This window comes from Coturnix japonica, chromosome 11 (genome assembly GCF_054131305.1).
Source record: "Coturnix japonica strain WE chromosome 11, WE-NBRP24, whole genome shotgun sequence".
NCBI classification, from domain to species: Eukaryota; Metazoa; Chordata; class Aves; order Galliformes; family Phasianidae; genus Coturnix; species Coturnix japonica.
The window spans coordinates 15,839,738-15,955,673 of record NC_140673.1 but is presented as its reverse complement, the minus strand read 5'-3'; the positions used below and the strand labels follow the sequence as shown (position 1 = coordinate 15,955,673).

The window sequence follows — 115,936 nt, the reverse complement described above, 5'->3', positions numbered from 1 at the left end:
TTCATCTTTCCAGTGACGGAGTAAGACTGTTTTTACTTATTTTGATTATTACCTTTACACCAACAATTTATATATACTCTAAAGCTGCATGGGTTGGGATACCATCACTGACATGATTGCCACACTCCTGTTCAGACTATAAATATGTACTTCTTGAAGTCTATGAGAAGTACATATTGAACCTATAAGCTTTGTTCCCAACTATGATTTTCCAACGCACTTAAAATAACTTCAGCATCCTGCATGGTATGAAGTAGATTTCACATCACAGAGAAGTTTAGTTCAATTATTCCTATATTACACATGTGGCAAAACTGCAGTACCAAGTGATAAAGTGACTATCCCACAGTCGTCAGCAGGAAAATACTAGGGAAGCAATTATATCTCCAGTCTGTTATTGCACAGTAAAAAGGAGAACCCACAGCATTTTCCTTTAATTTTTATTTCTGTAGGGTCAATTCTGGCGTACAGAATTCTCTATACCATCTTCCTCTGGGTATAGCCTTTTCTAAGGCAGACAGTTGGAGGATGGGACCAAATTATTATCTTGTCTGGGTAACAGAATAACTGACTATGGCCCGAAGAGTTATGAAACTGTGAGGACAGAAATCACATAAACAGATTTTTCATTAAAGCCTAATTGTAAACTAATGCAGTCCAGCTCTCTGAAATTTCAGGGCCTTGGGCTACTGGCTGTTTTGCCAGTTGCTGTATGGATTCATAATACAACTCCAGTCAACACTGTCAGGAGGGGCACAGCAACAGCTGCTATGACGATCAGTGGAAGTGTGCACTAATGTAGAAGGGATCATTAATTCTTACTCAGAGAGCTGTAGTTTCTGGATGTAAGCATACTGTTGAGAACAGCTGCTTTCTGGTTCTGAAAAATCCAGTCCCCAGATCTTATCAGCTTGACTGTACATAAGCCAGACAGCTGGCTCCACTGATTTCATTTTTACTCAGCTTTACTCAGTTATTATCAACCTAAACTCACAGTTGTTAATATTGGCACAGATGTACACACACATACACAAGTGCTCTTTCCCATTTCAGCAAAATACTTTTTGACCAATACATTTCTTTACGATGACATAAACTCATCTCTATTTTTAAAAAAACATTATTATTTTATATTATCTTTTAACTACATTAATAAATGTTAAATCAAATTTACCTTTGGATTCCCATGCAGATGTATTTGCACACTTTGAAAATCTGGTTCAAGGATTGCAGCTATTCTTCAGAATATTTACTGCTTTTCTGAAGGGATGTGACTGGTAATATGCTGCCAGAACTCTGAATTAATGCTCAACTGCATTAAAAGAAGATATAAATATATAAATATAAATAACTATTCTATGAAAATATATGCCATAGTTGAATAGTCATGAGTAGAAATAGCACTTACACTGCATACACTGGCAAAAGAGGTGACCCATGTAACTCAGTGTACTGTAGAGGTGAGTGTGTGTGAATTTCAGCATGAGTTCTGTTACCGGGACTATACGTACTACTAAAAATATATTTATTTATTTTAACACATTTTCGCTGTGATGTAAATTGAATATGGAGGCATTTTTGCCAAATTTTTAATTTAAATCTTTTTTTTTTCTCTTTTTTTTTTTTTCCCCCAAAGCCTTGAATTTGAACATTAGCTTCCTATGAAGTCAGAACGCTGTTTTCGAAAGTCACCATCCCCACTGTCTATCCTACACTTCTGAAGGAGGATACTTTTCCTCCAGCACTGGTGAAAAAGTAAACCTACTGATTCCTCAGCTGCTTGCAGCCTATTTTAGTGGAACTACAGAGGTTATCTCTACATGACTTACATTCTTTGAATACACTTTTAGAACTCTCTAGGTCATTATCTAGTTCTTATAATGTCTGAACACTGGGGCCCGGAGTTCGAATCCCCCCTGTGGCGCAAGTGGTAGAAGTGCCGCTCTGCTACACAGAGGCTCGAATCCCGGGGGCTGGACTCGATGATCTCTAAGGTCCCTTCCAACCCGCACGAGACTATGAAACACCAGGTATGGCCCTTCCTGTCTGAACCAGGTACGTTGGTTTAAACAGTTTGTGATGAACACTAGATTATAGGTCTTCAGGGTGTAGAGAAAGAGAATCTCAAGAAAGGAAATAACTCTGTAGTGCTTTGGGAGTGGGAAAAGCCTATGGAACTCAGGCAAGATGGAATTTCAGATTGTAATCTAATAACCAACTTTAGTCTTACATAAGACTATTATGAGTTAAAATGAGGAAAAACATATCCATACCAGGGTTGCTTTATATAAAATAGGACAGATCTTCCTCTTTGATAAGTGTGTCAATTCTTAGTCTGAAGAGTTACTTTCTCCCTCTCACTCACACTTACTGCTTGTACATTTAATAAAAGAGGATGTTAATAGTAAGAACTGAAAGTAACATCCAATGCCAAACAGCCCAAGTGTTAGGAGTGGAAATACTGTTTTAATAAATCATTTTCCTGAGAATTGGGACTGTTATCTTTAGGGCCCTTGAGAAAATAATCAAAAACAGTCAATTCAGATCTTTAAAGAATGGTCTAATCCACGGGAAATTAAAGGATGGGACTCTTCCTCCACTTCTATCCAAGTGATGCTCAAAAAGAGAGCATTTTCAGAAGGAAAGGGCTGAGTTCCAAGGCAACAATTTCCTCTCTGATAGGTGAAGCTCATGGGCAGCTATAGAGTTCAATGTTCAAGATCCAGCAGCATTTTGTTCTGGTCTGAGCTGAGCCATGCCAGCTGTTATGAATTCCAGACTATACACAGTGTTCAGCCTAGACTTCCCCGGGGTACATCTCCCTGAGGTGGTGCTTCTGCCTCAGTATGAGGCACTGCTGCTCTCTGCTGTTTGGCACCTTGTGGAACATCTCCACCACTGCAACTGCTGACAACACCAATGAAAGATCCAGAATTCAATAACTGCCTTTGTATCTCCACATTTTAAATCTGTAGTGCTGTGTCATCTCTTTGAAGAACAGAGACTCACTAGAGCTTATTATGCCAGTATACCTTGGAAACATGTTTGCCACAAAGTTTTTACATATAAACAGTTCCACAAGTGCGTGTCTGTTATGTGACACAAGAGCTAACACACACACAGCAGCATTCAGGCCCTCTCCTTAACAATACTTTGGCACAATGGGAGTTTTGCACAGCTTGGGCAATGTTTGGGTTTTAGTTCCTGGAATTTGACCAGCACGTAAGAAAGATTGTGTTGATCCTTCCAGTTATTTCCTTGTTCTGGAGCTCACTTCCTGCCGTCATACCCTGGGATTTCCTCCAGCCTTAAACAGACACGGCCCAGGGTTACTTGCTGTGTGGGTTGTGTGGTCAGTGACCTGACTGAGGGACCAGGATCACTTCCAAGGTGACAATCTTAACCCATTGCTACAAGAACAACGCATTGTGAATCTGCTTCCTGACAGCCCACATCAAAGCTCTCCCTTCTTGGGCCATGATGAGGGACAGCAGCCCGTCCCCTCCCTCACGGCGACTCGAGGCGACCATCCGCCGTCACTCGCGCTGCCGATCCGGGCCCTGCGCCTGACGCCGCGGCCGCGTCCAATCGGCGGCTGCGTCGGGCCCCGGCACCGCCCCCCGGCGGATCCCCACAGGGACGGGCCGGAGCGGCCGTCGCCGCTGCGGGTGTCGGGGCTGAGTCAGCGCCCTCCCGCCCCCGCCGAAGATGAATATCATGGACTTTAACATGAAGAAACTGGCGGCCGACGCGGGCACTTTTCTCAGCCGCGCCGTGCAGGTACGGCCGCGACCGAGCTTCGACGCGGCGGCTCCTGCTGTCGGGAAGCGGGCGAGGCCGCGGGCCGGTCCTTGAGGCCGGTCCTTGAGGCCGCCGTGGGTCGGCCCGGCGCGGGGCGTTGGCCGGGAATCGCGGTTCCGCCCCGGGCAGGCTGTGCGCGCCGCGGGCAGTGCCAGGCCGCGCTGCCTGGGGACCAGCGGTGCCCCCGCGCCCCCCTGCGCCCGGTCGGCCGTCTGACCGTCTGTCTGTCTGTCTGACCGTCTGTCTGTGTGTCTGGGTCCGGGCGTTTTTCCGCGGCCCGTTGCACAACAGCTGGGCTCGGCGGGCGGGGCAGCGCAAGGTCAGCGTAGGCCGAGAGCGGCCGGGCTGGGCAGCGGCAGCTGGGGGGAAGATGGGGCTGCTCCTGCTGTTAGAGCAGAACAAAGGTGTGACTCCTGTGGAGGAAGCCGGTGTCTTCACTGGCCGCTCTGAACGCGTCCTGCTGCCCGACCGGTGGAACTTGAGCTCTGACGTGACACGTGAAAGCATCTGTCTGCTTTAGTGTTGTTTTGTTCGCTGCCGTGGTGTCGCTTTTAGACTCGTTTGTTGGCCCGTTGTTTCTCGATCTGTCTTTTCCTTTATGTTAAGGAGCTGTAATTGGCTTTTGTTCCTCTGCCGTTATCTTGAGCTGTAATCCTCTTTCTTTATATAATCAAACCTGAACAGATTTCCTGTAGGGAGGTGGATATCCAAAACGGAGCACAGTAATTTGCAGTCATTTCTCGTGCTGTCTCCTTGGGTCAGGTTTGGAACATGACTGAAGTGGTTATCTGCTCAGATCAGCTCAACTATTGGCCTATATCTCAATATTCAAGCAGAGCCAGCGATCAGTGTTACAGCAGAGCAACAAAGATGCAAACTCATCAGAGAACATTGTTGCTTAAACTTAAATTACCTTCACATAGTAATTGTGGCTTTTCTGTGCATTGGAGGTCTTTCCAAGTGCATTTGTTGGGTTTGTTTTTTTGTTTGTTTGGTTGGTTTTTGTTTGTTTGTTTTTCTGGCTTCTTTCAGGGCTGCATGTTTCTCAGACCATCTATTTCATTCCAGCTTTAGCTTTTCTTGCAAGACAAGGGGGAGGGGAAGGGGGGAAGGAGATGCAGCTCACCCTTCATTGTAAGATCCTGTGGTAGGATCTTTTGACTTTTATCTTTTATCTTGACTTTTTCCATGTAAATGCTTTTTTGTGTGTTAAATGTAATGTAGGCTTTCCATCATGGCCTAAAGGTGGTATAAACTGTGGTTTGCTCCAGTATGATCTGTCTGTGTTACTAGTTTAGATCTGAATAGCTCCATTGATAGGCTTCTTCATCTGAACTGAAATTAATGGGGATAATAGTAATAGGCTCTACCGACTGCCACCTCCTCCTAAAATAAGATGTTTGAGGAGAAGAGTTGTATATGTATGTATGGTGTTGTATACAAAAGAGTACTATTTCCTTCATCGTGATCTGGGCACATTCAAGCACGCTGTGGAAACAGGTGGGAAATCAGAGGGGCAGCACTGATGCGTTTTATTGGTGCTGGAAGCCATATTTCTGTCAAACTGTTCTTTGCCATGTTGCTCTGTATTTTTAATCTTTTTTTCCTCCAAGTGGGTACATGAAGTCTACCATGCACTAAGCTGTCTCCACACTATGAAGAAGAGTTCTGGAAATATTAATTGGAATTGTCATTTCATAAACGAATACAATGCTATGTAACTAGACAAGAATCAAAGCTGTTTTTCTTGTCTGTTAATGAATCTTAAAAAGCTTTTGAGAGCTATTTGCAGTACATATTATTGTTTTAAAGAGCCTTTTAAACAATAGTAGTAGCAGGTCCATAAATTCTATGTCTTCCTATACTGTGATTGAGCTTTTTCACAAAGGTGCCTAGATAAATACTAGTATTTATATAGATAAATAGTATTTATCTAGCCTTCAGATGTGTGTGCTATCAAAGTTGTTTTTATTCTAAACTTGGACAACTCAGTTTTATTTGTATTGTATTCTTGTTTTTTATTATAAGTTTAAGTATTCCAACTAAGAGCTTGTTAAGAATGATTTTGATAGTTGGAATCCTTTGGTGCTCTTCCATTCTTAATTGGTAAGCTCGTTAGGGATGTAGTTCTTAACCAAGTATTTCTGAATATGCCTGACTTTGAACAGGCTGTGAAGGGATGAGGTCATCCTGAGGAACCAATTGTTTGAAGAGAGGCAGGCCAAACCCTTAGTTCCAGTTTTGTTTTGTTTCCTGACATAAAACACATCTTCTGTCTTTCCTGGAGACCTTATAGTGAATTTCAAACTGGTTATGGATTAGTAAGTGTTGGCATAAATTTAATGTCAAGTGAAATTATGTTGTCTTGAAGTGATTAATACACTTCTCCCCTGTTTTGCTGGTAGTGAAGGTGGGTTGTTGAACTTATCTAAGGTTAAATCTGTAAGTTTTCTTAAGGATGTCTGGATAATATCATGTGAAAGTAATGTGAGTAAACAGTTGCTATCCTAGACTTGCACTTGGAAACTATTTCCGTGAGCTGAGTATTTTCAATCTGTCTGACTATCCACAGTTCACAGAAGAAAAGCTTGGTCAAGCAGAGAAGACTGAACTGGATGCTCACCTGGAGAACCTTCTCAGCAAAGCAGAATGCACTAAGCAGTGGACAGAGAAAATAATGAAGCAAACAGAAGTGTTACTGCAGCCAAATCCAAGTAAGGAGTATTTCAGGTTTTTTTTGTTTGCAACATTTGAATTATTAGGTTTGCCAGAGTAACTGTTTACTGGCATAGGTATTGCCTAAACTGTAAGTAAATTCAGCAGTTTTCAATTTTGAAGGATTTTGAACATTTTGAAGAGCCATTGGGTGTTGGAGACACTGTTCCAGTTGCTTGCTTTCAGTTCTTCTGTGAGCCTTCAAGTGCAGAAATATGTATATGGAGTTAATTGAACTGCAGCATTGGTTCCATACTCTTGATTGCTTTTAGAGTTGTTTCCTATTTAATTGAATTTCTAGCTCTAATTCCAGAAATCCTTGGTGGCTGTAAGAACTTTAATTTTTTTTCTTGTAGATTCAGTGACTTGCGGAACTTGATTAATCTATTTCATTTACGCTAAATTTCCTGTGCAGTGCAAGTCATTCTGAAGCAAAATAAGCTGAAGTGTTTGTCTCTAACAATTTATTTACTAAATAATGGCTTTTCCTAGGCACTGAATGTTTAATGCTCCCAGATTTGTAGCTTTCCACAAATGCTAACATTTATTTGTTTTTTCAAAAGTGCTCTATTAGGCTCTTAGGATGAAGACATAGAGCTAAACTTTTGAAAACTCCATTGTTTAAGGAAGATTAAAACTATAATTTTTTTACTTTGGAAGATAACTGTAACAAATATTTGAAATAAGGGTGACATACAGAATACAGACAGCTTCCAAGAACAACATCTTCATCTTCACATTGTTCACTTAATGTTCAGCCTGTATGCCTGGATTTTAAAATTCTTTTATTCCTTTTCTATTTGTAAGTTGTGTTTTGAGTGACAGTTATTTGAAGTGTGTGTGTTTCTTAGATGCTAGGATAGAAGAGTTTTTCTATGAGAAACTGGACCGGAAAGCACCAAGTCGTATGAATAATCCAGAGTTATTAGGCCAGTATATGATCGATGCTGGTAATGAATTTGGCCCAGGAACAGCTTATGGTAAGTGAAAGCAATGAATGCAGATGGAGAAAAAATGCACATATATGCTTTTGCACAGGGGAGAAAAATATGCTATTTGTCTCTTTTTAGGCAAAACACTCTGAAGACTTTTCTGTTGGTTTGAGGTGACTTGCTCTGTAACTTTGTGTGTTAGAAGATCACTGATGAGGTTTCTCTTCTAATTGAAAAATAGAACTTAATGTTGGAATATTACCCATCTTTGTGGGTGGATGACTTTCTGGGATCGTATTTCTGGAGTCTAATTTCCTAGTTAGACGTAAGGACAGTATATCTGAGAACACAGTGTTATCTAGAATTAAATTCTTTAGTAAGAACCTTTTTAAACTTCACAGTATTCCTTCTTTTCATTTTATGTATGTGCGCATATAGAAAAACATTTGTATAGGTAACTGTTGAGCACGATCTAAGCTTTGTTCTCCAGCAGGCTTCTACAACTATGACAAGAGCACTTGATGGTGGGGTGTAATGTTTTTATGCTGTCTTTAATTTAAAGATCTCATTCTGGTGTTCTCTACAATCCTGGAAGTTGATGAAAGTAGACTTATCTGTTAATTTAATCTTATTAACTGAAATACATGTGTGTGTTTAAGTCCACAATGAAAGTCAAGTAGCTAGCTGTCTTTAGATAACCTTTAAGATGGCAGTGGGAAGGGAAATCTGTTCTAGGAATAATGATTTATATCTGGAAAAAATGGGGTTTCTTCAGAAAGGAGGAAAAGAGTGTTGGTTTTTTTTTTAAAAAAAAAAGTTTTGTAGAAGATATAAGGATACAAAATAATAATGGCAGGCTTTATGCTTTTTATTTTCAATGTGCTTTCATGCTTTTATCTTTGACTCTTTCTGGTCATGAGCTTTAAGATCCTTTAACATTGCATAGATTTTTGCTTACCAGCACGTAGTCCCATGTATTGCAGTTGCTATAACATCTATAATTCAGGGGAGTTGCGGGATCTTTTAGTATAAAGAGGCACCAACATTTAGTGGTGTCATGAAATTGACTTATTTGTCTGTAGACTTGGTGAGTGCCTTTTCTAATTCAGTCTCATGTGTTTGTACACACTAATGAGCACTGTGCATTCTTGATGCAGTAACCTGGGCTTCAATGCCAGACATGTAACCAAATTTCCATGTATTGTTCAATGAGTGGACGAAACTTACATGCACGTTTAGAAACTGCTGTTGATCTTAGGTGTAAGGGTGGAGGGGGAGTATTTTCCAGCAGTTAAGTGGACTTTTCCTTGCTCCTGAGTACTTATGACTAACTACTTAAAAATGTAATATAAAGGGAGGAGGCTGTTTAAGTCGGTGTAAATAGGTACGATATTCAGGTCCAAAATATGTGTGAACAACTGAGTTGCCATAGTGCAACTTCTGCAGTGCTGTATCTGTACTCACTGAAATATGGCTTTCATTTGTGATTATTATTATTTTATATAAAATAATAATTAGTTTTATTAGCTATTAATGTATTTTGAAAGCCCCTGCTATGGCGTTGGATTATCTTTTAACTGTTGGCCTTGACTCATGTGCCTGTAGTAACATGTTTTGATAGCTACCTGTCTAAATTGCTATGAAATCATCATATTTTCTCATTTTCAGGAAATGCACTCATTAAATGTGGAGAAACACAAAAGCAAATTGGAACAGCAGACAGAGAACTAATTCAAACTTCAGCTATAAACTTTCTCACGCCCCTAAGAAACTTTATTGAAGGAGACTATAAAACTATTACTGTAAGTTGAAGTGTGCATTCATCAGCATTTCAAAATAATTGGAAGCGCAAACCTCTGAAATGGTAGAAAATTGAGCAGTATTGCTTTTGGAAACTAACTTGGGAAAGGTCAGATGAATTTGCAACCTTAATGTATTCTCTTTCCTTTTGACCATTCAAAAAATCTCACCTTTTTTTAAACTACTGATCTATTAAAGGTATGCATCTGCAGTATAAAATGTGTAAGGGCGATTAAGAACTAATTCTGCTTCTTTGTTCAGCTGAAGAGCCTGTTTTATATATGATTATGAGGAGACAGGAGGCAGGAGAACAAGTAGACAGGATTTTGTTTTTGAATGTGTCTGTTTTCTCATGAACTGACATACGTGGCTTTCAGAAAGAACGTAAGCTATTACAAAATAAAAGACTGGATTTGGATGCTGCAAAAACCAGATTGAAGAAGGCAAAAGTTGCTGAAGCTCGAGCCGCAGTAAGTAGTGTTTTAAAATTGTCTCTCACTTTCAGACTTGTTATACGTATGTATTTATAGATCTGATTGCCTTTTTTAGGGTTCCAGTCTTAGTTTTTTGCCATTGCTATTTTTTCTTGACCAAAAATAAGTAAAACAAAAACAACAAAGCAAACAAAAAAAACCTTTATCTCCTGATAGTTTTGCCTGTCTGTCAGTCTTTTATCTCATGTCTGCTGTTCCTGTGTATTTTAACTGTTACTATATTTTTCAGATCAATGCATGCATTTCTTCCTGTATCGTGTTATTCTAATGCAAAGAAGTTACTTTTCTGCGTGTCGCTCTTTATTATTTTGTAGCATTACCAGTGAAGTGTGGAACGAGGTGTTAGTTTATTGTGTTATGGCAGTAGGTATACACTATACTTCTGGAATATAAGTACCATGGGGAAACTTTTCTTGAAGGAATTGAGCTTAATATTAAAAGGAAGGTTCTATACTCAAGTTTGTTAGTTATACTCAAGTTTATTAGTTCATCTGCAGTATAATCACCCAGAGCTACGTGCTTGACTGATGCTATTGACAGTTGCTACTGCTGCTACTAATTCACTGGTCTTAAATATCCCAATAGCATGTAATTCAGTTCTACATGCAAGCTACTTTGTAGTGGTAGAACATGAAACTCCAGGCTTCTTGCATCATTATCTTGCCTAAAATGGAACTTCAGTTTTGTTTTAATAGCAGTAAGCATGTCTGAGAAAAATTGAATTTTAGGATTCCTAGAGAAGTGAAGAAACTTGCATCTCAATTTTTATCCTGCAGTACAGAAATGGAGACTAATATGGTTGTAGTTGTTATGCAGATAGTTCACCTTCTGCTAACTCCCTGTTTATGAAGGGAGATGTCTGATGGTGCTGAACTGATAATTTAGGAAAATGTGTTGAATCAATTTATTTTACCACCTTATTTGACAAGATGGAGCAATGTGATTAAATTAGAACCTACAGTTAAATACTTTTTTACTGCTGTAAAAGTATTTGAAATTATTTTCAACTGAACTAACTTAGATCAGTATTTAAAAGAGCTGAATAAAACTGTTTAGATTTCTATAATTAGTTCACAATATTGCTTAGCTTAAACTTGTAGGATGTGTGCCAAAAATCTGTTCACCTGCTTTATTCAGTGTTGTAACTTGCTTTTGTCTTTTATCTATGCACTTAAGCAACTAAACACCTCTCAGCCTGAAGAGAATAACATTATGGTAAATGTCTCTTACGTGCTCAACTTGCTGCATGTAAAATGGCTGAAGGTTTGTTGGCCTCCTGTGTTCATTCATTTTCTATCAAATGGTTCCTCTTGCTATCCTTTCAATTTGGCCTTGCTTCAGGTTTGATATCAAGAAAAATTTCTTCTCCAAGAGAGAACTGGAGCAGGCTGCCAGGGAAGTGGTGGAGTTGTCATCCCTGGAAGTATTTAAAAAACATGCAGATTTAACACTGAGGGACATAGGTTAGTGGATGTAGTGGTGATGGCCTGATGGTTGAACTAGATGGTCTTAAAGGTCTTTTCCAACCTTAATGATTCTTTGTTTTCCAAAATGGATGTGCATCTGACTTTGCATATGAAAAATGTACTCAATATACTTACAGCAGTCAGCATCAGGTGGTATTTTCATCAGAAAACTTCTGATTATCTGGAAGTATACAGTATTAAATTCATGGTTATGTGAGTTCACTGTAAATATAATCTTCAAAGGAATTAAGTTTTTATTCCTTGTTGAAGTTTATCCATTGAAGGGAAAGGAATTATTGTTTTCCTATTGTTTTTATATGGATAGGAGTAAGTAATGTGAAATACCTAGAAATATGTGGAAATAGGTTGAAGTTAGACTTGAAGATCTTTAAGGTCTTTTCTAACCTGAGCACTTCTATGATTCTGTGACATAAACCATGCTGTTTGGGTTGTCATGATTTTTGATCTGGATCTGCACATCATAGTGGCTCTTACTGCAGTAACTATGTATGTTTCTCAGTTGTGTTCAGATAAAAGGGTGAATAAGTTTGTTTCAGCTGCCTTCTGTGACCTTTGTGCATGCTTCTTCCTACCGAAGTCCAGACTGTGTCATGTTCTTTCAACTGTGGAAATATGAAGGTTAAAGGAGAATTGCATTGCAAGAGAAAATTGGAAAAGCAAGCTGAAGTAATTAAGTTCTAGAGTAAATTCCCTCTGATTCTATGACTTCGCTGTGCTATGTGCTCTTAGTTTAATTCTCAATATGAGAGTAATTTAATTTTAATGAAAATTCTTGTGAAATAAAAAAGCAATAATGGACCTAGCAAGAGAAACCATTAATTTGTCTGTTTCAGTCTTCAGTGTGTTGTTTAAAATAAGAATAGCCTTCCATAGCTTCCAGTGTTCTAACATATGAACATAACCTAACTTCATCTATGAAGTAACTTAGTTTGATTCATATCATTTCCTAATCTTAAATCTTAGATTATAGAATATCTTACAATAATCTTTAATCAAGACAGTTCTACATGTCATTCTTTCCTGTGTATGAACTTAGGAATTTATTTCAGTGATGTAGCTCTGTCCTTACTTCCCTGTATATGGAGGGCTTTGAGCAAGTGATTTATTCATAGAATTTCTCAAATCTCTGTGAAGTTCTGAAACAAGAAAATAGTTAAAAGGCAAGGTTGAGTTGCATCCTCTAATAAAGTAACGCAGGTCTAAGTTTGTATGTTTTTTCTTTGCTCTTTTAATGCTGACTAGATATGGGCTGAGGAAGTGACAAAAGTAAGTAAGTAACTTAGAAACTGTAGAATTCTTAAGTAGTAACTTGTGTTGATATAATGTAACAAAGGATATTTTGTGTTGTTGACTTGAGTACTGGTAGTGTCTTGTGTTGCATCATAGTACCCGGGATCACTCTAGGGCCTTTCACATTCCAGTGCTGATAGAAGCCCACAGCTCACTGTATAGTAAGCTATTTTGGCTAACTATCACTTAGTATCATATGACTGTCATGTGACAAGATGCAATAGAAGATGAAAAAACAAAACCTACAGGGCTTGTCTTTCAACTTGCTGGAATGATGTCCTGTTTTTTTTATTTTTATTTATTTTATTATTATTAAAAAACAAACAAAAAAAAACCCCAACCTTCTCAAAGAGCTTACTCGAAAAATTTCAGGAAGGTAGAGGTCTAGTAATTAAGCCTGTTCTGAAAAACACCTTTGTGCTATGTACATGAGTTTTGCAAAGAGTTTTCAGTGGTGTCTGGTTTAGTTAATTGGAAAGAGAGGAGGCTTTTTGCTCAACACATTGAGGTTATAGAATTATTTTGAACTAATGTTCAAACTTAGGTGAGATGAGAGGTGCTCATCTCTTGGACTGGAGAGGAAACAAGGAGGCCTTGCTATGTTGGGTCATATATTCATATATATTGGGAAATAATGGATTTCTGAAGTGTTAACGTTCAGAAACCAAGTTTATATTCTGAATTTGAGGATCAAGTAATTTGTTGAGGGATCCTCAATGGGAGGCACTCAATGAACACTTAAAATTCTTTTGAAAACAAAATATAATCACACCTACGGACCACAGGAAAATATGTGTTTTGAGCTCTTTGTGGCTGATTGATGCCTGCATTGTTGTCCAATGAAAATAACATCAAGTATATAAGCAGAGCCTTGTTAACTTGAAATAGCTGGTGGTGGTGGGTGGGGGGAATAAATTGTCCTTTGCTGCCATTGCTGTGCTAGGACTGCCTGTGGTACAAACACTGTTATGCCACTTAATGCTTACTCTGTTATTGAGAGAGGTGGGTTAATAATGCTGGCAAAAAATATTTGCCTTTGTGTATGTTGGATCTATGTGGTAAGTGTCTAATGATGAAGCTGTTGTGTAGACAGGATTTAAGCATTTCTGAACCCCCCAAAAAACAATTATTCTTGTATAGAAAATCTGCAAAGAAAAGCACAGGATTCAATGAAATGTTATTAAATACATTTGTATGACTGGCTCTGGATAAAGTGGGAGTGTTGCAATATGAAGGTGCAATATTGCAATAATATTGTAATTTTTTACAATAATATTGTAATTTTTTACAATAATTTGTAATATTACATATTACAAATATGTAACATATATACTTGCTTCTAGTCTGAACAGGAAGTACGAATTACTCAAAGTGAATTTGACCGTCAAGCAGAGATTACCAGACTTCTCCTGGAAGGTATCAGCAGCACACATGTGAGTACCCAGAAGGGGGAAAAATCAGGTAAAACCAGTGCAGTTCCTAAAAACAAACAAAAAGCTACAGTAATCAATGTGGAAACTTCAGGCTATTTGCTTTCATCTAATGCCTCATGAAAACGTATCTGTTGGATGATTTATTTTTTTAAACTGTTCTTTAGTACCCATTGAATTAACTTTGTTTTCCGGTTAACCTTGATCTATGGTGTTTTCATTGTTACCTTTCAATGTAATTTTCAATTTATCTGATAACTGATTATTGAAATCACAAAAATGTGCTAAAATAATCTGTTGTGAGAACAGTATAGATAAATGGCACGATTCTTGCACTGCACTTAGTTTTGGTGCTTAATATGTTGATTTTGGGACACTTTATCCCAGTTACCTGGTAAATCCAGGCATAGTGCCTATGTGGGATGAATACTTCTGTACTGATGCTAGCCTTACCAACCTGTTTAATAGGCCAGTGTTTGTAATGCAGCGTGACGTTTTTGCATGCTAAAAACTTGAATATTTACTACATTGTAGGCACATCATCTCCGCTGTTTGAATGACTTCGTTGAAGCTCAGATGACTTATTATGCACAATGTTACAAGTATATGTTGGATCTCCAGAAGCAACTGGGAAGGTAGTAATGCTGTTTAAAACATTCTTCTCTGAAGTTCAGGTGTTTATCAATGATAGGAAAACTTAATGCTGATAAAGCACTGATAGAAACAGGAGTGAGCTGTACTAAGATACCTACTTTTACTGTTCTGAGGTTTTAATGCTTTTTAAGTAAGGGAAGAAACAGTCTGACATAATCTTCGTGTTCGTAAGCCTTTGTGACTGGTGGTGATGTATAAAGATCTACATGCTTGCTTTTTGTACAGGTTTTCCTATTCAAATTCTTCTCTACATGTCAGAGTCTTTCTCAAGGCTATTGCAGACTATTTAGGTGAGGGTAGGCACTGAAGAGTTGTCTTCGCATAATAGTGAAGTATACTGGAAAGTTTCCTTAACTATTAAAAATGTATTGTAGCGGCTGTTCTAAATAACTGTCTCTATGAAGTATCTTTGCTTTTGTTTTCTAAGAAGAGGAAGTAGAAACAGATGTGTTTTTGTCCTTTTTCTGACTTGCTGCTTCCTGTGGTGCTTGATCTCCCTGTGATCCTCAGCTTGTTTAAACAGATAGCTTAAAGACTCACAAAAAGTCTTTGAAACTGTTGGGGTTTTTTGTTTTTTGTTTTCTTTGAAAGCTACATCTTTGAAGCTATGTTACACTGGAAAAAAAACATACAACTTCAGAAATGGGTAGCACACAAATATCATTATGTAGGTTTGCATAAGTATCAGTTCTACTCAATTTTTGCTGTTTTCTTATGTCTAAATGCAAAAATTCTTATCTAGGCATGGAAGGAAATGACTTTCCATGAGGAACTGATTCACCCAGAAATTTTTGTTTTGTTTTCCCCACAGCTTTCCATCTATTTTTCTCTCTAACAATAATCAGTCTTCTTCAACTCCTGTGCAAAGTGTTTCTACTCCCTCAGTCTTGGCCTCAGCTTCTGCTTCACTGCCTTCAGTAAGCAATTCAGTAGTAACTTCAGGCATCAGTGAACTGAAGTCATCAAGTGGCAGCAGAAAAGCTAGAGTTCTCTATGATTATGATGCTGCAAACAGCAGTGAGTTGTCATTACTTGCAGATGAGGTAAGTTTCCAAAGCGCTTTGATAATTTAAAGTGTTAAATCTGAATACTTGTGACTAGCCAGTCGAGATGAACTACATAGATTTCTCAGTGTAGCCCTTTTATTAATAAATTTTATTAATAAAATTTTAATAGTGCTCTGAGACATTAGCTTCTTGTACTTGTATACTCTAGTGGTGAGAGTTGCTGTTTGTCATGCCAGCTTAGCTTGCAAGAATGTTTGCTGGACAATCGAGGTACTATTGTACTATATTCCTTCTGCCACGTTTCTAAAACTGTTATCAATACAATTAGTCTTTCAAACATGAAGTGTTACAGTTTGATAAGAAAATGAAAGCACAACCACTTCTATTTTTAGTAGTCATAGCAGTGTTGTGCTTATTCCTCTTTGATTCAGATGAACTCTTAGTGCTTCAAAGTTAGAGAGCTGATCCTCTGCAAGTGAAGTTATATACAATGAAGCTGGGTGCTGGAGCACTATGCCACACAGTAATTTGACAGTATCTGATTGAAGGACATCCACTAAAAAATTCAGGTTTCTTTAGTGTGCATTTCTCATATATTTATCTGTGACTTTATTCTTATCTACACGGTGATTTAGATGGAAGCTGTGTCCTAAGATTGTCTTTTAAGATATAGCCCAGCAACACCATCTCGTTTTCTGTCATATTCTTGAAGACACAAAGAACTTGCTTTTAGCTTGACTATTGTAGTAATTAGTTTAAAAAAAAAAAAAAAAAAAAAGCTAGGAAAAGGATGAGATGTTTTTAAATATTTTGTCATATTTACTTTTATGAGCGCTAGATTCTGTTCCATGGATGTTCTGTTTAACGTGGTTGATCTTGATTCTGAAACCTTGGAAATCACAAGAAAGTAGACTTAATTTATTTTTTTTCCAGGCAGTTACAAGATTATTATGATGCATTTATGTTTATTTTTTGTTTTTTAGGTGATAACAGTTTACAGTATCCCTGGCATGGATTCGGATTGGCTGATGGGTGAAAGGGGAAATCAGAAAGGCAAAGTGCCTATTACTTACTTAGAACTGCTAAACTGAATTGTTGGCCAGAATAAAGACTGTCAGTTATGGTGACGCCGTATTTATATACAATTAATGTTATATAAGCAGGTTTAAGTGTCTTCCATGTTTCTTTCTTGAGGGACAAATACCAGCCATTACAATCTGGCTTCTCTGCCAGCATGGTTGCATGGTGAATATTCAATCTTAACGTTTGAAGCTTTTACTTCATGTGCCAAGAATGTTTCCTACAGATTTGTTTCTACTGAAGTTTTCACTAATACAAGCTTCTACTTTTGAGTAATCTAGATTGAAAGCAGGACGTACTGTTTTCTACTGAAATTTTTCATTAATGGCAAAGCTTTTCTTCACATAAAATAAACTTATTGTGAACTGATGTGAGTGTAATGCCCTTTTTTTGAATAATCAAAACCAAACATTAAACATAAATTCATACGGCTTTGTTCCCAGTATGTGTGGAGTACAAATGTCCTTTCTCTGTTGAAAACTTGAGGCAAACTGCAAGTAGGTTGAGATTCCAAGCTTTGTGCAAGCAGTCTGTCACTAATTAGTTACCTGTGTTCTGACTCTTTAAATTTGCATTGTATTTCTAGTCTTTAATTACTTTTCAGAAAGACTGATTCACACTGGTAACTAGTAAGATACTTGCAATTGCAAATCCACCTTTATATGAAATTAAGTACTGAATTTTTGCTAACAAAGTATACGCGCTTTGTGCATGAATTGTCCTGTAGACAAAAACACACTTATTCAGATTATAGGTTTTAATGAAAATCTAAGCTCGCAGTTGTGCCACCATTTGTTGTCATATTTGAATTGGATTCAAGTAGTGTTACAGTTCTGTTTTGCAAGAGGGTCTCCTTTAAATATGTGGGAAGAAAACAAAGTGCTTTGAACCTAAAAATTCATTTAACAAATGCAGTATTATTTGCTACTAATATAACTTTTTTTCCTGCAGATTACCCTTGGTGTTTCATAGTCTTTTCAGGCTATAAAATATTTAAAGCATTGTTTGAGGAGAATCTTTTTTTCCTGAAGTTGCAGGGGATTTAATTAATTGGACTGGTTGAAAAAGGAGACTAACTTTTCAATGAAAAGAAATTCCTTCCATTGTAGGATGATGTTACATTTGTGCATGTCCATTCTCTCAGCAGACGCTGCTGCCAAGTGCTTATCTGTCCATTTCAAATCAATAACTTAATCACTGTCAACAAGTATTGGTGAAACTTTTTTAGTGATATGAATTACTTATATGGGATAAATGAAATTGTTTTTTATTTTACTTTTTAGGTCATGCAGTGGTTTAATTAAAAGGTAATTTCTGTTTGCAATTCCACTTCCAGAAATAAAGTGAAGATGCAAGGGGCAAGGTAACTACCAAGAAAATCAGAGGTTTTTTTGGCCTGTTAAATGTGAACTTTAGAGCAGTCAATTATAATAATATGCAACAAATTACAGGCTGAAAAAGCTGGAGTGTTCAGCTTGGAGAAGAGAAGGCTCTGAGGTGACCTGATAGTGGCCCTTCAATATGTAAAGAGGAGCTAAAGGAAAGAAGGGGACAGATGCTTTAGCAGGGTTTGTAATGATAGAATGAGAGGAAATGGCTTCAAGCTCAAAGAGGGTTGATTCACCAGTCCTGAAACTCAAACTATTCCAATGCTGTTTTCTGGGAAATTTTCATTCAGAAATTTCTACTGGACTTTTGTTTGTTTGTTTGTTTTTGTCTGACCTGACAGTTTTTGTAGTAAGGGTGATAATAACTGAAATTGGCTTTGGCTTTTTAGTTTCTTTGGTTAATTCCCTGTGTTTAGGTGTGGTTTTCTTTTTTGCTTTGATTAGTGCTTGGGTGTATGTTGTTGGTTTTCTTTCTTTTTTTTTTTTTTTTGTATGGAGGCTACTTTGGTTTTCTTTTAGAAGAAGCTTTGAAGACTTAATGTGACAAATCTCTTTCCTATAGAACTTATGTAACCGATTTCTAATAATTGCTGAAAGACATTAAGACAGTATCTTGAAAATAACCACATTAGTGGTGTATTTTGAAATAGTAGTAACCAAATTTTGAGTTTCTAAGGATCTGTTACTGTGGCTGCCCTAAGGCTTCTGGCTGAGCTCACAGAGGTGGTAGCACTTGAGTTTGCTTCTGTGAAGGACAGGAACCAGAAGGCGGGTTCTGCCTCCACCAGAGCTCTCTGTTGCTGCACTGACACAGCCTGAAGGTTCTCTGCTCTGTTTGCCACAGGAGGTGGCATCTTGGACACACTGGACCTTCCTCCCTCTTAGTATCAGACAGGCTCAAAAACTTCAAGAAGGTTCGAGGCTGGTGTGCTATGCATTGTGAGAAATGAGCAATTAGAAAACCAAAATCCAAACCCCACCTGATAGTGTTCCAGTGGAAACCCTGCAGTGCTGGTTCCCATTCAGTCTGTGTTGGTAGGCAGCACGTGTTTGGCAGCGCACCTAAAAGTTTGGAGGAATGTGTGAGAACAAGGCAGTTATGTCCAGCTTCTTAATAACTACATTTTCTGAAAGTCCGTGGATGGCACACATTCGTTATTAGTTTGGCATGCTTAAAGATAGGTGTAGTTTAGCTAAATTTGGCTGGGAACGGCAGGGAATAAAATGAGGGGAGTCTGCCTGAATGTGAGCTTGTGGGTAAGGTGCAATGGGATACAGTGAATGATGGCTTAGTATTTTCAAAGCATTGTGAAGTTTGACCAGGAAAGTGTATGTCAGCTTTGGTGTGAGCTGGATGATGAGCAGGTGGGCAGGTAGTTGCATTTAATTTGTCTGGAGAACTTAGTCACAGAAGGTGACTATAGACAGTACAGGAGGTGCTTATAGACTGTTGCTCTTCTGAGACGGGATGTCTCCAGGTGCTCTTCCTGTTCCAGCAGCCCCACTGGGTGCTGCTTCCCTGGCTGTGGAGCAGCAGAGCCTGCAGCATTAGCTTCTCTGTTTCACTGAGCTGCTGTTGGCTTATGCAAAATCCTGTGTATTTTGAATCCTTATTTGCTCTAGTTTAAAAATAATAATAAAAATGCTGATGTCTCTGTTCTTTACACTTGCAAGTTATAGCAGAATTCTAAGTGGAAAGGGTGAGTGTGTCCTCTTCCTTGCTGCTGGGGTTGTAGGGAAGTCGTGGTCTGTCACGTTATTGCTGTGCTCTGCCAGACTGAGGGGGGTTGGGGGGTAGGAAGCTGGCGGCACTACAAGTGGCAGCCTGCAGCTGGGTGCTGGCGGCACTGACTGAATGCAGAAGCTCTGGATGGTTCACCGTGAGCCACAGACAGATGTCTGCCTGTTCTCAGGGCCTCTCCTCAATGAAGGTCAGAGCTTTCCAGAAACTGGGTCAGGTAGCCTAAAACGTGAGTGGGAGAAACCAAGTCACTGACTGCTTGGTGAGAAAGGCAGAGTAAAATTAATCTTGGTTATCTCATTCTGTGCTTATCCCCCTGTCCCCCAAATCTGTGGTTTTTGATGGAATTTAAAGCATGGTCAGTGACTGTAGCCTAGTAACAGATTTGAGAAATACATTTTCTTGAAATTACATAAGTCTACAGCAGTGGAAAGTGGACTTTTGTCTCTGCCCATATTTCAGGGCTAAATGCTCAGTGATTTGGGCCATTGTTCCAGTAAAATAACTGAGTTTAATACTGGGTTAAAAATGAACTGGGCTGTACCAAAATGTGAATTGCACTCCTAGCTAGAACTTGGCCCCAAGTGTGGAAAAATGCCATGGAATCTATGAACCACCCCCTCAGTCCCTATACTTTGAATGATGTGCTGTCCCACAGGTCTCATTTTGAAGTTAGCAGAGGAGTCAGGGAGGCTTCTTTGTAACCTAATTAAATCTGACCCTAAATGGTCATTGTCAAGGAATACCAGCCAGTGTCTTTTCAGGATGGAGCACTTGCAAATAATGGTGTTAAACTTACTGAAGGATGCATCTAGACCTACTTGTAAGGAGAAATGTGAAGCTGCTCTAGTTAGTCATTTTGGAAAGGTGGTGACTTCTGTACTGTAAATCCATTATCTGGTTATTTCTATAAATCGAATGCCAGCACAGGCTCTTCTGAGGATCACCATTATACGGAAATGAGCAAATATATTTGTAGATGAATCTGTGGTTTTGTGGCAAGATTGATCTACTCCCTCCCATTCCATCCAGAATGATTTATAGTGGAACTTGAGCAGAATAACATCTTTGGAAGAATACTGAGAGCAACGAAACTCTCACAGTGTGCTCTGACTCACTGCAGTGATTGCTTTCCTGCTGCTGATGAGTAAATCATGCATTTAAAACAAAGATGAAGCTGAAGTTTTTTAGTCTCTGGTGTTTGATTCTGCTGGCTTGTTTTTTGACCCATAATTTTTTTGTATGTGTGATTGTGTTTTGTCTGGTACATGAACATACAACTACTTTTCTTTAGGCTAACTTGTTGATCTCAGTAGTGGGAACATGAAATATATTCCATTTCTCAGTGGTTAGAAGCCTTGTTGAATTTGTGTTAGTGGTCATAAGTGCTGCTTTAGTTAAGGTATTCTGTGTACAAAGGTGCAGCTGAAATGTGTTGTTCAATACCTTTCTTCTTGGACAGCAACAAAGCTGAATGGCCTACTTCAGCATCAGGAATCCATTTCAAAAAATAACTGAGATAGCGAGGATCTCATTGAGCCAGTCTGCGTTCACCTGGTGCCACAGTTCCTGTTTAAATCAACAAATGCATGATATGCTGACTGCTTCTGTAGTTTTTGTTCTATCTCAGCTTGCTATGTGGATAATTTCAGAATGTATTTCCTTCTATCTATCCTTTATGACAAGAGATAAGGGGGGAAAAGCCCTAAATATTCCCCAGCAACCCTCTGCTTACACTTCTTATGAGAGTGCAGTTGGGAGTATCTGTTGTTCTCAACCAGAGCTGATCAATAATGTAACGTACTGGTGGGGCTGTCTGTTCTTTGTCTCCTTGGCTACCTCATCCCTTGGGCTAGTCTTCCTAGAGATGACAGCAAATTAGGTTTAAGATAATTGAGTTGGACCTTAATAGTTAAAAGCTCAAGGAGAAACACAGAAATTCAGGAGGCAGTGTTTTCTTTAGCTGCCTTTGTTACAAATATTCTGTAAAAACTCTGCATCTTGGCATTTGATGGATCCTTCTCAGGTGTACTTGACAAATTTCCAAGTCTGCTTCTTTTGTCAATTTGTCAAAGCATCTGTAGCAAATAAAATGTTGTCCTTTGTCCAGAACTTCCTTACAGTTACTGGAAGAGAACAATCAAATGATGTTTGTTGCTTCATGTGCACTCCTGAAACTATCTGAAGTTAGATAAAGCCTGTTGCCTTAATGGACAGAAAGAGGAGTTCTGATTAATCCCTAAAATCAGCCTCCCCACTGCTGAAGCACAGTGACAGTAAAGTCTTTGCTGTTGTTTTTGGTCTGGTCTCCCTGGCTGAAGAGAGAACAGAACATTTACTTGGCTTCAAGTAAAGGAAAAGGCTGCATTTTCAAAAGGGGCTCAAGCTTCTGGACACTTAAGTTTTTGTGACGTTAGCTATTCTTTTTTTCTTTCTATGTGATGAAACAGTGAAACAAAGATTGAGTTGAATACTTATTTGCTGAGGTATGATTTCAATCATGGAAGTTTCTTAGAACTGAAACCAGTTTGTTTGCTGCTCAGGTTTGTGCTGCAGAAACCAATGATGAAGCTACAGAAGGCAGGTACCCAGGAAACCCTTTCAAGTAGTTTGCGTGCTAAGCTTCAAATACATCTATGTAACAATATCCATATACAAAATGGAATGTAGAACATGTTTTTCTTTTTAAAACAATGATATTTCCTGTAAGATAGTTACCTTTCTTCCGTCTAAAAACATGGGAGTGGTAGATGGGTACTTCATTTTTCAACTTATGCATGCATGCTTGCAGCTTTTATTCTTCCTTTCATTAATTCTCTCAAGATTTGGCACAATAAGAGCATTATGTAAGACTAAATCATTCTCGCGTAATTGTGAGTGAATGCCTTTCATGAAGTGCTGGGTGCCTATCATGACTGTAAGTAAAAATGAATCACTTCCTTTTTAAATGGAAGCTTTAAACCTAACATTTTATGTAGTTAATTGCCACAAGCCAAAATAACCTTTTGAGCTCTCTGAATTTTCACAGCTGTTAACTGGAGGAAACAACCCACACTGATAGAGAAGAAACTTAAGAATTTCTAAGAAATTATTCCCCACTCCAGCTTCTTCTTTTAGCATAAAGCCCAGCTCATCTTTGCCAGAACATCAGCACTTCTCTGTAGAGGGAAACCTATGGATTGTCAAAAGGACAGAATTATGAAGAATAAACCAAGGACAATATGATTGTAGAGATGACCCTTCAAAAGCACAGAGAGCGGTTAACAGCTCAAGAAACACAGGTGACTACACAGTTGCTAGGTTAGCAGACTATGTAGGTGCAAGGTTCCACAGTTCTGTTACTGAACTGCAAAGAGCTCTCTCTGTATTTTCCAATAGATGGGGAAATTCAGGGATGTGTGCTGTGCATGCTTTTAAGTTAAGAGAATAAATCTCTGTATTACAAGGCAAGGTTAACATGTGAAATATGAATCAATACAGAAAAGGATCAAAACTGGGAGATCCCCTGTTGGAAATATGGGAGAGACAGTGCAGGGAAAGGTAAGAGGCTATAGAAACAGCTGGGGCTGCAGGCATGAAACCCAGGTATGCTGGAGACTTTTTTTGGTCTGTCACAGTTTTCCACTGTAGGGTGGTTATTGCCTGCTACAAGAGTGAGGTCCTTGCTTCAAGCAAGACACATGAGAGCAGGAGTGAAGGGCCTGGTGCTGGAAGAAGCTTGTGTGAAAACAGCAGGCTGGCAGCAGGAAGACATGGAAAGAAAGAAAGAAGGAAGAGGGTGGGTGAAAATCAGAAACTCGCTGGGCAGTTGTGGTAAGGAGGAGGACATAGGAAATACTGGGAGAGAAACAGAAATGTTTGCTAAATATCAAATGAAGTGAACAGTCCTTGTGGTGAGAGGATCTGGCAAGGACACAGCTAAAATATTCTGTTGAAAGTAGCACAGTAAATCATCAGTGCAGGAACAAAAATCCATTTTTGGCAAATGTAGGAACAAGAAGTGTGGGATATAGTCAATATTTTAAAAGACCAGTGGATGGCAGCATATTTTTGCTACGGTTGTCACACCATATGTTCTGGTTGCAGCTCATATGCTGACTTGAGCATCGCATGTCAGACACAACATGGATTTATTCTTGGGACAAGTTAGTACCAGCTGCAAAGATTTGTGCTTTTTTTTTTTTTTTTTTTTTTTTTTTTTTTTTTTTTTGTAGAGTTTGCATTTGGTTTGGCAGAGACAGCAGTAACCACTTTGTAGCTGTCCCATGCTGAATTGTTTGGGAGATGGGCAGTGTGTTTCACTCCCATCCTTATAATGGATAGAAGTGGAACATAAAGGAAAGAGGATAATATCATGACCAAGCGGTACCCACCTTCTAAACGTTTATAGGAATGATTCAGAGAATGAAAACTCAGAAAGCCAGGCCTAAGAATCACCTTAAGAGCATCTAATTCTATTGGTTTAGCGTGAGTTTAGTCTCTAGGCTATTATTCTTGTTCTGCTATGAAGCTGATAATTTCTTCCCCAAGTTTTGGGGTGTAAACTGTAAAGAAAGTAAATCCCTTGACAGATAAAGTTATATATGAGGAATATAATGGTACCAATTCAGGCTATAGTGTAACATCTGTCCATCCAAAAACTGGTGAGCATGAAGTTAGCTAAAGGAAAGATGTATTTTTGATAATGAAACTTTTTTTAAAGAAAAATCAAAAAAGCATTATTCTTGCTTGCCATATTGATTCGCTCTAAGTGTGTGTGGGGGGCAAAACTGACAAGTCATACAAGGTTTGTCTATGTTTTCCTGTGTGCATACATTTCAAATGAGAAAGAAAAACATAAAGCATACATTTTAGAAGAACAGTTTATAAATTTATTTGATAGAGAGAATTCCAATACATTTGTGGAAATTATAGGTCTTGAAAAGCTTTTCCTTCTGTTTCATGTTCTCTGAAGCAAAACACTTGATGCAAAGCACACCTGACATCTGACTAGCACACACCTCAGTGGTTTTCTGTGCAGTCTTCACTAAAGTGTGCTCACCAAATGTTCTGCAGCACCACAACATGAGTTCCTCCATCAGCTTCAAAACCCACGAACTATACACTCATGGTCAACAATGCTTCTACAAAAGAGACACTGCAAATACAAAAAAGAAGAGGGCACCAGCAGTCAAGGTTCTCTGGGAGATGTTACCTTGCTTTTGGTTGTGAAATGTTTATAAAGAGCAGCACACAGGAACATGGTAACCATTTCAATCATCTGAAACTGTTAAATTTAAAGGATGCTTGTAAAAAAAACCCAAAATATAAGCCTGATTGTAACAAAATGATATTTGCAGAACGAAGTTGGAAACAGCGTTTTGTTATTGATAAATGCACTAAAAACTGAAATATACGACAAGCTCTTTTGTTTGTCAATTTGTCAGGTGAGTTCTGAAGCTCCCCCTTCCAATTACAAGCCGTTCAGTACAGCACAATAGGTATTTTAAAATTAACATAGAAACTGGAATGTTTTTTACAATTGCAGCATGTTTCATCGGAGATGATTACCATGAAAAGACCTGAAAAGGGAACGCAAAAGCAGTGATTTATAGGCGCTCTAATTTTTCACTTAGAAACTCTTCCACGCTGTCTGTATTCCACTTGAGGATGCTCAGTTCTTCTGCAATGTTCCCGCTGTCGTCCAGCAGCTTCAGTACAGGGTCAGAACCACGCACGTACTGCGGAAAGAAACAAGTCAGTTCCCTTGGGCTAAAAAATGCATTCTCCATTTTAAATCCCTTCTCAATTTATTTACATCAGTTAAATAAATCAAGAAGAGAAATAAGCTCAAAGATTAACACCATGAAGTATGAACACCTAAAAAAAAGTGCTAAATGAAATTGGAGTATTGGAGAAAATACAGGCGAGGCAACTTATGCTATAAAACCCACCTAAGCTTAGGAAAAAAATCATAGCAGCTCATGCTTCAGCTTGGTTGTTCCTGATAACGCTTACTTAATGCTATAAATATTTCAGTGCCATGTATTTTGTTCTGTATTTACAAATGTTACTGATAGAATGTTTACCAACAATATATTCTACTTTTCTTGAAGAAAACATCTACATGAATCAGATTACGGCTTGTTCTCTCCTACATTACTGTTGCCTCCTCTGTCCAAACTTAAAGGAGTAGACGCAAAGAAAGAGTAAGGAAGAGGGGAGGTTAAAGCTGTAGTGACAGAGATGCTGCAAGCTCTACATCCCTGGCAGCTGTGGATACAGTGCATGGGCATGAGACAGCGCCATAAGGCTTGCATGGAAATAAGGTATTCTGCTTTAATTGTTGTAAGCCCCTCAGTTTGATTTCTGAGTCAAGCAGATTAATGATTCTTCTCATAAAGTCATTGGACTTTTTAATTTATTTTTTAACAACTTTAGAATTTTCTGGTCAAACAGTGTGACAGAATACTATCAATTTTTGATGCAATTACTTTCTTGCCTACTACTGTGCTCTATTTGTGCCTACTATGTCTTACAGGTAGTGCCGGTAATGCTTCTGAAATCCTAAAATATGTAATGCAAATAAGAGCTTTTAGCAGTGCTGTAAGGATGTAGCCATGAAAGGTTACAGAAAGATTTTTACTAGAGGTATTTTACTTTACCCTATTACACAGCTAACCTAGTTGGCTTCGGTTAATGAAGCTAACAGCATCTCTAATTGGTTTGCCCAAAGTCTTGTAAAATAAATCCCAGATTCATTTGTACATCTTTTTCCCAATAATGTTTTATACTGATTGAAGTATAGACTGTTTTAATGTCCAATACAGTTACAAAGCTTAAAATAAAAATGAAACGTTCAGATATACGGGAAAGAATGCTTATGAAAGAAACTGGAGGACATATATGAATACATGAGACAGACAGAGGAAACCTGCTTTAGATGCTGCTGAGAAGACAAACTGCTTATTTCACCCGTGCAAAGCTATGAAGTGACTCCAGATGGTGCCATTTGGTGAATAGAGATGAGAGCACAAAGATGTGAGAATCAAGATGTGTATCTGTGAAGTACCCTGCAAGTTCACGTAGGATTTTAAGTTTTACACTAGAATCTGAAAACAAAGAATTGCTTGCGCTTAAGGCAGTGTGGCTCACGCAGCTTTGCCTATACCAAAGTCATAGAAAAAACCATTCAGTGTATGCAGTTCTTTAAAGCTGGATGTTTGAAGGCTAAATTTAAACAGAACCAAAACAGACTGAGGAAGATCTGAGAGGAAGGAGAAATATCCAAGAATCAATGAAAGTATGGAAATGGCAGCTGCATGAGAAAATGAAGAACAGATTGAGAGAAAAAGAATTGAAAGCATGGCAGAAGCAGCTCAAGTAAACACAAGATATCCACAGAATCAGGTCAGAATGCAAGCATTCCTCACGTTCTTGAAACATCTGCTTTTACTTAAGGGTTTCAGTATACCTATTATTGGTTTTAAACAAAATAACAAACAACTCCTTGGGCCCCAGTAACAACAAAGATTCGGCACCACTGCTTAGCAATGACCCAATTAGCGTTAGCTGCAAAAACTTGGATAGATTTATATTGGCAATGAAAGTACATCTTCTCCTGAAGGATTATTTCATCAGCAAATAAGGATGCTCCATAAAAAGGCTGTTTCCACCAGGCTTAATTCTTCTTAATATATGCTTCCCCTGACCCCAGGAAAACACAAAAACCCGTTGGTTATTACTTACCTTGATTTGCAGTCCCCTGAAGAGCTTAGGCTTATCACTCCTGACAAAAGCTACAATATGGAGAAAAAAAAAGAGAATTAAACTTTCCCATGGAAAAAAGCATTAGAAATTAATGGCAGAATTCTCAATATCTTCACAAAAGCATTAATTCTAAACGGTATGCCTAAGGAAAATTATTTTTACCAGTGTCCCAAACAAGCTCAGATTTTCCTTGGACAGTAGTGCAGCTGTGTGGATCAGTTCCTGTGCATGGACAACTGACAGTCCTCAGCAGATCCGCGCATACACAGCTGTATATGTGGATGTGAAGGGATTTGTTAGGGCAGTCAAATTCTAGTTGGAAATGAGCTCTGTGAGGGAAGATACGGGTGAAACAAACGCCCTTGGCACACTGCATACAAGTGGCAGCAGTTGGTGAAAGGGCACTGAAGAAACTGTGGGTAAAGGTGTTATTCTTGCACACAAGACAAACAGCTTTGTCTTACAGAGCTCTCCAAGGTTACATGCTGAAAACCACCATGGAAACAAGAAGAGGAAATGAGAAGCTGGTATCTCCTCTTTTCTTCAAATTCCTAAAAGCAAGCAGTCAGCTTCACCATGGGCTCCGTGACCTGCCATGCCACAGCGAGATCGGCTGCTGATGGATGGATTCTTCACCTGAAGTGCTGGTCATACAAATGTGAGTGCTACACAGACCCTGTATCCCTACAGCACTCCATCCCTGTGTTAATGTGAACTTTAAAAAGAATATTGACAGCATGGCTGATTTGGGAACAAAATGTGAGCATAATCCACTACTTCCAAACACTTAAGCTTAATGAATATATGAGTTGCAGAAGTATTTAAAATTTATTTAGAAAATAGCTTAGTCTTCATTTCCCATTACACTCAGGTTACACTACAAGCTGAATTTAGTATCTATAGTGACATTAAGTGGATTCAGGCAGCTCCTGCGGTACGCCAGCAGTCTCCCCAAGGATGAACACTGTCAGCATGGATTGACTCTCACGGAGGTGCTGGCTGCATGTTAAAGCTGCCTTTTCAAGGTTAGACAACAATGCATCTCTTGCGAATTGCGGTGCATCCAGCTGGGGCATGAAGATGAGAGCAACCTCAGGACTAACGCCTCGTGCTGCCTCACAAAATGTAGTGCTTTCCTGGGTAATTGTAAAGATGTCCTCTGACATCTTTATACCTTTCTCTACATTACTGAAGACAGTTACCTTAACATTTCCTCAGTACGTATATACAGAGCGACATTTATTTTCTCCATTTTTTTACTGTGCTCCTGGTACAGAACAAAATCAAATACTCTGCTGGCTGTACCAACCACTGTGCAGCATAAACAAGTTCATAACAAAATGGCACAGTGAGCTGCTAGAAAGGCCGGTACTTGAAGAAAAAGAAAGCTTGCTTCTTTCTGGAGAACGTTAATGTCACATTGCAAGCTGTACTCACAGAACAATTTCAAACAGCACGAAACCACCAGTACTTGCTCACACATTTGAGTTCAGCTCTGATATAAATTCACACCGAGGCCATTTTCAGACGCTGTTTTCCTATGCCCCTATGAGCTGTTAGTTGTCTGGGCTCTGCTAGCAAGATACAAAAAAAAGTGGCAATGTTTCTCAAGTTCACAGTGAACTGAACAATTACATGGGGCTTTTTCCCTGCAAACTGAAAAATCTGAAGCTGAAATCACTGTGTAGGACTTAATATAAAAAGGAGGTTTTAGGAAACAGTCAGTATATGGAATATATTTAATTGCAAAGCTTAAAGAGAAGTAGTAAGATGGCACAGTGAAATGGAATCTCAAACAGATCTGGACTGTGGAACTCAACTCTTTAAGAACAGCCTTAATGGGTTAGCTCAGGCTGCAGCACTTTCAGCCTTTAGCAGGTGTGAGGACTGGTTAACTGAGTGACAGATAAAAGCTCACTGGGACATGAGTGGCTGCTCACTGGCTGCAGTGTTGGAGGAAAGAAGCTCATAAAACGTGGACAGAATTAGGCGAAAGAAGAAAATATTCTCTAGGTTGATTTACATTTTGTCACTTTAGAAGTAGCTATTACACCTTTGTATCAGTGTCAAACGTCTGAATCTTCTGAACGCTGAAGCACTACAGAGCATTTTTCCTGAAATTTTAGACAGCTGGAACAAAACCATTTTTTGTTAGTGGCATATTGGTTTCTAATGCTCATCATAGCGACTTTCTATATTGGTCACTTGAATTTCTATGATGCAACTAAGAATAACGTAATATATATATTTTTTTATAATTTCTATCTTCTCAATTTTGGAAGCTAAATTAAGAAACTGATATCCTGACATGCGTTAAAAATACAGATTATCCCATCAAACCCCACTTTTCCACAAAATCAGGCTCTAAGTTGAATACACGGTTGTGGAATAGACATGCAGCTGCCAGCTTACCCCGGTGCACATGGTCCCCCTTCTGCACTGCCCCAACTGTTGCTAAGGCTGTTTGCACATATTTACACCACTGCTTAATAGCCTGATGCTTAATACTAAGATTCTGGATATCTTCCAATTTTCCTATGCCCATAGCAGCTTCAGAAATCACATACTGCAGAGAAAAAGTATTTAATACAGTTCATTCATGGGTGAGTGAGAAAGGCATTTTCCACTTTGATTTCTGCAGGATGAACTCTGAGCTTGGTGCCATGACACTATTTTTGGTGAATTAAACACCAGACTCGAAGTCAGAGCTGTTCTACTGCCTGCCTTGTGACTGTCCTGTCACATAACGTTAAGAAAATCATTTCACCTTATGCTGTTACAAAACACATGCAGTACCAAAGCATATGCCTTCTGTTTGAAGGCAACCCTGAGGTGAGGCTGCACAGCCGACCTGACTGCCGTTGTGATCAGCTACAGCAAAAGGTCAGATTGCGGAGCAGAAGACAGCCCACTGGCTTCTCCAAGGCAATCTGCTGAATGCACGAAAGGGAGAAAAGGATCAGATGCGTACAGACATTTCAAAGCCTATTGAGTACCAAGCTGTTACGCAAAGATGGGTCACACCAAGCATCAAACAGTGCTTTTAAGGACCTAGGAGCAGCCTCTGCCTACATACAACACAGAAACTTACCGCTATTGTACCTTTGTTTCAACAGGGCTTTAAACAAGTCTGTTAGAAGTAAGACCTAGAATCCTAGACAGAGATTGCTAAAGAACTGAAGAATAACTCACATACAAACTGCAGGTCTATGTATTTGCTGGCAGACACTTGTGCTATTCTCTCTGAAGCCCAACATACTGCAGGAAAGCCTTCTGACCTCAATGGGCATGACTTCACACGGCATCATAGTAAGCTGCAGATCAGTATGTTTGGCATTAGTCCTTTGTTAAAAGACTTGACTATCTACTTTTAATATATTAAGGGCACAATCCAAATTATTGAGGATATCTACATTCAGAAATACTTATATTATTTAGTTTCCTGCTTTAGGAGAAAAGATTTCGTGCTTGATTTGTAAGTGGAAAAATACAAAATGTTAAGTTAATCTATTAATCCTTGAATGGGAGTCAATACACATAGCTGTAGAATTTCACACTTATCTTCAAACAACTATGCACACAGACAAGTATTTTCAACCTTGTTCATCTCCACACGCATCAGAAGGAATGTAACAGCCTCGGATCAGAAAGGCCTGGAGGAGATGAAAAAAAGAACTTACTGCCCTATTACATCAGTTCCAGATTTTATTCCAGAAAAAGACAACAGAGATCCTAACTAGCTATTAACTTCAGCATCATGTCAGCAGCAATGGATTTTTACTGCATGTTTTTTTCCTCCTGGTAAGCTACAGCATGTCTTCTAGCAAGAATCTGATGTGAATAAGTATCTTCCAGTAATGCAAAAGTCCAGTTGTTCAAATTTTCAATCCTTCTTCTACTTAAGCCATGCGTCCTGTTTTGATTTATTGCACTGCTTATCACTGTGACACTACGGGCACCTTTCTAACTAAGTATGTCCATATGTATTCATCCAAGTTTTAAAACTGTACCTACTCTTCTCAGTTGATGCCAGATTTCTAGTCCCCAGAACCTTTTAGCTACTAAACTCTCAACACTACATACAGATAAACAACTTTGCATCACAGCTAAATTACGCTAAAGATACTGATCACACCCTGAAAAGTAGCAGCATACTTTTTTGATGAAGGTGACCATCCCTTCTACCCATGATTGTTAAAACAAAGAGGTCTATAATTTGATCAGCACAAAAAATCGTCAGTACTCCGAGAGCTGCATCAGAAAGGAACACCTCCATCAGTAAAGAGGAACGCTGCAAAATTAGTATCAAGAATGATCTGCTCCAAGAAAAGTATTTCAGGTCTTTCTGTGATGCATTGAAATGGGTCACACATTAAAGTACTAGTGATAGGAGACAAAAGACTTAACATTTTATCGAATCATGATTCTGCGTGGTACTCTGTGCAACTCTGAGTGCAGTACATACACCTGATTTTTATTAATTAGAAATAAGAAACACTATGTGTATACAAAAAGTGCTACGGGAAATAACTGATCTCTCATTATCACACATGGGGTGTGAAACACGAGAGCAGCAATGATAGAAATGTGCCTCAATCTGAAGGATTTGTTTAGTTTGTATATATGTATATAACCTAATTACAAAAGATTATGATAGAATGATGGATGTCTCTCATTAGAATATCCTACATTGCTTAGCAAGAATTATACTGACTTGTGCAAAAATAACACTAAATATTATTCTAACTTTCAGATTTCTGTTAGCAATACTTAAGAACGACAGATAAAGTGAATGAGGAAATAAGTAATCTTACCCAGAAGTGCACTCCCCCACCAGCAAACTACATTCTAGTATCTCTAAGATTCCCCTCACAGCTGCAGAACTTGAGCAATACAGCAGTGCTTACTGACTCCCTGAAGCCAGAGGATCTAATGTAGTTGCGTGTTGCGTGAGTTCAAGGATGAAGGACTTTCTGTAACATCTGCTGGGAGTACATTCATTGTGTCACTACAAGTCACACAGTGAAAGGTCAGAATTATTCTCCTGATGAACAAAAAGAATGCCAAGATGTGAAAGAAACGTTCAGTGTAAAAAGCCAGCCTAATTCAGTGCTGCTAAACACAGCAAAAAAAAAAACACAGAGTGCAGACCTTGTGATCTTGTATCTGATCATGAACAGAGCAGGGCTGCCACTGAAAAGTCAACTTCAAACAAATATATTAGATTAGTCACAGACCTACCCAATTTTGTTTTCTACCTCAGAGCCTTAGTTTTATGTCAGCCAGAAACTGTTTCACTGTCTGTGCCAGCTGGTCTAAGAAGATCTTACTTCATCTAAGAATTTTGTCACTTATACCTTCAGTGTCCTACTTTGATGGAATAATAAATATTTAAAAGCTGTTTTATAAGGAGCAATTTCAAAACATATGTGCTAAAGGAATTATTTTTACAGTATAGAATTTATTATGCAGCATTCTCTTCTTATGGGAAACTGAGCAGGAAACAATATCTCAGTACTGAACATACTACAGAGGTTTACAGGAATGTAAACTGTTACCTGACTTATCATGAGAAGCTTTATTTGAGAAAGATAACAGGTACCCTTGGCCACGCTCACAGAAGCACCCAGCAGGCTGCAATGGCATTACAAAGAATAACGCTAGCTACACGTGTACATTCTACTGCTTTTTAAAATTTTCTAATTATGCTTCTAAATTTTACCTCATCAACCTCCTGCAATAACCGTAGCAACAAATCCAATCGCAAGAGACTCAGATTGGGTAACAGCAGAAACTGCTGAGGAAAAAGTCTGTTTATCCCTCCCTTCATTTTACCATCTCAAAGAGAAGAATTCGTTCAGATGAACAAGGATGGAAAAGCAAACTATTAGCATTTGTAAGTTTTTCCTTTGCACTGAAAGCTTTTGGAGGATCTTTTACAGTGCACATAGAGAAGTTGGGGTTATTTTTAAGTGTGCTGAGTTTGAATGAACATGGGGATTACACAGTTACCTCTACTAATACAAGTCTCCTCACACCCCTAAGTAGCACAAGCAATGTAATTAGTTCTTGTTTTGGTGTTTTAAACAGCAGGAAAGAATCTTTCCTCCGGCCTTGTGGTCAGTTAATGGAACTGTGTGAAGACTGGAGTGGGAGGAGGGAAGTCCAAAGCAGTGTAACTCATACTAACTGCAGCCTGGTTTTAATTCCTTTTATTACTTGTTCTTTAGACCACCTTCAATTAAGGTAATACAACTTGCAACTCTTCTGACACAATATATGAAACTTATGACTACTTGTAGTAGCATTAAAAGCACATCTTGTCATTTTGCTATGATGGTATTTTGTATTTTAAAGAACAACAGTAGCTTTACTTACCCTGGACTTGAGGGAACCTTCCCAGTTTTCATCCACATACCTCTAGGACAGCTCCTGCATAAAGCTGCAATAATATATAGAAGTTGTTAATAGAAGTATAAACTACTTGATGGTTCATGGCATGTAATCTATTGATCTGAGCATCAATATCAGTTCATTAGATTTGCTATTGAAATATTTCATCTATTTGTCTTTGAGAAGATAGTGACGTTGAGCTAACCGCAATGCCTGCACTTAGACATTGGTCTCCTCAATTACCTATGCAAGGTACCCAGATTCACTGCTTTTAAAAAAAAATAAAATAAGTTCACTTCAGTTCTTTAAAAGGTAGCATCTCAATAAAAATAGACGTATTGCTCTTGTGTAAGGTCACATCTCTGAACTTTGTTTTTCTGGCAACTGGCTCCACAGTATGGTGAATCTTAAATATAAGGTAGCAGCAGATTTTTCTTGCTACCAAAATAGAGTTTTCTACTGTAAAGCTTGGCATTTCATCTCAGAAATAGCTGTCAATACTGTTTACCAAATTCCTTCTGGCTGTGGAACTCCTACTGCTTAGAGAGGGGCCGACAGAATAAGCTTCAGTTAAACATTCTTGAATTCTATAAACAGTGAATACTAGCTCCTGTTTTCTGATAGCAGCATTTTCATAACAAATGTGAAAGTCCAGACGGAAGAATATAAGAGTGCTGAAATGAAGTAAAATTAATGTTTGACTTAACCTGTGGGGACAAGCAATTAAAAATATGCTTTCACTTTAAAATTTACTAAGTGCAAACCCTTCTGAAAAAGGAGCAAAGACCAAACTTGATGTGACAAAAAGATCAAAGTGAGACAATTTTATTAACGTTTCCTCCCTCATCCATGTTGGCAGTCAGGGCAGCCAGGGAATGCATCTGCAGTTCAGAATATGAATCTTCTGATTTCCAGTTCCATTCGATACTGCTCTAAGTGCTGTGGATCAGAACATATGAAATACTCTATGCTCATCTGCAAGGAAATTACAGCTTCTTGCCTGAGCTCAGCGAATCAGTAATCATTACTTCCACAGGAAATGGAACTAAAAATACTACACTACAATATATGTAGAAGAGCCTCTCAAAAATATGCTTAACTACATGCAAGTTTTTTTTCATCCCCAAATTAAAATATTTAAAAGGCACAGACAAAAATCTCAGATACCAGCTTGAATAACTAAATTTCTCTGGATTGAGATCATGGAAGTTTTAAGATGGAGGAGTTACATACATTGAATAGTGAGATTCTAAACTTAACCTGGGCCTCCATTCATTATTCTTTTAAAAGCATTCCAACAACCATTATATTGGCAGTTGTACTTTCAGATATTACTTTGCATGCTTGCTAATGCACTGAGCATTTCTCCTTGTTCTATATACTGACAATTACTCGCATTTTTCTATCAAGAATTAGTAGAAAGAAATAGAGGTGTAATAGCCTTCTTCCATCTGTTCAGCAATTATGTTCTTTATGGGCATGAAGAAGTAAGCACAGCAGATTTAGGACAATGGTAACATGAACATTTGTCAGTTCTTTTTGCTGAAAACAATTCTTCCAGTTTATTTTTCCTTTCAATAAGGATTCCTATGGAAGCAAGATCACTGTGAGAATCTAAAATGTAAGATGTCACATGATTACAGACTAATCCTCCAAGCCAGTAACTGACACACATAAAATTTTAGCAAAGAAAACAGCGCAATTGCTGATGCTTAGAAATATATTGAGCTTCTATCTCTGCTGTAACTGAAGCCCAAATGTGCTACTACAAAAAAAGTTCAGATTCATGCTGGGACAAGCAGATGCTCTTTATATAGCTAGACCAAAAGAATCCATTGACTTCACTCGTAACTTGAACAAAGGTGCCTTTTGCAAGAAACACAGGTTTATTTGCATTGCTTTGGCCACAAGAGAATTCTTGTGAACGTCTTCTGCCACTACTATTCCATCATGTCCAGAGCAGATTGCTGTGAACTTTTTTGATTCCTTCTTCATGAAGGCATAGACTGTGTTCCAATATGACTAAGAATGACATGTATTGCTCAGAATGGAGGCATACAAACATGGCGAGTCAGTTCGCCACACAATGCTTAACTTACAAGCTAATGCACTCTATAATAATGCCTCACTTGTTTTAGTGTTCATGAAAGTGTGCATAGTGCTGCAAGCAATGAAGTAAAGTCTCTAAACTATTACTGGTGTCCATTTAGTTATGCACTTCCAGGCTGACTCACGTCTGCATCTATATAAGTAACTTCTTTTTAAAAACCTGCTAGCTGTTACACTTCCTAAGGCTCTTATGACAAAGACTGAACTTTTTCCCTCATCCTTTAGAAAGCTACAACTTTTTTTACAACTTTCAACTCATTCATCATCAGCATCACATGGTGCTGCATCAACAGTGACAAAAACAGATGTGTTTTTAAAAATACATTAAATCATCCCCCATTTTTTACTGTAACCACTGACTAAACCTGACCCTCCATGCATTATAAAGTGACAATCAACTTTGATCTGTATGCATTTACAATCAGCTAAAAATTACAGTACCATCATGTCTTAAAACATGCAGTGTAATGGGTTGTTAATATAAAGGCATGAAGGAGTAAAGAGCTGCCTGACAGTATCTAAACTAGATACTGCAGGAATACTATGTTTTGATGGTTCAGGAATACTAAACTATCAACTCTTTTATTTTAGTTTTTAAATAGAAAACTTGATTCATTGAAATAAGGGAATGCACAACAACATATAAAAGGTTTTATTTTCTGTGAGGGAGAGAACTGAGAACTCCACTTTTTCCCTAAAGACAAAAGATGGACAAGAATCTGTGGGTTAGGAGAGCAGCAGTCAGAAAACCTCACTGTCAAGAACAGAATGAATTGATGTTCAAAATGCAGAAAGCCTGCAAAGCCACACAGATCGTTCTGAAATGAAGTCACTGGTAAATTTAGCTACAAAGAAACCCTTCTCATTCACAGCTCATTATGTGATGGGAGATGCCCATCTATGAGTCTAGACACGAAGATTCAAATAGCCAGAAAAAGTGTTATCTGAATTAGTGATTTCCAGCAGATCTAAGCACTCATTATTTGCAAGGAAAGCAATTCAAACTGGATTTCCAAAGGAAAACAAACAAAAAAACAACCATGGGATCGTGGGTGTTTGAACGCTGAGCTAAGTTGCTAAGAAAGACCGCAGAACCTTCATCCTTGGACATCTTCAGAATGTAACCAGAAAAGGCTCTGAGCTTTGCTTTGGGTTGGAAATTCTTCTGTGTGCACACATATCAGAGCTGTGTGTTATAGTTCCAATCTCCAGAATACAGGAAAATGTATTACCTAAGGCTGTGCCAGTGTTGGTACTAACCCAGCTCCTTGCTGCAATATTGTGTCGTCATTCTTGTGCTTTCAAACCAAGGACCCCCAAGCAACAATTCCTCCCAGAGGATAAGGTTTTAGCTCTGTTCTTTGCAATGGTATGGTGTAAGGACAAGCGAACAGGAAATGTGAGACAGGCATGCAGGAGAAAATGTAGAAGTCAAGCACCCAGCAGTGAGGTAACTTGGGATCTCTGTGGTCTGTAGTGGGAGCAGAAAGGCAAAGTGGAATAGAGGATAAGTGTTGTGGAAAACGGGCTCCTGTGTACAAGCTTGTACTTGAGCCAAGAGAGCAGTTGTAAGTAAGCTAAAAATTAGAAGGTTAGCAGATTTCAAGCTCTAGTTTTGAAATATGATGTCTGAATGACTTTGCTATCTAACCATCTATTTGCCTCTAGAAGTATAATCTCCAAATATCTCTTCATCTCTGGAATCTCTGGAGATAGAAAACACTGAGGATGGAATACATCAACTATTTACTTGTCTTTGTACATTTAATTAATTTGGAAACTGCACTTTCTGAAGTTGTTCCAACAAACGTAGAGTCAATCATTTTATCTAGATGTGTACTTAAATGAAGGAGGTCAGATTTAATTAATTAAACATTTCATTTGCCAGCACAGATGCACATACACAATTTTAACTTGCATTTAGCAAATTCCCATTTACTGTTGTTCTAACCTTCTTTCAAACTTCAGAACAGAAAGAAGTCTCCCACATGTAAGGCTCATCCTGCTACAGACAGATCAGTGCCTTTTATCTTAGTTTGTCTGAAGAGATGAACCTTCAGTGAATTTGGCCCAAAGTTTTCTATCTTAGACACAATAATCCATTTTAAATTTCAGTGATATTTTAGCAATGTATATTGTTACATCTCGTACAAGTTGAGCAAAAAATAATGTTAAGTTTCTCGTTATCTTAACAATGCAGAGGCCAGATAGTCCAATAAATTATTAAGTCATGCTTTGACAAGTTTTTATATTTTAACAATCCTGAACACACGCACAAGAAAGATAAAAATGTCTGAATTTCAGACCCCTCCGCTGAATTCTGAACAAGGTGGCAACTACCCACAGCTGAGGAACTTGGAAAGGATGCACATGGGCACTTTGTATCAATACATTCACCTTGTGTTACAATAGGGTTATACACTAGAAACAATGTTGCACACACGTAGTAGACACATAAGATGTTACCTTGTTACTTGTAAGAGCTGGCCATATATGCCATACATTTTAATACCTCAAATTTCCTGGTCAACTTTTGCTTACAGTAGACGTTATCTAATTCAGCAAACTGCATGACATCACACCATTAGGAACACTTGATAATAGAAAATTCAAATGCTGTAGAACGACACATCTTAGTGTGCAAAATATACTTCAAAATTCCATTTAGAAATATTTATTTGTGAGGGCTGCTGCAATCCCACACAGTGCAACTACGATGATTAACGGGTGGCAGATTTCATCACACAGTTAATTCCTAACATTGATTGGAATTCTGACACGCATATATTGCTGAGATAAACCTAAGATTATAATACACAATTAATGGAATATGCTTATATCTATGCTTGAGATGATCACATGGCATAAGCGAAAGCTGCAGATGGAGTGCAGCTATTTTCGGCTACTGCAAAATATGGACAATCTCTCCTGCTACTACAATTTCACGCACAGTTACCTTCACCTCCATTTCATCCTTCTACGTTTTACACACCAGCAGTGCTCTGCATCTGACAGACTGAGGCTTAAAACTTGCAGCTGTCTAAAGCAATACAGTTTAATCCAGCTTGTGAATGAGTCTGCAGCTGGATACAAAATCTTTCGTAGAGGAGAAAATAACTGAAAGAATTTTTTTTCATTTTACCTACGGTAAAATTATGAAGTAATGAAAATATTTCATTGGACAGATGGCAGCGGAAGTTAAGAGTGAGACACATACTGGGTAACCAGAGCAGCTCGCAGCTATTTTCCACCATGTCAATTCACAGAATACTGGATCAATAACAAGATGAGAATTAATAAATATCTTTCAAGGATATGAAAGAGCTGAGTTCCACAAATACACCACATGTGGGCTTGCACTGACGCTACTCAGCACAAAGTATTTTTAGGATAGGGCATATTTCACAGATTGTTTTCCAAAAGGATTGACGATACGAAAACTCCCAGATTTCTAACCCTCCCCACATGCTTTTAAGGAGAATTAACTGCAAATCCTCAAGTCTGTGCTGGAATTCTAATAGCATGCATGGTGTGTCTGTAACACAGACAGCTAGAACGTTGCCTTGCAATAGCAATACCTGCTCATAGGCTGCATACTGCAGGCATGCCTCAAAAATAATAAAGATTCCTCTCTTCTGAGGATGTTCAGTTGTGCAAGTGATTGCACTAACAAAGCCCTGAGCACCACCACTCTGGAGCTCAGCAACAGATGAGGCTACAAACCAGCAAGTAAGTTATCTTGCATGTAGATGCAGGTTTTTAGAGTAAGGTTAAAAAATTCATTCAAGCAAAAGGATAGGGAAAAATGCTTCTAAGATTTAAAGTCTATTCACTCCCAACTATCAAACTGTCAGTAGAACAAAGATTTAAGAGTAAAATCGTAAGCTCAGTTACAGATGCCTGTTATAAGTGGCATTATGTTAGACCACAAATCAGTTCAAAATGTGATGACTCTGAATACAATCCGTTAAGATATTAACATAAAAACTCCCAGCACTGATTTTCTGCTGCCTAGTCTGCAGGGGGATTTACTTGGCACAAATTTCAGAAATTCAGCAGATATGAACAGATTTCCAAACAGCGGCTGTGAACGAATGTAGCAATATCAGAAATTCCACACTCTGAAACAGCATTCAAGAGAATATTAGGAATGATGCTATAATTTAGCACTCAACCATATAATCATGAGGGTAGAACAATCCAATATTTCTATTCAGCGGCAAATTACTCATGTTTGCTACAAAACCCTAACAAAAAAATGAAACCAAGCAACCTAATGCGAAAAAACAAACTTCTATTAAACAATCTCCAGGTTCCTATGCATATACAATAAATTCTGGCTCACTGCAAAGGAATATGTCAAACAACCTTGAGACTCCTTCCAGCTCTGTGCTTTCTGTTCTATGCTGAGCGTGACTAAAATGGAAAAGACTGCATATACTTTTAATGTAAAGCCCTAATCACAAAATGACACCTGCTCAGTCTTACACGAGAAGCACCATCAGCTACAGGGTGAAATCTAGGTCTGGTTCAGGATAATCAGAAAAGATATCTATTGATTTAAATTCCGTTCTTGTTTGATCCAAATTTCTTGATGCAAAAATGTTTATGACACAAAGTAAGTGACACCCATGAGTAAATTATAAAAAAATTAAGACAGATTTCTTCCTCAGAAAACCCATTTATCTGGTTCAAAACCCACCTTTCTTGTTTCCAGCTGAGCTTCTTCTTGGCAGCACTGCCTACAGAATGGATCCAACTGATTCAGATTGAACTGTCCCAGAAGGTTGCAAGAGCTGCAGAGCAAGTTACTGGAGAAGCCAAGTTCCCTGCAAGCTTCTGATGACAACTGTGCTCCATATACATGTATCTGTAAATCAATACAATGGTACACTTTAGTATTCAATTAGTTGTTTTTGTTTGTTTGTTTTTTAAAGTTTTTTTAGGTGCTTTGAATATCAAAAGAATTAATTATTTGGTGAATATTTTATTTTACGTTTAACTGCCTGCTCATAAGTGCAAACCACCACCTCGTTTTGAGAAGTAGTCTTAAATCCAATAGTAAATTCTAGACGTCATGCACAACGTGCATGTTTAAGGTATCAGATCTGCTACTTTCCTCTATATTGCTACCACTCTGGGGTCTCTCTTGTGCTTGCTCCAAAGAAAGAACAACAAAAAACCATCTGTCAGGAATGAGCTGCAGCTCTGTGAAAGATGCTCTTGTGAAACAATCCCAATAAACATCCCACTAGTGGAGGCACACCTGGAAAATGAGTCTTACAGCTGAGCTTGGGAAAAGCACAACCAGGGAGTGATGAAGTGGACCAAACTGCTCAACAGTGTATACAGGATTATGATTTTTTTTTTTTCCTTTGGAAAAATCAAGTGTAGATAAAAATCCTGCAGCATTATGAACATCTGATTGAACTCTGATAAAAGGGCCTGCAGCACCTCTGCGTTTAGAGAAGGCCCATCTGAACATGAGCACGCTGGAGCAGGTGACAACACAGCGGTCAAAGCGTTGTTCTGGGCCAGCAGATGCTGACAGCAGAGCCACGTTTCTCACTCACATAAATCACCTCTCCTTGGTATTTTTCCTCAAGTTTTATGCCCCGATGGCGCTACTCCAAAATGACTCTGAACTGTAACAGAAGCGCTGACGTTTGGGTGAGACCCGTCGGCCCCACCTCAGCAGTAAGTCCATCCTCCCGTACAGCCTTACACGCCCGTCGTAGGACTGCTTTGCTTTCACATTAAAATTTAACACACAAAAGCAATCACAGCACGGCTACAGACCGCCTTAGGGAGGATCGACGAGTGACAAACCCTCGGGCCGTGCTTTCTGCCCGCTCCCGGCCTCCCCCACCCGGAGCCGCTTGCCGGGGTCTGGCCCAGCGGCACCGCCCTCAGACCCCGGGGCCCGGACCGCAGGGCAGCGAGCGGGCCCGCATCGGCAGCCCGCAAACCTCCCTCCCGCCCGTCCCGAGCCCCGCTCCTCGCAGGGCAGCGCCGCCGCGCTCAGCCCCGACCCCGCTCACCGCGGGCAGCCCCAGCAGCAGGCACAGCCAGCACAGCCCGCAGCGCATCGCAGCCGCCAGCTCGGCGGACACCGCCATCTTGGCACCGAGCAGCGCGGCGGGCGGGACGAGCGGGGACCTCGGGCTCTGCGGGTGCCCCGCGCTGCCTGCTAAGGAGCGGCGGGACGGAGCGCAGAGTGCCGGCCTGAACCGACAGCGAGGGACGGCTGCGAGGAGTCCGCGGTAACGCTGCTTTAGTGTGCTCGGAACCGCGCTGCTCAGCGAGGACAGGGGAGGAGATCGCTGCCGGTCCCAGTCAGGCACTCAGCGAGAAGCCCCGGGACAGAGCCCTCCCCCGCTCCGAATTGCCGCAGCCGATGGCACGCAGGGCCCAGAGCCGGCGATTGACAGCGCCGCCGAGCAATGACACCGCGCTGCTGCCGAGCGCCGCTGCGGGACCGAACGAGAGACGGACGGCGGGGCGGGGCCGGTACGAGACAGGAGGGAGAGGAGGAGGAGAAGAGCGCGGCGGGCGGGCGGGGCGTGGGCCGAGCGCGGCCAATGGGACGGCGGGAGGGGCGGGGCGGGGCGGGGCGGGCAGGAGGCGGCTCCGCCCGATGTTGGGGGGGTGCGCGGCCGGGCGTTCGGTTGCTGAGCAGCGCGCGCAGGCGGGGGAGGGCCGCGGTAGTGGCGCGTTAGTGGCGGCCGCGCGGCGCTCGGGGCCGGGCCGGGGCGATGTGAGCGGGCCCTGAGCTGAGCGCGACTCCCCTCGATTCGTGCCGTCGGAGCGGCGGCTGCCGCGGCTCCCGCCTGTCCGCACGGCCGGGCCCCGCGTTATGTCGTGATCCCGGGCGGGCGGCGCCGCCGGGGCTGCCGATGGGGCTGCTCAGGATCATGCTGCCGCCCAAGTTGCAGCTGCTGGCCGTGCTGGTGTTCGGGGTGGCCGTGCTGTTCCTGGAGAACCAGATCCAGAAGCTGGAGGAGTCCCGCGGCAAGCTGGGTGCGTGAGCGAGCGGCGGCGGCTGCGGGCCTGGGCCGGGCGGCGGGGAGGGCCGGAGCGGAGCCCCGGTGGCGGCTTCCCGAGGAGGGCCCGGCCCGGCCCGGAGGGTGGGGGGCGCGACACCGCTCTGCCCCCGCTCCGGGGCCGCGGCCGTGTGCGGTACGGCGCCGTCCTGGCGGCGGGGAGCTGCCCCGGGGCGCCGTCGCGGGCCGCGGCTTCGAGTGCTGCGGTTAAACTACGGGGTTGGGAACTCCGGTGTGAGGTTCGTTCTTCCGTTTCTGATGGAAAGCCCGGTAGGGTGACGGCTGCCTGGTAAGCCACGAGCTGCGCTTGGTTACCGGTGCCGCAGAACTTGCGTGCGATGCACGGTGCTGAAGGATCTCGACGGTGTGAAGCACGTACCCGCGCAGCTGGGTCTGTGCACCGGCGAGCTCAGCGCAGGGTGGGCGGCCCGGTGCGCGGGGGCTGTCAAAGGCTCTGCTGGGGTATTGCCCCACGTTGTTTGGCTTTATAACGTGTTTAGACCACGAACACTTCAACTTGCTAGGAATCAAATCATCCATGTAATGCTGAACTTGCGTTCAGACTCTGAGCGGGCTGTGGGTACCATGAGAAGCTTCCCCCCAAGCTCCTGGTGGCAGCTCCGCGTGGCATGGCTGGGCTGGGCTGGCTGAGCGCTCTGGGACCTGGCAGCTCTGCGCTCCTCTCCCGTCCACCTGGAATTGTAGAGGCTGGAGCCCTGCAAGCAGCTTCGCTCAGCTGTTCGAGTTATAGGATGGTTGCGTTCTGTGCATTTTTCAGTTGAAAATGTGTCGTAATTATCATCAGAGCATCATCACAGCAGTTGTAAACAACATTTTGAGGAGGAGGAAGAGAAATGGAAAGTTAATTCAGGGCATGTGTTAGTGCTCAGGGTACGGTGGTGTTCTGTATCCACCTACTTTAGACTGGCTGAGGCCAGGGGCTATGGTGCCCCCATTACTGGCATGGTTACTTTAGGGAAATCCAGCTCCTGGCTTTGGGAGGGTTGGCATAATGCAAAGTGAGAATGGAGTTTTATTGGAGAGACCTCCTCTCCCTCCACAACAGATACACAGTGGGTATGAATAAGTTAAATGGAGGATTGAAATACGCAGCTCATACTGCTGTAGGAAAAGCATCTAATTATTGTGTTCTGCTGATTTTATTTCATCAGGAGAAGGGACAACTATTGTAAACTTTATTGAAGGTGCGATAGGAAGATTTCCTTACCAGTGATTCTCTAAAACTTGCCTAAGGAGGGGGAAAAGGGGCTTTCTGTAACAGCTATGGTATCAGGTTCTGTTTTTTAACTTGAGCGTATGCTTTGTTAAAGAGCTCGCTGTCTGAATGCCTCCTTTTTACATATTTGGTATATATTTTAAGACTGGTGAATGTTAACGTTTCATTGCAGAAATCACTTGATGGTGTTGCTGGTATTACTATTAAACAGAGCTGTAATATGGAAAATGGTTTTCTCTGGGTCAAACTAATGAGCTGGCCTAATGCACTTTCATCCTTCTCTCTGCCTCCTTCACAGTGGCTCTGTGTGTGAAGAAGCATTGATGCTGTGGTGTGGTGGTAACGGAACAGATCTGCCTGTGCATCACTTGGCTGCTTGTGTTGGGAATGCTGTGTCATGTGATGTGCTTTGGGTGCTGGGTTTTGAACTTTGCGTGTTTGCTTGAATAGATCGGATGATGAACTGTCATCCTGGAAATTGTGAGGATTAGCCTATGGCTGGGAAAGGGGAATGGATTCAGGTCTGATAGCAAATAGGAGAATTCTGCAATCTTATCAACAGGTCTAATAGCGTTTGGTCAGACTTTCTGGCCAGGTTCCATTCAGTTTCTTTACAAATGGGGAACTGCTGCTTCTGTACCAAACAGTTGGTGCGAGGGTCAGTTTCTCTTCAACATTTTTAAGCATCTTACCTGTAATGTCAACTTGGAGTGTGTTTCTGGGGGAAGAGAGGGAACCTCTGTTTTCCTTCCTCTATGTGTGATTTCTGTATGTAAGTAAAATTCAGTCACCACTGGAAATTTTTCATCTGTGAAGTTTAGAAAGAGAAGCACGTGGCCACCATAAATGCTTGTGTTGCATCTTTCTCTCTGGTAAAACTGTAATCATGATACTGTTCAAAAATGTATGTGTAAACCCATGGTTTTCTTTATCATGTGAAATATAACTCGAGTTCAAAAATAAAGGAAATATTTGCTGTAACCCTTTCCTGCTGTTGGGCTTGTTAAGCTCTCTACAGATGGTCTGTGGGGGTGAGATCACAAACAGGGCCTGTCACAGTCCTATCTCAAGTATTTTCGGGTGAGGTTTGTACATACAGCTATTCATCATTTGTATTATTTTCCACTTCACACATCACAGGCAGCTAAATTGGCACCATGGGCAGGCTGTGGCCAGTGAGGACTTCAGTGTTGAAACACAGGTCAGCTCTGCAGCGGGAGTGCTTCTACAAAGTGCCAAACAAATTTCAGGCTTGTTATGTGCTGTTTCAGTATGTAAAAGGCCAAGGTTCTTTTCCTAAACCAAGGAAAATAAACACAATTAATGATTAATTGATTGCCAAGTTGCAAGGTTGCATTATTTTTGTTCTTTCATCAGTTGATTCTGCTGGAATAATCCTGTTCTAAGCACCTTGCAGATACGTAGCGAACCTCTGCAATTGAATGTTTGAACTTCCAAAGCTTTCTAGCAATGGGTGTGTTTACTTTTGGGGGATGTTGAAGTGATTTATTTATTTTTCTTGCATTTGGAAAGAAGCCCAGCTGTCACTAAGTTTTGCCAGTTGTGTGTTTGGAAAATCACCTGGAAAATTTCTTAAGTTGTCCCTCAAAATATAGCATGCATGCTTCCTTACTGTGTTATTTATACTTGGATCCCATTTATAAACAGTCTGATTGTTGGTAGCTCTGGCTATGCACAGCTGTGCAAATAATTCACCAGCATTTCTTTAAAATATAACTCTGTAGGCCAATAGTTATTATTTTCTTCATAGCAGCCTGAGGCACTCTTCAGCAGCTCTTTTCTCATCTGCTGTGTTTCCAGAAATAGGGGTTTTAATGCTGCTTTCTCACTGTACGTACAGCCAGTGAAAGGCTCTCATACTTGGCCTTGCTGGTGCCCTCATGCTTTTTCATTTGATCTCCTTCCTGTTTCCCCTCACCACTCCCCCTCTCATCCCTGAAACAATTTTGAAACCACTTCCACATTACACTTGTACTTCCCATTGTGTGTGTAGTAGAGCAGTTGCGTAAATCTTATTTAGTTTGTTTGTAATTTCATACTTAGTGTTTTATTAGGAATGGATATTGCAAATGCTCCTATTCCTTTATTTCTCAGAAATTGGTGCTATCTGAATTACAACTGGTACACAATGGCACATATTCTGGAGCACATCCCAAGACCATTCAGCCTCGCTAACAGTCTCTGAGGCTTGATCTCACCGTTTCTGCTGGCACTCCAATATCTCTGTTTTCAGCAGAGAAGATAAAACAGGTGCTGCTGTTCTCTGCTTTTTTTTCCCCTTTATCCTCTTTTGTAGAGCTGTGCGTGAAAAAGTTCAGTTTTGTTGCCTGTAGTTTGCAGGCCTCATACTTTTAGTGAAAAAAGATTTAGTGATGTGGTGAGCACTCTGCCTTTGCTTGTAATAACTCTTCACAGCAGCATCTGCTGTCTGGCAAGGGGTTATTTTTGTTAAAGATGTGTTGAGGGCAGTTCTGAGAACTGAAATGGACCTGAGAGACCAGATAGAGCGTACAGCTCATATCTCCTGCCATGTACTGCAGGGGGTGAGGTAATCTCCAGAGAAGGCACTGTCTCTCTAGATTCTCCATTGGAAGAGGCCAGGCTTGAATCATTACATGTCTACATATGTTGCTTTTTAATGTATGAGGTTGTAAAAGAGCAAAAAGAGCTGAAATATCATCTTCAGCAGAAATCCTGAGAAAGAACCGTGGCTACAGTCAGCTGCATTGGGTAGAAAAGGCTTCTTGGGCTGCCTTGGAATGAATGAGGGTACCCTATTCTTTGTGAGTTAGTGCACTATGACAGATTTGGTAATGGTAGCTGTGCAGTAGGGAATTACTTCAAGGCTGTGAAACTCAATAGCACATCTGTAAAGGACTTTGCCTTGTGCTTCCATAGGTTTGTTTTCTACAGAAGAAGGGAGATTGGGTTGTTTCAGTAATGCAATACCTAGCCAGTTTCAGTGATGTGCTTGGCACTGTAAAAGTGGTAACAGCTACTGGAAATCAGGAAGTCATTTAAAATGACTTTATTTACTCTGTGATAAAGCAAATGAAACCATGATATTATGGTATAGTGCTGTTAATGTTCCCTCTGTTTTTTCTACCTCTGGGTGCAGAGGAAGCAGCTAGAATTTTCATGTCATTGAGTGAGTGGACAGAGGTGATAATAAAAAAACTGGTTTAAAATAAAGCAAAACCTATGGGAAACCACATACCCCCAAATTCTCTACTAAGTTTAAACAGACTGATCATGTGTTTTATATAATGTGATTATGTTGCATGTGCTTGCTTTATATAAAGTTTGTGTGAAACAAACCTGACACCCCAAACAGCTCCTGTTAAACTACTTAATCTTTGGAATTAGCATAACAGGTTAGAGAATCCTCTCCAGATTATCTTGTACATCTGAAGTGAAACGAGACTTGGGATTTCTTTGTCTTTCTTAATTCAATGAAGTGATGCATTTGCAGATGGATTTTTTTTTCTTTTGCTGGGCTTTGTATTGCCCCTGGCTATTGAGTTAGGGATGTTTGAACATTTCATGAGCAAGTCAGTTTCATATCTACTGGCTGGCAACCATGAGTCACTGCTCACTCTTAGTTATTCTGTCCAGACTGATCTTGTGTTCAGCTAATGAACGCCTTTCCCCTGTTCCTGTTCCTCTATAGGAAGTAGATGGCTTTTGCATATGGAATAGTCCACATATGGCCATTTAATTGAGTGAAAATGCAGCTACTTTATGAAATTGTATGCAACCTGTAGTAGTTGTTTATATGAAGTGTATTTAAACCTTGTCAAAACAGTACAAAAATAGTGGTGATTTGTTTGAAATGTGGTGCTATTTCCTTGTTTATATATTTTAAATACTAACTTAGCAAGCATGATGGAAGTGCGGTGATGAAAAATAGCTGAACGGCTTTGTTTCTGGTTGGAAAAACTATTGCAGATAAAAGTTCTAGAGAAAAAGGGAGTCAGTGCTGAGTGAGGCATCTGAAGGTTGACCAGCTGGATCAGCCTTCCCTAAACACCTACTGACCCTGGCAGCAGCCTGTCCCAGCAGCAGCATCTCATCTGGACCTTCTGCTGTGCTTGCTTCTCAGGCCAGTCAGGCTTGCTGCATTTAACTGCTCCCTGAAAATTGGTGGCCCAGTGGAGCCGCAACATAGCGCCTTGGGAAAGGCCATGCTCAAAGAAACCTTATGCCTCATAGGGGAGAGAAGGCACCCCTCATGTATGTGTGTGTGACAGGAAGGTGCTGGCTGCCAGGACCATCAGTGTCCTTGCAGGTTTTGGCCCGGCGTGTCAGAGGCTGGGGTTGTTTTCACATCCCCCAGTAATAAGTTGCTATGCTTTAGCTTCCTATGGGTAGAAACATGCTCTTTATATCATGGAGGTATTGTTCGCAGATGTGTCTGCAGGAAGCCAAACTACATCTGCACGTCTTTCTGTTGTCTCTGGTATTTGATATGTTACTGTTCTTATTCTGCAGTATCCTGGTGCTATTTTGCTCCAGTAACATTACTGCTATAATAATTATTATTCAAGTCTTCCGGTAGTGATAAAATCTGTGGTGAGTAGCTAGGAGTCCAGGGCAGTCAGAGAATAAGATAATTACATTGCATACGGATTTGCAAAGAATCTGTCCATCACTTAGGCCTTGTCTTTTATCTGCCTTCCCTTATGTCCCTCCCCTCTTTATATCTGGTTAGAGTTTAAAATGACTGACAGCTGACACCCAAATTTTTGTCAACTTGCTGTTTAATTCAGAATACTAATTTGTGTTGAAACATATGTAAAACTTAAGTGCTGTTTTGATAAAAACAGCTTTTGATGATTTTGAAGTGTTTATGCAAACCTTGTGCATAATTGCTGTAAAACTGTAAAGAGTGCGGGGATCTTAGGTTTTTTAAATTAAAGTACATATATTCCCCATTTACTTCTGAAGCTTTTTTTTTCCTCTCAGAAGATGTTGTTTTATTTTTTTATTTTACATGTAAGCATACGCATATAAGGTATGCTAGGGGGAACAGGGTGTGTGTGTGTGTAATTACAAAACATACATGTATGTATGTATGTTTCTCAGCCACTATGTATATATCTTTATGTTGTAGTATAGGCCTGTTCTTTTGAAGACAACAGATTGAAAGGCAGTACTATTTCATTACACTTTGACAAAGGTGCAAAGAAGCTGTTGAGAGCATGCAGAAACTCAGAGGACTGGTAACAACTGAGCAGGGATGACGCTTGTTCCTCTGAGCTTCTGGGAAGTGGGAAGGAATTTCCAGCTAATTTAATTCTATTTTTTTCCTCCTGAACCTTTTGCCTGGGTGTCTTTGCATTTTGAATGGTTCTGTTATCTTTACTGTATATGCTGTTGCTGAACATATTCAGAGCCATTGCAGAAATAGCATGTCTGGTTTTTCTTTGGAATATTCGTGCTTCTTTGCATTGAGTCTGTGGGGGCCTTGGAAGAGGATTTTGCAGTAGTAGGAATCTCTTTTTGCAACGCATGGCATTTGCAGTGTCTTTTAATATACAAAATATTAACCAGCAATTGATTTATGGTCAGGGACAAAGGGTTTGTACAAATCTGTGAAGAACTTCCAAGTTTAGAGTCATAGGGAATAAAATTGAAAAAAGTCTGATATGAAAATGACAGAATGTAACTGTGATATGTTACACAGACCACGTTGTGTCACCAGAACAAAGCAAAAGCAGTTGAGGACTTGTGACTCCTTTAATGTTTGAACGATGGGTAAATTGGGAGCAGGAAATAACATTTTGCAAGATCTGGTTTCGAGGGTTTGTTCCCTTCCAAAAATGGGGATTAATTTTTTACTGAAGCTTGAGTCAGTCACGTACTTCTATTGTCTGTGATCTAAGTAGTGCATCAGAGGGCCTGCTGAACCAGGAGGACGAGAATACTGCATCTCAGCTGTTGGCCTACACGCTGTTGTTACCTTCTCAGACAGACTCTTGATCACAGATACAAGGGTAGTGTTTGTTTTTCATATGGTACACAAATTATCCGTCTCTAGAAACAAAGTCACAATGCGAGGCATTTTGTATCCCAGTGGTGGATGGGGGACTTCATGGATAGAACCTATTTCAGCTGCACTCCCACCAACAACTTTGCAGTGAAAAGTTTCAGTGTCTGATTTGTCTGTACGCCCTCAGCAGTGTGTGCTCTTGAAATGTATTTTCCTGGCGAAACAGCAGATGGACTGCAATGAGATTCCAAGGCACTACAGTGGTTTCTCTTAGTCATAATGAACATCTTGGTGTTATTGTTTGCCCCTCTTTTGTTTTATCTTCCTTTGGGGAAGAAAAAGTAAAATGAAACTACAGAGGCCTTCCCTTTTACTTGAAAATAATCTAGTCTGTTTTTAAATGGGTTTTCAGGTAAACTATTTTCAGTTACTTTGATGCTGCCAACAAGGCAATCTTTTGAAGATCCAATGCCTAATAAATGGTTTGCTGTCTTATGAGGAAGTGATTAGATCTTGCTGTCCAATTTGATTACTTCAAAGCATGTGAAGTGGGACTGAACAGGGTATCTTTTTGAACTTTGTTCCATTTACATATGTTGCATTTAAAGAGTGAATGTGTATTTGCTTTTTGGAGAATGGTCTAGCCTACAAAATGCCCTTTTGGAATGCATTCATTTAGTAGGAGCAGAATGTTTTATGGTTTGACTACTTCCAACTTATGTTCAATTCTATTTTCTATGTACTTTTGGGCTCCCTTCTTGTATCCCTCTTAAGTTTTTCATACTAACATACTGCTTTTGTAGCTGCTCTGATTCGAATAAAGCTAAAACTTTCAGCGTCCCTTCTTTTTATAGGACCTGCTTAAAGTTTAACATTATCTTCAGCCAAGGAGTATTTTACATTTTGCTTTATCAGGTTTTAAAAAGACCCCAAACCCTCAACATTCTGGCACAATGCTTGATTCATACTTCTATGTCAGGACTTTGTGTGCTTACTGCATGTGCAGAAGTCTGGGAGTTCTCTGCTGGGGAAGCACTGCAGCACAGTGCTCCTGTGGCCCCACACATGTGCTTTGAGCCAAAAGCAAAGGCTGAAGGACCAGAAAAACCAGTCTAAGTGTACATTTAGGTCTTGCAGTATTCATAACTTGTCATTTCTAGCACACATTTGAATTTTATCTTTGAAACTATGTGGTGGTCAAAGTAGTTAGTATTGCATAGAAGCTGTTCCATGGAATTTGGTTGGAACAGTTTTTATTACAAAGCCTAAAATTCTGAGGTGAGTTTGAAAGCAGTTTCACTGCAGAAACCACTCCACAATTGCAGAGATGCATGCGAGGACTTGAAGGCAGGACATCTGGAGGTCTGACTGTGAGCTGCCAGCCCTGGGAGCTTCAGGTGTTGTTTTCAGCAGCCCTGGAACCCTGCTGCTGGCTGGGCAGGGAGCACACCTGACCTCAGTTAATGCCCTGCCTTAGGTTTGAGCTGCTGCAGCTGAAGGGATGGCATATGTTTGCTTCTGGTCAGGAAGGGCCAACCACCTGTCATCCAGCTCAGAGAAAATTGGTAGAGTATGGTTGAAAGGCTCCTGAGCTATTACTGAGGCATGGTAAATGCGTTTGGCCTAAGGGCAAATTTATTTTGCAGTCATGTTGTTAAACTTAAAGGTGAATATTAAAGATGAACATTCGAAGAGGGTAAATAAGCAGTGGAAGGGGTGTGTGTATGAGGATCTGTACAACTTGTGCAGGCAGTCTGCAGCCCATATGATCCCAGCGAGAAGGCGTGCAATACTGGGAAACGTGCTTGTTGTTAAGGTTGGCTTTCATCTAGCTTAACAACTAGGAGCTGTGCTTGTTTGATTCCTCTGTCATTCCGGAGTGGGGAAAAAAATAATAATAAAATAAGCAACCAAAAAAATGATAAATCAAATAGTAAAATGTTTATAGGTATTCTCTTCTGGTTTTCCTGTGTGAACCTTCCAAGCCATGCTCTGACAAACATGGTCTTCCTAACGTGTTTGTGCAAGCACTTCTATAAGCAGCTGTGGTCACTGGAGCAATCCGAAGCATTGTTTCTAGTGGCTGTTAGTGCCTATTTATGTGTGATTGCAGAGTGCAGGTGCAAGGCATTCTTGAGATAAGAGTTAGGAAAGAGAAATACTTGACAATTTATTCACATAGTGAAAAGTGTCAAGGAGGAATGAAGATGTTGAGAGTTCGTTTTTCTTTTTTTTGTTATTCTGAGCCATGGGGGTGGGGAGATGAGAGTGGGGAGCCTTTAGAAATATAGTGACAGATTCTGTATTTTCTGGAGATGTTAGAGGTGATGATGTGTGACTTCTAAACATACACACTCTGACCAGTGGAAGCTTTGGTCAGTGTTGCAGTCAAAAGTACGTTCTGGTTTGTGATATGTGATGGGATGTAGTGCATTTGTAGATTTTAAGCTGGTGCCATAAAATTTCATTATAACATATTTGATCTGCTGGAGATAATGGTGAAAGATTTTAAATGTTAAAGGAGTTTGCAATCTTACTTCTCAAGAATAAACATTGGGAAACAGGATAAACTTTAGACCATCTTACTCTTGTTATTATTTCATCTTAAAACTGTGGGAATGAAAATATCACATTGTGTGTTTTTAAGTATGAAAAACCTGCTAGATGTCTGACTTGACAACAAAATTTGTGAAGGATCTACATGGCAGCAGGAAAGTGGAACACAGTCCTTGTTTCTACTTCTGTTATACTTTACCTGATAGATATTGTGTATGTGAAGGTAAATGTGAGATCGCTGTCTGGAGATCATAGAGTGGCCTGGGTTGAAAAGGACCATTATCATCATCTAGTTTTAACCCCCTGCCACTGGCAAAGTCACCAACCACCAGACCAGGCTGCCCAGATCCACATCCAGCCTGGCCTTGAATGCTTCAAAGGATGGGGATATCCACAACCTCTCTGGGCAACCTGTTCCAGTGCTTCACCATTCCCCCTTTTCCTTTCACTATTTACCCATGTAAACAGTTATTCAGTACTAAATAACTAGTGTGGAAAGGGAACCTTTAGGAAAATCCTCTCAAGTATCCAAACCAGCTCCTGGATAAGTTCTCTGCCCTTGGTGGATTCCCATAATGTACGGGTCTCTTGCGAATGCTGTTCATCCCTTAACATTTGCTAAAAAGAGGGAAGTATTTGGCTTCATGATGGAAAAATGCCTAAATGCCACAGATACCTACCAGGCAGAACTGCTGGGTAGGTTAGAGCTCATCCTGCTCTATGAGTTAATCCAGTACAGACATAAAACCATAAAAGTGAATTGTTTGTTTTTGGTTCTTCAAAGCTTTTGCTAGCAGGTATTTGAGGGGCTCAAAGCTGTGATGTTTAAGGACTGGAAAATCATTGATTTTGAATTTGGCTGTATTTATTGTGGAGTGTTTTATTGTAACAGGATAATTAAGCAACTGCATGTTATATGGCATTGAATATGGGAACATAGCCTGTGTGGAGGGCTTGTGTCCTGATCTTGTCCATAGAAGACATTCACTCAGGTCTGGGTTGTCCTGTTTTATGTGGGAGCAAAGCATCCTTGTTTTAAGCTGTTTGTAGGCCGACAAATTGATTGGAGGTTAATTTCCTTAAGCTTACTACAGCTTCCAGTTTCACTGAAATGCAAGGTAAAAATCTACAAATCCTTGAATAAATGTGGCACTTAAATTATTACCAAACACAAAGTTCTAGAGGTGTGTGTGTGTGTGTGTGTCAGAGCATGTGACTTTGCTGCCAAGGGAATTACTGGATAGTTGTGGCTATTCGTTTCTCTAACACTTCCCTTGGAAAACAAATAACAATGGACACTTTGCCAAATTGTGGCTGGGCTTGCTACAATAATTACATGTTTCAGTGCAATTGTTTTATTGTGCTCTGCTGCTTTGACAGCAGAACGGGTTTTGTGAATGCAAAAATTAGCTATGCTTTGGTTCTTTTCTCTCTGTTATGAATAAAAGGTACAGTCTGATCTAAAGAAATCTTCCTAAATTGCACTTTAAAGCCACAGAGCAATTAATAAGAACTAAAATCCAGTGTCTGCTCAGGGCAGTAGATGTGTTTCCAGACTTAAACCAGTGTTCTGGGGGTAGGCATGTTTTGTGTGCGGTAGTAGTTATTTAAAGCATTAGCTAAATGATAAACATTCTAAATAGAATGTTTAACTGCAGGCTTATTTCTGGGGTATTTAATGTGCTTTTTATATTTTATTTATATTTCTTTATGAGTGTGATCGCTTTGTTCAAAAAGTTGGTCTGTAACTGGTGCTTGAGACCTTTGTGGTAGGCTCACAGGTTTGTAATTGGGGCGGCAGCTTCACCAAGTGCTTTTATTTTATAGCTGGAATAAAACTGAGCGGTCACTGGGTCTTTCATATTTGGTTGTGAAAGAGGTAACCTTTGTTTTGGCAGAGTAGTGACTACTGGGTTTGGTTGTTCTTTTCTTTGGTTTTGAAGTGAGCATCTAATAAGAAAACTCACAAGTGCCATCTGCTGGAATGGCATTTTTTAAGGAAAACTTTATTCCTTTTTGCTTTCAGTGGCAAACCATGACTGGCTGTCCTCGTTCGCCTTTTGGGTGGATATTTCCACTTGTTATTCTCTGTGAGCCTTGGCTGTGATGTGAGAATGAGGAATGCTTTTTATTGAGGTTTTTGCCATTTCACAGGTTAATTTGTGAACTACTGACTGAACAGAACGGACTTTACAGACTGTAAAGTTGCAGCCCTGTAACATGGAGTAACAATCCAATAAAACAGTCTGTTGGGAAAGTAGTTCTCTCACAGTTTTTAAAGAGTCTGTACTGGAAGCAGGTGCTGTAGTGTCCTGTGATGATTCTCATAGCAACACAGGAGATGATGGATGGGAGAAGTTTGGTGCCAGTGGTGTGAAGTTACTGCAAAAGAAACTTCAGACACAGCTGCATAAGCAAACAAGTTTTGCCTTCTGTTGCTCTCTTTTCTGTAAATGTACCTAGTATCAGTCTGTCATTTTAAGAGTATTTATGCACCTTGCCAGACAAACTTGTAACTGTCTTTCCTTATAGGGCCTTTTGGGGATTCTGTGATATCAAGTAAAATTGATGAGTTTAACATTTTTCCTATCATCTGTGTGCATTTGGTCTTTGTTTGACTGCTTAGGGAACAAGAAGTAATTTGCATGTATGATTTGGTGGAATTACATGGTGTTAATAGAATGGTTGGATTTTTATTTATTTATTTATTTATTTTCCCCCCCATCTTTTTGTACTTCTGATGCTTTTCTCTCTATAGTACAGAGTCACTTTCCCATTTAGAGAATTACCTTAGTAGTTGCCTGGCCTGTTTGTGTGTTGTAATACATGGGCTTCTGTGGCATGCAGCGAGCATGTTCAGTCCTGAATAACTTTCAAACTTCTGGAGGGGATTATGGGTCTTTCTGCCCTGTTTGTTCCTTTCTGCATCATGAAGAATATAGAGCGATTTCTTCCAATGGAGTGTTACTTGCATCTTGCTGCTGAGGGACTTGTAGTTGAGATTAAATGATTTAATAAAATATTTTTAGTCAGAACATGTGGATTAATAATTATTTAAGTAACTATATTCAGTAACCGTTCAAGTAAAATCTTTATCTAGTTATGTACTTCTTAGATTAATTGCAACTAAGCTTGTTAAATTCATGTTTCAGAGGACAAAATGTATATTTACCAGACAGATGGCTTTGTTTCAGGGACTGTATATAATTTCTTCTCAGTGCCTAATAATAAAGTTGTATTATTAAAGGCTTTCCTGTGTTTAACATGTATATGGAAAAGTGTGTTATGCTTATTACTCTATTCCTTAAATAAGCAGCAGTCTGTCACTCTGGGGAGCTCAGTGGCTGTCTGAAGAATTCAGCCTGCTTTGACACTTCCATGGCTTCTTCCTGTGAGCAGCTCGAATACCACGTATTCAGCAGTAAGTTGAATACAGTCAGCTAAGGAGAGCAGCATACTGTAAGTGATGCTGATAACAGAAAAGACATGTAAAATTGCTTGTAAGATGATAACGTTTCATAACATTCTGGAAAAGCAACTTCTTGCATTGATTTTTTTTTTTTTTCTTCTCCCCCCCTCTGCAAAGATGAAATGTAGTCTTTCAAGGAGTCTTATTCCTTCCTTGAAGACTTGCTATATTGATTTGAAACCACAGAGCTGAAATTGGTCATATTTTAACAGAGTTCCTTCTCTAATGACAATATATGGCCCTACTGTTTAAGTGGAAAACTTGCCGCAGTATTTCTGTTACTGGAATTCTTGCAGCAGTCGGTGAGGGACTTCTCTAAAAATCCCTTATTAGGTACTGGAAATGGAAAGCTCCCCTGACTCCCGTGGGTTGTCTGGCAGACCATGATTCCTTAGTCATGCTCTTTGGGAGTGTAGTGCAAGCTTGCTCCAGAATAAAGTAATGGGAGAGAGGAGATGCTGAGTAACCCCTGTATGAATGCAGATTTCCATTTCCTTTTTCTTGTGATGTTCCATTTATCACAGGCCAGCAACTGACACGGTTCTTGTTAGTGCAACTTTTAGTTCTCTTCATTAGTGATAAATACAAGAAAACTTCTCTCCCCCAGAAAAAGAGACAATTTCTCCTTCTCCCCTACCCCCTTTGCCAGGCAAAGGATTTAAATGCTTCTGAATATTAATTATTAGTCATAACAATGTTAGCTGTTCTTACAAGGCTTTGCTGTTACTCTGAGTATGTGGTAAGTAAAGCAAAGCTTGGCTATAAAGAGAAGTAGGAATTCGGGTCTAAGTAATTTGAGCAGCCTGTTACATTTACAGCATCTGAACAGATTTTTCTATTTTGGAAAGGACACCGTATAAATTTAATATTAAATTAACGAATACTTTTACTGTAGAAAGGTCTGTATAAACCATGCTTCATAAATTCTACTCTGATGAAACTTAAACTGGGAAAATGGCTTAAGTTTTAAAAGTTATAAAACAGATGGTTGGAGGTTTTGAAAACTTCAGGTGTCCAAAATGTGTCATCTTACCCAATGCACAGGAAACCAGTTGGTTAATAATGTCACAAATGGTTGGAAACTGAATTAATTGCGGATGATGCGGTCTGGTGTAATATAAACTCTTGCAGAAAGTGATATTATTGAGGGAAAGTGAAACATAAAGCAGATGTATTGTTGCACAGAATGTAAAGACATGTTGGGCACAGATTTACTGAAGTGAGGTAGGAGCTAGACAGTGAATTTGCTATTCCTCCCCCTCCCTTTCTCTGTAGCCACTGTGCTGTTCTTCTGTTCACTGCAGGAGAAATAGTTGCTGTATTTTTGGTACCATCTTCACTTAGGGAGGTCAGTGATACTTGTGAGCTAACTGAAACTGTACATTCTTAAGTTTCTGATATAGTCACACTGGATAGAGCAGTTTTATATAAAACATATATGCCTATGTCTTTAAACTCAAATTCTGAAGGCTTTTCAAGAATGAAACAAAGCACAAAAACCTGTTACTTAGAAACTGCTTTAATGTATTTTGGAGTAGAAGTTGAAGTTTCTGAGTGTTAGGGCCTGTGTAGGCTTTTGAAAAAGGACCACATGGTGTGATCTCTGCGGGCATCTCCTCCTTTGCATCTGATTCCTGCTCCTTTTCTTCTGAGGCAGGGCTGAATGGTAGCAAGGCATGAGATCTGTGATGTTTGTGATAAGTCTTTCTGTTCTCTTAACTAGCTGTGGGGGAAGAATGTGATTAGAATTGGTACTGACTGTTTTTAGCATTAGTAATTTGTGGTTTGTACTTTTCTGTTTGTTTCAGAGCTTATTGCACATTGTGAAATGATTGTGGACAATAAGTATTTGGAGAGGAATATCTCAATGCTAGGTGACCAGGTGATGGTTACAGCTCAATATGGTCATATCTGAGTGTAGTTGGAGAAAATCCCAGGTTAACATATCTTAGATTCTGAACTACTTGTGCTTGCTGAGGAAGGAGGTATTGGAGTTGCAGAAGGTAGCACTGAGAAAACATGAGATCAATACACAGTAGTGGTCAGAAACAAAGGACCAAAATAAGAACAAGCAAAGAACCAGATAAGGAGGACTTTTTCCATTAGGTACAGCAGTTTTTGTGTTGTCCTTTCTTGCCCTTCATCTTGGAAAAAGTATTAGCAGTTGGAAAAGATACATGAGTTCTGGGGTTAAGGAAGGGAACAGAGCACTTCCTATACAAGGGATGGTTCAGTAGAGCTTGGCAAGTCAGACTTGGAAAAACATGTTTGGGAATGAAAGGTAAAAGCCCTGTAAAATCATGACTAGTGTGGAAAAAGTCAGCAAGGAACACTTGCTGTGAGAGTGTAAGAAATGAACAAAAATCATAGAATCGTAGAATGGTTTAGATTAGAAGGGACCTCAAGGATCATCAAGTTCCAACCTATTGGTTTATAACTTCAAAAGTGGTGAACCACCAGACACAATTGCAGCAGCATATAATGATTATGAAAATAGACAAGCTAGAGGTGGAAAAGTTGTTTACCTGAAATTTCGTGAATCTGTGAAGTTGAAGTTGGGTCAATGTATGGGAAATTGGTGCCTGAACCTCTGATTAATCAGCTGAGGCAAGTGTCCGGTCAGCTGTGGGAGCACAGGTAAGAGTAATTTAGCTCTCATTTATGGATTTAAGGGCTGACCACCGCTAAGGCAGCATCTCTTGGAGATTGCTTCCTGATGGAGATTGCCACAGCATTTCCCAGCAAAAGCATCCATGTCGGTGAGTTTTTCCTTATAAATAACCTTTTGAATATCTGTTACCATCTTTGTATCATTGCACCTTACAGTGAATGATGGTCAATATGTCAGGTAGATACAATGATATATTAGATCTGTTTTCATGTCCATCCCAGAAATCCATTGACTTTTGTCAGAAACAGGACACTGGGTTGGCCTCTGGCTGAACCACCAAGGCCCATGAAGTGCTCTATGTACTTGATCACTTCTCTTAAAATACCACATTCTCTTTGCTTCCCCTTTATTCTTTTCATGCGGAAGACTTGGCTGGCAGTTCTACAGCATTGTATGGACTTGTAGCTTTCTCTTCTGAAAACAGCCACAGACTTGCTTGGACTGACTTGTTTATCATCAGTCACTTAAGTTTCTAAGTTGTGCTAGTCAGTTTCTTCCAGAGGGGAATCCAATTCTGATTTGAACGTACCCTCCAGAAACGGAGCATCCTGTTTGATCCTTTATGAATGACCTTTGAAGTTTTTCACTGTTTTGGGATAAGGCCTCATATGCATTTGTCTGTGATTTGTCTCACGTTGCAGCTATTGGGTCTTGTTTTTCTTCTCCAACAATTCTTCATGCTCCTCTCCTCCCCCCTCGCAGTGTTTTACCTTGGGGAAGTACTTACATCCTGTAATCACCTCACTTCTCAGTCTCTCTGAAAAACTAAACATGCTGAATTCCCTAAGCCTCTCTTTGTAAGGTAGCTTTCTGATCCTTCAGTCATTTTTATGGCACTTCTGCACCCTCTCAAATTTGTTACCATCCACTTTAAAATGCAGGCAAACTGCAGATGCAGGATGTAGGCTCCCTCCTTTATGCTGTTTCTTCCTTAGCTCTGCTGTGGGTGCCTTTGGGGGCAGGGTTGGTAGCTGTGAGTCTGCTTGACTTGAGGGGCGAGGGGGCGATGGCATGCTTGTCATATTGAAATGTGGCTGGAGAAAATAACAAGTTAACTTATGTTAGATTTTAAATTATCTGTACTGGCTGAGGAATAAAGTATTGGAGTTGCAGAACGTAGCACTGAGAAAACATAAGATCAATACACAGCAGTGGTCAGAAATGTATATAGAATACTGGAAACTATTTGAAACAAATTGTGAACCAAAGAAGAGTGACATTTTCCATTAGATACAGTGCTTCTGCATGGTGCCAGGCCCCTACAATCCTCATTTCTTACTGAAGTCAGACAGCAGGTAGATAACAGCAGCATTGTATGAAACTGAAAACTGAGAATTTATCACCTTTCCTCCCAACAAGAGTTCCCTGGGATAGTTTGAATCTATTTGCTAGATATTAGTCACTTAATGCATAAGTTGAAGTAAAATTTTATAGTTTGGTGCTTCATCTTCCCCCAAAAATTGAAAAGCTGCTAGTTATAATGTTTACTGATTTGTTTTACTGGTATGAAAATCTGCCAGGTGCTGTAATGTAGTGTGGAGTTTTTGGTTCCAGTCCACAACCAGCGTAGTTGCACAAACATTGCTCCATGCAAGCAGAACTGCGCTGCTTCTGGGGCTGTCCACCTGATATGTGGAAATTAATGAGGAAATTAATTAAAAATTAATTAATTCATTATAAAAAGCAGATCACGAAACAAGATCTGAATTTTGAATGTCCAACTAGTATTTGGAGAGTGCTTCAACGTGTGTGTGGATTTAGTGTGTATTTGAAACACTGCATGGGTTTTCGTTCTTACAAGTATGAAACACGATGGAGCACATTTGAGGATTGAGGATGTAGTGCTTCCTGAGCGTGGTGGTGGAACAAATAGCAGGTCTTGGGAGCATCTTCTTTTTATATTTTCAATACTATGATGAAAGAGGAAGAAGCACACTTATACTTTTCTCTCAGGTATTCTTTGCATGTATTTCCTTAAAGAAGACTGTTTTCCTTTTTATTCCTTGAGTAAGTAGGTAGACTGTTTGGATTTCCTAATTGACAGGTAATGCTTGTGCTGTTTGACTCTGTAAACATTTGAAATTTCATCACCTTGTTTTGAGAGGAGAGCAACAGTTTCTTTCCTGCCTGTGTTCTGATTTCTGCTTCTGCTTAAGCTGGAATACAGTGGTTGGAAGCTCATATTTCTGTTCTGTTGCTGCTACTGTCACACATTACAGGTTGAAAACCTTTGTGAAACTACTGTATTGAGAACATGTCATTCATTGTAGCAGCTGCTTTACACTGCATTTATATTTAAATAGGAGGAAGCTATCTATTTTGAATTGTAGAACTTGTTCTGAGGCAAAGTGAATTGCTGTTCAGTCTCTTTCTTCAGCACTGATTGATCCATTTGCTTACTTATCCCCCAGAGTGGGGAGGAAGAAATCTGGAGCGAGAAAGCTTTCATTTAGGATTATGATGAATACTTCCTAATAGCATTTAAGTTCAAAAGATCAAAGTCCTCTGGGTATGGTTTATTTATGTAGTTTTAATTAGAAAGAGCTTCTTCAATGAAAATGCACAAAATAGAACAAGGGCATCTCTTGGAAGGTTATATACATATGATGGTGAGATTTCGGTTCAATCAAGGAAGCTGTGAGCTATCTGCAATCATTTTCATACCAACTGTTGCAAAAGATCTTACCCATACTGACTGTTTGTCTTTTCTAAATTAATTGTTTATTTGGATGGAAACCTTTCAGATTGGTTGGTATTTATGTTGAAGTGAGGAGGTTGGTTGTGGCAGAGGACATGATTGCCAACTTGTTCCAGAGTGATTTTCCTATTATGAAGGAATACTCTTGCAACGCTCTTTGCTCAGACTGAGGTTGGTGTTGTGTTGAGCATGCTGAGGTGTTGAACTCTGGGTGCTCCATGTCTCTCTGGTTGCCTACCCAGATTTTGTGTGATGAAGGAACAGTTCTAATAGTTCTGTTCATTTTCTTAAAACTGAAAATGGGAAATGTAAGCAACTGTGGTTGTTTGACCAAATATGTTAGTAGCTGTACTATTATATTTCATTGCTTAAAAGCTAAGAGGTATTTGCTATCTATGCTTGTTTTGTTTTGTTTTGTGGTTTTGTTTTTTTTTTTGTTTGTTTGTTTTTTGGTTTTTTTTTGCTTTTCTGCAATGAGTACTGCAGCTCACTCTTATATGCTGCTGGATGTTGGGGGTATTTTTAGAAGATGTGTGTCTGTTTGCTGTGGCACTGGGATGCTGCCCATCCAGGAATGGATGTGCTGTGCCTCCCAAATTGTTGTGTGCAGACTGACCAGGAGCTTGTCTGCTGCCCAGCTGTACCTTTGTCATTGCTGGAACTACTCTGGCATCAGTGCCATAGTAGTAATGGACAACAAGCAATTTGATCTATCAAGAAGCAAGAGTTAGCCTATCTCATAAGCTTTCATCAGAAAAATAGGGTTAATTATTTGAGTGCAGTTTAGTCACACAAGTAGGAACTGCTTGATAGAGAGAAAGGAAATAAATCTGACAATCCAAAATGCTCAGAGTAGCTGAAATTTGTGATTATTGTGGATTGTAAACATATTTCTCCACACTGATAAGTACACTGCATGCATTTACCTGGATATTGGAATCACTGTCTCTTGCTTCCCTGTAAGGGAAGGAGAAATATGTAGAGAACTTGAATGCTTGCAACATATGGCTGAAATATCACATACACCAAAGATCTAAAAATCAAAGTTGCTGTTTCCATGACAACTGTAGCTGAGCAAAGAGTTCTTTTCATAAAGGCAGGAGATGTGCACTTCTAAAGTTCAGAGTCTGGGAGTCTGATTCTTAGGTTGCTTTAGGGTCTGTGTATAGATCCCCAGGGAGGTGCTATTTATGTCTGCATCCACTTGTAGCTTGGAGTGTCACTTGTTTCCATTTACTCCCTGCAAAGCGTACTGGTGGTAGTAGAGTGTTTTTAAGATAACTAATTGGTATGTGTGACATTGCAGATGGCGATATCAAACTATGAAGTAAAAGCACCTTGGCAAAGAGGAGATTTAAATGGAAAATAAGAGCATTTCCGTCTTTAGTCTTATGGATGTGGGATGATGAAAGCTTTGATCTGCAGATTTTGCTAATCTGAATTATTGTAATGCCAATGAAGTCATGAAATTTATATTTTCTTCCTTCTGAACTGATGCTCCCTGTTCGTTTTATTACACAATGGGAAGAGTGAATCTTGGCCATGGCCACCCAAAATGTTGAAGTGAATAAACCAGTGTGCTACATATGGCCAGTTCTGTGTAATTCTAAGGTTGTAATCATGTATTTATTACACTCAACTCCAGTTTAATGTAGATTTTAGACTGACACTGGAACAAAAATTTTATAAGAGTATTTACTCTTTATGCTTTTTTGAGTACTCAGAGATATCAAGGGTGGATTAACCAAATCCATCTGCAAGTCATTTTCCTTCATGAAGGCTGCCCAGCAGAGAAGCTTTATTTTATTCAACTGATGCAGATATTTCAAGTTGTTTTTTTTGTTGTTGTTCTTTTTTTTTTTTTTTTTGCTAATCTCCAGTCTCATCTAAACATCTTTAGAATAAAATTATAAAGTGGGTAATCTAGACATGTCATTTTTGGTAGAAAAATATATTACTAGAGTAGAAAAAGGGAATAAGTAATGAAGTGATTTTTTAAAGTGTATCTTTTTCCCAAATTAAGAAGCAACTCTTCATGAAAACTCTTAAATCGTAATTTAACTTCAATAACCCCATTGGTCTATTTTGATATGGAGAGTTCAGCACAGTTTGTGTACTTGGGCTTCAGACTGGATGCTTGGTGAGAAGCTCAAGTACGTTCAGGCAATTTTTATCACAAATTACTTGAATTACTGAGGAATGAGGGCAGAGAGGCTTCACAGAGCATGGGCATGTGAAGCGTCTGGTTAGATTCTGCAGTCAGAAATTCACAAAATTAATTTGCAAAATGAGAATAAAACCCTATTAATAAATAACTGGAAAAGCAAGAAGATATTAGCAAATGCCTGCCAACAGGCTATTCCCTGCTCATTTGGAGTCTCGCGGAAAATGCTGCTTTGTCCATTCTTCAGTGGGAGCACCCTCTTGTTTCAGTATGATATGGATGAAGACTGCAATAGAAATTTTAAGTTTGCTTTTTTAAGTCACATTGATTTGGAGGGGGATGGGAGGCGGAACTTAGAAATTGAGCTGTATTTCCTGACAAATGGTTCTATGGTTAAAGTTTTAGTTATTACTTGAGGTAACTGAGTATGTTACAACTTTTGTCTTTTTTCTGGTTTTTTGTTTTTTGTTTTTTTTTTTTGCTTGCTTGTTTTACATCAAGTTGAGGTGACCTTCCTCAGTTTCTACATGTGTTAAATCACATCACAGCAAAACTGTGTTTTCTGAGCAATGCAGAGTTTGCAGAACCTTGACAGAGCTTGCACATACCTCTGTAGAAGACCATCAGTTTTTCTGTCATTTCTGTTTAACGGACAAAAAAAGAAATCATTATATTTTGCTAGATTTCAAAATGGACTTTCATGACTGATTTTTCAGGCTTCAGTTTGTAGATGGAAATGTCTTTTAAGGATAGCTTGTGATCCTTTGTTCTGTTTGAACAATGTATATATAATTGATATACTTCCTTTGAAAGTAATCTTTAAACAGAGTTTGAGTGTCTTTGTTAAAATGGTTAAATATTGATTAGCAGGAGACAAATCCTATGTCACCCAGCTTAGTTCACAAGTGAGGAGGGTACTGAGAGACTAGTTAATTATCATTGACAGTGCTGTTAGTGTGGTATTTGAGTATTGAAAGCCCAGATGAATTAATATATTGAGTTGAACCTTGTGTCCCTGAAGCATTGGACTTGTGGCATTTTTTTGAGGTTTGTTCTTAAGGAACTGCTATTTTGGCATAAACACATTTTCTCCCCTGACGTATTTTTTTTCCTCTATGTATCTCACTTCCTTTTGCACCTCTAAGGCTTTCATATCTGTTTGTTTGTTTAATTAAATAAATACAACTGGTTAAGAAAGTAAGTGTTCAATTACAGTGCCTTGAAGGCATCTACCAAAGAATGGTTTCTTGCCTGGGGGAGGATGTAACTGAAGATGGGTGAGAAACCTTTCACACAGACATTTAGGGTGTTACGAAGCACATTGAAAATAGATTTGCAATTCAAAATCCATATCCTTCTTGTATTAATGAAGTCACAATAAATTGATTAGAATCAAGCTATGTTTCTACTTCCCGGAGTTGGAGCCAGATGATTTGAAGACCCTTCCAACCACAACTGTTCTGTGATTCTAAAGCAAGTCAACTGTATGTTAATCATTTAAAATCTGCCTTTAGTAATTTATTTTTAATATCAATTGCTACATGCCAATACAAGCTGGCAGAACAATCAAAAAAACATATACATATATTTTTAAACTAAGTAGAATTCTTCCTACAGAGGTAAGTTAACTATTTCATTTTTGTCTTTTGTATTCGGTGTAAGATTGCCAGTTGTATTTTTTAATTCAGTAGTGTGTATGACACATTTGAAATACCTCATATCTATTTGATCTAACACTGACTTTAAATAGCAATTTGTTCTTAGCAAGATTAGCCTGGGGCCTCTTTCAGCTGGGGTTGAACACTGAAATATTTAATGCAATGATGAGTTTCTAGTAAGGGTCTGGGTCATATGAAGATCTGATATCCATCACTTGCATCTTTCTTTGTTTCTGTCTTAGGACTTTACATGTCTGGGGTTTTAGAAGGGAAGTGGTGAAGAGTATAGGCATGTAAGTCTGCCTTGTAGACTAGTCATACTTAACAGGAACAATTTAGTAAACTTCTTAGTAGTTTAAATAAGTGTGTATATAAATAATTCCTTCACTTCCAATTTATAATTCTGGCTCTTGAGTTAATGTCAAAAAATGTATATACGATACACTTAAAGCAAGCACAAAGTTGCCAACATGTAATAGTAACAGTCTGGAGGGTTTGTCCATTCTTCCCGTTCATATATGTTTGAAATAATCTGTTAATATATTACGTGTACACTCACAACTCTTGTTCTTTGGCGATGCTGCCAGTAAAGATGTATGAGTAAATAACAAAGTGTAAGTTGCATTACCTGTGGAATACTGCTTAGCATTTGCATAAACATGCATTTACCAAATTGTACCAAGAGGGAAAACGCAACATAATCATATCATAATTGCATAATCAATTCACTGATTATATTTTCTTCCACGATGCAATTTAGTAAACAGGAGTTTACTTGAAACAGTCTCTTGCCTTGCTGTGATTTGTTCAGTAATTTTTGGGTAGCTTTTTTAACTTTAGAAATAGTAAGAAACATCTTGTTTCTTGTTTATCCGTGTTATGTGTCAGTGGTAACATGTGGAGTATCACTGAGTATAATGTTCATCATACACACCATATTGAGTTTGAGAAGTTGTGTGCTCTTTGCATTGGACAGGGCATATATTGTAACTGTAGTTACTGACACAGGGATATAGTCAAGTGCCAGAACCTTGTCATTAAAGTGTTTTCCTATTTCACTGTGGTAAAATGATGGGAATGGGCAGAGCGAGGAAGCAGTAGGAGTTACTGTGTAGGTATGTTGTACTCACACATCCTGTTTGCATGTAAATTAACTGGATATTGTTTACTTCTGTCTTGCTATTTTAAATTTTCAGTGTTTCTTTGTATATATCAGCAGATTCATTGTAGAGTTTCTCACTGACAAGTAGAGTATGAAATCTGCAGGAATATGGAGTAAATCAGAAGGCAGCTTTGTAGCTCTGAATCAGTAAATGCCCTGAGAAAGGTGGTGGCTAAATACAGTCAACAGATATCCAAAGTAATGTGCAAGGCTTAAAAGATGCTTTCTTCTTTAAGCAAGGGCATGCGTTACCTGCAGTTCCCTTACATATTCTAGCAAACTTTCAAGCTTTTATCTTTATCAGTACTGAGGCTTCCAGCCAGGACATTTAGTCTGAAACAAAACAGTCTTAGGAGCTAATGTGGGGGGCTGATGCTTGTGACCAAGCTCCTCTGGATCTGGGTTGTGTGCATGCTTCCTACACTACTTTGACATGAGTAAGCTCACTTGATCTTGCCCAGAGTTGTTTTGGAGGAGAGCTTGTGTAGTCCTCAAACATGATTTCTTTTTTTTTTTCTGGGGAAAGGAAGTCATTAGAAGTCAAGAAGTGTAAGGTATAGATTTTTTTAGGGTGAGTATCTGTCTATGACTTGAGAGAAACAACTCTAAGGACTTATTTCTGTACTTATAAGTGCTTGCTTAAATCTTACTGTTGTATAAAAATGTAACTCAGTTATTTCCTTAATTAGACAGGATTTATTCCATGATTTCTCAAGTCCAGAATCCTTTTAACTCCAGTGAGCTAATGGGTGCTGCTCTACAGGTATAAGAATAGGCAAGTACATGGCACTATTTTTATGTATGCGAATTATGGCTTCTAGTTGACATAAGCAATATTTATGTCAGCAAACGAATGGTGTTGCTTGTTTTTTCTACAAGCACACCAAACATCAAGCCCTCCTTTGGTGGTGATGGACAAAGTGGTACTGGCTTTTACAGTCAGCATTATTCTACACCTGTTATATGGTGCATTCATATAGATGACTGAGCACATGTTTGAGTTGTTAAGGACTCTTCTTTAATGGACAAGATGTGAGTCATAAAAGAATTCAGAAAATCACACCTTCAAAATAAGTAAAAATGAATGTTTGGGGAACCAACGATTCATGGTAATGAATAATTTTAAATGTGACTAGTCCTGCAAAATGAGTAGAAAAACTTGTGATGAATTATCTTCTTGAATGGGAAACTGAGTTATTATCAGTATCATCAGATAAGACAGGATTAGATGTTTATCTCACTTACACACAGAGATCTAAGCTCAAGAAAGAATTAAACTCCTGGGGCACATTGTTGGTCAGTGTGCTGAGGTTTTCCTCCCTTTCTGAAATGAGTAGAACTTCTTTCCCTTCTGAATAAGTGAATATAGCTTGCAAAATTGCTTTTGCTGTCTGTTACTGTTTTAGAATTTCTGATGTTAGGAAGTGCTGTTACAAGCATCTTGGAATACGAGGCTTAAATTTGCTTACTTTTCCATTAAAACGCAAGTTGATCATGTCATGAAATAGTTGTTAGTTTTTAGTAAGGCTTGTCTTTAAAAGCTCGATCGTGTTAACAGGGAACCTGAAACATAGATCTTGTTTCTTTTACTATCTGTTTTAAGCGTCTTAACTGTTATGTTCTGTTTTCGGGTTTCTTGTAAGTTGGCTTTCATATTATATTGACAGTGAACAAGTTTTCAGAGGAATGTTGCTTTTCTGATAGACAGTCTAGAGTCCAGACATTATTAATTCATTCCTCAGTGTTCTAGAAGTCTTGGTGATGTACTTTGACATACATTGGTTTTGGCAGCAGTGCTGACTTAAGCATATCCAACTCCTTGTTCCTGCTTATTCCAGGTTCTGTGTAATCTCTTTATATGACATAGAAATAAACTGAATCAAGGACTTCTTTCACCAGGTAGCAAGACTGATAGTGGGAGGTATGAGGACAGAAGGGAGCAGTGGAGAGCATTGGCCTTGTTTTGTTCCTGTTTATTTCTCAGAAGACATTCATAGAGGGAAGCTGGCTTCTGCTGGTGCTACCAGAAATAAGAACAGGAAATTGTGAAGAAGATGATCTCACAGTAGGGTAGCAGGAAGATGATGAACAAGTATATTTCTCCATTTTATCGTGGATAACTGTATCTGTCATGGTAACTGTTGCTTGGGAGGTCAGTAGAGATGCTGCATTAATACTTAGTCCATCATTTATCAAACGTTCTTTGTCTTTCCAGTGCCTAAAAAAGGCAGAACCAGAAGGCTAGCTGGCATGTGTTTCAGCTTCACTAAAGACAATGATACTTCTTGGCAGGAGGTGCAGCAGTTTAAGAAATTGGCTGGATTGGCAAATGCAATTTGATTTGAAAGGCATAAGTTGTGAAGGTGAACTGCAGTCTGAGTAGCAAGAGATTTACTGCTTGTTCTTTGGATAGCCTGGGTAACCAGGAAAATATATTTGTTTCCAGCTGGCCAAGTGATTGCAGCTTGCGGCTTTTCTTTGAGGATTTGAACAGAACTGCAGGCATCCATCTTTGTCATCTTTAGACTTGATTACTATAGCATACATTTTCTTTATGTGCTTTATGCCTGACATTTTACTCTAATCAGCATTTCCAAGTGGAGCTGCTTGTAATTGGGCTTGCTAGCCTAATGCTGTGTATTTTGCACTGTTTAAGTTTACTCTTGCAATTGCTTAGTATTTGAGTATCTGACACTTTATAAACCTGAAGACTGACTATATGTTCTCATCATATCTCATCCTCACACTTTGAACAGATTTAATAATTACACAGAATTTGTAGGATTAAATAGCATCCTGTTCACTTAATACCTTTCTGTTTTTCTTGAGGGCCTGAGAGTCTTGCTGTTACCAAGACCTGATCTGTTGACCACGCTGTGTGGATTAGTAATGTTTTTATCCTTGCTTATTGAGGTCCATCTCACCTTCTTCAACTAAGAACAGATATTCCTTAGTTTTTGTTTTCAGTTTAGTGTTTTTTGTTTTTTGTTTTGTTTTGTTTTTGTTTTTTTCCCCATGGTCTCTTGCAGTTATTATAAAAATTCTACTATTTTTAAGCCTCTGAAAATATCTGAGGTTCTGTACTCCTTAATAGATAGTGCTTCAGCTATGACAGCAATAGAAGTAGAAGACTATAGAGATTTTATATTGAATTTGCAGCTGTTGAAAATGATATTCAGGGTTTTTTTATGCACACTTTATACCCACTCTCACCAAAAAAGACCCTCAAACCAAACCTCAGTCTTCTTTCAGGCTTTAAATCTTCGTGATATCTATGAATCCATAAAAAGCAAGAAAGCACCCCACTTACCTGTTGATACTTTGCATGCTGCTTGCTTTTAAAGTGCTATATTTATAAAGATATTTCAGGTTATGCACATAAGGGAATGCAACAGTTTAAATGATGTCTGAACAAATAAAGAAGTAGCATACCAAATAGTCTGCTTTATTTAAGGCCTGACAGCTTGCTTGTGCCGTTGGACATATAGATTTGGACAAGCGTATTTGCAAAGGTACTTTAGAAACATTTCTTAGCACTAGCTCTGTATAAAACCTATTGACCTGTAAAAACATGTTGCTGAGTGCTGTATGTTCATCTGGATAGTAAATGTATTTTGTTATTCATTTCTGGTGCTACTGATCCCAAAGAAGTTCTAATGCATGCCTTACTGAAAGAGCTTGGGTTTTCTGCAGTACTTACAATCAAATGCTATTCAGTTTATCTTCTTTTGTGTAACAGTAGCAAAGAATGTCATTCAACATTCAGTTACAAGAATAAAAATAGGAAAATTCTGGAAATAGCACAATGTAAATAATGTCTGCATTTATTCATAATTAAATAAAACTGCTTCATGATTTAATAGATTTATGGACTGTTCTTGATATGGACTTGATATGAAAATAAAATCTTAGTCACAGAACATTCTTCTAGCACAGACTGCTAAGGATGTTGTCTTAGCGTAATTCCTTGACTCCTTGAAACCCCAATTCATTTTTTTGGCATTCCTAAAACATTATTGTATTGTACTTGTTGCTTAGCTCTGATCTGCTGTCGTTCTTCCATCTTCTGTTTATCAACGTTTATTTCTTGTTTTGCATTAAAGTTACTTATAGATGTTTTAGAAACAAGCAGAATAGCCAATGGATTTGGTTCACACTGCATCACTCTCATTTGGGAAGTAAAAGTGTTTAATACAGACTCAAGACTTATTGCAATTTTTTTTCATTTTAGAAGAGAATGTTTTTCATATGCTCAGTAAAATAATTCACTGTAACTAAACAATCAAAACAGGCCTTAGGCAAATTTAATGGATTGTTCCTTCACAATATACCTGTGCTGTTCAGAACTTGTGAGAAATATTTTGTCTTTAGAAACACAAAAACAAAACCCTGATGCAAACCCAAAACCTAAGTACTTTGTCATTTCAGCAACTTATGGAGAGATTCTCCTTTTACATGAGGAAGGCCATACCCATCAAATGTTACCTGGCAGTGGTAAGTCCTGTGCAGCCATTTGGACTGCTGTGTTTCCATCTACCAGAGTGCTGGGCATCCTAGTTCCAGACTAACTGGATTACGCTTGTCTTATTCTCTCACCATGTGCACTTAGTGTTGATGAGAATAGTTCTGTGCCTTCCTTCTGAAGCCTGAGCTCCACAGAAAATGTTTTGAACTCCCCATACTTTGGCTTGTAATGCAGGAATGCATATACTAGAGATTTGTCTACTCATTTAAAAGAACAAACAAACCATTACGATACAAGGGGCCTGTTAAAAAAAAGACTACAGAAATCATTGATCTCTGGGGATGGGGGGAAGAAAAGCCACAACATAATTGAAAGTAAGGAAGAGAGAAACAACTACAATTTATGGTTATTGATTGTGTTGTATTGAAATGGTGAAGAGGAGATCTCTGGTAGGGTGCGGCCTGTTGGAGGCTTGGGTTGGAACACAACTATGAAACAGGCATTCTTATTATCTCCTGCAAAAATGCCAGCAGCCTGATACCTCTGCTTCCTGCAACTTTGTTTTTTCTTCCCTTAACTTGATTATATAAAATTCCTTTCGATTTTAGTGTTGGGATGTCAGCTTTTTTTTTGCTGACACATTTCCCATTGATTTGGCAAGGAAAATATTATTTAAAAATAGGCTTTTTAAAATGTATCAGGGTATGAAAGGAAATATTTATCCTTGTTTCCATTCATGTCAAGGAAAAAGAGGTTAATAAGAACTCTGCAGTCTTACTTAGTACACTGAAATCTTTATACTCCAAAACTCTATTAAGTATTTAAAGTTAAATTAGGTGGCTATCCTTCTGGCACCAAATGAGATGAGGAGAGAGAACTGTTGCTTTACTATAAATTGTAATGAAATTTCAGAATACATTGACAGGCTCTGTAGTGCATCAATAGGGCTGCACTAAACTGCTGGCTGTTTTCCTTAGGGTACCTTCCATTACTCTGAAATGCACAGCAAGCTGCTCGTAACAGTATTTTCTCATGAGAATAGTGGTGAATTAAGGCCCGGTTTTTTACATTGACATTACCAGCTCTGCCGCTGCTTGTTGACAGGGAAATTCAGTACCATTTATGGCAGCATTTCCAGCTATTATTTGTGTTGGTTTGTTGGTATTGTGCATTATAAATGCCATGAAATCCCTAATAAAAGAGTGTTCATGTAAATAACGTCTGTATAATATTTAGAAGTTGACTTAGTTTATTTACATGGACAGAGGCAATGTGCTGCTTGACAGCCATTATGGCAAGGTTACGTTTGTTTTAATAAATGGGTAGTTATGTGCAGTCTGCCAGTTATAGGTAATGTAATTCTCAATTACATTATGGTTTGTGATTGTATTGATTGGATCTGCTCTGGGACTATTGATTACTGTTTGGAAATACTTCTTAACGGCTTTGCAGGAAAACCTGAAAATCTAGGAAGCTGTCATATGCTTCTGCATTCCTCTAAATAGCAAGGTATTAAGAAGGAAATCACTTTAGGGCATATGGTTTCAAACACTGATTTAGGTTATTAAGTTACAGCAGTAAATGGTTTTACAGAGCAGTAAGAGCCCTCCATCTCTTTGGGCTTTGCAGCCATGGTGGGATGTGTGAACATGTAGAATGATGAGTTGCTTCCTAAGCTACGTCACTGGACTTTGGAGTACCTGGAATGATTAAACGGGTGGTTTGAAAGGCAGCATCTGTTTCCAGAACCTTTCACTCTATGATTTCATTTTCTAAAACTGATTAGTTAATGATATCATTATGTAATTCACTGGGTAGACTAGGTTATGAATTAATGGTTTCTTATTTTAGCCAGCAAACTGAACCTCCTGATTCATGATAAACTGTGGTCAGCATTAGATATGTTTTAAATTCTTCATTAAAGTGCTTAGTTTACTTTTTAATTCTGTGAAGGTTTTTTAAATGAGGCTAATGCTTACTGTGTAAAGCAAGTCTATTTAATGCCTCCAAGAAAAAAATCACAATGTGTATGTGGTGAAACAGACAGATATCAGTCACGGACACTGCAAGGAATTGATTTCATCTCCAGAAGCACAAAAAGTTGACTTAACTATTTTAAGATCAGTTTTAACATTATCAAAATGAAAAAACTAAGTAGTAATGAGGTGAATCTAAAGGTCAGCAATCATACTGTGATGAGGGTGCCTCATCAACAGGGAAAACTGAGCAGTATAGCCAGGTTCTTATGGACTGCTGCAAATGTTTTGGAGGCTAACGCTGCTGACATTCTCCTTTGTGAGACTGGCCTGACTTCCTCTTAACAGATGCTTAATTTTAGGAAAATAAGGCATACTCTTAACAAGCTAAATAAATATAGTGTCCACAATTATTATCAGAGAGAAAGAAGCACTTTTTACATATATACAAACCTGTTAGTCATGCATTCCTTAATGAATGCTTTTAAAAACAAATGATCATTAAATGATTACTTTTAGTGTAGGGGCGTGGGGAGGGGGAGAATGGGGCAACATGCACTTTGAATGAATCTGCCAGAAATTCCTTCACTTTGGCTTTCAGACAGCTTGACAACTCTACTAAATCATTACTGATAGAGAGCAGCAGCATCAGATGGTACCAGACCTTGTTAGAGTAACATGTGTTAAGCTTGCAAGTCTCAAAGGTCACTAGGAAAAGTACATCAAAGCTCTCAAAGGTTGTGTATGTACAGACACAGATTTGGTTTTTTTAATCAGGTATTCTGATTGTTCGCATGGAATCCGTGTTGGTGAAACAAAAATACCATATTCTTAAACAATCGATTTGTGAACATCCAGTTTCAGTGCAGCGCCATATCACTGATATGGGCCTTATTCTCAGGGAGAAATACAAGATGTCCAGATAAGATAAGTTTAGCAACTGGAATTTAAAATCTAGTTGAATGCTGTAAGCCTTTTTCTTGACAGAGGTGCTGAATTTGATTGCCTTTTTTTCCTTCTAACCCTCCACTAACACTTGTGGCAATCTTTTTGTCCCTTTCTGCAGACGCAGGCACCTTGCTCCCTTGTTAATCTTTTTGAATGCCAGCTATCTTTTTTGTCTCAAGAGCTACTTAGTATAGTTAAACTTAACTATAAAACTGTAATTGGTTTTGGCAGTGTTGCTTCTTGTCAGATGTGACCCTTCAGGAACTGAACTGTTGTCCACCTGTTTTGGATTTCTCGTTTTTTCTTTCTTGCACAAGTGGATCATTTGGGTAAATATGGAGCGTATCAGAGAAATGAGTAGGGAAAGGTAAACTTGGTGATTTGTTTTTTTCCAGGTAATTGTGATGTCCACTGAGAATGACAGTAGACATCAGCAACTTAACTGATGCTGATGAGATATTGCTCTTCATGCAGTGACATAATTGAATTATCTGCATTGAGTCTCAGCTTCATCTCTGCTGTCTAAATTGTCTGCAGTATGCAAGATTAAGACATAGCGCAATGTGTCTTTTTAATGTAGCTGCTTCAGTGGCAAGTACCCAAACAGGTAATTTTATGCATGTTGGAGTGCTGTGTTAATAACATAATAAGGCATAAGGTGATAGTGCAGCATCAGTACTATCTGAGAAAATACTTCTGGGAAGTAGTAGAAGACAAAATGTTCATTCTGTAATGCAGCTGAGCTTTTTCTCCTTAGAAACTAATTTGAGTGGGATTTCAGGAGGCCCTTTTTGAAATATCAACTGCACTTTTGGGTCAGTAAGGGCTAGGGAGAACTACTACAAGTCAAACTGATACCATGATTGAAGTCTGAGTTAAGGGTTTATGCAGGTTAGCTTCACATTCTGTTAGTTAAGCATGCTAATGGCTTCTTTCTGCATGCATTGCTTCTTTGTTTATTAAAAATGGGAAGAATCATCTTTCTCAAAAGCATCTCGGAGGCTTGCTCTGGAGGCATGTAGAGTTCATGGCCAGTATGGCAGGTTTCCTCACAAAAATTCTTGCAGTACAAGAAAACAGAACCCTGCATTAAAATGCTCTGGATGTGGTTGAATTAAAGACCATTGCCTACTAGTCTGGTGGTTCTAAGGGATATTTCCTTTTTCCCCTCTTTAATAAAATCCTCTTGTACGGAATGTCCTTTATTTTCAGAGTTCACCAGTTTGGAAGTGAATAGCTACAAATAAACACAATGAAATTTTTCTGTCATCAGCTGTTATTTTTTGTCACTATTTCTGTGAAACTGTTCCCGTTCAACATTTAAAAACACTCTGCTTGCCAGAAATTTTAACTTTCTGGCCAATGCTGATTTCATGGAGCTGCACTCATTTCTAAGTTTGGTAATTTTTCTGTGCTGTGTTGTTTCTCTCTCATTGGCAGTGAAGGAAAAGAAGATTCTGGGGAGGAGAAAGCAGCTCTGTTTCAGCATTCCCGGCCCTTTGTGGTGCTCCAGAGACTGAAAAAAAGTCATTGTACATCTGGAGAGAAATCTTCAGAAACGGAGCTGGGCAATCAGATATTTAGCACCAGTTATCAGAAACTAAGATGAGAATTCAGTTTGCAAGGAGCCCAGCTTATCTCTTGGCCATGGAATCGGTAGGAACTGGTTCTGAGCCTTGAGCCCTGAGAAACATGAAAACTTGATGCCATTGTCATGGTACTGCTTTTAAATCCTGTGTGTAGATTCATGGGATGTGGTAAATGGCTGATCTGGAGACAACTATGAAGATGATGACAGGAAAAAGCTTCAAACTAAACTGTATTCATGTTTCTGTTACCCTGGAATACCTATTCTGTGACTGGCATTTCCTTCTCTTCTTTTAATGTGCATTTTAAAGTCAAAAAGTGCACTGTTTGTGTTGCCTAAGTTTATTCACTGGTTTTGATTTCTGTTTTCATGTGCTGTATAGACACCAGAGTACTGTGGCAGCAGTAGTTTCAGTGTTTATTGTCTAAAAATTGTAAATATGCAGCACTTTTTCAGGTGTTCTACAAACTCTACTAAACTAATTGCGCTCCTGGGAAAGAGACAAAGAATTCTTTCTAATAGACTGTTTCATGAAATGTAAATCAGACCATCTCAAGATGTGAAACTTCATGTAGCGGTATATTTAAGCTGGCCTTAAAATGTGTGAGTTCTCATTGTTTCATCCTGCATTAAGCTTCCGATATATATGCCTTTATTGCTGCAGAAATTTAATAGTGTTAATGTAGTCCCAGGCTCCTAATGAATAACTGGCAAATGAACTGGACTGACACTTTCTCAGCATATTGTGTTTGCATCCTAATGAGCACATTTTGCTTGGTCATGATCAAAATACGAATGCATTTCCATAATGTTAATCAAGCACTTGTTCTTAGCATTTGGAAAAGGGCAGGACTTAAATTTAATTTTAGTATGTGCACATATCTAACACAAATTTAACAGCTAGTTTAAAATACAAGTTGCTGTCATTGTGAAAACTGATATTAACTATCCCTTCTAAAAGCTCCATGTTAAATGTTCTTTTAGAATGTTTTATGGATTGATATTTTATAACTCATTCCTATTGCTTCCTCTCCAGGCATAAATCTTAGCTGAACTTTCCCTAATCTTTCTCAACCCGTTTAATTTAGACGATCACTTTCTATTTTTAGCTGTTCATGGAGAGATAATTCTTAATTTCTAGTTTGGTGCCACTCCATCTGTGGAACCGGAGTGCTTAAAAACAAGTGCTTAAAAACATCCTGTGAAGACTTTTCTTAGAGCATGAAGGAAGCAGTTTTGTTAGCAGTAATTGTGCCTGTAGTGGTTCTGGACCCGCTCTGATGTTTCAGTGTGGTTCTGAAGTGACTGGAATCAGGTATCATTTCACATAGGTGTCCAACTTTTTTCTTGATTGTGATAAAAATCCTAAGCAGACAGTTTGAAGAAGCTCTGTCCCTGGTCATTCTTACAGGTAGAACCCCCTGTTTTCCATCAGCTTCTCACTAAGATCAGTGACATCTGCTATCAGTGTTGGAACATGGAGCCTTAGGCTGTACCTTTTATTCGGAGGTGTGCTTGCACAAACCAGCATACCTGTGAGTGCAAGTGTAGGCTGACTGCAGGACAAAAGAGGAGTTAATACTGGATAGTAACAAGGCAAAGATAAGTTACTTTCTCTTGTTGATATTTATCCATATATGACGACCTCAGTTTTGTGGGTTTTTGTAATTAGAGCCTGTGGATTTAGCAAGAAAATTTCAATTTTTGCCTTAATTCTCCTTATGCAAAACAAATAATGATCTGGCTTTCGTCATCCCAAACTTTTTTAGTCTGATACTTGTCAAAGCTGCCTGGTTCTAAGGGAAACACCTTGACAGGTATTTCATTCTAGTGTTCTACCCAGACAAAGCAAAAATGATAGGAGGGTCAAAGGAAGAATTGAGTCCTGGTAGAATCAGTCCTGGTAGGTGGATTTTGCTGTATTTTGACGTGGCTGTTGGAAAAGTGCATTTGTCCTCAGTGTCCCATGTTGTTCTGCCTTGTCTCTGTCATGTGTGCTTTCTGAGATGTGGAGCAAGGCCTGTTCTCTTCCCTGGTGTGGAGTGGGGCTTCTCATTCTCTGCCACATTCAAGCAGCTCCATACAGTTCCAAGGAGCTGGCAAATACTGCTCTTGACAGATGGCATTTTAGGAAAGCCAAACAAAAGCTCATAACTTCTGCCTTCGCCTTTGCTAGGAGCAGATACTGCAGTAGTAAACCACGAGTTTAATGACCAGACTTGTAAAGACAGTTACTGGGTTTGATTTTACAGAGTGTGACTGCTTTATGATGTGTGTATAGCAACTGAAGTTGTGTAGTGAGAATATGAGAGTGTGTAACAGAGATCTTGTTTTGAGATGGAACTGTTTTGGTATTCCAGGTTCCTTATGAAACAAATTATCAGCTCCCTGCGGTGAACTTTCCAGGGCTCTGAGTAGCCCTTAAATTCATTCACTGCTGGGAAGAGCATTGCAAACAAACATGCAATGGCCTTTTCCAGACGGGTACTGAGAAGGGGCATCTCATGAAGGATGGCAGCAGAGCAACTGAGCAGCTGCTTTGAAATCAGAGTGTGGTATCTTCTAACACTTTCTTTCAGATATGCAGGAGCACTGTTTAGTTATTTTACTGGCAAATCTGTTCCCACGCAGAGGAAGTTCTGATTTTGGTGCCATCAGATTTTCTGCTGGGTCCCTGCACTTGAAGTATGAAGAAATTGATCACTTAGCATAAGTTTCATTTGCATAAGTGTGCTATATCTGTGCTGCAGAATTACGTGCTACCAGTTGGAGCAGCTGGATATTACATGCCTGGAACTTGAAAAATTACTTTAATTTGACATTTTTGTATTTTTTTAATTTGTCAGGGGGTTTGTTTCGTTTTATGGAATAGTTGAATAGAGAAACTATGATTGAAGTACTGATCTCAAACATCTACTCTGTGTGTGAGCTATCAGCACACTTCCTATATCAGTGTTTTATTCTGTGTTATGATGCAGGAATTTTACATCCTGTTTAATTTTTAAGCAAAGTGTAGGGATGAAAATGCATGAAGCAGGAAACAAATACAACTTAAACAAACGAAACAAAGCCAACAACAAACATTCCCTTTGTCAGTGTAGTGATTATCCAGATCTTGACATACACAAGACAATTTAAGAATAAGCATTTCTGATTGATTTTTGTTTGTCTGCTGCTCACAGCTTCTTCAAAGTGAAGGTGAAATCCTTCTAGGAAGCATTCAAATACTATCAAAAAGACAAAGCCAAACAAACGCCCTAACAAAGCGTTTAAAAATTAAAGTTGAGGTAGCAAGTGTTGGCAAGAGGATAGAATCTGCCAAATGCTGAAGTAGAAGGAAACTGTTCTTTTAGCTGCAAAAATGTGTGGTTTTTGCTTATTTTCTGTAGGTGTTTTTGTCCTAGGGGAAATACCTTGCAGCTGCCTTTATCCCAAGCTTCAGCAAAGATGGATAAAGAATTATTTTAGATAAGAATGTTTCCATCCTTAAGTGGTAACCTCTTTATTCTTGTTGTTTTGTTTTCAAGTGTAAATGGAAACTAGGCAACAACAACTTGAATGCAATGTGCTCCTTAGCATTTGGGAATATTTGAGGCAGAGCAGGAGCTTCAGTAAGGAGAAGTAGCAGCTAGGGGAGTTTTGAGATTTGCTGCTGGAAGCAGAAGAGTTGCAGCGGGTTGTTTACCAGGGAGAGCTGAGACCTTGGTGGCAAGGTGTGTTGGAGCAAACATCAGTAGCTGTGTACAGAATGCAAACAGGTAGCTGAAAAAATATGAATGTGAACTGTATGATGAAGTATTTGGCCTAATGGTGTACCTACTGCAGGTTTGATATTGGTGTCAGAAACTGAGTGGATTTTTTAAATTGTTTTTAGAGGAACTATAATTGGTTACTACCTTTTCCTCCCCCCAGAAAATCAAATGGTAAAATAATGGAAATCCTGAGCTAAGTTGCAAAAAAGTATCTCAGTTTCTAAGTGAATACACCCTTCATATGCACCAGTTTGTGACTGCTGTTTGCTCTGTTAATTTTAATAGTAAAACGTGATGACAGAGCAAGTTCTGTGGCTTGCAGGCTTCCACATTCCTATACGGTAGTAAATACACTGCTTTCCTGCTGGTAGAATTTTGAGGGGAAAGGAGTTGGATGGTATATTCTTTAGTTTGGGGTGTCAAAAAACATGCTTACTTTGGTCTGCCAATGTGAATACCACGCTCAGGTTCCTCACTTGGATGAATTGCAAATGCGGGTGCTGCCTCCAAGAAGAGCAGTGACTCTGTATTCTTGCTGCTTTGTTAAGTCCTGAATTAATAGGTGATCCAAGGTCTTCATTTGTGTAGAAATAGATGGATTCTGCAGAGCGGACTTTTGTGATGGGGGAGAGATTTTAAGGGGAGCTAAAGTGATGTCCCCAGTGTTTACAGCCTGTTCATGAGCTTTTGTGTGTCACATTGTATTACCTTTGAGTTGGAAGATATGAAAACAAAATCCATTAAGACAAGACCTAATGTTATCTTGACTGCCTTACATGTAAAAAGATGGATGAAGACTATCATTCTTCTGTATAGAGAAAGCCTAATGCCCATTCCCCCTCAAATTCCTGAGGCTTAATAAACAAGCATTTGTGCTTGTTCTTTGAAACAGCCACAGTTAAAAGGCTGAGGTGGTTGATTGCATAAGACTGATGGTTTAAAGATGAGATTTTGGGGCCTCTGACTGTGTACTGTATTCATTCAAGTCTATTAAAAGCTATCTAAAAGCTTCTGAAACCACTGCTTTTTTAATGGAGCTAGCTCTATTTTGTTACTCTTGTGTACCTGGTAAGACCTCTGGGCATCTGATTGCCTTTCACTGTATCAGCATCGCTGTTGGTTACTGATGTATATGTTTCTCTTCTCTGAGGTGAAAATACCTTTTCTTTAATCAGAGGTTTGCTAGCAGCTTTTTTTCCCCCCCTCTTTATCTTCACTTGCTGGAACTGTGGTTATATTCCTAAAAGTGGTTTTCGATAAAGCCTATGACTTGTTCTCTCTGGTTTGGGGTAGAAGGAGAGTTGTTATTCAGCTGTGTAATGTAAAATAAGGGAAGAGTGTTGTTAATTGTAAATGACCAGCCTTATTAACTGGGTCCAGACATGCAGTGGAGAATTCTAATGCTCTTTCCAAGGGTAAACTTGAGATATCTGTAAGATGCCAGTTTACTTTCTGTGTAGATTCTGTTTCCAGCTTTCATCATGGTATGTGTGTATATGCGCAAATAAAAAAACAAAAGACAAGAAACTGGCCATTTAGAGGAATGTGGTATAATGCAGCATATTCTATTTCTTAGCCAACATGTACACTATTTTTCTCTCCAATTCTTTTCCTTCATCCCCATGGTCAAAGAATGTTTAATGTGCTTGGCTCCCTGTATTCACCACATTGATTGGGGAAATTAAGAGTGATGTCTTAGATGGGCTTGAAGCACTAACTGTTAGCTTTGAGTGATTCATAGTAAGGCGCTGTGCTTCTTAAATCCTTTTGGAGGTCATCAGTGATCGTGAAGGTTGGTTTGTATCTATTGAAATAGTTGAAACAGAAATCTGTATGTTTCTTCTTTTTCCATGGATGTGTTGCATCTGTGCAGAAAGAGAAGTGAAATGAAAGAAGAAGATACGGAAAAATAACAGGAAAAGCTTTTGTTGGTGTGTCTTGGAAGAAAATAGCAAATTCAGCCAAAGTATAGAACAAAGTACATATGCTACTATTGACTTATGTGCTAAGTACTTAACATATTCTAAAGTCTTGGTGCAATTATGTTCTGTAGATTTGCTTGTTTTCAGGTAGCTTTCTGTATCTATTTAGCAGTTGTTTGATATAAATCAGCCATCAGAGTTGTATTTCACAAGAAACTGAACATAATCATGTTTGGTATGGTTTGTGAAGGCTGAGGAACTCTTTGAAAAGCTCAAATCTGCCTCTTACCTCCATTACCCCACATTGCTCATGGATGGCATGTTTATCAGCTGCTACTTTGATACCTGAATTTTTACAGTAGCTTTTCTATAATGATCTCTTCCTTGTGCTCTAGCAGCTTTAATAGTTCTTTTCTTTTTTTTTTTTTAAAAAACTTTTTTTTTCAAGCCCTGGCAACAAAAGCAAAAGGTTCTTATTAAGTGGAGTTTAAGCCAAGACTATTTCAGAACTGTTGCGTTGATTGCAGCAGCTGATAATGCTTTGCCCTTAAATTATTGGGGCAGTTTGTCTTCACTCTAAGTTACTTGAGTAACTTTCATATCTGAATGACATAAGCAATGGGTTTCCTACTTTTGTCAGGGCTGTTTGTTATAACTGATAATGGAGAAGCTTAATACGTTTCAGACCCGTGATCCTATATTCAGCTTTTGTGACAATCTGTGAAGCTTTGTAGAGCTTCATTGATTTCCACTGGTATGCAGACAAAAGTAAGATTTGAAAGGTGCAAAGCCTTCATTTTTTACTATAACTGCAATGCATTTTAGGCTGTGTTCTTTGGTAGGTAGCTCATTAGTTCTGATCATATATATATTGTGTTCTTAAGGTGAAAAAAGTCTTTTTATGCCTATCTTATGCAGAAACGTCTTGAAAAAAAAATGATAGAAATTACAGAAAGGTTACTGTGTCATAGGCATTACATGGATTCTTCTGGAATTTATAAGCAATTTGATGTTGGCTAATGGAATATGTTGTGTGTGTAGCTCCCCCTTCCCCCCTCTTTTTATATAAGTTTCTGACAGGAAATCTGTAGCTAAATATTATTTTATGACTTCCATCTGTTCATGTATAATAGTGTTTTATAATGCAGTCCAGATTGCTGCCCAATAGAAATGTCCTATAGCATGAGATAGACTTTCAAGTGATTGTTGTACATGCTAATTATTTTTTAATGAGCGATTCATTTAAATTTTAAGTTAACCAGCTCATTTTAAGTACAACTTCCTTGATAGAAAAGTTGCCACTAATTAACTAAAATAGCCTCTCTTATTTCTAGTGCCAGTGTGTTGTTGTTTTTGTGTTGTTGGTTTTTTTACTAATGTTTTAAACAACTGTATTATCATACTGCAGTAAGAAGATGCAACTTGAGATTCTGATTGTGTGACCTCTGCAGCTAGTGAGGACTAAGAGCTTTTAGGGCAGCCAGTATCATTTTAATTTTGACAACTCAGTTGGTTTCTTCAAGTACTGAGAGTAATTGATGAAAACATTAAAGCACGAGCTCTTGAAAGACGTATGTCAGCATATTTTTTTAATGAAACTTTCCATCCTTCACAACTGAGAAGGTAATGGGATCCAGGTATATTCTTATGATGTGAAAATGAAGGGGGGGGGAATGCCTTAAGAACATACCTGTACTTCTCATTATGTCAGTCATAATTTTTATATAATTGACCATAAATCTTAGAAGTCTTGGAATAGGCTGTGCTTTGAAAAATGCAATAGAGTTCTTTCTAAATATCTTTATTGCCTGGGAGTTTACATCTTTCCTATTTCAGTGATAATCTGAATAATTAACATTAAAATTATAATGTTTATCTGCTCAGGACTCACTTAAAACAACTGTCTTGAATGTTACGTGAGCCAGGCTCGCTTCTAGACTGGACTGCAGGTACCTCTGATAGGGATAACTTTGCTCCCTCTAGTGGGGATTAGCTTTACAACGTCCTGAGTAATTATTTTCTGGAGCTTTCACTTCATAAAAAGAAACTCATTACATGTCCATGCTGGATTTCCTTTCACCAAGGCAGTTTGTTGCAGACATTTTAATGTCATGAATATGAGTTTTTGTTGGGTTTGCGGCTCAGTTGTTGTCAATCCAGCTAAAAAACAGATAATTTCCTCTAGTTAGTTTCCTATGGCTGCATGTTTTGGACAGAGTGAACCTATGCAGCAAATGAGGTAGTAATCCATCTTAAGTTCCAAAGTTGAAACTATTTATGGATGTGGTCATGAGGGAGCACTGCTCTATCATTTTGTAAAATTAAAGCCATTGGCCTCAACTGCTTTTTTTGATGATTATGTTGGATGAATTTGTATCAGGGCTGAAAGCAGTGATTGTTCTCAAATGCTGATATCTGCGACAGATGTGCAGAGACAGCCAGTCTGACTCCCACAGCTCTGCTAGGCAGCCCCATTAAGCTGCTGTCAGCTCCACCGCTGCCAGTCACAGCGCAGTTTCTTGCGACATCGCTGCTCTGATGTCAGGAGATAGTCTGGTGTGTTCTGATGCGCAGTCATGTTTTCCTCTGTGGAGGGAAGCAGTGTGAAACTCCTTTGCGTCAGTGTTGATGGGGGTGGGATATCAAAAATCAACCCCAAGTCCCAAAATGCTGATAACAAAAGCTCCACAAAACTTTTATACCGCTAAGCTAATGGAAGAAGCAAACGCGTAGCAGAGCTGTGGCAACCCTGCTTTTTGTTCAAGAAGAATCTGAAGTTTGGAAATGTGTTATGTTTTCAAATAAACTTCATTGCATACATTTGTCAGTGTAGTTTTTAGAAGTTTATACATTGCGGAAATCGCACTATAATGAACATAAGTAACAAGCAACTTGAGGGGCATTGAAAATACATAGAGGTGTTTGTTGTCATTTTTAAGTGTCCCGTTCAATACCATGTGATGTTTCTGCTGCCCATTAATCTGCAGACTTCTAATACTGACTGCAAGAGGGAGCCTTCTCTATAATCTCTGGAACAAAAGCAGGAAAAATGCCAACAAATATGAAAGAGTGAGTAGGGGATTTTTTTTTCTTCCTGGTTCTGCCACGTTTTCTTGTGATCTCAGACATACTGTTTATTTTTGTGCTTCTCCATCTTCTAATTGTTGAGCCTGTCTGCAGTTTGTCTTCTTTGCAATCATGTAAGTGCTTTAAGAATTTCAAATGCAATTAAATTAAAGTATTATTTTGCCCAAGACTTTTATTTGTTTGGTGTTCAGAATTCAAATCAATACTATGATCAGAAATACTTTCAGGAGGTTTTGCCCCCCATTCAAAATATTTTGTTGGTTTTTTTCCCATTCATCTAACATTAAAACCAGAAGTAGCTGGTATTTGTCACTTAATGCAGGCAGAATGCAAAGTACTTGCAAAAAGCTAATGTAAGAAATCGTGTACTTTTAGACAAGTAATTAATGGAATTTTCATGTTCTCTGGAAGACTACTCAGGTCTGTGATAAGAATTACTAAAAATATTTTTGATACAGCTGAGTCTTGTAGTACTTCATCTAGATGGTGGCCGTGTGGAAGACAAGACAGTGGAGTGTCCTTGGTTAGTTCATGGGTGGCTGCTGTTTAATTCATTGAGACCTCTGTCTACCTTTGGGAGCACAGAGGACTAGGCCACAAGGACAGAATAACATCTTAAAATTTAACATAGATTTGCTGGAAAAATACATATCCACTTGTACTGAAATACAGCTTGACTTCTCACTTGAGAGTTTCCTTATCATCCCAACTGACCGTAAGCTAGAAGTGTACAAAGATGTGAAGTTATGATCTATAGCAACTTAGGTATAGGATTTTATTTTGATGAGAAGTGACCCATTTTCACATTGATATGGTGATGTCTGATGGTGATGTCTGAAGCAGTGACAATTTTTCCCCTAAGACAATTTTAATCCTGTAAGTTGCTGTCAGCCCGTGACATCTCCTTCCTGAGGAGGAGATAGCATGATATGAACTGGGTGTCAGAGGAGGTGTGAAAGCATTTTGAGGAGGCTGCTCAGAAACTCAGAGAAGTTACTTTTATCTGGGAGCTAGAGATAATAAGTCTTAAATTTTTTTATTACGAACATGAGGAAGTAAATTTTAAAACTTATATGCAGCCCAAGTCTTTCTTCCTCTTGCAGGTTAAGATTGTGTATTCCAAAAATACATGCTTGAGTCAAAAGGCCTAGTGACTGTACACTTATATTGCTGCTGCACAGAATGTGAACCTTTCTATGTCTTAGTTCCAGTTACAGTAACCCACTAACTTGAACTTGAGGTGTATGGCTATTTGCAAGGGACCATGAGTGCATGAGGAGGAGCTCCAGCTGTCTGGGAGGGTGTGAGGAAGAAGACAAGGCAGAACTAAAAGACTTAGGAAGACATGAACTACAGCCATTGAAGGAGATCAACATGCAAGTGTTGTTCTATATCAGCCATAGAGCAATGATGAGTTATTTGTTAGCAAACAGTATGAATTTTTCAGTTGCTTATTTACCAGTTTATGAAATTTGTGTTCTTTTTCCCTCACGCTGTTTCTTGGTTCCCTTGTGTTTCCTTTTTAGAAAGGATGGCATCGTTGCTTCCTTTAAGAGAAATCCAGGATCAGATGAGAATAACCTAAAAAACTTTATATGAGTTATATTTGAGGTGGACCTAGAGCAGTGACTTTGAGGAGATGAAGGGAAAGGGTGTATGTTCTTATCACTTATCCTAGGGCTTTCCTTAATCAAAGTTGTTACAACCAAGTAACATCTCTTGGCTTTTCCTCCCTCTTCTCTGCTCATCCACGTAGTTCCTGGATCGTTACCAACATGGTAGGGTGTCTTTAGAACTCTGTTCCAAGATAGTTATCAGACTCCCTGGAGTAGCAGGAGAATTTTGCCCCTGTTGCTATAGGATGTTATTGCACTTGCAGAAGAGGCAACTGAGTGGATGGTATTGATAGGCAGTTCTGCAGGGCAAGGAAAGACCTGTATGTGAACTTGTTAATATGTGGGTAGTTCCCTCTCTAAGCACTGCAACTCAGCTGCTGGGAAACACAAGTTGTGTTGTTTTTGTTTATTTTATTCCTTATGCAACAGTGCTGTTAGAATGTATATGTTATGGGCAAGAAATCCTTTTCACACCGCTCTGCTCCCCACGTCAGTGATGTGATTCTGGAAGGTAATGTCATCTCCTTGGAAACAGAATTCACAGGTGTATTTTTTGCTTTTAACTATCCCAAATAACGGAGATATCTTAGAAAATACAGTATCAGTTGGTACATCTTTCTACATTCATTTATTATAGTGCCAACCTCCCACAAAGCAACGGCTTGGATTAATATGCTTTTCTGACTTAGCACTCCAAAGAAATAACTTTAATTTCATATAGCAAAAAGGAAAGCTTGCATGCATTTTCAGGCATGCTTTATTTATATTGCCAAAAAACATTTAAAACTGTAATGATACTTATATATTTACAGCCTGTTAACATAAAAATGAACTTTTCAACCTTAACTATTCAAAAGCAGATATTTGAGACTAATGGAATTTGAGGATGATGACTTAATGTAGCAGTAAGGCAAATTTAAATTATGTATATGGAAATCATCTGTGGTCACTGGAGCCTTAAACCAGAAGAAGCTCAGGAAAGTTGGGTTTGATGTGTGGGGAAGAAAGACCAAGAGCTCATTTTCAGTGGTTGCTCTATACTGCACCTCTGGAGAGGGCTGGTTCTGCAGTGCACAGGCCTGGCTTCTTTGGAACATGGCCTTGGAACCGTTTGAATAATGTGAAATCTTTGTTTCTAAACATACTTTAGCACTGCTACTGCTGCCTGTGATAGCCACTTAATGTATTATTTAAAATCATCTTAAAATATTTTAAGTGGCTCAGAATTGACAGTTCAGTACATTTGTGCTGTAAGCTACAGCAAAAGGATTATTCCCTTACAGAGCCCCTCAAGTTTCAGCCATATTGGAAATGGGTTAATGCTAGATTTTTAGACTATTGACTATTGTTGGAAGCGGATTACTTTGCTTTTATAAAATAAAATCTGACAATTTAAAGTCTTAATATCTGCAAAAGATAATCTGACCAGATACATGAGTGTTTCCAGTCGTTAAGGTTTGTTATTTTGCCAAGATCACTCAGCTGTTTATATACTGAGTTCAATTTGCTATGTTAATGCTACACAAAATGCCAACAAAGTGATAGGTAAAGCTAGGTTAGCTTGATCAAATAAATGTTTCAATGACTTTGAAACACTAAAAGTAGAACCCTGATTCTTTTTTTTGTTGTTGTTGTTCTGTTCTTATTGCGGCCACATCTTTTGGAACTTTTAACTCCTGTTTCTGTGGCGTTGCATTACCCAGTGTAATTTCCTGCAGTTCTGATTTTCAGTGAACTTCAGCGATGATGTACTTACGTATTACAATCTGTAATGGGAGGTTAGAGATTGATGAATGCCAATTGCCTGTACAATGATGAGGGACCAGGGGTCTGAGCAGGGGGCTGGAACTGTTTATAGCTTTTTGCAAAAACTAGGATGCACTGAGCAAATTTCTAGCCCCCTATTATTCTACTGAAATTTGCATCAAATAGTCATCCCAGTCCAAAAAAAAGACCTAACTTGGGGGGAACACAAAATATTTCTCATGCATGTAGGAAAATAATTATCTGTTAATTGAAAAATTTAATCCAGTGTGAATCAGGATTAACACCCGGAGGCTTTCAGTGAGCAGCTGGCTCTCTTACTACTGGATGGTATTATGCACAAAACCACGACAGTCTCGCCGGTGCTGGATTGCCTCTATTTTTACCAAGTACAGGTAGCTCTGTACTACACTGGGATGGCACCTGATAAAGCCTGTTAGTGTAATTTTGATTTTGCTAACCAACATCTCCCCTAAAGTTTTTGTGTTAGTGTTGCTGTGCATGTATATCTGAACAGAGTTTCACTGCCGCTGTTTCTTAGCATGGAGAGAATGAACGTAGATGGTTTGCATTAGCTGTCTAGTTGTCACATGTATTTTCTTGTGCATGATTGGAAAGTAGTCCTGGGGATTTCCTGTAGGCTTTTGTCATGGAAGACCAGCTGAACTTCACAAGTAGGTCTGGGGACAGACAAGAGTTCCTTGGTAGAATTCCCTCTGCTGGTTCCTTCAGCCTATTGAGCCACAGCTCCTTTTAATCCTCTGAAAGTGAGCGGGAAAGAACCATTTTTTAAGAGAGGTGATGATTTTATTCTGAAAGGAACCAGGTCACTGCTGCCTGTCTTTGTTTTCCTAGTTGTGCCCGAGTTTGCTTTGGACTCCCAGGTACTTTCACAGAGCTGTAGGAGACAGCAAGAAGACTTTTCCAGAGGTAGCTTGAGGACTAATTTATTTGATGTTCATTGTAGCTCCTGCATTTAATTCAAAGAGCACTTTTCTACTTTCACTTATTTAAAATGGCTATGATGGAAGTTGCTGCAATGTAATTTTTTGAGGGATTGGTATTGTCAGAGCTTGCCTTTGTTCATGCTTATTTTTTCATCTCTGTGTGAGATGAAGTCTTTTTACTGAGAGCCTAATATTAGAATAAAGCTAAAGCTGTTTCTGTCAGTCTTTTTTTTTTAATATATAGGCACTGGTATTTAAGCAATGTAGACAAGAAAAATCTCCCAATTAACAATTTGCAGATTTTTGGGGAAAATAAAGCATAGTTTTGATTTGTGTATAAAGCAACCAGACTACAGAATTGAACTGAAGTTCTTAAAATGAAGATAGGGAAAAAAAAACAAAAAACAAACAAAACCACAAGATAAATGGTTTTCACAAAGAAAAAAAAATCATGATCTTATCTAGTCAGTATTTATAAATGTAATTAAAATTAATTCTGTTGTGACTTAACTACAATGGGCCACATCCAGCATGCAGATTCATTTCTGTTTTTTCAAAGGACTTGCTCAAAGTCCTATACATACGTTAAGGTCAGCAATCACGTTTATGTGTCCAGTATTAATTAAGCAAATATAGATACTAAATAGAAATATCCTAGTTTCATTTTTGGTCTTAAGATTTTATTCCTAATAAAGTCCTTTCCAACTGTTCTGATTAGAAAACATTGCTGGTTGCTATTCCCTTTTTTGGCTATTAGTTCAACTGACAATATTTTGTTTTCCAGATCGGGTTAGTTTAGACAAGAAAAACAAAGATAAGCAGGGATGTAAGCACAAGGTGCTGGAAATAACTGTATTTTTTTTCTGGTTAGTTTTGAGTATGATTGTGACTTACTGAGTACAACACTGTCCATATGTACAGGTATCTTCGTTACTTTAACAGACAATGTAATGTAGACAAGACTCTTTTGAAGAAAGTAAATAATCTCATGTTTGGGGAAAGGTTTTATAAAATAAGCAGTCTCTAGGCCTTCTTGCTTAATGGAATCAGATGATCTATATTGATCCCGCTTTCTTTTTGTTTGAATTGTGTTTTGATTGAAGGAGTGAAGTTCACATTTGTGTAGCGAAACACTTATGAGTACCACATCCATATATAAAGAGTTTCCATTAACTTTTCTTGCAAACACTGAGAGCCTGTGTTACAGTAAGATGCTACAATCCTGTATATCAAGGAAGTGCATGGTCAGAATGTAATCTAAAAGTATTAACTGCATTTGTAAGGATATAGAAAAAAATGAAGAAAAGAAATGAGAAATACGGACTAGGACTATGCTGAATATATTGGATAGTGATTTTACTATTGGGTAATTTTATTAAATATCAAACACTTAATGTCACACTAATCAATATTCTTCTACTGATGTGTTCAAAATAAAGCTAGCAAAAAAAACCAAACAAACTATCTTGAAATTAAATGCTGAGTATTAAATGCTAATGAAACTATAGCTGGTCTTTCAGCTTCATTGCTTCTAATTTTCACACGGCTGCTGCATTAGATGTTATTTAATGATCTCAGTTCCTAACTGGAGTTACCATTTTTGCTCCATTTTGGCTGGTTGGTTGGGTTGGGTTTATCTGTTTTCTTGGGCGGTGGTGGTTGGTTGTTTTGTTATTTTCTTGGTTGGTTTGGGTTTTTTGTTCATTTCTTTCTTTATTTGGTCTTTCCGGATCTCCATGAAGTGACCTGTGCATTTTTTGGAGTCTGAAAAACAGTTATTTTCTGTCTACCAGAAAAGTTACTGGAAGTTTTATGCTCTGTTTCTCTTGTTTTGTGTGCATATGGTCTTCAGTTTCTATAGCTCAGATCTGGGTTTAGAGCACATGTGTTGAGCCTGTCCTGGAACTGGAGCGTGTGTGCTTCATTCTTGTTGTATTGGCTTTACCGGTGAAAAGTCTGTCAGCTCAGAGTGATAAGCAGAGACGCTTTGTAAGACTAACACAACAGTGTTGGCTATCCTTGCTTGTAAAATCTATCTTACATATGTTAATGAGGATCAGAGTAGTTAGTAACAGTTTTAAGGATGATCACTGAGATGTACTTGCAAAGAGTCACTTAGACATGAGAGAACCTGAAGCCCCTGGCTTGGTGCTGGGCACTGCTGCTTCTATAGCATGGTGCTGGTGTCCTGATGCTTCACCCACTGTTGTCTTTGAGTGCAATGAACTTTCATCCATGTGCAGTGAAGAGACAAAAGGCCCCATGATTGTTTTATAGTGAAAAAGAAAGCCCAAGTATTTTGAGCAAGCCTTCAGTTTTGCATTAGTATTTGAGTCATGAAGTTTCTGAAGAACTAAAGTGGTGGTTCTGCTGTTGGTAAAACTTAAAACTAGAGCAGAATAGAGCTACTATTCTTAAATGTCTTTGGAAGTGTTTCTTTGTTATTACTGATACCATGAACAAATATAGCTTAAGGGTTTTTCTATTAACCTGTATTTCTTACATAGTTTTAATTGGCTATAGTGACAGAAATCCTCCATGGCCATAAATTGTCATAGCACCATTGATTCTTTCTTTCTTCCATCTCCATCCCCAAAGTATTGGTATCCACATACAGCAGTTCTGCTCCGTTTTATGAAAGCAGTGTGCTGCCCAACAGCTCCCAGAGGAGCCACATTTCAGTGGAAGAGGAAGGCTACATGCTATGTGTATATAATTTGAAAAGTGAATCAGAACATTAACTTTGCTACATAATTATGGATAATTTTTAAGCTGCTGTTCAGTTTTCATTCTTCATCAGAAGAGAATGGAGTCAATATTGAGTACGTTTTTGGTTCTGCTCTGGTTTGGTATTTAGGCCAATGAAGTACTTAATGCAGCTATTGGGCAGGGAAACAGCTTGAGAGCTGTCGGTGCCTCGGGCTGCCAGCTGCTTGGCTAATTGGCCTGAGAACAGATCGGGAACAGAGCTGAGACAACAGGTCATATGCATTCAGTACTGCTTACAACCTAAAGAAAGTTGCTTACTGGTTTAAAGTGGAAATCCAATCTATGAAATGGAAGAAAGTTTGCATGTAGGGACAGTTGATGATGGAACAGCACTTTCCAGCACACTACAGAAATGATATTATTTCAGTGATCCTAAAGAGGCAGTAATAAAATAACTTGTCAAGATAAAACAGAATATTTTGTGCCTTGAAATTATCATTGTATGGGAGCTGTTGAGTCACGGCCTGAACCTCTTATTGTGACCACCTGAGGCGAGCACTGAGTGAGTCAGCCCTGTGAGCACGGGTGAAGGCAATTCAGCTGTGTGACTGGAAGGGGTGGAGCCAGGCTCCACCTCCTCTAGACCCCATTTGAGGGCTGACTGCCAATGGGGAAGGATCTTTTTTTTTGAGATCCCTCCTTTTGGAGTTTTCTACTGTGAGCCTGGGACATGGGTAAGCATTTTGGTTTTGGTTGTCTCTTTCCACCATCATACTCTTTCTAACTCTAAATCTGTAAAATACCATCCTAACCATGCCACTCTTCTTACTGTACATCTGTTAATTGTACAATCATGCGTTATATTACTATGAAAATCTGTCTTGTATTTGAGATATCACTCGCTGAGGTGCCATTTATCTTTTTTAATAAATGCAGAAAACTAGTGTAGAACTTAGGGATGGCAGTCTTAACCCAGTTTAAGCATTTGACTCTTTGCGTAACTCTGCCTAGCTGTTTTTCTTATAAAGTCAGTTTTAAATAGAATATGATGAGAGCAATGAGATTAGAGAACATCATTTTGTCCACTGGTTTTCTGATAGAAAATAAATGGCCAAACCTGATTTTTTCTAAAAATTGATTTTGGTGGAACTGATCTAACCCTACATAGACAAGCTTGCAAAATCAAAGTTAAATTTGCATGGTTGTAATATAAGGAGATTTCTGGTAAATGAAAGGTATTTAATAAATACTTAGCATCTTCTTCCTCATGCAATAAGTTGTTAAAGAATGCATCTTGTTTTCTACCATATTTCTAAAACACTTAAGCATTGTTCATTTTCAACTGTTACAGGGTGACAGTAGAGCAAATAAGGATCTGATGTACATTTGGTTAACTGCTTTAATTTCTCTAACTCCTGTTTAATATAGTTTGCCCAAAGACTATTCTGAGCTGTGTGTTACCATTTCTAGATCTCTTCCCACACCCCTATTTACTGATGTAGATGAAATGTGTGCCATTTTAACAAGTAAGCCATGATTTCAGAATGTAGCAAAGAAGCTTCCTGACTTCATAGGAAAAACCGCTACCAGTTTTCATAACTGGAAAGAAAAACCCACCTGTTTTTACAAAATGTGCGGCTTTCTTCTTTCCATTATTAATAACAGGCTGCAGCATGATGGACCATTGGGATGGACAGTCAGGCAGATGCTTTCTCGTGTCTCATCTGCTTCTCGCTGCCTCGAGCCTCCCATGCCCCTTTGGCAGTTTGTATCCTGTGTTTCATCTCTGCCTTTGATTTTATCAAACAGGCAATTCCTGTTCTTCACCATAAAGATGAGTTTTCTTGCTAGTTGGAAGTTTAAAACCTACCTTTTTTATTTTTTTTGATAATATAACTGTGCACTTAGTATTTGTTGAAATTCTTCTTCCTTTGGTTCTTGTTTTCACCTCTCATTAATATGAAGCTTAAGATGATTGCATGCAATAGCCTTTTTGCTAACTGTGTCTAATCATGACTTCCCTGTCTTTATGCATAGCCTTTACAGTTCACTTATCACACTAATTCTTGAGTTGAGATTTCAGATATTTCAATAGAGGAAAACTTATCGTGTCAATTTTTTGCATCTTTTGGCTTTCTATGTATAAAATGTATTGCATATAAAACTGGAAGTTCTCCTTGGCACCCGGAGCCTTATCAGCAGTGCACTTCTCTGCAGTTGTCTGGATGAGATTTCATTTCTGTTTTCGACTCCAGAAAATGTTTCATTTCTGCCTTTCTAGGTGGCAGATATATCCACACAGCGCTTGGGCAGCCATGCAGCTCAGTAACATCTCCCTACCAAACCTCTTAACAGTTACTGGTACAGAGAAGAGCTGCCTCTTACTTCTTGTGGTAGCCATCTTCAGTGAGATCAAAGCCTGGTCTGTTGCCCCATCTTTCCAAAACTGGAGGTTTCCCTGCAGTGATGGGAGAGAGGTAGCAAATGAAAAAGGAAGGAGTAAAAACCATGAGTGGTGTAGTGGGGGGCAACAGATGTCATATAGAAAATTCAGAGATGCTCAATAAGCATTTTCTACAAACATTTTCATGCCAGTGTGACTTAGTTATGGGGTGTGAGAGACAAGCATATGAAGAGGTTTAAGCTTTGAAGTGTTTCAGGCAGATGGAAGTTTGTGGTTGAAGACAACTTATGTGGAATTATAGGGTAGTGGTTTTCACAGCTTAAAGCTTCTGTTTTAAAGTGATTTCATGTTGTAATTAAAGAGACATGGTGAAAGAAAACACAAGGAGCTGAGTTACGAAAAGCAAGGGAAGTAAAGGCTGGTAGCTGCTGCAGCGAAGTGTGTCATTCAGAAGAGCTGCACCATGGATACGAATATAATACAGGGGATTACACGTTATGTTTGTGGTATGGACCTTGGTCTGCGCTGCTGGCCTATACAGATTTTCTGGAATGCATTTATTAAAAGCAGTATCACAATAAGTAAATCAGGGAAGTTGCTTTGATATCTGTATAACAAAGCATATTGCAGTATATGCTTGCCTAGGTCACAGCAAAGCTGTGTCTGAATCAGCACAAAGTATTTAATATTCAGCAGCAGAAAAAAACCCCCTCTAATAGCTTTTTTTTCACAAATAGATTTTTAGCACTTGAAGCAGAGTTCAGTTACTCAGTGTCACTCTTTGTATAAAAGGTTAATTTGTAGTACGCTCACTTTGCCATAACTTGTTTTTTACATGTTTTTCCCTTGTCCAATATTTGGTGTACTTCAGTACTGAGATCACTTTTCTCTTTGATGTTTCATAAGCATCTGTGAACTTGACATCAGTAAAGTAAAGCCAGTGGAAATTTTGGAAACAGTTTATTGTAAAGCTTTGCACTTGGGGCTCATGTTAATTAGACTATCAAAAAACATCGGTTTGATCTGAATTCCAGCTCCTTTCTACAGTTAATTGACCCAATCTGTAGTGCTGGTGTTCTGCTGGTTTTGGAAAATTTATCCAGGTTGCTTGAGTTGCTTCTTTTGTTATAGTTTTTAAATAGTGGGTATGTTATAGAAACTATTTGAGATCCTTTGTGATGGAACCGTCTTGATAGCACATAGCAGATATTAAAGGTGTTGGCTTGCAGTACCTTTTACATGAGTCACAGAATATGGGATGCATTCCCCAAGCACGTTGTTTTCCAGGCTGTCAGACTAACTCACTTTTTATCTTTTGTATATTTTATAGATTTCTCACATTAAATGCGTCAGAAATACATATAACAGTGCATGTTTCCTTTACTGCTGGGGCTGCATTGCTTTTCGCAGTGTTATTTGCCTTCTAAGGCTTGAAGTTCAAAACTGTCAATCTTTATATTGAGACTTTGTATTTGTCATCCTTTACAGAAAGGGCTATTGCAAGACATGAAGTCAGAGAGATAGAACAGCGTCATACAGCAGATGGCCCCCGACAAGATGTGACACTGGATGAAGAAGATGATGTGGTTATTATTTACAATAGAGTACCTAAGACTGCCAGCACATCTTTCACAAATATTGCCTATGATCTTTGTGCGAAGAACAGATACCATGTTCTACATATCAATACAACCAAAAACAATCCTGTTATGTCTCTGCAAGATCAGGTAAGCAGCTGCAGTTGGTTGGACTGGTTTTTTTAAGCAGGTGGAAAGCATGGAAAACTTTTTTAGCTATTGTAAACATACATGATCTAATGGAATCAACTTTGTCATGTTTTCCAATGCAAATGGAGTTGAACACATTTATTTTTAGTTTTTTGTAGATAATTAAATAATAGGTTTAGATATTTGCTGTGCCGTTGGAGGTGGTAAGTACCTGTTTATAGGAGAAAAGCTAAGCTAAAAAGAAACATAGCTGTGGAAGTCTTGACCTTTGTTTTTATAGCTGTGTATGTAGTGCATTACTGCATTGTCTGCCTTTTGGCTCTTTAATAATATTTGCCTGTCATCTCCATCTGCAGTGCACGTAGTCTTAAGTGCTTGCCTCTGCGTAGTGCAGGTGCTGTGCCATCAGGGCTGCACTGCTTTTCTGATCAGGTCTGGTCAGGTCTCACAGGTGACAAAACACAAGAAGGAAGATGTGGCTGTGAAAAGACACTGTAAATGGGTCACTTCATACTCGCTTTGAGCTCTAATCTAAACTTGCGACAGTCTCAGGTTGGAATTGATCATAGCTACTGCTGCTATGGATTATGAGTAATTAAAAATGATTATGATGGAAGGGATGAATGCTGTGTTTATCTTGAACATGGGGTGGGGAGTTTGTTTGTTTGTTTGTTTTTTATATTTTAAAATATTTCCTTGCTCATCATGACTGCACATGCAGGGAAACTAAGTCAAAGGTCTGAAATATCACTATCCTTGTCCCTGTCCATAAAGCAGATGTTGCCAAACACTCAGTATGTGTTGGCCATCATGTGCTGATAGCCTTAAGTAGATATGCAGTGGCAGCAGGAGCTGTTCTGCATTGCAGCATGTCAGCACTGAAGCTTCCAGCTCCTTTAAGTGCATGCCTACAGGCTGGAGTACTTGGAACAGCTGCTGTAGTCTGGAGGAGGGGGGAAGCAGATGGCAATGGGCCCTCCACTCTGTTCCATATGGGGGAGAAAGAGTGAAGTCGGGATATGAGCACAGGAGCACAGACTGTGGTTGGGGTAAGAATGGGCACCTGTTTTGTGGTGGTGGGATTGTGTCACTGTTGGGTTCTTGCTGTTGTGAATTATTTTTCCTCAAGTATGCAGGTGATATTGTGATTAAATCTGGCAGTCATCACTCCCACTGTGTAGAGCAAGTGCTTAAGACCTGTGCCCCAAGTGCAGAGTTCATATACTATGTTCATCGGTACCACTGGGTTGAGTTATTAGGTGTGTGTGCCGGTAGTGAAATATGTAGACCCAGCAGAAGGGCAGAACTGTATTTAATGGTGATACTGTTTGTTAAAACAAGTATCTCCTAGAGCAAGGTGAAGACTATTTTAGGCTGACATAAATAAATGAGTAAAATAGTAAACCTTCTGGTATATGGTATTTCTGCAGTGCTTTTTCCAAACTATTCTAGTTCTGTTACAGATTTAAAGTTCTTTGCCCATATGTGGAACCTTTACTGCTTAAATGCAATCTGGGATAAATGACTACTTAAAATTCACTCCAAATATAAACTGTATCTGCTTTGTGGTAGTCTCCCAAAAGTCCCTAACACATCCATTTTAGTTTCAGGTGGAACTTTTCCCAGCAGTGCTCCTTTCTTGCGGCTTGTCTGAAAGCCAGATCCTGGGATCTGCCCCTTTTACCATAGGCTGGGCTTTTCCTTTGCAGCAAGCTCAGCGCCATGTTTGCATTGCTGACCTGCATTCAATAAAACAAAGTAATTGGAATTTTTTGCTTGCATGTTTCAGTACTGATAGCTTTTGTCCGTAACAAGTTTTTTTATGGTTAACTGGGTGTCATGACAGCCACACAAAGTTCTGCTTCTTTGTTACATGGTGAAAGTGTCATCTAATAGATTTAAAATGAAATTACTTTTCTGTTTTGCAGCATGTATTGTTGATATATTATCAGAAAAGTATGGGGACACACTTTTTTTTGGTGCTGTAGTTGTGAACGTACAAAAAACATGGTAGAATTATCCCACATTCCACTAATTCAACATGCTGCTCATAGTTCTCCAGGATTTTGTCTCCTGCAGCTTCTTCCCAATTTTCTCAACAGGGCAAGCTGGAAACACACAATCTTACTTCCTGATGTATTCTAAAATGGTGGCCTCTCAGAAGGTAGCGCATTTGTACTGATTATAGTAATACGTATTTCCTTTAGTGGTGACGGTTTCAACGACTGTCAGAAGTGGAACAAAAAGTCAGTCTGTTAGAAGTGGAAATACTGTGCTGTGAAATATCAGGTGCTGAGCATCTAAGAATGGGCTGGTGCACACCACTGACTACTGCTGTACATGTGCCAGGTGTAGTTTTTTCCTTCTTAGGAAGAGCTATTTGTGTCAGAGAGGTATCCTGTTTTTTTACTATGGCCGGGTTGTTCAGCTCCTGTCTTCAGCATCTCATAGAACTGCTCCTCAGCTGCCCTTGCCTTGATCTTGTCGTTTTTCATGGCATTCAGCCAAAGCTGTGCTGCTGGCATCTCTCTAGCGTTCCTGACCCTCTGCTTCAGAGGTAACTACAAGTAGCTTAGCTCTCCAAGCTATAACAACCAGTGCCTTCCCAGAAGGATTCCAGTTCACCAATCCTGTCGTTTCTGGTCTTGAAATCTAAATCAGGTTCCTTGTAGTATCCAAAGATCCACGTGACACCAGGCCATAGGTAAGGTGTTCAGGGTGGGTGTGTGCGTCAGTCTATAGATAGGATCAACTGATGGAAACAATTGGTGGGCAGAGGTGATGGTTTACAACAGCGCTTTGGACTGACTGCAGATTTCATTTGGCTTTTTGCTCAGACCAAGTGTGCTGTTTTTTTTTGTTGGTTGTTTTTCTTTCTCAGTGGGACTTGCTTTGAATTCTTATCATCCTGGAAACTGAATGCATTTAACTTACCTTTCAGGGCATCTTACGCCCCCAGAGTACTTTTGATCTGGCTTTTTAATTCAGTGAAGCTCAGCCGATTTCTCACTTACTAAAAGCTGTGAAGCAACTTTGTAGCTGATTTTACAAAAGCTCCATGAAACAGCTTCACAGGAATTCCACTCACATCTATCTGAACTTTAAAGTAACCTCCAATTTTATTCAGTTGGGCTCAGTCTCTTGAAAGCTGCAGTATCTGCTGAGCCCTGAAAAGGAAAATAAAATTTGTCATATTTAACAGCAAGAATCAGCAAGCTGTATTTATCTCTTCCCTAAAAATGTGTGAATCTAGACTCGTTAGGCTGTGGCCTGGAACAGTTCTGACTTCTGGAAGGCTGCAAAGTATGGGAAAGGGAAAACGCTCCAGGCTACGTATAGGTGTTGAAAACTTGCATTCCCAGGGGCACTGTGTGTTGCTCATCTGTATCTTAAGGCAGATGTAAATGCCACATAAAACCTTCCTAGCTTTACTGTTAGCTGTGCTGGCATTAGTGCTCAAGCTAATAAAAGGCTAGAACATCCGCTTGGGTCTCTTGTTATACTACAGAAATTGTAATTTCTTCTGCAATAACCCTGCTCTGTGATCATAAAAAAGTATTTCCTTAACAAAGACATCCTAAGGCAAATGTGTTTTGTTTTTTAAAGAAGGTTTACTGGCACATATAAGGTAACATACCAGATGGTAGGATGAAGGTCTAAGACACAAGTGACCCTTGGGAGTTTGCAGTTAACATTTTCCTGTGCCTGGTACGAACTGAAACCTATCCTGTGTGTCAGAAAACTTGCTCATGGAAGCATAATTAAAATGAGTGCTATTATTTGCATGACAGATTATACAAAATCCATAATATAACTGATTATTGTGTGGAGTTGTAGCAACTAACTGATATTTTGGGGACTGGGGACTCGGGGGGGGGGGGGAGGGAGGGAGAGGATAATGTGTACTTTCCATTGAAAAAGCTTCTTGAGGCTCTCCATTAAAAATATCGTCTTTAGTCTTAGAAAGGTGTCATCAATGAAAGCAGGGTTTGTTTCAATAGCAGCACAGGGTGTTCACGTGAATTCAGGCTGGCTTAGCTGGTTATCATACGTGCTGCAGACAAAACAAGGCAGAAAGTCAGTGCCATTTATGAAACAACACTGTATAATGTTGTGCAGTGCTCTTCAGATAGATTTACCGCTGTTTTTCATGTGCAGTATATGGTTTAAATTGTGAAATGCCACAGACTGTGAAACTTGTGCACTGCGAAGTGTGCAGTGTGTTATTAGAAACTGATATCCATTTGTTCAGGGTGCTGTTACTTGGGGATCTGAATACAGACCAGACAATTCCAGGAAAGATCTACTTGCATTTATGCTTACAGCCAACACAATTCTGCATTCCTTTCAAATTTCAAATAAGAGAGACTGACAAACATTTGTTGGCATTGTTAATTTTGTTACAGTATTTATTGAATTGCTCTTCTGCTGGCTGTATGCTGCTTTTGCTAAGTTTCAGGTCATCAAGTTGGGATTACCTACAATGAGTCATAGTTCTGCTTGCAGATGAGTTGAACTTTGGCACAAATTATTTCATAATATTCAAAGTTTGTTTATTAGGCTTTTCTTCCAATGCATTGCAAGCTTTTACTTAAAATAACAAGGTGCCCCAACTGTGTTTGGTGTTGCTTAATGTGTTCCAGCTGCACATAAATTCTGCTGTCTGCTCTTACAGGTTCGATTTGTGAAGAACGTGACTTCCTGGAAGGAAATGAAACCGGGATTTTACCACGGACATGTATCTTATTTGGACTTTGCAAAGTATGTTGCTGCTAATTTGTCTGTGGAATAGTGCGGCCGTTTGGCTCCGCCTGGGATATTGCTGCCCTCTAGCGATGGAAATCGTACAAGTGCTCAATTTCCCAGGATGAGCGGTAGTTAGTTGGGATGTTCTCAGGTGCCTCGTCTTTCTCACGTATCCCGGGAGCTTACCGACTCATTTCATCAAGTTTCTACTTTGTTCCACAGTAAATCAAAATTAGCTTAGGTAGATGTCTGAGGGGAAAAAAATAGCTTTGATGATAGAGAAATCAGTATGACTACAGACACTGCCTTAAGCTCATATTCAATAAGCAGAGCCGTACAGATTCAGCCCTGGTAGCGGGTGGGCTCAGAGTTGTCTCTCTGCTGCCAAGAGTTTGCAGCTTTTCCAGCTGGAGCCCGGCCAGGAGGGCCCTTCCTCACTGCAGAGTGTGTGTTGGCAGGGCAGCAGCAGGAGGCAGGAGTTCAGTACCAATTGTCTGTCTACTTGTTATTGACAAATATATAACTGCTAGATTAACGGAGGTATTTCTAGAGTCGAGATAGCTGTACAAATGCTGAGTGTCTGTTGTGCAGAAATGTTTCCATTTTGTTTCATTAAATAAATTTTAAAAAGGATCACTGAGAACTGAAATTGAATGGACTTTCACATCCATGTCCTACCCTGGGGGTGGGAGGATCGAGCACTAAGCTTCCTCTTGCCAGCATCTGCTCTGTAGATAGATTTCTGTTGTGTTGTAGAGGCTGACTCCTAAGAAGTTTTGATTACTCCTTTAAAAGACATTATTTTTCCTCTTCTACTTTAGATTTGGTGTTAAAAAGAAACCCATTTACATAAACGTCATAAGAGATCCCATAGAACGACTAGTTTCTTATTATTACTTTCTGCGCTTCGGAGACGATTACAGACCAGGACTACGAAGGAGAAAACAAGGGGATAAGAAGGTAAAGTACACGTTGTTACACACGGTGTTCTGACCTAAGACAACATAAAGCAATGTAGGAAATATCAGCTGATCACGGCTCCTGTCGCAGCCCATGACCGCCGCGCTGCTCCCCCGTCCCCGGGCCTTTGGCGCCCCCTCCTGGCACTATATTTGTTCTACCTTTAGCCTTCCCCATCTGTACCACACCATCCGCGTGTGCAGGAGTTCTTAACTTCCTTTTTGTACCTCTGCACTTGGAAAGTTATAGTTTGCTCGGCTCCAAGAACAGAGGCTGTAAAGTATTACTTAAAGTTTCTGGATGGAGCAGTCGAGGTATGTATGGAGGAGGAAGTGAAGAAGGGAGCTTCTGTATCATCCCAGTTAAAAAACTATTTGCTTTCTCTTACACATTCTAACTATAAAATATCCTCTAGGTATAAGTGAGGAAGCTATTCTTTTGACTGGGGCCGGTTCATATTTATTATGTACATTTTTGAGTCAGGAGATGCATTTAAACAATTTAATTTTTAGGTAACATTGATGCTATAAATTTATAATGGTGAATCAGGCCAGAATTTCTCTGGAGGACTCTTGTAGTGAATGCATACAAATGTCCTGTTTTCCCAGTCAAACTGTGTCTTCATCTGTGATGTGTGACACGTTTCAGCTGTTTGATACTCTGAGCACAGTGCAGAACAAGATACCACAGGTTAATCTCTGTTTTGCATGGTATCCTTACATTTTTCGCATGACTTCGAGATCTTTACCTCAAAAGAAAAGCAAAGGACACTGTTCTTGTTCTGAGATGGAAGAATTAAATAAATGCAGTTTTACTTTCCTGGTTTGAATAGTAATTTGTAATTGCACAGAAAAAAAAATAAAAACTATGTGACCACTTACTTGTTATTAAGTTAAACAATCATCAGGTAAATAGCTCACATCTTGATTAATAATATTGTGTGATGTTATTTTTTATGCTGACTGAATGAAGTACTCAGACATTCTTTACAGTGCTAACGGAGTTTTTATTGTAGCTGCGTTACTGTGATTGGAACTCTGTGTTGCTTCAGCTGCCTGCCCACGTACAGCGCTCTTGTTTGGAATGTTCAGTTACCCAGCGAACAACTTTCCTTCACTTCTGATTAGTTCTTTGTCATAATGTTTAAAATGTAATCAACCATACTTTAATATAAAGCACAAATGGCGCAGTGTTCTGTGCTCTGAAGATCCAGCTGTTCCAGTATCACACATGTCCTGGTGATATTTGACACTGTACTTGTAATAAATTCTCTCGCAATGGAAAAATGGCAATACCAGCACTTGATGCCTGTTTTTGCTTGTTTTGGTATACAGCCTGTGTGAGAGGCACAAGTAACATTCAATTTATAAAAGGTTTCCCAAATACTATTTTAATTTTGTCCTCCCAGTAAAATGCTGTATGAGCAAAACTTGAAAATATTAGTTTGCTTTTTCTTTTGCATATCTTGTGTTTTTTCAATCCCCAATACATCTAGCAACTAACAAGGCTGAGAGGCTTGATACTCACTAAGCTCTGTGTTGTCTCTGTTTCAGACCTTTGATGAATGTGTGGCAGCTGGAGGTTCAGACTGTGCTCCAGAGAAACTTTGGCTTCAAATTCCATTCTTCTGTGGCCACAGCTCTGAGTGCTGGTAGGGAGATAAATATGGCTTAAGTTAGTTGTGTTTGTCATCACTCAAAAACAATTTTAACAAGTCTGAATGTGTAGCACAGTTGTTGGGGAAAGCATGAAGGACTGGATGGAGTTTAGCACACAAGGTCCTTTACTGATGTATTTTCTTCCGAAGGCACTTTAAAAAGCGTTTTACTGAAGCAGTACTGAATGCAGTACTTAAAGCAGTACATTAGAATACCGTGCACTGGAGAAAAACAATTGATTTCATTTTTTTAAACAATTATTTTTTTTTAGATGTGGGGTCTTTAAATTTTTCAGTTCTATCAGGCTACGGTACCTGTCTTTCTGAATGTGGATACTTAGTTTCCAGCTCCCAAAGTCTTTGTGGAGATGAAGTATTTGAGTTCTGGATAAACTTATCTGCTTAAACCTCTACCAGGCATCCTGTAGTCAATGTTACACAGCAAAGACTGAAAGAAAAGCAAATAGCATCCATCTGTCAATGCAGATGTTTTATAACAATGGCCCAGACTTTAAAGAACTGTTTAGCGAACCAAAATTAGAAAGTTGCTTTCTCATGTGAAATAGTTGCATTTAGAACTATGTAATGGAGAAAATAGTAATATATGAAAAAACAAAACCAACATGAAAGTGATTTGGAGGATTCTGAGTGAAAACAAGGAGAATTATTTATCTATCACAGGTACTATTCATCCAAATGGAATGAATTTAGTAGAAGCAAAGCAAGTGGGAAATTATTCCTCAGTGCCTGTTGGTCAGACAGGTGGACAAGCAGGGAAAGAAAGAAGGAAGTCTGAGCCTGTATTTTTCACCCCGGAAAGGTGAAAGTGTTAGTTCAGTTTCTCTTTGTTGCTCAATAGAGAAGTCTTCCCCTTAACTACAGTGACTTTCTAGTGCACAATTAAGCTTATAGAATGTGAGAGGGAAGGTGGATTCTTACCAGAATGGTTTGTGGTATCTAATATGAAAGTGAAGAAAATGCAAACCCACTAAAAATTGCAGTAAGAGAGACAGTAACCACATACCATACATTGTGAGACTTTAGATGTAAGCACAGATAATAGAAATGGGGAAAGGAAGTATAGGTAGAAATAGTTATATCTTGCCTGTTTTTATACAAATGTCCTGTTATAAAGTAAACGTCATCTAGGGAACAAGGATTGTTGGCTTACAGCAGAACTTGTTATAATTGTGCTCTGCCATTTTAGGAATGTGGGAAGCAGATGGGCTTTGGAACAAGCCAAGTACAACCTGATTAATGAATACTTCCTCGTGGGAGTTACTGAAGAGCTTGAAGATTTCATCATGTTATTGGAGGCAGCTTTGCCCCGGTTCTTCAGGGGTGCCACAGAACTGTACAGGACAGGTATTTAAATGGTTGATTTCTACATCCCTTTCATCCTCTTATCACTGTTGAAAATGTGAATTATTTAAATCAACATGAATAGTTTTAAAAGTCCATGAAGTTTGCCAGTTGAATGATGTTCCACAGAAGAGAGGAACTCTGTAACGAAAACTGTCTTATACAATTTGTAACACTGAGATTGGGGTAAAAGCACTTGCATTAAGCGTGCCACGTTTGCAAATCACAGACACTCAAATTACATACTTAGGAAATTGGGACAGGTGTTTGTCAGAACACTTCTGAAGGGTCTCGCTAGGGTTTCAGTTATGTGAAGTGGTTGGTAGTGGAAGGTTTTTGTTTCCTAGGAAGCCCTGTTGAAGTTCTGTTCTTGGTTCAACCTAGTTAACAGTGCAAGATGAGTTTTGTTCTAGATGGGTTTTCATTTCAGAAACAGCAACAACAAAAACGCACCTGTGTTCAGAATGAAAATTCAGATCTTCAAGTAACGAAGTGGAAGGAAAATGAATTTTAAACACAAAACCAGATGTTTTTTCTTCAAGTGGTTTCCTTAAATTTGCTTCATTGCAGCAATTTCAAAAACTGAAGTAATTTCTCTTTAGCTCAAGTATTTTTAAATCAGTCACTGATAATGCAGAAGAAGTTTTGAAGGCTGCCTCTGGATAATTTAGTTAATGCTAGGACACAGAGAGCAAAGCAATATCACATAAACTGTGGAAAGTTAACATGAAAAATTCTATACATCGTATTCAGAAACAATAAGTTTTGTGGAGAACCCTGAATGCTGCTATACAGGGTGTATCATAGGATTTCTGCTTCAGACTGAATATCCATACAGCTCATAAATACTTTAAGCTGGTTTCTGGAGGCAGCCATTAGCTCACATCAGCAGAAATGTGTAAGAATAGGACAAGGATATGGCAGTCATCGCTATTGGTTATCATCAGTTCCCAGCAGTGAGCGAAATGCATGTTGGAGGGTAGCTTTTGTTCTTTGGAGAGTTTTTCTTCCATCATCTGGATTTTACAAAGTGCTCAGAAACTCGCCACAACTCTCTGACAAGAATCTTGGGGGCGGGGGAAAGTGCTGAAGAATTCTGACCAGAGTCCTTTCTTCTGCTGAAACTTTTTCATGTCTTTGATTGGCTTTGTGACTTTTCTCTGCACCTTTTGCCAGCACACAGACTGCTGTCCTTCGCACAGTATTTGCAGCTCAGGTTCTCTGTGAATTCTTCTTCCTACATGAAAGCATTCTCAGTGCAAGATTGTTTTGTTTCCCCAAACCATTGGATTAATTGGGATATGAAGGTCCAAGTGCTCCTATTGTAATGAGATGTTATATAGATAGCAGTTCACTTTCTGGGAGCTGGCCATGCAACTTATGTAGTATTGGCAAATGTAATATAATTGAATTTAATATAAAGCAACAGATAGTTCTTCTTAAGGAAAGTACTGTCATCACTTTTGTCATCTTTCCCTAATGAGAGAAGTATCTGGCTCTGCAGTTTGTAAAACTCTTAACATTTGATACCAGATTAACATCTAAATAATTAATTCTGTAGGACTAATCTTGCTCCAAGTACATTATGTGAAGTAATCCTGTTCCTTGAATGAAATGTTCATTCGCTGGGTGTATTAGGCTAAGAAGAAAGAATTGTAAGAACCGTTTCAAAATTCATTAACATTTAGTGAGAGACTGCAATGTTCCAGTCCCTCATATTGCATTAATAAACTCCGGATTAAGTTGTGTCACTTCTAGGACAGTTTATCGGCACACTGAGAGCGTACAACTCTGTAAACAAAAGGGCTGTTTACATTTTTTCATCACGTGAACTTTAAAGTGAAGTTATTGCTTTCATTTTGCGTTTAGGAAAGAAGTCTCATCTTAGGAAAACAACTGAGAAAAAACTTCCCACAAAAGAAACTATTGCCAAGCTACAGCAGTCTGAAATCTGGAAAATGGAGAATGAGTTCTATGAATTTGCACTGGAGCAGTTTCAGTTTGTCAGAGCACATGCAGTTCGGGAAAAAGATGGAGAATTGTATATCCTGGCTCAAAACTTTTTCTATGAAAAGATTTACCCTAAATCAAACTAAGAACGCGATACTTTTAGATATACGGACCTAAATCTTTGGTCACATCGTCATCTTAGCCCTCAGCCGTGGAAACTAGATCGCTTGTTAGACCTCCAAGATGTTTCTCTATAGGTCCGAGAAGAGTGGGCTGTGGATCACCTCCAGGGCAATGGATACTGACTGACTGTGTTGGTAATCCAGAAGCAAAAGCTTCACCTCTTTTATCTAACTAATACTTTCAGTGGGAGTTAATACCCTTTACCTGAGGAAATCTTCACTTTAATTTGGAGCGATTAACACACAGCAGCTCTAGTTGAAAACATAAAGGAAAAAAAAAAATGCTTCTGTTAATGCTCTTTTTTAATTTTCAGAGCAGTTTATTTTCATTTATACTTCTGTGAAGAGGAAGTCATTTTTCCCAGCTTTCAACATGGAAATCTTGGTTGTATACTATATGAGTAGTGTTAATAACCGGTTGACATCTGTGCTTTGTTTTTGTGAATCACGTCACACAGTATGGATTGGGATAGTTAATCATGTTCTGCTGAGAAATGCTGCTGCCGCTGGAATTGCCCATATTTATATTTGTGGTTTTATTAAAAAAAAATTATGACTAATCGTTAGTGTTAAAACATCATTTCCACACTGACATTGTAAAAAGTGAAAGAATCAGAGCAGTGGGGTTTTGTTTGTTGTTGTTTTTTATACCCACCACCAAGCGGTGGACTGAGGTTGGGAAAACCACAAGGAAAGTTGGTTTTGTCTGCAGTTATAGTCAATACTTACACAGTGGTATAAAAATAGCAAAATCGGTATCAAGTTTCTCCATGGATTCTTTGTAATTATTGTAAGCTGAGGTATTGGTGAATCCATATTATGACTCCATTAGTGAGCTGTGGTATGGTTAGGGTTTTCCTACTACTTCAATACTTTTACCTGTAGAATATTTTTACTAAGGTGCTTTATAATGTGTTTTAAAGCATTGCATTTACAAAAGGAGTAAAATGCTGTAAATACTGCTTATTTTATGTATTTGGACCAAAAGGTTTAAAGTAACTAGTTTGAAGTGGGGTTTTTTTGTTTGTTTGGGGTTTTTTTTGGTTGTTTTTTTTTTGTTTTTTTTTTTTTTTTGCACCAGTTCTGTTATGTGTAAAGTAAAAAGGCATCGCATATACTTCCTGGTTGAGTCAACTGTTGAATATTGCAGAAATGCACTTCAGTGACCTCTATGACTTTAAAACTAGAATGTTGTCCAGGGATTCTCTTTACGGAAATGTAGCTTTCATCCTTTTGTTATATTAAGAGGAAAAGAAGCAAAATGTGATGTGTAGTCTGGTGGAGAGAGATGCAGTGAACTTGACATAATTGTATTTATGTAACTGCCTTATGTGACTATTGTAAATTTGTGAGTTGCCGTTATTAACAATGTGAAACACCTGGTAGATCAAGTAAATTGAAATTTGAGAACAGATGTTTGGGGCCACTGCATTATAGCAAACAGCAGTGGAGGACTATAAGAATTTGTTTCCTATTGGATTTTCTGAAATACGAGTATTTACACATCTTACACCTGCCTTTTCTTAAAGTGCTTTTCATGGAGTTTGATAGGAGAGAAGGCACAGAGGAGACAAAGTTAGGAGTAAAAAAAAAAGGAAAAGGAGGGGGCTGGAATTGTGGAAGTTTTAATTCCTAAGGGATGATGCTGAAGGCTTAGTTTAAAATTACCAAGTGGAGTTTCTTTAGCCAGCTTGTTCTTGTAATGAAAACAAAGGAAATGGAAAATGGTCTGTGAACTGGGTGTCTGCAGCCAAAAGCAACAGTCCAATTACAGAGAGGATAATGAGAGACTGTCAAGTCCGTCTTGTGTTTTCTTTGTTTTCTTGCATTTTCTTTTTGAATTTCAAAAATACACCTCATTGTTCCTCCCAGATAATCAGGGAAGTTCCTTCTGGTAGCTTTACCGTTGATACAGTGTGAACCCCGTATAAGATTTCCTGTTCCAGTTCTTTTCTACTGACGTCATTAATAATACCAACATGCTTGGGAATGTGCTCACACATGGAAACGTGTTTCCTAGCTACAGGAAGGAGCTGAGGAGTCAAAGTTTGTAATAAAATTAAAGGAATATTTATAATCCCCATGAAGATTATCTACTAAGTGATAGTTCTATTTTAGATGTAATGACTAAATTGTTTTCCTTCATTATAATTTGGATTTCTTTACCTTCTTGTGTTCAGAATTTTTCAGAAGAGCACCCTTTTAAGAGAACAGGAGCGTTTATTAAGTGAAAATATACAACATTCACCGAAGTAATGAAGATGGTATTTGTACAAATACTTCTGTATTGACAAGAAAACAGTAGGCAAAGCCTATTCAATCTATGGAAATCTATTTCATAAGCAATTTTAAGGTGTTTTTTTCTCTTGTTCACCCCAGGATTTAAGGTTTTGGAAAGGAGTCTTCAGTAACAGCAGAAAAATGCATTTTATTTTGTACTTTAAAGAGCAATATATATTTTTCATAGTAAGAGATTTGATTTACTTCCTATTCTTTGCTGTGAACTGACAGGTTGGAGGAAAATGAGCTTAAGTATTTTTTAAAAAGAAATGGTAGCTACAAATGTACAATGTAATCGTTTTAGTTGTGTTCTGAATGCATCGCTGTCTGTGGAACACTGAAAGGAGGCAGATAGGCTGCTTCTGTGTCTAGTGCTGCCACCTTGTCAACCACGGACTTTTTTGGACTCTTTTGAAATAAGAACTGCCCAACTTTGATTTCCTAAAAGCAGAGAGATTAGGAAAACGAGCTTTAAGCTGTATGAATAACCTGCTGTCTGTTGGTATTAAAAATATTTTGCAGTATATGAACGGAGTTTATCTTGTGCATTTCCCCTTAACAAGTTAACATGTAAAGCAGCAATACATAGACTTCTGCTTTGCAGGTTCAGTAGACTTACTATGCAGCCTCCTGAATGCAGATCTCTTAACTGAAGTCACTGTAGACTCTGCACAGCAGAGTGAGATTTGATTTTTTTTTTGCTGGGCTGAGTTCATTAGAAAGGTGAAACTGTAATCCTCAAAATTACAGTTGAGAGTAGATCCTGTTACACTGTTATGTACTTCTCATACAAAACAAACATTCAGATTCTGTGCAGAATTCTAGCCCTGTTGAAACTCATGGTTGTCAGTATATGGCACTTGGTTCAGCTGTGCCAACAACTACATAGCCATAACTCCAGCATGCCTGGAGCACTTGACGTATACTGGGCAGTGCTGATTGGAGGGCAACAGTGTTCTTTGCTCCTTCCCATAACGATTCTGCATCCATGCAACAAGAATTTCATTCCTGTGTTCCTGTGCATCTATGAACAGGCACAGTTCTAGGGTATAGGATGTCCTATGTTTATACATTCCAGTTCATTCTGGATTTGCTTTCTTACAGTCTTTAATGGAATGATCATAGCTTCATTTTCAAACAGGCACAGAAAATGATTGCTATACAATATGAGAAAGGAAGAAGCAGTCCATCCAGGCTGTTTGAAATGCCTTTTCTCTGGGTACTTAACTTTTCTGAAGATACGTGGCTATTTTTGTGTTCCAGGAATGCACGTTTCCTTGTTCATGTTCTCAGAGCAGTCCTATTTTAATATCAGGGAGAATTCAGTTGTTTTCTGTTATAATTCTGTTAACATTTCCCATTAAGATTACCTAGTGTTGCTAAATGAGTGTGTGACAAGAGTTATTATGGATGATGCTGACTGAACTGTGCTGCTTTGCAGTCGGTGGAAAAGCCTGATTCAGATGCACTGCCAATTTAGCTCTTCGAAATTAGAGCTTATTTTATGACTACTAGAGATAAGGAAACTGTAGCGCTACTGAGTTGCATGGCTGCATCCTTTACTTTGAGCCTATGCAACTAGGTAGCCTCTGCAGCAGTATTTATAGGAAGAGCCCTCTTCGTGAAGACTTTTCTGGAGCATAATTATACATGTTTATACCCTTGTACTGTCTTGTATCCACATCAGCAGCTTTCTGTAGCTTCTGTTAAAAAGAAAAAAGAAAAAGACAGGTTTGTGAGCATTTCTGAAGTAGTACTGAATGTAATTTTGAAAAACATGGATTGTTCTTCATGACTCTTTTCTTTTTAAATACACACACAGCTAAATAGTGCCTTTTTTCCTCACGATCCATGTTGAAGATGCTCGCTCCCTCTCACTCTCAGTAAATTGGTTTGTTTGTGCAATACTATTCCAACTTGAAACCATTTTGTCACAGCTGTTTGAGAAATAATCTCCATTTTTCCTTATTATGCTGCCAGCTTTCTGTTGTTGAAGTGTTTCAGTTGATTACCTAATGCAAATGCTCTAAAATAAAACGCCCAGTGGGAAGGGGAAAAAAAAAAGAAGTCTGGTGTCCTGTCTTAATATTTGTACGTTACATTCGCAAGAAATGTTCTTTTTCTGGAGCCCATCGTCATGCAGCATTGTGAACTTCTTTTGCAGCTATTGTGACTGTGGAGGAGAGGAGTGAGCTGCAGTGTGGCTCATCTGTAATCATTTCATATAGCTATAACCAAATACATTTATAAGTAAACCTTTAGAATTTTCATTGAGCTTTCTGGCTAGAAATATAGCTTTCCAGAGGGCATACATTGTGCGGGAAGCGTCGATGGAAAGTTGTTTAATATTAAAACCAAACAGAAAATTGGCATTAAAACAATGGATTGATGCATACCTGCTTCTCTGCCTGCGAGAACAAATGACATGACAGATGACTGTGGGACTGGAAGATGCTCTGTTACTGCAGTGATGAGTGCGGTGTAAGATCTTGAGCAGAATAGAAATGCGGTTTGCGTTTTGTAGGCAAGCACTTCAAACAAGAAAATATAGTGAGCGTGGGTACCACACTGTTTAGGATTTCTGCTGTGTACTGTAAACACTACCCTATAAACATTCCTCACTGCACGCGCTATGGAGCTGAACAATCGTCTGTCCCAGCCAAGTTTCCTAACGCGATAGTTCCTAAATACTTGGTTGTCAGCTGTGATGATTATGAACCACAGTGCAATTACTCAGCAGCTTCCTCTTGTGGGTTTACAATTTTACTTTTGCAAGTAGACTTTTCCTTACTCCCATCACTGGAAGAGGTAAGTGTAATTGCTGTGTAGGAAACAAAGTCTCGGTTTCTATCAGCCAGGGGGAGGTTAAGGAAGAATTTACCTAGCCGGTATAAGGGTTGTTCCAAGGTCACTACACCTTAGTCTGAAATGGAGTAAACAAAATGACAGCCAGCAAAATTTACAGTACAAACAATCTTTTATTTAAGATGACAGTAGTTGCTCCTGTGGAAGATGGGAGTGATGGTGGTGTTACAGATAGGAGTTAAGGACTCACTGAACCTCTGGTTTTGTGGGTTTTTTTGGTTTTGGGGTTTTTTTTGGGTTTTTTTTTGGTTTTTTTTTTTTTTTGTTTTTTAACTGATGCTGCCATTTGCGCAGGTAATTAATCTCATCAGTTGGAGTCTGTGAGAAGTGAATGAAAGAAGGAGGAGATTTTTGTTTGTTTTTTTTCACAGATTTTTTGAAGGTCTTTGTTTTCATTTCATTATTTACCATTCGAGTCTTGCATTTGATTTCAGTATTATTTCCTTACTTAATAAAATACAAGAAGTTGCTAGTGAATGTCAAAGCAATGTCCAGATGTTTTCTTCAAGCACAAGTCCCCTGCTATGACCTCCCCCTGGCTTCATTACCACATAACGCAGATGTGGTAACTTTCAATAATGGCTAATTTAAAGGACTAATAATACTCTTTATTAAAAAAAACCTCTACAAAGAACACCTGTGGCCTAAAAATGAAGGCTTTGAGACCTTTCACCTTGTCATAATAACCAACTGCATCCTCATAAAAATGGAAAATACTGTGATAAACATTCCCTGCCCACTCTCTGTGTGTTTACAAGGCTTGTCCTGAATGCCAGTCTGATTCGCTGCACACAGACATTAATTACTTTTTTTGTAATAAACACGGATCTCAAAATAATTGCATGGAGAACAATTACCCATCTTCTTATTTTTAGAAAAATAGAAAAATTAAAATCTCAGAGCAAAATAGATTAAAATAGTGATTGATGGGAATTGGGGTTATAGCTCAAGTATGTAGGTATCTCATTCCTCTGATATTTTAAGAAAAGGAATGCTGCCCTGCTGATAGATGCGTATGTTGCTCACCCCATAATTAATCTGAACTGTGTTTTTTTGAATTAAAAAAAAATCATTGCATTTCAAACAAATTCAGCATTATTAAGGCAAAATGCTTTTCCGTTCTGAGAGAAGCATGCCTGCTTCAGTGTGATGATTTTCAACCAGAACTTTTGGACATGATGCAACAGTTACTGGAAAATATTAACTGTCTCTTTAAAAAGAAAGAAAAAGTCCAGAGAATAATGGTCTTCTGGCCCTAAAGGCATTATTGTCTTGACAAATATTGATTACCATTTTTAGCACAGAATAGAATTTGGCATTCTTAATCTCCTTTATTTAGAATTTAATAACTTTAAATGTTGCATGACGTGGAGAACTGGCAGGGGGAAAGAGAATGCTCGACTGTTGGAGATACGTTCAGTTATAGGCCAGCTTTGTCAAGCCTGCCTCTGGGCCTTGTGTAATGATAACTGAATAGGTGGGTAACAGTTCTGTAGAGCAGTCAGTGTGGAAATAAAGGGCATCTGTGAAGATAATGGTAGAGTGGAAAGTGTAGGCAGATATTTAAACCACAGTATGAGATTGCAGCCATTCTAACGTTAACAGCTAAGATGGCTATCTTTGTACTAATTATCTGTTTTGGATCTTCAGTTCCTTCCCTAGGCTGAATTAATGCATTCAAGGTTGCAACCATGAAGGCCGTTGCTATTATAAGCAAGGCTTGCACACTGACAAATGAAATCTCTCCTATTTATAACACCAGTCCAAATACCTTTATCCAGTACTTCTTACAGCTAAGCTGTGGCTCTGGAAAAGCAGATTGTGCTGCCCAGGAGTCCTGTCTGCTCTTCAAGTGTAATCGTTGCTTCTTGGAAGATAAAGCGGTCAGTAATGGCAGGGTGGAAATCAAATCCGAGAAGTCTGGAGGAAAGCATTACATGCTTTTTCTTGGTGTCCATTCAGAACAAGTTCAGCGTCTCAGGCAGATTCCCGCCAGACATCTGTTAATACTAAACACTACTGCTGAGAGATGGTTGGAAACCTGAGGTTTACTTTTAGCAAAAATTACCATACACGGGGTTTTTCTTCAAAAAGTTCTCAACAAATGTTCTGGATTGTTCTTTTTTTCCTAAGGCAAAAGGGGAATTTTTACATCAAAAACAGAGCAGAACAGGAAAATTCCAGTACTCCCTCCCTCAGCAAACATTCTTTTTCAATGCTTTTTTTTTTTTTTTTCCCCCAAGTGGATCAAAAAGTGTGTGAGTGTCTGACATCTGCATCCCGCCTCTTCCTTTTCTCAGCTGGCTCTGGGAGGTGCTGCAATTCCTTCACAATCCTTCCTAAGGACAAGTCTTATCTCACAGGTATTGTTGCAAGGCATGAGGTCAAACTCCAATAGGGGGTTTATCAAACTTTGTGTTTACACAGAATCACCTTTGAGAGTAGTGGTGGCAGCAGAGCTCCCTGTCCTGTGTGTCAGGCAATGCTTGCTGGTTGTGCTGAACTCTGCTGAGCGCTAGTGAGCACGCACGCGGCCCTTTGGATGTGTTTGCTCGTTGCATCTGATGGTCACTTAATTCAGCACGGATTTTTAACTGCCACTATTTGTTTATTAGTTTTGTAGATGGCTCTTGTAGCTGTAAGCATTTTGGTTCTGTAACCCTCATCTCCATCCAGACAACAGGAACATTTTCATGTCTATATATACATATACATATATACGTACGTACACATGTATCTACACATATATATTCATAGTTCTTATTCCTTAATTTTACTGGAGAGCAAATTACAAAGCCAAAGAGTCATATTGAAAGACACCTTTGGAAGCCAAGTTTGAAAACACTGTCAGAAGTAAGGAGGACTAAAGCATGCCTAGACAGACACTCCATTACACTTTCAAAACCCAACTTTGTGTATCTGAAACACCTTCTCTGCACCTGTTGAGTAACACAGCATGGGTTTTACTTGGTTCTAGTACCTAGGAAACAAATGTGAAAGATCCTTCTCCTGTAAAACATCCTTATTGTAAAGTTTATTGCTCCTTTGGTCTTTTCCAGAACAACTGGGTACCTTGTGATTGAGAACATGGAGAAACTGATGTTGCGGTTAATCGTAGATATTGTGACGGTTACTCAAATGTATTGCAGCATTTTATGTTTTGCTTATGCAGGTTGATTTAAATTCATCTATTTTCTTGCATTTTCTCATACATGTGGGAAAAGTCTTGTTTGATATCCAAAAGTGCTTTTCTCTGTACGCTGTTGTGGCCTTCAGTACTTGAAGGGAGCATATAAAAGGAAGGGGAATGGCTGTTTATAAAGGTGGACAGTGATAGGACAAGGGGAAATGGTTTTAAACTGAGATGGGAGGCTTAGGTTAGATATTACGAGGACATTTTCAATCAGAAGGTGGTGACACATAGGAACAGGTTGCCCAAAGAAATGGTGGATTCACCATCCCTGGAGGCATTCAAGGTCAGGCTGGATGTGGCCTGGTCTGGTGGCTGGCGATCCTGCCCGTGGCAGGGTGGCTGAAACTAGATGAGAATTCTGGTGCTTTTCAACCCAGGCCATTCAATGATTCTATGATTCTCTGCTGCAGAAGACAGGAAATAGGAATTGGGTATCATAGCCATATTCTAATTCTTGAGTCTATGGTATTCCATGGGTAAAAGCAATGCAAAGATAGTGTTGGGGTAACACTATTTGGCAGTTTTTCAAACATGGAGCTTGAACTGAGATACTTGTTAGGTTAATGTAGTTATCTAACAAATTGGTTGGTTGGTTGGTGAGTGGGTGGGTTATTTTCAGCTAGAGCAAATACCAGAAACTTTCTAGGAAAGTAGACTATCTAGTTTTAATCTCCTAAATATTAACATCTACCCACAGTTTGGCATCTGAATTCGTAATTGTTGCCGTTTTTCTTGTAAAACCAGCCAAAAAAATTGTTTTGTGTTGCTGCTTCTTGTTATGAAAATACATTTCTAACAACTTTTAAAAAATCATTTCCTCTCCACATTCTCTTTTGTAATCACATCTGCAAGAAAAATGTGAGTTAGGAACATTAATCATTTGGGAGTCTTCTATCTAAGTCTTTGAAGACAAAGTGCTGCTTCTGCTGACTGTAGACTTTTTTTGCCCAGGGTGGTTTCCTCTTTCCATATAAATCAAAAAATCCCGTACTGCTGTTCTCCCAAATCAGGCAGAGGGGAGTGAGAACCCTAAAGGAATAAATAGCTGGTTTTTGGATGATGTCACTGCCATAAAAAAGCAGGCCAATAACAAAA

At 39.1% G+C, this 115,936-nt stretch overlaps 3 protein-coding genes and 1 long non-coding RNA gene across 12 annotated transcripts; 3 read left to right on the top strand and 1 right to left on the bottom strand.

Annotated features, from left to right (window-relative positions):
* The first annotated feature begins 3,612 nt into the window (after nt 1-3,612).
* Nucleotides 3,613-17,059, top strand: SH3GLB1 (SH3 domain containing GRB2 like, endophilin B1). Of its 7 annotated transcripts, none has more exons than XM_015870185.2 (11): nt 3,613-3,780; nt 6,374-6,515; nt 7,368-7,496; nt 9,117-9,250; nt 9,626-9,718; nt 10,919-10,957; nt 12,472-12,495; nt 13,863-13,952; nt 14,484-14,584; nt 15,415-15,646; nt 16,594-17,059. In XM_015870185.2, exons 1-11 carry the CDS (start codon nt 3,709-3,711, stop codon nt 16,699-16,701), a joined length of 1,164 nt encoding a protein of 387 aa, XP_015725671.1. In that variant the 5' UTR covers nt 3,613-3,708; the 3' UTR covers nt 16,702-17,059. The 7 variants fall into 7 exon arrangements, with proteins under 7 accessions (XP_015725671.1, XP_015725668.1, XP_032302253.1 ...); XM_015870182.2 differs by having other exon boundaries at nt 10,919-11,005; XM_085511437.1 differs by lacking the exon at nt 3,613-3,780 and adding an exon at nt 4,129-4,205.
* Nucleotides 17,060-24,667: 7,608 nt separating this feature from the next.
* On the bottom strand, nt 24,668-42,217 carry SELENOF (selenoprotein F). The gene is made up of 5 exons (XM_015870194.3): nt 42,112-42,217; nt 40,773-40,940; nt 33,947-34,010; nt 27,548-27,597; nt 24,668-25,539 (listed from the first exon to the last, which is right to left on the bottom strand). The coding sequence occupies exons 1-5, from the start codon at nt 42,187-42,189 to the stop codon at nt 25,408-25,410; spliced, it is 492 nt and encodes a 163-aa protein (XP_015725680.1). The 5' UTR covers nt 42,190-42,217; the 3' UTR covers nt 24,668-25,407.
* A 28-nt stretch (nt 42,218-42,245) lies between these two features.
* On the top strand, nt 42,246-110,847 carry HS2ST1 (heparan sulfate 2-O-sulfotransferase 1). 3 transcript variants are annotated; one of them, XM_015870191.3, is made up of 8 exons: nt 42,761-43,090; nt 71,170-71,235; nt 95,408-95,646; nt 100,322-100,407; nt 101,214-101,352; nt 102,906-103,003; nt 104,217-104,374; nt 106,241-110,847. In XM_015870191.3, exons 1-8 carry the CDS (start codon nt 42,967-42,969, stop codon nt 106,465-106,467), a joined length of 1,137 nt encoding a protein of 378 aa, XP_015725677.2. In that variant the 5' UTR covers nt 42,761-42,966; the 3' UTR covers nt 106,468-110,847. The 3 variants fall into 3 exon arrangements, with proteins under 3 accessions (XP_015725679.1, XP_015725677.2, XP_015725678.1); XM_015870193.3 differs by lacking the exons at nt 42,761-43,090; nt 71,170-71,235 and adding an exon at nt 42,246-42,580; XM_015870192.3 differs by lacking the exon at nt 71,170-71,235.
* On the top strand, nt 74,200-85,124 carry LOC146759030 (uncharacterized). Its single transcript, XR_014932778.1, has 2 exons — nt 74,200-74,737; nt 75,571-85,124. It is a non-coding gene; the product is annotated as an uncharacterized LOC146759030 (long non-coding RNA).
* Nucleotides 110,848-115,936: the final 5,089 nt, after the last annotated feature.

What these genes read in the sequence shown, in the direction of transcription:
- HS2ST1 (XM_015870191.3), top strand. Translation starts at nt 42,967, where the DNA reads ATGGGGCTGCTCAGGATCATGCTGCCGCCCAAGTTGCAGCTGCTGGCC. An exon ending in TCAAATGTTACCTGGCAGTG is followed by an intron (nt 71,236 to 95,407) that starts GTAAGTCCTGTG and finishes CATCCTTTACAG; the next exon opens with AAAGGGCTATTGCAAGACAT. An exon ending in GGCCACAGCTCTGAGTGCTG is followed by an intron (nt 103,004 to 104,216) that starts GTAGGGAGATAA and finishes CTGCCATTTTAG; the next exon opens with GAATGTGGGAAGCAGATGGG.
- SH3GLB1 (XM_015870182.2), top strand. Translation starts at nt 3,709, where the DNA reads ATGAATATCATGGACTTTAACATGAAGAAACTGGCGGCCGACGCGGGC. An exon ending in GTTACTGCAGCCAAATCCAA is followed by an intron (nt 6,516 to 7,367) that starts GTAAGGAGTATT and finishes TGTGTTTCTTAG; the next exon opens with ATGCTAGGATAGAAGAGTTT. An exon ending in TGCATGTAAAATGGCTGAAG is followed by an intron (nt 11,006 to 12,471) that starts GTTTGTTGGCCT and finishes AATGCTGACTAG; the next exon opens with ATATGGGCTGAGGAAGTGAC.